This window comes from Parus major, chromosome 1A (assembly GCF_001522545.3).
Source record: "Parus major isolate Abel chromosome 1A, Parus_major1.1, whole genome shotgun sequence".
Taxonomy (NCBI): domain Eukaryota; kingdom Metazoa; phylum Chordata; class Aves; order Passeriformes; family Paridae; genus Parus; species Parus major.
In genome coordinates this window covers 64328427-64472605 of record NC_031773.1, presented here as the reverse complement: position 1 = coordinate 64472605, position 144179 = coordinate 64328427, and the positions used below count along the sequence as shown (strand labels likewise).

Here is a 144179-nt window from a genome sequence, read left to right as displayed (position 1 = left end):
TAAGAAGATGTGAGACACTTTGAGCACCTGTGTGTTCTGTGTGTCTCTGTATGGGTTGTCCTTCCATTTTACATTTGTCATTTGATGAATTTGCCGTATTGTTCCAAATGCTCACTTCCTCAATGGAACTGCCTCCATCTAGGTCCCCTTTTGGGCTGTGAGTGTTAAATGTCCTCCTGCTGAAATATACCTGATTCTGGTTTCAGCTGTGTTAGCTGGTGTCCATGGTGCTAATAGGAAATACAACACAAGTGATGTAATTTAATTATCTAAAGCCATTTTGAAAAAGCTTGGATCTTTCTTAGCCAGCCCTAGTGTAAATTACATTGGAGTGAGCTTACTGAGGGGATTTGAAAGACAGTCGCAGGGATCAGACACTGAGAGTTCATACCCATACCAAAGGAACAGAAGAATTACAATGCTCTGTGGAGCTTTGATTAACTGTCTACAGAGTAAATACAACCTCTGGAAACAAAAGCTTTCTCTCACACCAGGCCCCAGAATTGGCAACTTTAGCACATTCTCTTTGTTCACCTCCAGGATGGCTGGCAGGTTCAGCCAAAGGAGAGAGACTGTAAATTACAACAAAAAGGGAATTAGAAGATGTTATTTTAATCAGACTACTGAATGACTTCACTGCCGAGCTAGTGCACTGTGTGCACAGTAATCAGACTTCTGTGGGCCTGAGCAGAAGCTTTCTCTGTGGGGTTGTGCCGGAGGAGGCTCAGAAAGAAATCTTTCAGCACACCCTTACGGTTGAATGATCAGGCAAGTCCTGTATCCCTTCCCTTGTATTTCTATTGTATCTACCTCAGACCACTCTTTGCATAAACAATAAGGCCGGATTGTTTTAGCTGGCATATCAGGCACCAATTTTGCAAAACATGATCTACTTATGTAGACCTGAGTGCCCACAAAGCATCCAACACATTCTGAAAGTGATTCAGGGAATCCTTGCTAGGAGCTGCTGTTGAATGATTAATTTTCACCCAAGCCCCCTGCATTATTTTAAACTCTACCCTTGTTCTTATAGAGAAATGCAAAATATTATAAGGTTCCTTATGCTGTGCTATGCTTTACGTTGTCAGAGTTATAATCTCACTGTTAATTACTGTCTTTAGTTTCTTGGTCTGCCATAGCTTTCCTATGCAAGCAAGCTGAATTTCCTTGCAGCATTTCAAGTGAGGTATTTACTGCCAGTGTTAGCCAAAGAAAGGATTTTTGAATGCTTCCTTATCTTGAATTATCTTCTCTTTTCTTTGTATGCTGCTTCACACTCACTTTCCCTAGGCTCCAAACAGTTCTCAGTGAAAGCTGCCTTTCCCACAGCAAAGTTCAGGAGTTGTCCCCCAGAGTCTGTTCCAGAGAGTTGGCATGTTTGAAGCAAAACCAGACTGCAGGATTGGATTTTTCAAGGGAAGATACCCACCACTATTCAAAAGAAAAGTATTTTTTCTATTGAATATTGCCATCACATAGCTGGCAGCTGCATGAGCAAGGAGCAGGACTAACAGACTGTGCCATACTTAAAAACATAGTTGATTTTAAATTGGCTATTGTGAATCTGTTTAACAGGATTATTTACAGAAGCGCATTAGTCACCTGAGTGTTTCTGCGGAGCTTAGTGGAGTGGATAGCATGACTATCTGAGCTTCTCTTATGGGAAAGAACAGCTGGTGGTGCAAATTTGGAATATTCTTTACTGCAAGGCTGTGTATTTGGGGAAAACATGTGTGCAGCCCTGATTTCCAGGTGAAGATGCACACCAGATGTGACCAGAGGAGGTCCATATTGCCTCACTCAATTTTCTACAAGATTCTCTGTTCAGGGAAATCTCCACTTTTGTACCTCTGTCTTCCACTTCCTTTTCCTAAAACCACTGACACATGTCCTTGCCCTCGAACTTCCCCAGTTCTCCTTGTGTCACGAGGTAAGGCAAGGAGAACTTGACAAAATGAATCTTTTGCACTGGCAGATGAGTGTTGGGTGCCCTGTTGTCATGGAGTGGCCACATGGGGCTGTGCATGTGCAGATGTGTGGTGTGCCCAGGCAGCAGCCGGGGCTTGGCAGCTCCACTGGTCACTTCTTCAAACACAGCATAAACGTTTCCCCTGCCTGGTCTTTTGGGGCTGTCTAGAGAAAGTCTTGAAAAGTTCTGCTAGTTTTGTTGGGCTATGTTTAACCCACTCCCTGGTGAAGGCTGGGACTGATTGGCCTTCACACTGATTGTCCCTCAGCACCTTAAAGCCAGGCCACCCCTTGGAAGGGCAGTTGTCTGAGGCATTAGGAACTCTTGTTTTACCACTTCATTTCTTACCTGGACAGACATCTCTTGCAGCATATAGTTTGAATCATGCTAGAATAAAAAGACACTGTAAGAAAAAATAAAGTACTGTATAAAAGAAAATCCAAACCAGAATTCAAGATTTTTCCTTAAATTTGTGATTTTCTGTTCCTTGTATGAGAGAAATTAGGGACCTGGGTTTGTTCCCTCCCCCTTAGCCCTGTTGAAAGTAAGTGAGACTTCTGCTCCTAAACTGCTTCAGCCTTTTGGAGTGCTGTTCAATGTCTTTGCTATCTGTTTGTCCTCCCACCTCTCCTCCTTGCCCATGCTGCCAGCTCTCTGGAGCACTGCTGCTTCTTGCTGTTCCTGTGCCTTTGGACTAGTATGGTGGGATCCTGCTCACACTCACGGTGACAGCACCTCGGAGCAGGGACCAAACTGGAGCCCCCTGTGGACAAATCTAAAATCTAGGCTGGAATGACCTGCCCAGGGGACGTTGATATTAAATGTTCTTTTCTGTTAATCGGTTACATATGGTGGCCTGACTAAATGGGTGTATACAGGGCTGGGTGCAGCAGTCTAACATTCAGGAGGTTGTCTGCAAGCAGTCAAACACAATGGGGTCACAAATAATGAGGGTGGAGGAACCAGGAGCCTCCACAGGATGTGAAGGAGTCCAGGGCACATGGACAGGGCAGCAGCTGCTCCTCAGGGCTTGCAGGTTCCACACATCCAGGTACGAGGGATGCCCTGATCCAGCCAGGCAAAGCAATGCTGCTGCAGCTGCTGCAAGGAAGCAGCAGCAGAGGCCCAGTAGCTGCCCTTGTGTAATGTGCCCATCTGGAATGGAAAGGAAGGTGCAGAAGGTATGGGTGAGACTGTGGATTAGCACAGATGTATTTTTTTTTAATCTCATTTTGGCTGAGGAAACAGAAAATGCTGCTATGTAAAATATAACAGAACATTATTTATTAAAAACAAACAAAACCCCAAAAAAACCCCAATAGAAATTGGCAGGGAGTTTATTCCTCCAGCCTTTTCATGTACAAATTAAGATACTTGAATCAATGTTCTAAAGAGAGGAATTTAAGTCAAGAAAAGCCAAGATGTAAGTTTACCTAATTTAAAGCAGAAAACCCAATATATGAGTTCACCTAAATGAATGACAAATATGCATCTGTTCCATCAGAGGTTGATGTGAGGTGCACAAGAGATACTATTGGATAGTGGGAGTTGTTACTCACTGGGCTGTGTCTTTGCAAGTGGGAGTTTGAGGTCATAACTTTATGGCTTTAAATCCAGTATCACATTGCTCAGTGGAAAATGTTACAATCTCTGCAGACTCTAAGTATTCTGTGCCACAAGCCTCAGACTTTCACCACTTGACTGTTATACCACCTGTGTGTAATTAGCAGCTTGACATCAGATGGTAAGTAGACAATTACATTAAAATGGAAAACCTAGGCAACCTGATTTCTTATTTTCATTTTTCACAGACAAGAACGGACAACACAAATGTATAGTCCCTTGTGCACATATTCTCTCAAACATTTTGCAGAGGCTTTACTCTTTTAACCAAGGATATAGCTGTCTGAATGCACATGAAATACATTGTTATTCAGCCAAATATTAGCTATCTGTGTTACATTTTACAGAAACAGCTTCAGTGTTAGCACAGCACTGCCACATGAAACCCACCTGGCCGACCATGAGGTTTCTGGTTTCAGAGCCAGCTTCACTGAACCTGGCCCTTGTTGCAGAGTTAATTGGAAATATTTGTCCAGGGAACTTGCCTGGCGGATTTCGTGTGTTGTTTGATTTCCTCATTCTTGGTGTTTAATCTGTCATATCAGAATGTGTGGTTTGGTGCAGTTCTAGAGGAGGGGATGGAGCTGGCAGTTCAGCTCCTGGTCCCTTGGATCCCCAGCAGCTGGAAAGCCTGACCAGGAGGAGGGGGACAAGACTGTGGCCAGGGATTTTGGAGGAGGAGGAGAGCTGATAGATGGCTGCCTGCTGATAGCAGACACAGGCTGGATCTTTGGCATTCAATACTATTCCATCCTTAGTATAAAAGTGATAGCAGTAAGATACCTCTGTGCAGGATTGCTGCCTCAGTTCCCCAGTGTAATTGCCTAGTAATCCTAATTGTGTTTGTTCTTTAATACAAAATTAATCTGAGCTAAATCATCTGGACTCTTAAAAGTAAAAGCATTTCTTTCATTGATGCTCTAAGAATAGGTGAATCTCTTCTTTCTTGCTCTTTTTAAACTTCTGAGAAACACCTTCACTTTTTTTATAACCCTTTTGCCAACATTTTTTTCTTAAATACCAGTGACAAGAATATGAAAGGAATTAGAAAATTATTATGGGATTAAGACTCATGCACAAAAGACATGTTGATTCCTTGTCCTCCAAAGAGGGCAGTATCGGTTCTGCAATCAAACCTGGTGTAAATGAGTACAAAAGGGGTTCATGTGCCATAATGGATGTGCTAGGTAGGGTAGTGTGTTAGGTAGGAAAGTAACACATGGAAAAATCTTTGATTAAAAAAACCAAACACCTCCCTCCCCCAGACAGTCTAAAAGGGAATAGTCAAAAACCTCTTTCAATTTTTAGAACTGAAGAAAATTTATTCTTCAACTCTGTGAAAAAATGTTATTTGTCAGTGGTAAATAGCAAAGTGGGTACACTTCTGACTTTACTGATTTTGTAACATGTTATTTCTATCCCTTTCTCATCAGCAAAGAGATGCTTTGCTCATGGAGAGATATCTTTCTAATTCCATATTAAATTCCCATATAGTGTAACATTAGATGAGATACAAAAATTATTTATTTGATACTTCTTTGACAGTTGTCCTCCCCACCTACTTCTCAGCAAATGGAAATGTCACTGTCCACATCTTCTTCCTTCTAACCACAGATATGCCAACAGTTTTCATATTAGTGCTGTGTATATGAGAAGAAATCTGTGTTTTTTGAGGAAATTTACATACAGCTCTATGGATTCCTGTTTCTTACAAAATCTGACCAAGAAATAATTACTTTAAAACTCTATTGACTGGACTTTGGGCTCTTTGGAACTCCCAGCTAACTGAGGGCCAGTTTTTAACCATGAACTCTAAGCTTAGTGCTTGGAAACCATAAAGGTAATATCATTGGTAATTTTGCATCAGTGAGGGCTTCAGGATGTGGCTGTGTACATTACCCTGCACCTTAACCCAGTTCCTGTTTTCTTCTCTCTTTGAAAGCCCTGTTTGAAGTTGCTTCTAATCCCCTCAGTTGTTGACTTGAAAATGCAGCAGACCTCCTAAGTATGAGTCATGCCAGCCCTCAATCATCAGTATTGTCCAGAAATGCTCTGTTTCCCTTCTCATCTCCTCTTACCCCTTAACCGAGGGCAGCGATGATTCATAGTGTAAAAGGACTTGATTTGCATTTGATATGAGTCAACAACTAATTCAAGATCAAGAAACAGCATCAAACAGGCCTTGCAAAAAAGGGAAGGAAACTTTCTTATTTAATGGTTCTGAATCTAAAGTACAGGTATAGCTATTATTCTTGAAAAATCAAAAGATAAACTACACTGGCTTGAATATCCCCTCATACAGATTCTGCAAATGTTTGAAGAAATCAACGTGTGTTAAAGTATACTATGTTCCAAGCAAACCAAAATCATGTTTCTCTTTTAAACATCATTGCAAGGAAAGCATTCTGCTTTTCAAGCGGATTTTTGTTTTGGGTTTTTTTTTGGTTATTTTGGTTGGTTTGTTGGTTTGTTGTTTGTTTTGGGGTTTTTTTCCCCCAGAAATTTTTGTGCTAGGCACTTTACAGGCAAGCAGAACAAGCTGAAAAAATCTCTCAAGAAATCCTTTTAGGAATGCACTTAAAGTGTACAAATCTCATCTTTATTTTAAACGTAAGTAATTATGTGCTTACCTGCTATTGATGTTTTTAAGTATTAATCACCTCTTTAGTGTTAAGAACATTTCTAAATTATTTTCCTCCATTGAGGTCTAAATACACAAAGTAGGGGAAAATCTAGGGAGGGATCAAGACAAAATGTCTATAATCAATCTTGCAAGTCTAGAAAATTACTTCAGGGATCTTGAACTGCTAATATTGATCAACTCTGGGTGAGTAATACAGCTGAGCAGACTTTGCAGGATGGGGCAATTTCCTGTGAAGCAAATTATTATATACACTACAAATATTGCCTGTCTCTCACCCTCTCTTTTGCAGAACTTAGTTAGCCCCGAAGATAGATTGTTTCTTTAAACTGCCTTGAAAAAGATGCCGGTGGAGATGGAAATAGAAACTTTTAGTAACATACTGAAGGAATTAGGTTTCCTTTCTCTCTGCCTGTCTCTTGACATTCAGCTTCTGTTGCTTCCCTTTTCCCATCTACTGTCATTATGGTTGTTTACCTGAACTCTGAGTTCTGTGAGGCTCATCTTGTGTCTTTAGCTGGTGGCCAAAAAAATCGCTTGGCATTTTCAAAGTAAGCTAACAACTGCTCAGAGGAAGAGTTTGGGAGAAAGGAGATGGCTCCCAGAGCAAAACCAGGCTGTTTACATTGGCATGTGTAAACTAAAATAAGGTCTTGGACCTCACTGAGGACTTTCATTTCTCCATGAAAGGGTGGACAAAATTCACCTGGTGATGCAGCAAATTCTTCAGAGCAGTCCACTGAGCTCTGAGCTGGCGCTCCTTTGGTTGTAGCTCTCCACAGTGTTTTGTTCAGTTCTCAGACTGATGTCGGCTAATCATCTCTCCATTTCTAGTCTGCCCTGATTCAGATCTTGGAGCCTCAGGATGTCTGTTCTCCCTCCTTCTTTTGTGCATCTTTAAGGTGGGAACTATTTGTGTGGACTTTCTTAATAATCTCATTGAAATAAATGAACTTGTTTTACAGGACACAAGTGATTTTCATAACCGTGTTTGCTGTCAAATATCTTCAGTGTGCTATTGTGTGCATAAAAAGACTTCTAGTCATGTGATATGCTGTCACAGTATATCTTCTGTATCAGCTTGTTTCAATATATGTATACAAATTTACAAAAATGCATTAATACCATCTTTGGCTTTCCAAGGCAAGTAGCTTCTATGCAAACAGAGATTTTGTATGTGTGGTCACAAATTTCACAGCTGAGTACCCTAATGATCATAATTCTGGAAATTAATAATAACCATATAATCACAGAATTTTTAAGATTGGAAAATATCAAGATCATCGAGTCCAACCTGTGCCTGATCCCCCCCTTGTCACCCAGACCAGGGCGTGGAGTGCCACATCCAGGCATTCCTTGGAAACCTCCAGGGCTGGGGACTCCATCACCCCCATGGGCAGCCCCTTCCAATGATTAGCATCCCTTTTGGTGAGGAAAATCTTCCTGATGTTCAACCTAAGCTTCCTCTTACCTTTAATCTCCTTCTGCTTCTCCTGCCAACCAAAGCATGAATACTTATTCATGTATGTATGTACACCTGTATACATCAAATGTGGTCCATAGGTCATAGGTTGTTTAAAATTACAGCTTCCCCCCCACCCCTCTAGTTACTGAATATTCCTGGTTTTGACATTTGCTATTGTATAGTTAGGGTTTTATTCTCCCCTGAATCTGCACTAATTTTGAATCAAACATCATATGACTTTAAAATAGTCTCCTCCACTCCTGGTGTCCACAGACCTTGCATGTACTCACTTCTGTATTTCCTATGTTGCAATTTTACACACCAGTGACATAGAATCTCTGAGCAAAGTGCTGTCTGCCACATAAATTTCTCCTTCAAAGTTGTTAAAAGGAATAGTTTACACTCAGAAGTCAGACAGCCTTAACCACTGGCATTACCTTTTGCAAAGCCTCATTTTTGCATTAGTATCTCTTGCAGTGACTGATCTCATCCTGCCTGAGACCGAGAAAAATTTCTTGAACCTATTTACATTAGCAACATCAAACTCTGGTCTTTGTACTACCTCTCTTTTACTGAAAACTCAGACAGAGTGTCTGCTGACACTAGATCTTTTCCAGGTTTTTATTCTGGCTGTAAATCATGCATCTGCAATTGAAATAACTCTCTGTTTGAGAAACTCTTTTCTCCACCAGTGGCATAAGCAGTTTACAACCTGCTTTGGCAGTGAGGAGCTGGAGGGTTGGGCATACACAAAAACTCTGGAAGCTTTTCATTTTCCTGTCCATATTTGCTGGCATTCACCTTCTGTTAGGTTTCCTTTAGCATTACCTACAGTCTCTGATGATTTCCGTAGTTGCAAAAATGTTGTTGCAAGACCTCACATAGCAGGTTCAGATGATTCTGTATAGCAATTACCACCAGAAAAACAAAGGAAAGGTGTCTTGTTCATAAGCTGTTCCTGGGCTAATTACTATGATTAATGTGTTTTGTACACATTTCTTTTCAGATTAAGGTTTTTTAGATCAACAATTATGGCAGTCAGGTTGGATAGAATTTTTTTTCCAACCAAATTTATCATTCATGTGTACTTTCCTTCTCTGAAAGTAAAGAAATATTGATAGCCATCTCTAACCCCCCAAGGCCTAGAAGGGCCTCTAGATCAGTCCTGGTTTTCCTATAGAAGTTAATTATTCACTCCTACCTTTACATTGCTGTCTGTTATGTTCCAAGCTTAAAGCACCGACTCCCTGTCCGTGATACCATTCTATTATTTGTACTTACAGCAAAATACCATTGCTAAACTTCAGTATATTCCCATGTCTGATATCCTTTCAGGAAACAGCAGAACACAGCCTAATATTTATGGTGGAGCACTAGGTTTAAAGGGTCTAAGTTAAAATTTCATGGGCTATAACTTTCTTTCTAAAGAGATTTTCCATCACTCCATGAACTAATTAGGGTGAGATGAGAGGAAGACGGGGAAAATGCATTTGTTAAGAAACACTCTTCCTGGTAGATATGTGGAGATCTGTACAGGCATTGGCTTGGCTGTTAGGAGGAAGGTAGATCATAAAATCACAGAATGGTTTATGTTGGAAAGGACATTAAAGGTCTTCTCATCTCACCCCCTGTCATGGCCAGGGGTTGCCCAGGTTGCTCCCAGCCCCATCCAGTCTGGCCTTGGACACTTCCAGGGATAGGGCAGGCACAGCTTCCCTGGGCAGCCTGTGCCAGGGCCTCACCACCCTCACAGAGAAGAATTTCTTTCTAATATCCATTTAAATTTACTCTCTGTCAGTGTGAAGCCATTGCCCATGTTCTGTCACTCCGTGCTCTTGCAAAAAGTCCCTCTCCCTCTGTCTTTTAAGCTCAAGGTGTGGGTAAAAGGTTTCCGCTTCCTCTTCTGGAGCTGGTAGACAAAAGACTCATTCTAAAAGTGCATCAGTACTCTCTTCAGGATTCAGAGCAAGAAGTCTAATTTCTTCCTTAAGTTTTCATCTAAGTATGCTTCTAAGTATGTGTTGGCACATGTATAACAGGGAATTTGAATTCTGTTAACTTTACTTTGTGTTCTGTTGATAGCTTTTCTATGCCATTAAAAACATCTGAGAATATATTTTTGAGCTTTTAATGGCTTCTGTCTTCCTACTGTATTCACTTTCATAACAGCCTAATATCTGGCATTTTCACCCCCTGAGTAAGTACTCCTTTTCCTGAAAATGTTTTATAAGAAAACAATTATAAATGTTATTTCTTCTAGATTTTGTTATATTTTCACATGAAGTTCACATCCACACAGTATGGTTTGATTTTACCCTAGTGTCATCAAAGAAAGATTTTATCAATGCTTTCCCTGTAAATAGGTTTTCTTTTCAAAATTATTTTGGTAACTTCAGCTGACTAGTATCCTGTACACACTCTCTGGGTGTGAGAATAACTTATGCACCCAGGTATAGCTTATAAAAACCTGTAGCTATCTATGAAAAGAGTTCCACAACATTTTCTTCTCCTTTATTTCTCACAGTATTGGCATGCACAATCTCTTGCTTTTTGTCTTGGTATTTGGCTAAGTCAATGGCTAGAGTTTTGGTTCTGTAATTCACAGAGCTAAATCAAAATCTGAGCTAAATCAAAATCTGATTACAGCTTTAATCAGTCACAATCAAAAAATTGTGCTAAATGCATTAGACGTCTTCCCATCTTTTTGTCTCTCCTAGGAAATTTCTATCCCATAGCTTGATTTTTCCCAAAACTGCAGCATTGTCATTCCAATCGTGAATGGCAAATAGTTTGCTCTTCTCCTCAATAAATCTAGTGTTTCTGACCTAGTTCTATGTAATAATAGCCACTTTTGCCTTCTCCCCACTCACTGTCTTCACAAGGAGGAAAATGTTGCTTGAACCTCTTCCAGTTGTGTGACTGATGTAGTGGAGCAGTGCTGAGATTGACATGAGCCCTGCACTTATCCCTTTATCTTCTCCTCGGGTTCCAGAGGTTGCTTCCAAGTTTTTGGGACCAGATAATGCTCAGTCACCACTCCAGTGAGAATTTTGTATTGCTACTTATAAGTCTTTTCTTGAATAAGCTAACTGTGAAAAGAGGGAATCAGTGAGGAGCCGAGGCAGAGAGGGCTCTCCACAAAGTCAGTAAACATCTGACACGATGAAATGAAATGCTCCATGCCTTTTATATGGCCAGTTCTCTTACAGTGTGTGTCCTCTTTTGCCCTAAGCCACAAAAAACATTGCCATCATGCTCACAGGAGCAATAACATGGGCTTCTTTTTAATCATGTTCCAGTTGCTCCTGTGCTTGAGCTGGAAAGGAAAATACCTGAGGCTAATACTTGGCAAACTCTTCTTGTGTAGCAGCTAAGATTAAATAAATGTACTGCTAAGCTAATAATCAGAGTAAATTTATATCCAAAACCATTTCTGAAAATATGTATTCATTTTTTAAAAAATTTTTTCAAACCAACTTTCCTTCCACAATTTTTCAAAAAAACTGTTAATTCTTCAAATTTTTCTGTGAACTGTCTTCCTCTCTGAAAAATCTACAAACATTCACTGAAGGTACTAATGCTTGAGGTGACATTCTGCTCTTTGTCAGACACTGCTGGTTTAACAGGATTATTTACAGTGCATAGATTACATTTTTAATGTTTTTTGGGCCATATATTCTGAAAATTATTTTATTCCATTATTCAAGCTTTTGGGAATTCTTCTTTTCCCAATACAGTTTGTTGAAGGACAAGACTACACAAAAATAATTGAGTAAAACTCAATTTATCATTTCTAACAAGTTATTTACTGTTCATCTCAACCACTTCTGCAGTGGAGAAAAGGGCAGGCTTCAGGTAAAAGCCAAGAGCCTGTAAACTCATCTTTTACTTGTATGGGATAATGCAAATGCTGCCAGAGGAAAGACAGAGAATGGGTTTTGCACAGGTTGTTAGAGTCAGACTGATTTAAAGTCAAATAAATACAAAGGAGAGCAGGTTGAAGAAGGAGCTCAGTAAAACTCCTGAGAGCAGGGTTCAGGTTTTTAATATATTTTTCAATATATATCTGTTCTGATGGCTACAGATTTATGAATATGCTCACAATCTCTTTTGGTCTTGCCTTTCCACTATAAAGAAATTTACAGTAAAGTTTTGGGTTATTAATATACTCGTAAGTTAAACTAATACCTTGAAAAACACCAGGTGAAATAGCACTTTCCAGTGTTCACAGCTGATTTTCCTGTGTTTTGGAGGAATGTAACTCTAAGCCAGTACGTCACAGTACATGTAGTTCCTGTGAAAGTCAGCCAGGATATATCCTGGAGGACTGTTATGGAGCATGCAACCACGAAATATGGATCAGAAACATAAAAATGGACACAGAAATTTGCAACTACTTTGGGCTATGCAAGACGTCCACAATGAAAACAGAAACTGCATGAGATTTGTTTAGCTTGAGGATTTGTTTGGAAATTCAGAATAAAAACTGTGTTAGTCTGAAATTTTATTCAATCCACTAACTTGTCTACTAATTCTGAATTTTTCTTTCAGGTAAATCTGGGCTGATTTGTAAACTGGTATCAAAACCTCACTAAACTTGTGGTTTCAAACAGTTTAAACTGGCCATGCTGTAAAATCGAGGTAACACCCAGTGGTTTTGGCTGGGTTTTGAGTGGCTATTTTAAGTTCAGTCAAGACCCAAGCTCAAGATGGAAAACCTGGATGTGCCAAACCTGTCCTGCTCCCTACCAGGAGCCCTTGGCAGGGCTGCAGGAGTGTGCAGGGGAGCTGGGTCTGCTTCTGCACAGAAGGACTTCAAGTGGAGGAATCTGTCCTTTCTCCCCCAGCAGAGGTGCTCTGGTGCTCAGTCACAGAATAAATTGTGAGTGGTGTCTGCAAAAGGCTGAAAAGCTGGTCTGGGCAGTGAGCACTCAGGCAGAAGAGTAACTGCTGCAAGTTCAAGACTTTTATCCAGTTGTGAGTTGAGAGTGTTTCTACTTGTGTTTTTATGTCTGCTATTATTAACCTCTTTCTTCAACTCATACCAGATTTTATCAGTAATATGTGTTTTGAGAGACAAACAGCTCTTTTTGGAATGGGGCTTGTGTTTCTGTGACCACTTGTTCTGCATCTGTCTTGGGTGATTCAGGAGCAAATTCATCCACTTGTCTCCTCTGAAGTATAACCTGCTGTGCTTCTATTATGTGCATGATTTCACATATTAAATTTATTTCTTGTGCTGAATTCATTTTAAAACTTTATTCAGTCATGTGCCTCTCTGTGTATTTAAAAGGAGCCAGAAATATTTATGAGGCAATTTTAACACTTACCAATTACTTCGGTGGGGTTTGGTACTTTAATAGCTGTAGTTGTATCAGCCTTGGCTGATATTTCCTAATTATTCATATCTTGACGTGTTATCAGCCATCATAGAGCATTACCAGCATCATTTTAAGCTCTCTTCACCTTCTTCAGTCTGGGTTTTATTTGAAAAGCAGACATGCAGTCCCCAGTGAGAATTAAAGTAGAAGCATTAGCTTGCAAAATATATGCCAATGACCTAATGATTCTGACATTTCCACAATACAAGCTTTACAAGAAGGCATGCAGACAGCAAAGTCTGTTTTTCTATCTCATATTTTTTTAATGGCTAAATGTTTGGAAGAAACAAAATGGATTTATTCTGCTCAATCCAGGGTATAATATCAGGACTTATCCGGTTCCGGGCCCCAGGGCTTCAGACAACTAACAAAACACATCTTACTTCTGCTCTGCTAGTTCTCTGTTATGCTTTTCACATGCAGGAAGAAAGAGTAAAAGCATAACCCAATTGAATAAAGCAGCATGGCCTGCTATTCTTTGCTTATGAAGCATCACATGATAGACACCAAATTAAGAAGAGCCCCCCACCTGTGGTTAAGTATGTATGCAACTGTCAAGCCGTTTTATCTAATATAGAGGGAATTTTACCATTCCCTTCACTGCCAGAGTACAAGAATATGTTTAAAATGTTAATGCCTTATCAAAGCATGCTTCATTGTTTTTGAATAATCCAGTGACTTTACATAATTTAAATAAAATCAAAGCTTCTCCCTGATCTATTTTGAAATGCTCCTACCTTTCAAATCCTTTGCTTTGATATATGGAGAGAAGACTAATCTGAGGTGGTTCTCCTTACAGAGTTTAAGTTGCAATTTGTTTTTTGGCTCTTCAGTTGCTGTCTATGTAAGGATTTATTGGGATAGGGCTGTCTGCCATGATATAGTAAAAAAACCAAAACCATCTTCTCTAATAAAATAAGATGCTATTTAAACAAGAGGCTAAAGGAAATCTATCCTCTCTGTTGACCTTTCAGACTGTGGTAAGTATAGAACATAGTGCCAATTTTATGACACAGACACGTCAAGTAGATCATATGTGACATATTTGAGCTGTGATTTCAAAGAAGGTTTAGATGTAAGAGTAAGGAGGGAAAACCCATTCAAATGTGTTCTTGCTACTTTTTGTGCAGTGACTTCATGGACCAACCACCTAATGACTAAGACATGCCATATGCAAGAACATTCCCTTAACCACAGATTTTTCCGGTTCATTTGCTTGAAGAACTCCAAGTTTTTCTTGTCATCACCTGGGAAATCACAAGCAAATCTGATGGCGGTGTCAAAAACTTAGAGGTGCCTGGCGTTTGATCGGATACTGGGCTGGTCACTTCCTCTTTGTGTGTTTGCTTTCTCTCTTTTGCAGCCTTTATCTACTCAGACAATGAGCTCGTTATAGGAATTTCTCATACCTACAGAGAGTGGGGTCCTTGCAGCAAAAAGGGCTTAAAATGTCAGAGGTGGCCTTTGGACATTAAAACCATATAAACCTGGATTGTTTTCTTGTGGTGCAGTGTTCGGAAAACAAGCAATGAAAGAATCACTTCAAATTCAGCAGAAGGCATCATACTGCAGTTGTCATTGGCAAGTTCTGTAACAAATATTCCAAATACCTGTCTGTAGAACAAGGACATGCAAGTTTCAGAAGTGGCTTCTCACTGGGTGCAAAAACCCAGTCCTTGCAGAGCATAAGAATCATTAGTTGCTTTCAGGGATTTAGCTTGGAATTAACATGACTCCTTTTCTTCCAGCATTTCTTCCCTGCAGTTGTTGATTCTCTCTGTGCATGTAAAAGCACTGATAGGGCCATCATTAATGTACAGCACCTCTTTTCTTCTTAACATTGGCATCTCATTACTGCAGAGGTGAAAGCTGTGGAAGCCTTCTGCCTTTGAAGAACTACTTAAGATGAAATGGTTCTGAAGTGCATTTAAGGGTGTTTACTTTAGGCGCTTTATTTTTTGCTTTATTTTTATTCCTATTGGGACTGGCTCATGTTATTCATTAAACTAACAATTTCTCCCCTGCCTGTTCTTAAGTGTGACTTGTGACCTTGCAATCTGTGTATTTTGTCATCACAGTGTGTTACCATGGAACTGATTTTGATGTCATGAATAAGGGCATTGTGAGTTTCCACGTTCCCAAGCATATTTGAGACACAGGTTTGGAAACAAAAATGACTTCACCAGTTAAATATTGTTAGATCCTATAGTATATCAAAGGTAAGAACACTTGTGCCCTATATTCCTTTACATAGAAGAATCTAAGGTTAGGAATTTCAAAGCAGGTATATACAAGAATGACACTACAAATAGCATTTCACATGATTAAATATTTTGTGAGGGTATTGAACTCTAACCCTTTTATGTTACTGTAGACAAAAATCTTTCATATTGTTCATGGAGCCTCCTCAGACTGTCTAATAGGGATTCTGTATAAAGAGGAAGAAATGCAGTGTGCTGAACAGCTCCATGATGCTGCAGGGACTTAACTCCTTCAAGACAATAGTGGCCAAAGGGAATTTTCCACCCAAGATCACTCACAGGCAGACAGAGGGCAATGTACCATTGCTGCTTTTGAAGCTGAGAGGAGTAGTAAGGATTTTTCAGAAAAGAGCCTTACACAATGCACAAAGGGAAAATACACTTTTGTTGTGCAGCAGAATACATGTATTGCATGCTTTAAATTGAAAAAAGCAAATTCCCTCAGTGATCTACCTACCCACATGAGGTTAAAAGAGTTCAATGGAATCTCTTGTCAAGCTGTTCCCCAGGGTGTTTAATTCATCACTTTTAAAGACTTGATAGCATTCTATTATAATGGAGAAGTTTGAAAAGCCTCAAGTGGGGTTAAAATCCTGGGTTGCAAAAAAAAAAAAAAAGAAAAATCTAGTTTAGCAGGAACCACATATCCAGTTCTGTTTACTTGATCTGCTAGGGTTTTTTTCCAGATGAGACTTACCCATCCATTGCATTTTACAATCTATCTCAGTAGCATTTTGCTCCTGGCACCAGGCAAATACGTCCTCATTAAGTAAAATTTATGCTAATACCATTCTGATTAGCAGCAGTCATTGATATTCACTCTCATTAACTAAATTGGTTCGCTGGAAGACATCCCGTCGAGGGGTTTTTTTCTGTTTTAAATGGAATATAAAATGTATGGATTCACGGAGAAGACAGATGATGATAATTATACCCTGTGTTTACTCCAGACGTTTTTTTTTTATTCTAAAGCCTCCTGAAGTACTTTGCAGCATTTAGATCTGCAAGGAGGGAGAAGACTTTTTTTTTCCCCTAAGAGAAAATTATCTGTCAGAAATACAGAAGCCATTCTTGTTTTACTGTTATTTGCAAAGATTACACAAAGGAATCCTCCATTCTGAATGTAGGTGCATTTTTTGATGAGACAAAATGCAGGACATAGGAAATCTAGCTGGGGAATAAGCTCAATTCATGGAGTAATGGGACTTTCTACATGCAGTCTTTTTGGAGTAACCTTGTGCTTGACTTACCATCTCTAGGAGTTGTGCCTGCAGTGAGATTGCAAAATTAGCCTCAGTGTGAACCTTTCATCCAAAGTACAAGGAACCTGTCTGCTCATCTTTATAAATCTTGGTTGAAGGGAATAATAATTTCAGCTGAGAGTTTTGTTGTATTTTCTTATGTTAAAACATACATGATCAGTTCAAGCCATGGTTTGATGCAGTCTGGTATGATGCTGTGATGAATTACCACCTGTTTTCTCTTAACTCTCTTAAAGGGCTTTTGTTGGACACATAAGACCAAGGTGGAAGCTGTTATTGCTGAGGTGAGAAAATTTCACCATTAACACTGTTAGGTCCAAGAACAGGTTCCTTTGTATCATAGCCTCCATTTCAAGTGCAAGAAGGAAAACAGGGCTCTTAATGCCTTATATTCTTACTCATTTAAACAAAAATCCCAGTTAATGTCTATCTTTGTATGCAAATGTGTCTGTCCTTTACAAACTCTGCCCCTATAGTTGTCGGATAAAGTTCTGTCTGCCTTTAAATATTGACACCGCACATACTCCATTCTCTTTAAAGAGGAAAAACATTTCTCTGGTCCATTCAACCCTTCACCTTACCAGAAGGATTATAAACAAGGATGTCTCTTCTTGCTAATATTTTACCTCTGCAATCAATACTGCTGCTTCATGGAGGCTGCTGAGCAGCAACCACTGACCATTGGCGATGGTGAGATGGGAAACACTGGCCTACAGTGACCTTTGACTGGGCTTGAAATTCCTCAGCTTGCCTTTGAATTACTGAATAGTTCACATCACTCCTGTGCAATAATTGCAGTGTTTTCACATGTGCACTTCTCACTCTTACATTGATCTAATCTTTTTTTCTTTCATCAAAACTAGTTCCACATCCAAAAGATGCTTTGGAGGGGAGGTCTGTGACCGCAAGAAGCAATGTGAAACCACCCAGATGCAGATAAATTGCCATTCTCTCTCACTGCACAGAGAAATTGGGTTCTAATGGTATAGCAATTACTTTGTTTCCATGGTAACCTGTGTGAACACTATAAATAATGTTTGATGTTTATAAACAATTCAGCTTACACTGAATTATATACACTATTTGTATGCTAATAAATGGGATGCACTTCTAGTTGTTTCACAGCAATAGAAGAGCAAACAGCTTAAAGTTTTGTGAGCACTGCACTGAACCATGTGATTATTATTTTTTTTCCCCATGTTTATTTCCAAAGGAAAAAGTGCATGAGCTGAATCTATTTCCTTTCATAATGTATACACTCAATAATGGGAAAAAAAAAATCCTGGAAAGAAAAACTTGCAGAATTAAGATCTTGTTTTGCTATCCATCATTGTTACTGTACTGGGGGTTTTGTCCCAGAAGGTAAAAAACATTTAGGTTATGATCCAGCAGAATGCTTCTGTGCATGCTTATTTTTAGGCTTGTAAAGTGTGTAAAGTTTTAGTTTGATGTTTTAAAAGGATTTAAAAGGATTTTTAAAACATCAATTTTTAAAAGGATTTTTTTCTTTTTTCCACCTTTTATTATGTAATAGCAAAATATTCTCTCTATTTTAGATTTGGCCATGAATTTTCATGATTTTTTCACAAAACCCACAAAGAGCTGCTGGTATTTGTTCAAATAACATAGTTAATTCACTGCAATAGCAGTTTATTTGCTAGTCACAGATAGTGGTGGGGGGAAAAAATGAAGCTACTACAAGTATTTAATGGGGTTGCAAGAGTGGTTGCAGAGAAGGCAGATTTTAAGAAGGGGCATGTAAATGTCCACTGGCAGCTGAGAACACAAGGAAGCTCTGATACGATGAAGTTCTGTCATTATGAGCACGCTGGGAGGCGTGAAGGGAGTTCCTCCTCCCTCCTCCTGCATGGCTGGGGAAGCAGAGCTCCCTCGTGCAGCTCCTTGGCCACAGGCCAGCATGACTAGAGTGCTGCACCTACCTCAGCAGGCTCTAATTGCTGCCTACACACTCTGAGAGCAGTGTTTGTACTTGTTTGTCTTGGGACCTGCGATAGGCTTTAGCAGCCAGGCTGGAAGAGGGAAGCAAACATGAGTGAACAGATTTGTGTTAACAGACCGTGAGTGTTCACAGGGCACAACACCTGTGGGCAGACACGTAGACACTGGTGGGTACACCACTGAAACAGCAAGAGAGTGCCATTTAGCCTTTGTTAAGGAGCAGATGAAATACATTGCATTAAATTTGTTCCTTGGCAGTGGTCCCCATTGAAATGCCGTGCTGGTTAGCTGTGGACGCCCCTGTATTTACATTAAAATAGTTTGGAAGATTTCACCTTTATTCATGCCCTGAGTATGCAAACTCAATCTCCTTGGTGTGAGCTGCAGGCAAAGTATCAAGGTGTGCTGAAGGCTGAGATTACACTTCTCTGGTTCCTGGTTCCACACCATGGCTCTTTGCTGGTGGCAGGGCAGCTCCCAAGGGCAGAAATCCCAGCCCATTCCCCTGAGCAGATGGGGTTCCCTGTGCCTTTGATTTCCTGACACAAGCCACAGTCAAAATGACATTAATAGAATGTTTGTTTTGTCATCTGGGAAAGAATTGTTTGTTTGCCTCATCCACACTCAGAGTGTGGATTTGTTTGCCTCATCCAGAGTTGTTTGCTTGCTTTATCCACACTCAGAGTGATTCCTCAGCCTGTGCTGAAGCTGTGAAGCAACATGCAGCGTGTTTATTTTTCACTGTTTGATTGCTGGTCCTGAAAGGAAAGACACTTGACTTTTGGGAAAGCACCAAGAAAACAAATATGAGTCAAATAATAAGGCTTAATAATGTGGGATTCAGTGAAGGGCTGTTAGCATTGTGACAGGGCTCCAGTGTCACTTGGGAGCCTCTGCTTGGGCACTGACTGCATCCTGTCCCTCCCTGTCTTAAACAACTTCTTCATCACTGGCCTCCAAGGGTTCTCCTGAGCTGGTGCTATGAGAAGCAGAAACAATCACACCAAGCTTCACAGCACTTTGCCTGTAGCTCTCAAAGATCAAAGATCCCCAGAGGATACACAAGTAGTCATTAACCAAGAAGTGCAGAGAAGCCAAACATCTTCCATTTGGAAATACTGAAAATGCCTGAAAATAGTTCCAGCCATAGATTGACTGTTGGTATGAGTATTCCTGTGTTCCACAATTATCTGTGGTGAGGTTATAAAACCCTGCTAAGTCTGTGCCTTGCTGCACCTGCCACGTGCTCCTTGATCTGTTTGTTTTGATGTCTCTGACGCGTCCTCTGCTACACCCGACCTCAGGACTGAGTCTTACCAGGGTTTGCTGAGTGAAGGAAAGGGGAAAATACCCAATTATTGGGCAGTATTTCACAAGTGACATCTCAGGTCAGGCCAGTAAGCTCCTATTTAATCTGTTGTATTTATTTTTAAATTGTGACAGAATACAATACCCTGGTTTTGTTTTAATGATAAGCTTTGGCTGTTTAAATTCTTTTATCTGTGTTTTGGGGTTTTTTATCTGTATCTTAATATCTTTAAAAAGTACTCCTAACACTTTTTGGCTTCATATATTTCTCTAAAATTAAGATGGTGATATATTCCAGTTTTGTTTGCTTTGCATGTCTAAATTTGGAAGAATAACAATAACAGAATATATCTGAGAAAGCTTAGAGAGTGGAAAAATACAGAAATATTTTCTTTTGGAACTGAAATATGGAACTCTACACTGTCACCCAGTCAGAGTTTTTACAAAAGCAGGAGGAAGGAAAGATTATGGGCTGCATTGGAACAGAAATGTTAAAAAAACTAACATGCTCCTAACTAGGAGTACGATGATTTCCCCATCACGAATACACATACACACAAACAAAATAATTCTAAAAATTGTTCTCTTTCCAAGGAAGCAGAAAAATCCCTTGATTTAAGATAGGATCTGGTTTGAGGCAGCCAACTTACTTCAGTTCGATATTTGTGAAATCTTTCTGCATCTTGTTCCTCCTTTTTTTAAGCTTTTTGAGAAACTATATTAAAATATATAATTAAAATAGTGAAAAAAATTAGGACACTGAGGAAGCCTGCCTGAAAAAATGTCCTCACTCCCTAGTCTTCTGTTTTTATATTGAATTTGAGAGATGTATCACAACTCTATTTTGGTCTTGATCAACCTGTCTTTTGTCACCAAATAATTTTTTTGGGAAAGTTTGAGAGGCACACCAGACTTAGAAAACTTCCTTGTTTAGTTCATGGCATCCTCTAGTCTGGCTTTACTTGGTGTAGAGTCAGAGCTGAATTTGGTGAAAACCATCGCTTTGGACAGGTTTCAGGTCAGGAGCTTGAGCAGAGCCTGATTTGATTTATTGCTCCTTTGATTTGATTTATTGCTCCTTAAGCTGATGTGTCTTACCTTGTAGTCATCCACAGTGGAAGGGGAAGCTCAGCTCCCTCCTCTTTCAGCTGGAGACGATGGGAGCAGGCAAACACTTCACTGCTTTGAAGTGCCAGCAGAAAGGCTTTCAGGATCGTGGCCAACACCCTCTGCAAGTGTCTTTTGGATCTCTCTCAGCTTGAGTAGAGACATTTGAACAGGTATCAGGTTGTGAGGGAGTTTAGCCAGCTAAAAAGCTGAAGTGGAAAAAGAAGCTCAAGTGAACCCACCTAGGGAAAAGAGGCAGCTCTTGAATGCAAAAGGCTTTAAAGAGAAAACGGAAGGTACTGTTTTTAGAGGAAAGCAAACACAGGTCCTTGGGAAAGTGTTAATTTAGCAGGGTTTTGAAAAATTTTATTTCTGTTTATTCTCTTTGCTGATGGGTAGTTAAGGATGGGGAGAGAGTTCCAGGAATTAATTAAAACAAAAATTGACAGTACTGGTACTTTCACTAAATGTTTTATGTATACATGACTTCCTAAGGCAGAATCAAAAACTACGAAAATGGTTCAAATACTAGTAAAGGGCATTAAATTCACTAAATCTTAGCTCCCACTTCAGAGAAACATCCCCAAAGGGGTGTATAACCTCTTATCTTCTTGTAAAATTGCAAATAATCAAAAAGAGCTCTAGCTCTCACTTTAAAAAATAATGTGATTTGAAAAATATGCACTGATTAAAAATTAATATATTCCCCATGTACCTTTTCATTTTAATATCAAGTTTGCAAATACAGCCAAAGCATAAAGTGTCATCACCAGGGATTGTTAATGGCTCATTGTTTCTTCTTCCAGGTCCTTGTGACTGAAAGTTGATATTTACAGATACCTCTAAAATGGGGATACCTCTGGATAAGTTAATGGGAGCATTACAAACCCAGTAGTTTCTGGTTTATGCTCCTGAAGGCTAGAGAAGCTGAATTTTAATAAAATGCTTGGGAAAAAAATAAATTTGGTGTTCTAACCTGATGTCTGTGTCTTTTTGCTATATTTTTTCCCTTTTCTAAAATTAATTAATAAGTCTGTTGAGTATCTCAGGGATTATTTCTATTTCATGGAAACATTTCAGTAAAGACTATATGAACTCTTGCAAGGGGTTTGAAAATGTAGAGTGCTAGGGGTGTAATTAGCCAAAATTACTGTGGCTAAAAAAACTCCAGGATATTTAACTTCTGTAAAAAGACCTTCAACTTGAATAAAAGAACAGAGGCTTATACCAGGAACATTAATGCTTAGGAGTGGCTCTGTTTGACTAAGAAAATGCCACTAGAACCAAGTATTTATGACTAAACACACTTGAATAGAAAACACGCAGAGAAAAATCTTGGTAGTTCATTTGTCAAAAGCTGGCTGAACTGTAGCCCTGTAATAATTATGTACTGGATATCTCAGCCAGAGAAGCTGGTAACCACAAACTGACTTCCTCATTCCTTCTCCTTCCTCCAGGAGTGGTTTGGATTAGGTAGTCAGCTGAAATTTCCAAAGCACGTATTTCCTTACCGTGCTGCTGTGCTGCGACCCATCTCCAGGTATTTCTTGCTTAGATTCTCCCCAACCCCTTCTTCTTTTATTTCTTTCATGAAAAGTAAAGTTTATTAATGCCTTGACTCAGTAAATTTTCCCCAAGTCCCTCTGCATGTACGCACATGCACAGAGATTAAAACAATTTAGGTACTGAAAAAAAGACAACTGGACACTGTTGAACACAATCCAACAACTCTCTGGTTCCTTGTCCTGAACAACAGATATTCTATATCACCTAATATTAACAAACAAAAGATTTTTTTCCCACGCCATTATATATTTACGTTACCCTACTCTTCAAGCTTGGCATGTTGGCTTCCTAAGACTGTTTGATCCCAGATGCAGCTCAGTGCCAGAATTGCTGGAACAAAATGCAGTAGGTGGACAAACCTGTCCTGCTGCATTGCTTCTGGCCTTTTAAAAACAGAAAGCATTTATCTGACTCATTACTGTAAATGTACTAACAGAGCATACCAGTGATGGTTTTCTGACTGAAAGTGCCTGCATCTGCTCAAAAGGTTAACATGGGTGCAGATCAAGTGCATATCATGACACATTTGTTGATATCAGCCAGGGGCAAATATTAAGTAGCTTATCTTTTAAAGAGAGAGATAAGGAGGAAGGGTTGTGAGGTGCTTGCCAATAAACATATATTCACCACAGCTGTCGCTCCTGTGCACTGCAGGAGCCACAGCAGGTAGGGCTGCTAATAGCACTGAAAACCAGGACATCTGAATTCAGCCCTGACTCTTGGCCTTTGCTGGGGCCTTTGGCAAGGGATTTAAAACTAAATTAGTCTGCCTTCTGTTCCTGACTAGGTGGAGGGAGAGAGGTTTCATACATACCCCTTTCAGAAACTGCAAAATCATAGAATCACAGAACAGTTTTGGTTAGAAAACGCACATAAACATCACCTAGATCCAATTCTCCTTCTGGTTTCCATTGAGACCTACTAATAAAAACAAAAATACCTCCAAATAAAAGAATAATAACTTCTTATCAGAAGTTATTGGATGCTGATGACACAGACATATGGAAGACAATATAGAAAATTTGTATCTCTATATTTCATTTGGAGGCCACAAAATCCACTCCCCTTGAAAAGGGAAAATTGAGGAAGGAGCTTACAGAAATTGTTCTGAATATCTGCAGTGAGTATTTTTCAGCTATGCACACACATATGTATTTTTATGTATTTACATGTATCTGTACGTGTGCGTGGAAATACAGGTATAATGTGCATGCATTTTAGGCTTTTTATGTGGGATATAAGATGCAATTTGAGGACTACCTTTTCTCCCTCTCTCTGGGTATGCTAATTCCTTCAAATATCATAGAATCATAGAATATCCTGAGCTAGAGGGAACCCTAAAGGATCATTGATTCCAACTCCTGGCCCTGCACAGACACACCAACAATCCCACCCTGTGCATCCCTGAGAGCGTTGTCCAAATGCTCCTGGAGCTCTGGAAGCCTTGAGGCCATGACCATTGCTGGGAGCCTGTTCAGTGCCCGACACCCTCTGGGGGAAGAACCTTTTGCATCCTAAACTTCCTGTTATGTGTATATTTCTATGTCTTAAAAGAATGTAACACTTACCTAAGCAAAGTGCTGAGATGGTGCTTAGCACGGAGGAAAACTATGTGTTGTGTCTAGAACTATTGAAAATACATTATTGTTAAATTTCACTGCCCTTTGAACAAGCCTAACCTGGAAGCTGAACTCAGCTGGGTGCAATGGTAGAGTGCAATCCTTGCAGGTAATTGGGATGAAGTTGCTGTGACAGCCTTTCAGTGCGGCCTGGATCCGCTCTGGTGAAAGAATCAGGAGAGGATTGCCATGAACATCCATTAGGATTGTCCACAAGCAGTATCATGACACTATTAAATGGTTACCCCTTGAATAAGAGTCCTCTGGACTGCTTATATCTTTAAAGGAATTCAAAATCATAAGATGCTTTGTAGGAAACTACTTCAATCAAATCACTGGATAGGAGTCTGACTTTAACAATCCTCTTTGAAATAATTTCTGCAGGGAAATATTCCATGCATTTAAACAGGGGTTGGAGATTGGTTGGAAGAGAGGAGAGGGTGGCAGCAAAAAGCAAAAACAAAGAAAATTTCACTGATGTAGTAGAATATCTATTCCACAACATATAAAACAATAAAGCTTGCGCTTAAAAAAAACCTAAGGAAAACAGAATTGGTGTCCAAGAGCAACTAAGAAGAATGATAGAGGGGAAATGGAAATTTTTTCCTGTGATACAATTTTTTGGTGTTTAATTTCAGCAGATAAATTATCCAGTGTTGTCTTCCTAGAGTTTTCCTCCAGATGAGGGGGAGAAGGTCTGTCAGAGCTGAACTAAGGCCCCCCCCTGCAGCAAGTCCCTATTGTAGAGGGACTCCAGAGAGGCTGTCACTTCCCTTAGCCCATCTTTTAGTCTTTTAAGCTGAGTGGTGTGAATAGCCTTCAAAATGCCTTTGGGTTTCCCTTTACCAAGATTGAGGGAATGCTCCTTTTCATTCTCAGCCACAGGAATTAAACAATAAGATCAAAATCTTGTAATCTCCTTGGGAATTCCTTTTAGTTGTATGGGATCTAAAATGCAGGGTTTTCCCTAAATTGCTGTGCAAACGAAGGCAGAGGCTAATCATACAGCTGGCTTTCAATGCAAACATTTCCAGTATCTAGTGTGGTTGCCAGTTGTTTGGGATTGCCTATGGAACAAACATCTTAATTGTTTTTTATTACCTATGCAAGTTGAAGTCTCATTAAGCTGGTTTTTTTATTGATCTGAGGATATGTTTGCATCAAGAATAAGAGGACCTGGAAACAAAGCAAACTTGAATATTTCATTTTTTTGATCTTTCATGGCACTAACTTCTGAAAAGGATGATCAAAATAGACTCACACTGGGGCCTTCAAACAGCTAATAATTACTATATTGCTTTTAATAAAAGAGCATGACTGAAGATTTTGAGTATAAACTAGTACTGTTCCCTCTGTCTTTGTGCTCTATGGAACACATTGCAAACAATTACCATATATTATGTGAACTGCCGTTCTTCATTGAACAAATCTTTTAAAGCAAACATATCTGTTCTGCAGGAATGGGGGGGTGGGGGGGAAGACCTAAATCTTTATTTAAAAAATGAGATGCAAATTTTAAATTTGCAAATATATGTTCCCTGCCAGAAAACAATCCCCTACCATTTCCTAATAGCAGATAAAACACAAAAAAGGAAATACTTGCCAACTTTTGGGTAGGCTTGTTCAAGTCTGAATATGTAGACATGCAGACAGGGACTTTGGATTTGAGGGGAAATGAGTTTGTGGGTGAAGTTTAGCCTACGATGCGGTTTGTTTAGCACACAGGAGGTTTCTTACAATATCAGTAACACAAACTGAAATTGCTTACAACTTCCCCTGCCTTTTCAGCTTTGATTTTTTTTTTTTCCTTAGGCATAGTTTTTGTTGTGTATATCCCACATCTTGTTGTGGCCATCACTCAGAGAGAAGAATGTTGGGTCTTTCCTGTACCATTTACTATATTGCCTTCGCTATGGGAACTGTCATTGCAACAAAAGCTCTGAAGGTTTGGAAAGGAAATGTGCAGTCATTCTGTCCAGATATGAAAATTGCTATGAATGCAAATTAGCTTTATAGAAAGCACTTTGTGCTGAATGCTAATGTTGCCTTCGGTAGTGAAAGCTACACTGAGTTATTTGCACAGGAGAGCTGCTATAAGGGAAGGTCTTGATTTCTTACCTTCAGTATCTCTTTGGGGTTTTAATCTTCAACTATGAAAGAAACCCATGGAAGTATGTTTAAAACTTTAGGTGACCTGTTTACAACATGTTTTTGATTTGTTAAAAGATTTGCAGAGCTTTTGATAAGTTTCATCTAGTTTCCAGATGTCATCGTAGAAACAAATGTAATATTACCATGTGCTATAAAAACTTCCTGCAGCTCTATTAACAAGTTTCCCATGATGTAATTAGAAAGAAGGCGCAGTGTTTTCTTTGGCATCTGTGGGTAAAATACTGTGCATACTTATGCTGCTATAAACCCAGGCCAACTTAAATTTAATGAAGTTATTTTGGACTCAGTTCATGTAGAATTTCACTATAGTTCTATCTATAGCTGGATATCTTCCCTGAGGGGTAAATACAGCAAAAGTAGTACAGTTTCTTTAGATTTTGTAAGGAAGACACTATTCTCAATATCAAAGAGGTTGTAACTGTTCTAGCCAAGGTAAATGCTGTCAAACCTTTCAGGGTCAAATTCAGGTAGGGATTTCAGATGAGCCCATAGCTGGCTTGAATAAGCTGGAGCATGTACAAGTGTCTAAGTCAGGGCCTTTAACCTTCTCTTCTATGGCTCTTATTTGGCCTCTGTTTGCTAACCTGTTACATGAGGTTCATGGTCAAGCACAATTTTTGAGTTGGATGCCAAATTTCTATCACAAAATTTTTACTTTTCTTCCACCAAAAAATTTATCTTTTCATTCTAGCCAGTTAAGTCTCTGGTAGCAGTAATGTTGGTGCTGTATGTTGTACTAATGTTGGTTTCTCTGTAGCACTGGTGTAGGTAGATGGCTTGAGACTGATACCACACACAGACATGTTCTTTACTATCTATCCTGGAACACAAAAACTGCTTAGCAGTTGGAATTTGCCTATCATTTCTCATGTGGAGAAGCCTGTACACAAATGGTCTTTTCATAAGACCTTTTTGTTTGGGTTTGTTGTTGTTTTTTTTTCCCTAAACAAAGAACAAATGAAAGGAATAAGAATTGGAAGGGGAAAAAATTAAGTTTTAATGGAAACACATTTAGTCTCTTGTTTTCTGTTTGCCATAAAACATTAGCATAGTAAACAAATTGATCTTTGCTCTTAAGTTCTTTAATAACATAAATTTGTTGAGCTTTGTCATGGCTAAGGTATAGTTAAACCACATGTTGCTGGTCGTGTTCCAGCCTCTATTGTCACAAGTCTTTGACATCAAACTATATTTTCAAAAATAAAAGTTGTGTGTAACCCACTTCTATTCACAGACCCCTTCATTGAAAGTCGTGATCTTGGGGAATGTTTTGGTATATTAGTGGTAACAGTATTTTCTGACCAAAACTACTTTTCCGTGGGACAAATTTCAAAGTCCAAGCATTCCCACTGCCAGCCCCTGCTTTGTGCCATACATCACCTTTTTGAATGCTGCACCTCCACATGAGCAAAGCTTCTATAGGATGCTCTGAGACATTACATTCCAGACTGCTCACCCAGTCGTAGGACTGTTACAGTGGTCTTACAGTAGCACACAGAGCTATTTCAAATAGGGGTGTGGAAGAGAGAAAGTGTCACCTTGGTCCACTTTTTGGAGTGGTTAGTGTTATAATATATAACCTTTTTTCCTTTTTTTTCTTTTTTTTTAAACACAGTGTAGTTCACAATAATTTAAAATACTCTATAGACATTTAAACGATATACAATAATATAACTTAATTGGATTCCTCAATTGTACTTAACAAATACTATTCTAATATATTTACAGTATCTAGTACCATAAAACTGTGCATTACTGTGTTTGGGAGCTTTATTTGCTTCCTGACAAGAATGTAGTGGAAGTACAGTATTATCACTATTATTCAACAACAATATCCATGAATCCAAGGGACTTTCAATTACATGGAGTGAATCTAGTATTTTGGGGGCCCCTGTTGACTTCTGTGTAGTTGCACTCATTCATGCCAAGGCTGGTATTTAGAAATCAACAGCAACAACGTAAAAAATAAGCAATTTTGCACTGCTCTGTGAGGGAGTAATCAAAGGGGTCTTATTTTCAGAGGGTAAGTGCTTGGGGTCAGAAAGTCAGGTCCTCACAAGCGTTCAAATAAAGGTCCCCAAATCATTAGTTACTTTTGATAGTACAGGTCCACAGATTACAGAGGTAATTCTGGCTCATTCACATGTCCAGCACGGGAGATGGTGGAGCTCCAGGTCCACCAGCCCCTTGCCCCAAGAGCACCATGTGGACAAGTGCTTCCATGTCAGGTGGGCAAGGCTCATGGCTCTGCAGCCCCTTAATATAAGTAATGAAATAAAACAAAAGCTAAAAATGCAGATATGCAGATGTAAGGAAATTTTTAATTCAAGTTTTCAGAAAATCAGGCAGGGACCCGTGGGACAAGAAAACAATTACATGGTTAAATGGACTGTGTTCTAAGTGGGCATATCTGGGCTCTTGGGGTTAAAACACTAGATTTTACAGCAGTAAAATATCTGAGGCTGTTTTTAAAATCTCTCATAGGGAAAAGGTGTGGGAATTAGGATTGAGTGCTATTAAGAAGTGAGCTTCTTTCTTTTAACATTCATGTGCTTACCAGGGGGTACATTATTGCCAGCCTTAAAATAATGATGACACAGACTAACCCAAATTTTGTCTTTCTTATGCTCGTGGAGCCATGACAGCTCAGAGGTTGCAGCAACCTAGAGCTCAGCTGCCACTTTTACTGACTTCTGAGTGCATACTGAGCATAAGTTTTTTAAAAGTCTTGGAAATATTAACTTTTAACCATTAAAGGGAAAACACAATGCCTGGAAGATCCTGCCAGTGCATTCAATGTCAAAGCATAACCTTTGATATTTGTTTAAGTATGTCTCTGTATCCTAAAACTCCCTGCGAGGAGCTGTGAGCAGGTGCTCCACACCTCAGGCCTGAGTCTAAAAAAAGTCATTCTTATTCAGGAGGCAAGTGGGAAATGTCTATATCAAACATTGGTAACCAAAGTTTCATGTGATGCTTTCGCTCAGTTCTGACAATTGCTTAAAGCCTACAGTCATTGAACTCTCTAATAGTGGAGTGACAACAGATCAGTAGCATTGAAGAACTTAGGGAGAACCAAATACAAAAGTCATTAAGTCAGAGTTCCAATAAGTTTACATTTAGTACAGAGTTAAGACATAGCTACCCGTTAGTGCTTAGAATTTTTTGATACTATTAAAAACATAAATAATTATTTTTAATGTTCATTCAAAGACTTCCAGTGTCACTGGCAGCTGATGTAATTTTGTGACTGTTTGTTGGGTTTTTTTTCCAAACTGACAGTGGAGTATTTCTGCCATAGATTCTGCTCCCTAACAGTTGTTTTCTCTCTACCTGCTTTCTTAGAAATTTTGGTTTTTGCAGTGAGAATGCGGTGTTCTAGTCAGTGACGATTTCATTTCCTTAAAAAAAGTCTTCGTTTGCACAGGGCTAGACAGTTTTGTTGCTGTAAAATAGGAGAAAGTGTCTTTTTCTTTTAAATGTCATGGGAGCTGCAATGCAATCAGCTTCTCTGATATGTATAATTTAAAATACTAAAAGAACTCTACTACACCCAGATTGTAGTTTGTTTCTTTAAAAAAAGAGAGACAGAGAGAAAGTTTCATGTGGTTGTCAACATCACCTTAATCTTGTTGCCCTTGTTTCCAAAGCAGTTACAACAGCCAGCCAGCCAAAATGCACCATCCTTAGAAGTGTAAGTAGTGATGGAGGAGTGGTTGTTGTGGTGTTGGCTGGGGTTCTTTTCCCCAAGAGGATTAGATGTGCAAAATGATGCTGTCGTTGTTTGTTGTACTCCACTTTCCTCAGTCATGGTGGTTTGCTCTGTTTGTTCTCATGTGACGCTGTTATTTGCAGGTGAACACCTCTGTCCGCTCACTACACGTGTTGCACTTCACAAAGCAGCACCAGTGGAATTTGCAATTGCATTGCCATACCTTGGTGTACTGGTGTGTGTTGTAGCCTCTCCCGCAGCACATCATGTCACACCCGTCCGCGTTGGGAGAGGTGCGGTTGCAGAGTCGTCCCTGGGTACCGATGCTCCCTGTGGAAGCATCTTCCTCACAGTAGTTGGGTGACTTTTCGATATACACTAAATCCGTTTCCATGGGTTTCTGGTAGCTCTTAAGCTGCTTGATCTTCAGGAAGGTTGGCTGTCTCAGTCTACTGGCTCGTACCACCTCCACTTGCACTGCGGCATTGTATTTCTCTTTCAAAATATATCCAATCTCTCTGAATTTAGGAAGTGTGGTCCAGCAGGTCTTAGTTGTACAGGAACCTGAAACTCCATGACACTTGCACTCCAGTTTCATTCTCTCTTCGAGAACCTATGTGTACAGACATTTGCATATTGTTACTGCAGGAAAACAATATTGCAAGCCTGCCTAAACCTCAGTCTGTTCAGTTCATATGAATATTCATTACTGCTGGTTGAAATTTTTCAAATGCATTTTCATAAATCTTCTCACCTCCCAGCAGAATGCTCAGAACATTTTATTTCAAGTTGCACATGGTTGGAAATACAGTGTTTTGTCATTTTTTGGGAAAACATTTCCATTCTTTTTTCAAATATCAGAGAATATTTACTTACATTTTAGAAGACATTTCTTTAGAGCCACAGGTTCAAATAATTTTCATTTTGAAAACAGAAAAAAAAAAGGGGTTGGGGGTTAAGAGGCTTAAGATTCAAAATATTTAATTGCTTTAAGTAATGATTAAAGAATGTTTTAAAAGAACATATATACTGAGTGACTGAATAAGCCTACATGCTGGGAGCTGGAATTAGATGATCTCTAAGGTCACTTCCAACCCAAACCATTTTATGATTCCGTATTTACTTCATAATTAAAGATTTTGCCTATATACCTGGTAAACATATGGACTATTCCACCCACAGAATGTCCTATCCCCTTTAAAAGCAGCACTCATTACAGCATTTAAATAGTTAAGTGAATAATCAGCCACAAATACATTTTTTTTCCACCAGGACAACGATAATACAACATTAGAGGGAAAATAATTCCACTCAACAGTGAGCAGGAAATGTACTGCTGTTGTAGAGGAGGTTCAGCCAGAGGGGTTTAATTCACAGTCAGAAGGGACACAAACTGGTGGGTGCTCAGGCTCATGCTCCACTGTCCTCCTGCCGTTTCTGCTGCAGCCAAGCCGTGCCACGACTGGCACATCCCTCCTTCCCCAGGCCAGGTTGTGCCCGGGGGGAAGGCAAGTGATGTCTTCCCTCTTCGTGTGCAGCAGAGGGAAGCCAGCCCCACGGAAGTGCCTCTCTGTTTTTCTGCCCTTGCGCTACCACTTAAGCCTGACCATAATTACACCCACAGTCATCATTAGCTTATGAAAATCAAGGCCTAAGAACAAAGCGAGCTGATCTTTCCCCTTTGCAATGGGATGCTAACAAAGAAATATGAGCTACCGAGCTTGTCTGAAAGCATTACTGATGCTGCAGACCATCTCCTGTAGTGGTTTCGCTGCAGATCCCAGAACATGACTGAAACGGGCAAAGGATAAAAGGGCCGAAATCTGAGTACAATGGCATAATGAAGTAGGAGGGAGTAAAAAATGCTTACGGCTTCAGAAACTGGCCTTAAAATAAAAGCTGTACAGATCTGGTTATCCCAGCAAATAGAGGGCACCCTCCTGAGTTGTTTGTGTTTCACTTAAATTGTATGGTTTGTTTTTTCCCAAATTTCTGGGGTTTCAATATTAAAGAGAATATTTGGAGTTGATTCTCCCTTAACAATATACGGTAACAAGTATAAGATAGCTGAGCAACCTATGCAAGAATCATAAAATACCCTGAGTTGGAAGGGACCCTTAGAGTCCAGCTCAGGACAGCTCCAAAATCCTACCCTATGCAACCCTGAGAGAATTGTCCAAATGCTTCTGGAGCTCTGGCAGCCTTGGGGCCATGACCTTTGCCCAGTGCCTGACCATCCTCTAGAGAAAGAACCTTTTCCTGATACCTAACTTAAACCTTCCCTGACAACTCCAGCTGTTCCCTCGGATCCTGTCCCTGGCCACTGGGAGCAGAGATTGGAGCTTCCCCTCCAGTGCCCCTCAGGAGGAACTGCAGCCCCTGCTGAGATCTGACCTCAGTAGCTCGTACCTTAGACCTTCTGGAACCACAGGCTTTACCAGGGTCAAGGTCAAGTTATCTGATCAGAGGCAGAAAAGGTGCTTCCCAGCAAGGTTTACTGAGCTGGGCAAGTAATTTCTATAGTTGCAACTGCTCTAAAAGAAGAAAATCAGCAATGCTGTGATGAGCTAGGTTTTTATGGACACTGGAATGCACTGTATCACCTTCCTGTCTTCCACACTGATAGAAAACTTGCCACCTTCTGCTGCAGCAGCAGCATTTCAATGGTAGTGAGGTGATGGATGCACTGTGACATACTCTGGGGTCTTTTAGGGGTCTCCAGGGTCTCCTCTGTATCCATTTCTGACCTATGGAGAAGGTATTTTTCCAAATACCTCCAAATAAGATTTCACTCCTGTTCCACAAATCTGGATTCAAATAATCTATTGATATTTAGATATATTTGTTGATATATATATAAACATGCTTAGAAGCTGTGCTTGCTGAAAAATGCTTGGTTTTGTTGAAACTAACCCATTCCTACAGCTTTCTCAATATGCAGATGCAGCTGTAGGCACTGCAGCAAAATCCACGAGAAGAGGTGGATGGAGGCAACACCTCCACCATAGAGCACTAGGATCCAAGGATTTCCAGGAAAGTGTTGCCAATGGGATCTGTCACCCCTGAGTCATACTCCTCCCTGAGCAGTAAATCCTGTGAAGTGTACATATTTTGTCATGCTTTACTTGTGTTTCTGGTGTCTGCGTTTTGGTTGAAAAGGCCAAGACAGTAACTTGCTAAGAGAGAGCAAAGAGGTGAAGGTCATAAAGCTCGTTATTCTTCTGTGGGCTCAACACTGTGGGTACTGTCCTGAGGAGCCTCTGATGTGCTTCCCTGGTAGACTGGAAAGTGTCATCGCTCCTGAAAAACAGATGTCACCCATTTCATAGTCTTGGGTGACATCTTTGGAAATTAATATTTATATATGGATGCCTGTCTATCTATATAATAATTGTTTGTCTGTGTGTATTTGGTTGAGGTGCTGAATTCTATATACATTATTACATACATTATATATATATTATTTAACGACACTGCCTGCCAACCTCTATATTACAACCTCCAGCAACTTTATCCTGTCTTGATTTTTTTTTTTTCTTTTGCTGTTGTATTTCTGAAGGTCCAGTTTTGTGATTCATTTTGGTGACCAGAAACCTGATTTCACTGATTCCCACTATTTTTGATGGTGGGAGGACTTGCAAATGCAAGCCATGCAGGCTCAAAAAAAGCAGTAGTTTCAAAAAGTATTAATTCATGCTCCTGAAGCCAATCTTACAGGTTTTTTTAATTTTTTTGGAGGCTTCTCTCATGAATGTGGAATGCTTGGGGTTACAACACTGAGAAGAGGCCCAATCATCAGGTAGTTAAATTCCTGAATGCTATAATTTGTGTGCCCACAGTCAGCTGTGGGTATAAAATTGTGCCCAAAAACTTGGAGGTCAGGGAAAACAAGGCCCAAACTAAGCAGATTCTAAGCAACATTTTTTTCCCCCTCTTTCCACCCAGATGTGCCCTTCCTTGCTGATGGTCCAGCATGCTCTGGCCCTCCTGAGGAATGTCTCTCTGCGTGGTATATTGAGCAGCTTCCCACTTGCCAGGGAGGTGCCATGGGACCTGGAAAAGATCTGGCCTTGTTTGCTCAGTGCTCTGAATGAAGAGCAGCCAACATTTTGCTTCCTAAAAGTCTCTCCAGCTCAGTTTTCCACGGCAAAATTCCCATCAAAGCTCTGACCCTGAACCTCAAAGGTACTTATTTACTCAAATCTAAGACACTGTGCCAAGCTAGGTGCTTAATTAAAGATTGAAAATCATTAGCTCATATGAGCCACTCTCTCAGCAGTTTCATTTGTCATATGTCAGTGCCTGGTATCTAATCTTGAATGGTTTACAGCAAGATCTACCTCCAAGAGCAAACTCCCATAGCTGGGCTGTGCTGCCTCAGATTAATCATAGGAACATTCCTCAGGTCCCTCTTCCACATACAGGCTCACTCCCACCCCAGTATGGGCTTGCCAAGTGAAATTTTCTAAGTACTGCTACTTTGTTAAATGAATTGTGAAATATAACATTAAAGCTTTCTTAATCCCACATCTTTTTATACCTCTATAAATCATGCATTTAAAATGCTTTCTGAGGGCTGTCTGCTGCCAGTTAAGTAGAAAAAGACTTGCAAAGACCAAAATAAAACAAAATGATATGTGTGAAAACAAATTCATTTTTAAAAGTTCCATATCTAGACCCAACTGCATAACATCAGACACAGTTTTTGTACATAGTAAAAATCCTAATTGGATAAAGTATGTAAAAACAGGTTACATGTTGCATGCGTGTGGGTTTTGGCTTAGCCCTGTTGGTTTTTTTGTTCCTTAATGGAAATGCACATTGTTGTAACAAGTGTTGAATGTAACAAAATCCATATAAAATTTTGACTGAAATATCAAAAAGAAATAAAAGACTAGAAGAGTTTTGCCTCATCAAATATGCAAGTGATCAACATTTGTTTTGGGTAATAACTACCAAAAGAGATGGATTCTGGTCACAAGATGTCATCACTTCTTTGATGCTCACACAGCTGCAGCCACGAGAGCTGATGCCTTGCTGATGATGTGTGGACACTGGCTAACCCAAGTCTCAGTGCAGCCTGGGGCCCACCACTGCTGACAAAATTCTGATCTCCTGGACCCATCTGGGAATCCAAGATCAGTTTGTTTGGGTTTGGTTTTTTATCGTGGATAAGCAGGAGTGTAACTAAGACTGATAGGGTGTAATGCTGCTCTTCTGTCCTGAAATTATTCTTTGTAAATAGCAGATCACAGGGCCCAAAAGAGAGCAGTTTATGGTGTGTCTCCTTGGGCTGTGCCCAGCCCTGTGAAGAGGGAGCATGGAGCCAGCAGGAGAAGAATAAGGGTACTTCAGCTGCATGGTTTTCTTTCTGCTCCTCTGTGAAGCTGTTCAATCAAGCATCTTAACAGTATTTATATTCTGTGGGATGAGAAACAGAGTTACTGTGTTTACACCTCTTGTCACATCCCTGTTTTTCTTATTGTTTAGTTTAGTGGGAGCAGGGAGCCCCTGCTTTGCAGCAGGTCAGAGTCCAGACAGCAGCATGAGCTGGATTTTTCCTTGCCACTGGCCAGAGCTGAGCAGGGGTGGGGACTGTTGGGGGGCCAGGAGGTATCAAATCACCTTCTCCTGTCCTCCACTTGCTTCCCTAGGTAACACAGCCTCTTCCATAGCATCCCCACTTAATGCATTGAAGAAGCTGAGGAAGGCCCACTGCACCCTACACAAGTTCTCCTCTTGGCGGCTACCAGGAAAATTAACCCAGTATTTAGGGACCTGCTGCCCAGTAGATGGATGTCCCTACTGCTATCAGGATGAACAATAGCCTGATCCATCAGTGATTCATCTTTACTTTCTAGGAGAAGAGCAAATACCTGTTTGAGCAATAAACTGCTGCAATTGGTTAAAAGGCTCTGAATATTATGAATATTGAACATTTCATGGTGAAATGTTGCAAAGCAGATTCCCTCAGAAGCATCCACACAATCATCCCCAAAGCAAGTGTGCTTGCTGTGTTCCACTCTCTTTTCTATGGAATTTGTTGTAAACCTTACAGGTAAAATATCACCTGAAACAGTTAAAGATATTTCACTGGTAGTTTTATTCTGACAGGCAGAAGAGATGTGTCAGGTTTGAGGTTGTGCAGTGATATTTCACTAAATGTTTGGTACATGCCTTGCATGCATTACACGGTATGCATGGGCATGCACATTTCTTGAATAAAACTGTTTAACAAGTCCTAAAATATTTGGCTGTTCCCCCCTCTAATTTTAAAGCAAATTGTACAAAAAGTAGGGTAGTACCAGATGTAGCTGCTGGCAGTCTGTGTTAAGGGTGTGTTTCTGGAAGAAAAAAATAAGCTAACAAATCCAACCCAACTGGAAGCAGGAGATCTATCCTCATGAGATTTTGAGCCAAAGCTTGCATATTCAGAACATATGGAAAAGCTCTTAGTTATCCATCTAACCCACCCAAGCTGTAGCACCAAAATTTTTGAAATAGGATTTACGTAACTGTCTGCAAATCACTTTAAGTGGGAAGATGAAAAGAATGGCATGAAGCTCAACTATAGAAAGCTTTTCTTTCATGAGTGGTCTCACAAGGGATGGGAAGTGAAATAATTTGTCACTTTTAGAGAAAGAAACTTTCAGCAAATGATGGACTCAAGGCAGTAGAACCTGGATAGTAGCATTCTTTACATCCCTGAAATGACTTAGGAAACAAAGTTACATTTAAAATAATATTTTAGGCTTACAAGAGCATAAAATAAGTCATCTTTCACGTTCAAAACTGCGATTCAGCCTCCACTGTGACTTCAGAACATTTAATTCAGAGTCTTTTTCTGGGCATTCCTTCTTATCTTTACATCCTGCCCAGTGTGGGCAGTCTGTAGCATACTAGGCCTGTGCATCTTGCAGGAATGATCTTTTTAATTATAATGCTTCATTATAATTAATGAAGGTGAAGATGAAGGGAGCTAACACTGTCTTAATATATGCATAGAAAATACACAGAAATATGTATAAATATCCATAGTTATGTACACACACACTACATATATTTGTCTGTGTATGTATTTAGAATAGAATAGAATAGAATAGAATAGAATAGAATAGAATAGAATAGAATAGAATAGAATAGAATAGAATAGAATAGAATAGAATAGAATAGNATAGAATAGAATAGAATAGAATAGAATAGAATAGAATAGAATAGAATAGAATAGAATAGAATAGAATAGAATAGAATAGAATAGAATAGAATTTTTATATCTTTATATGTGTATATATGTAATGAATGGTAATCAACATATCACCTCATTAGCTGTTCTAAGACAAAGCAAGTGAGCAAAAAAAAACCCTTCCCAGTACCACAGGCCTATTCCACCAGAAACTATGACAAAAAGCCTTAAATGGAAATGTTGTCCCAAGTAATTTAAAAATCTCTTCTGAAGAGAGCTTGAATTATTTGTTGTTTCCCCACATTCATTGTTTCATATATAAAATAAGCTGTTGTCATCCAGGCATTCCAAAAAAAAAACCAGGAAAAACCCATTGCTGTTTCAAAGGAGTAAATACTGGGATGGTGTCAGGCTGAGCTGCTGGCAGTCAGTGTGATGGGTTTATTTCTGGAAGGGCCAGTTTTTTCTACACATAACCACAGTAAGTCTATTGTAAGAGCCTAATTGATTGATAAACTGTTAGAAACATTTCTACTTTTTAGTAAAAGCTGCAATCTGCTACCACTTTGTCAGTTTGTTCTTTTAACTCAACCCATAAAAACAAACAGAAACCTCCATTTTTATAAATGAGATTCCCCATGAGAGATGGTCATTGTTTTGAAGATTTCAACAAAAAGTTAAGCTTAATGATGTGTGTTCCCAGATGTTACTCTAAGCTCATTTATCCTAGAATAAAGATACTTATTTCTAAAAATAGATGGTAGAAAGCTGTCTCATAAAACACCATCAAAGCTGACTTGGTTTGTTGGTATTTAATTTTTCATTACTTTGTCAAAGTTTTGCCCACAGATCTGTCTATAATCTTTCAGACTTGCAACAAAATGTTCTTTCAGTAACATTTGTGTTAGACTTATACTAGTCCTCCTTTGGGGGCTTGTCTTCATTTACCACACTGGTACTTTCCATCCCAAATCATAGTGGATGTTTGGAAACTGACGGGGAAGTTTGTTCCTCTGCTCTTCCACACCCTGAGGTGCCTCTTTGCCACCAAGCATAAATCATCAGGAGAGTCTTGTGTCACCAGGAATCCCTGAGCACTTATTTATTCCAAATTACATCAATGGCAAGATTATGATTTTGTCACTGGTGCTGTTTATTGCAAATTTATCAGAAATTTTGCAAACCTGGCATTAGCTGAAACAATTCTTAGAAGTTCAATGCAGAGCCGTACAGGATGCAATGCGGGGCAATTAGGGGATACACCCGCTCCACAGTCATCAGATATTCCTTGAGAAGCCTAAATGTAATTTTTTTTCCAAGGAGATGATTTATTAGAGGGTTGTATTGAATATCTCAGCCCTAAACTCCAGTAAAAGACCCTCCAAGACTGTTTTTCCCCTCATCTGTTTGCAAAATTTGTGCAATTATTTTTACAGCATGCTGCTTGTTCCACAAAGGGAAATTCCTCTGGGCTCTGTTGTTAGCAACAGTGGAATAGCAGCAGTCCATCTTTTGAGAGCACCCCAATGAAGGCAAAATATTGGAGCAATACTGCTGGGGTACTTATAAACTCCTCTGACACCCAGGCATGTGTGGCACAAGCGCTGGGAGAGACTGAGAATGGGCAAGATTTCTGGCAGCACATGAGAAAGTCCTTGTGGTGGTATAAGAGAACATTAAAATAATTGCTGAGGAGGCAAAACTGGTGGCCAGAGTCTTGACTAATGATCCTAGCAAGGAACCTCTGGCCAGCTGGTAGAGGTCTAGTGAGGCCATCAAGGGCCTGCCACTGACTTCAGAGCAAGTTGGGAACAACTGTATGTGGGGTTGGGAGTTCTTCATGTCCCTTTTTCCTCATGTTTCTGTCTTAGAAGGCTCTATGATTCAAAAAGAACCCTAAAAGGAAGGTAGCACATTTGTTGGCTAAAAGCTGTTCTTAGCTAACTCAAAAAGCCAGTTTGGTATGACTAAAAAAGAACTGCAATCCTTACCATTACTGATGTGAATGCAAGGTTTTTAAGTTGTGAAAGTGTTGTGAAATCTCTCTAGGAAGCTACAAAAGTATATACTTCCTTTACTGTCTTTACTGGCCATTACCACTCTAAGGTTGAAAATACCTAATTTGAAAATATTTGAGAACTTCTAAAGCAAGGAATTAAAAAATAAACTGAGTTGCCTGTGTTTTCCTTCTTATCTTTCATTCCTATTCATTACACAGATAAAATATCCATATTTTGGTTCTTTATAATACCAGTCAGGAACCAGAAGCTTGGCTCCAAATGTTAATACAAGCCACATACAGATCAGCAGGATGTCACTGACAGATTTCCTTAGAGCACTACGATCATTTCTGAGTTGTGTTGTGAGAGTTTTGGAAGGGAAAAGGAGAAAGATACAGGTTTAGTGTTGTACCCAGACAAACGGAGGAGCCAGTAAGGAAGGTGCACTGCTGGACCTTACTCTAACAAACAATGAAAGTCCTTTTGGGGATGGGAAGTTTGGGTGCAGCCACGAGTGTAGCGACCACAGGATCATGGAGTTGAATATCCTGTGTGGAGCAAGGGAGCTCCAGCAGCTGGGACTGTCCAGCCTCGAGAGGAGCCCCAGCTGAGAGGGACCCTCAGCCCTGGGTGTCCCCGTGAGCAGGGAGGGCTCAGAGCAGGGATCAGGCTCTGGTCTGGGGGGCCCAGCAATGGCACCAGAGGAATGGGCAGAGACTGATACCCAGGAGGTTCCACCTGGACATGAGGCTGAACTTCTTCCCTGGGCAGTGACCGAGCCCTGAACAAATTGTCCAGAGAGGGTGAAGAGTCTCCTTCTTCTGACATACTCAAAACCCATCTGGACACAATCCTGAGTAACCTGGTCCAGGGGATCCTGATTCAGCAGAGGGGTTAGACCCTTACCCATTCTGTGTTTCTGTGATTGCTTCTGTGATTTGGTGATTTCTGACTGGAGTGTGAATAAGGACCATGTGGAGTATGTAAAAATGCACAATATCAGATACGGCAGATACCCAGGCACAAGGAAATTCTCCTGGTGTCAGATTTTGTGTCAGGCTCACAGTCCAGTCCAGGTTTACCACAGACCCCCAAAACTTCCAGATTTCAGGTGAATGTGGGTCAGATTTCAAGATTGCCTGGATTCTCAGAAGGAACTTCAGATTTCACACTGAAATTGCAGAAAACTCTGTAACTGCTTTTGTAAGGATCCAACCCAGAAATACAGAAAGCATATCCTAGGTTCCAGAGTTTTGTGCTAACCTTAAGTCTCAGTCAGTTTTGAATTCAAAATGTCTAATTTATGCAAATAGCAAATTATTTCAGAATAAACTAAATCACTAAATATTATTTTCTGTACAACTCTGAATATTCAATTAATGGGAATATATATCATAAGACCGACATTATTTCTAAACATGACATCAAAACCATCTTTCATATTAGCACATTCCTCTGGATTTGATGGATTGCACTTAAAAACAAAAAACTACACCAAATCCTTCCAGTCATTCTTAGCTTTTGAAAGCAATATAATGAATTAATGAATAACTATGGGTATAAATAACTACTGAAAAATTGGCAACAAAAAATTTAATAAATTCCAAAATATTATTTATATTTTTGAAAATGGGAAAAAATATATTGTCAGTATTGCAAGCCGTTCTATTCCTTTCTTAACATATGAAAGGATTATAATTCGCTTTTTGCAGGAACACTTGCAAAAATTTGCAAAAAATAATTTTTGAATTGTTAAACAAAATTATTTGCACGAATGCTGTTACCAGAAGTATCGGTAAAAACATGCACTTCTTTGGTCTGCTTATGTCCCTCTGCTTATGAAATTTTGATGAAAAGTAAAATATAATGTGCTTAATAAGAATCAGCAATGTGGTCTAGTGGTTACTGGGCTGTATTTAGAATTGGGGGACCCATGATCAGTGCCTGCTTCATATAATGAGCTCTTTCTGTCCTTGGGACTTCACTGTTTTCCATCTCCATATCTGCTTTTGCTGTTTTGTCCCTCTTTCACATCTACACTTTTATGCTCCAAGCAGGACCTGCATCAGGATCTCCACAGGGATGGCACAGCACACACCACAGATGATGCCAGTCTAAGCAGGGATGAAAATGGATCTAGCAGTAATAAACTCTCCCTGGCAAGTTTAAGAGTTGACTTCCATCTTCTTTTGCCTCCAAACACAATTCATGATGCTGAGCTGAAATTCCCAGCCTAAGTGAAGTGATCAGACCTGGAGCTGGTCTTCTAATGTGATGGTCACCTGCCAAATGAAGTTTTTTTTATACCTGTGGCAGCAAGATTTAGGGGAAAAGACTGTGCCCCTCAAGGCTGTTTTTCTGTTTGGCTATTCAGTCAGCTTTCTCCTGCACACCTGGAGACCTCAGTGTGAACTGTCACTAAAGTAGTGATCTTGTCTGTACACTTGAGATTATGCCTCTCTCACCACACTGAATTTATGTAGGGTTTCCATCCCAGTGAGCTCCTGCCCACACAGAACCTTCCGTATCAGTGCACGACCAATGCAGCTGTGCTAATAAGATCCAGTAAGATAACTGCACTGTTTCTGTCACCACCAATTCACTCTCTCTGCCCAGTGTTCAGTGCAGGACTGAAAACACACATGGTTTTAGAGGAAAATTCAGTCTTACTTTGGGGACTAGAGGAGGAGGATTTTATTGGATTTCTATGTTGGTATATTGATTTTTTTCTGCAACACTGGAGTGGAGGGCTTTTCCTGGGGGAAAACACTTTGAAGGCTATAATCTCTCCTGATGTAGGTATATTTGATGCAGAAAGATTTATTGCACTTTTTAAAGGACAAGCTTTGAGAGCTATGAGGATTGTTGGTGAACATAAATCAGCGTAGCTGCATGATGTTTATTGTTTCCATGACAAGCAATTCAGTCATGGCTGTAGACATGAAACTGTTTCTTCTTATGCAGCTCTTTTTAGCTTTTAGTTAGAAAGAGACAGTTGAGCATCTGCTAAGAAGTGCATTGTATATTACTATGTGTATACTACTATGTGTATTTCATTAGAGCTGGGGTCAAATAAGTGATTGGGATTTTGCTGGAATAAATATCTGGAAGTGCTGTGGAAGCTGAGCAATGCAGACAACTCAGTTCTGTCCCATCACAAGCCCTGACACCCCTTGCTAAGTTTTTGCAAATTGGATGAAAAGCAGTGATTTATCCTTATGCCAGACAGATCCAGCCAGGTCCTCCCCGTTATCGGGAGGGGCTGGAAAGAAGGTTTAGGAAGCAGAAATTTTTGCAGGAGTACCTATAATACATGGCTAGCTCTGAATAAAAAAATAATAAAAAAATAAAAGTGATGGGTGACCATCTGGTGAGTGGATGTGGGTGCAGGATAACATCAGAGAGAGGGGTAAGTTCTCAGGGAATCTCCTGCCACCAAGCCAGCCTCCCCCCATCCTCCAGCACACACGTCCCCATCCCTTGTCCTTTCTGGAATACCTTTCTTCCAGCCTCATTGTTGTGCAAGTTCATCAGCCTCCGTGCATTCTTTTTGATTTCTCGGGCATCAACAAACCTCCGGGAGAACTCAATGCCGTATCTGATATCCGCAGAGCATCCTCCCCACTTCCAGCCCTCCTCCTCGTTGTAGTAGCCCTGTTTCTCTCGGTCACAGCCACAATTGCTGAGGTTGCCCTGGCTGCAGGCGGCCGTGACAGCGTGTGCAACCCCGGCAGCAGTAATGGCATAGGTGAACGCGGCTTCCCTGCTTCCTGTGGAGAGAAGCCAAAAGCTGATGGGTTGGCAGAAAGGCAGAACGTACTCACTAAAGAAAGTACACACATTATCTACAGCAAGGGGGTCAGGCAGCAAAGTGAGGAGGGCCTGGTACTCCTCAGTGTGGATTTCTCATCTTACACAATTCCACACGTATTTCAAATTCTTGGCTCTGCTAGGGCAAATTACCCCAGGTATGCAGCCCTGTGATAGTCCACTTAAACCCCTTCACCACAGGGGAATTTGGCAATGAATCTGGACAGTGGTGAGGTGAGGCCACAAGATTTGTTTTCACACTGTCTAGTCAGGTTTGCAAGCTGAACTTTATCTGTTTCAGATGAATAAAAAGTGAGTTAATAGCTACCTCTAAGCATTGGCATTGCATGGGAAAAGATAATTGTTCAGACAAAAACAACCCAAAAAACCCCTAGGATACAAATGGGGCTGATTATTAATGTAACTTTATAAATGCTCCAGTAGCATCCATTAGTGATGCTGAGTGTAAAGGACAGCAAGTGAGGCCTATAGAGACAAGAACTGGGTAGGTTTCATTTTATTTCAAGGTACAGTTACCCCTTCCCCTTGCAGACTTCTCCTGTGCATTAGTTTTGCTGAAGTGACCCTTTTTCAGTCCCACTCTGACCCAAACTTCTGCCTTACCATGGCTATTGATCATACAATGCTGTGACAGCACAGTTTTCTCTCCAAAATAGGTGAGATACTGTCATGGAAGCACAGACTTATTATTTTTAAAAAAAAAAAAAAGTTGTTTTAGAAAAGGAAGTTGTTTTTATTTTCTGTGATGCTGCTGCTTGCGAAGGTTCCTGATTCTAATTCCATATAACAGCTGTTGATAATGAGTATATGAGGAGAGGTGAATGAGGCACCTTTCTATACTTGTTGGCTGAGGTGCCTGTGAGGTGCAAGGGGGCAGACTGATGGGAGGGGAAGCTACAGCCCATCCCTGCTCTCATGTGAGACCACACTGTCACTCACTTACATAGGGCTGGATCATGGTGTTTTGCTGCTCTTATTTATAACACTTTCCCCACAAATTCCCTTCTCAGTGCTTTTCTCTATGTGTTTCTCTGGTAATAAACAGACAATCCTGTAGTGCAGCAGCCAAAGAATAATTGTAAAGAATTTGCAGAAAGTTACTGAAATGCTTTTAACACATAGAGCTTTAGCATCATCAGTGGATGTGGGAAGGAAAAAAGAACAAATTTTCCAGAGGAGGGAAAAAAAACCTACTTAGAAGATAGTTTTAATTTTTTAATTTTTGGATTCATAGATCTCATAACTATTCTGGAATCATAACTTCACATTATATTATATTTCTTATTTTCATAGGTAACTTCCTGAAAAATCACATCATTGCCAGAGGTGAGGAAGATCCTACAAGAAACAATCAGAAACTGAGGTTTGGCACTATTTACTTGTTTCTCCAAAGCAATAAAAAAAGAAGCTTGGGGTAGTGGAAAAACAAAAGGGTTCTGTGTTCTTCAGCTACCAAGAAGGTTGAACTGAGATGTGCATTATTTGAGTAGGAGGTGTGGTTGCAGTACTGCCTCTGCTTTCAGACACAGGGTGTTTTTTTGGGGTGTACAATGTGTGGAGTCTGGTTCAGCACTTCCCAAACCATGGTCTGCAGAACACTGGTGGTCCAGGAGGCCACGGTAAAGGGTTCACAGCTAATCCACAGAGCCATATTAAACACTATTTTAAATAGTGTTTTCAATTAAAAGTTTGATGATAATGATGCCTGGTGGTCCATAAGAAATTCTGAGGGTTGATAGCAATCCAAAGCAGTCATGGAACCACTGTTCTAGTTCCTAGTGTGATCTTCACATGTTGATATTAACTCCTCTCTGCTTGCCAGCTGAATTCTAATCTGGGAGTCTTGCTTTAAAATGTGTTCTGTTGACTTGTAGGATTTCTTTCTTCTTTTTAAAAAATCCTATTTCTAATCTATAAATTTAAATATTGGAAGTATGAGCTGTAATAGAAGCTATGTATATAGATACAGTTTGCTTGTCTTCAGGGTGAGGGTAAGCAACAATGCAAAATCAGACCCAGGGACATTCTTGGTGAGATACCTTTGAAGTACATGTAGAAGGGCTTATTAACAAGAAGAAATTCCTGTGATCATTCCTGTGAGGGAAAATAAAAGCTGTAACTTACAGTTCAGTAGATTTACTCAGAGATTTAGTGACAGTTGCTCATATTTTGTGTTTAAGCTCAGTATATTCCCCATGTCTCCAGAGTACATGGTAAGACATTTTCTTATCGGACATTTTCTTATGTGTTTGTGACTTGTTTGTAAATTTTCACACATTACTCCCCTTGATCAATTTTATAAAATGAAAGAAAATCCTGGTTTTATCTTCCTTTCTCTGTCCCTCATTCCCATTATACCCCTGACTACCATCAACAATAAAGGAAAATATCTTTCCTTTATCCATTTGAGAGCTATAGCAGTATCATGGGATATGATCAAATGGAGACCACACTGACTCTCTTAAGAGATTACTCTCCTGTTTTGATGCAGTTCTAAAATAAGAAGGTCTCAGAAATTAGCAAGTTAAGTTGTCCTGCTAAGAATTAAGGTTTTGGGGGATTAGTAATTTTTAACTAGAGGATGCTCTAAAACTTGTGTTCCTGAAGAGTTTGCTAAGGTCCCAGGATCAGTGGAGTCTATAAGAAACTGCTGATGGGGGAGGGAGGGGAACCTCTGTGCTCAAATAATCTCTGCTGTACACAAAGCTTTCCATTAGCATGTCATCACTTGGAATCAGTTCTAAGCAAGTCTTTGTTAGGCAGCTAAAAATATTTAAGTAATGATTGCTGTGATACCTTAATGGAGAACAATAATCTCATTTTACGGAATTTTCTGAGATTTCAAAAATATTCTTGGTCTGAAACAAAAAGAAGACAAATCTTTCCAGAAATGTTCATGAAATGAAGACATAAGTAGCAGCAGGTTTGGGATTTGACCCAAGTTGGGGGCTAGATTTTTCTTTTTCAGTGAATATCCTGATTATCTAGCTCTCTGGCACAATATACACTCTGTTTCTCAGTCTCAGAAGAAAAATTCTTGACTGACTTACAAAGTTTTCTGTCACATAGACCAGATTAATTCTGTTGAGATTTTTATTTTGGTGAAAAAGACACTGCTTTGGCTTTTATTGCATCCCTTGGATTCATCCATTTCTCTGTTAGAAATGCCTGCTTTGATGTCAAAGATGACACTTCTGACTTTATTCCCAAAATATAGAAGGGATATTTTCATGAGGAACATGAACTAATAACTATCTGATCTGATAACTGTCTGATCTAATAACTCCAAAAGGAGATGACTGCCAGTATTAATTAAAATTAAGCTTTTTTTCTATGGTGAAGGTGCTCAAGGCCACTTTTAACAATCTGCCAGGCCATCAGAGTAGTCTGTGGTTTGCCAGTCTGAGTTATTGTCATTTTCTTGAGTTCATTTCCATTCTAACAGAGGGCTGTAGTTTAAAAGTGCTTTAATGACCAGCAATGCAGGCAGCTGCTGCTCACACAGACAGATATTGGACCACTGATTCCTTAGCGTGTGTCTTCTGGCAGATAGGCAGAGAGGAGCTTTTATCTGTCATTGGAGTCATGGAGTAGCCTATATTTTACCCCTCATTTAGATGTCATTTCTGACTAAGTTTTAGACTTCTAACTGAGCACTAAACTTAGTATGGTTTGATGTGGAAATTCTTACAAGTTCCACAATTGCTGTAGTTTACCAGACTCAAACATGCACAGATTCTTCAGAGTATTTTCAGCCTGGAGCCACAATGAGCTGAGAATCACACAGGCTAAATACATATTCAATTTTGCAGCTGTGAGCTATGGGACAGTTAAAGATTTAACTGTCCCATAGCTATTTGAAAGACATTTGTTGGAGTAACTAGATGAGAATTCTGCTGTTGCACACATCATCCTGAAATGACTCATGTCAGCAGCTAGATGAATAAGGCTGCCACTGAATGTCAGCTCTTAGAACTGTAATTTAACTTGAAATATTAAATTGTAGAACATACAGTGTTTGGCCAGTAATTTCCTAGATCTTGCATCAGCAATGATAGAAAAAAGTACTACACACTGTTGTTAAACAAAACAAATTCTTCATGCACTTACACAAGATACCAGATTGATTATACGACACAATTCAACATAGGTCAATGGGCAAAAGAAATGAACCACAGAAGAACTAAAATTTTTTTGACAAACCTACCCTTTTCAACAAGTCTGGTAAGCTGATGACAGATTGAGTCATTTTTTATGGCAAAAGACAATAGATACTCTAGATGAGGAAACTAAAACTCAGACAACAGCACCCTAAATAGTGTTGGATGAAGATTTTTACAGACAAGTTTATTTCCTTTTAATTCTGTATTTTATTCAACATACATATTAACAGTTCTGAAGGAAAACAATGCAGGCTCTTCTTTTTGTGTTTGATCCAAGGGCAATACGAGTCAGAGGGAGTTTTCTCACTGTCTGGAGCAGATCCTTTATTTGCATTTTCAGTGTAATTAACTTTGAGCTTCTTGGTTTATAAAAGCAGGGACTAATTTAATTTAATTTAATTTCTCTGTCCCTCTAACTTACTGTATGTACCCAGTGCTACATGTCAGAACTGAAGGCCACTGAAAACACTTTGTACAGGAGAAAAGGTAAGGCAAAAGATCAGGAAACTCAGGAGGGTCTCCACTCTCTCCACCCTGACATAGGCTAATAAGACAGATCTTTCTCACAACAGCTTTTATTCTTCCTGTTATTAAGGCTCTTCAGTAGAGGAGGTTCCAGGGTCTAGTCCAGTACCTCAGGACTTCTACTGGTATGTATTTCACTAATATTAACCTGAAACTGTTTTTCTGAGTGCAAATCCACTCTTTCTTTCTCTAGAGCTGCCACAAGCAGGTTATTCCCTCCTTCTAGCAGCAGCCTTGAAATATGTAAACACTCCCACCCCTTCCCTGATGGTGTTGCATCATCAGCCTTTACCCAGCACCTCCAAAAGCTCTGCTCCTTGCCCCTGCTCTCCCAGCTGGCTTTTTGGTGCTGCGGTGCTGGAGATGTGACACGGTACTCCAGCTGAGGTCTTGCCTCCTTGGGTTCAGAGCAGAAGGAGCTTTGTATGCTGTAGTCCTGTTTATCTGTGCCAGCATTCCTTATTTCACAGCAGCAGGACACTTTTGACTCTTAGCAATTTGCAGCCGTCTTCTGCACAGCTGCTCTCACACCAGATGTTTCCCATCTTGCATTTGTGCAGATGATCATTCCCACGTACAGATCTTTGCCTTTTGGAATTGCCTCCACTTTCTTAGCTTTAAATCTTTTTTCTGGATCACTTATCCATGATCATGTTCAATTTTGACCCCAACTTCCTCCAGCTTCCTTGTAGTCCTTCCTAACACGTTATAATCACAAATGCCATGTGCACAGCTTATTCTCTTGTTCAAGAGTATAATGCTGGCTGGTACCAGCTCCAGCACAGATCACAAGAAACTTAGCACACCTTTCCATTTTGATAACTACCCTCCAAGTACAATTTCCAGATGCTCTGTACCCATGTGATGTGTTCTCATTTTTCTTATGAGAATGTCATATAAAGCAGTGTCAAAAGCTCCCTTTAAGGCCAAGATATATGGCATGAACTGCTTCTGCTCTGTCTCTGAGGCCCTGGGTGGCCAAAGAAGGAAATTAGATTGGTTTGATGTGATTTGCTATTGACAGATCCTAGTTAATTCTTACTCATGTTCCTATTCTTAGTTATGAGCTTACAAATGGGGGGTTGTTCCCATATTTTTTCATTTACTGAAGTTAAGCTGACTGGTCCTACAATTCCTCAATTCCTTCCTATTATTTTTTTTTATCTTTTTTTTTTTTTTTAGACCAAGGCAATATATTTGCCATTTCAATTCTTCTTAATTAGAGTTCTCTGCTGGTTTTCAGCACTAGTGGCTGTAAGGACAACCAACAACAGCTGTACACTGACTCCATTAAATGTCCTGAGATGAGGGACAGCTGAATGAAAAACAATCAGACAAATACTGATCTCTAATGCTCAGAGGGTGTTCCTCTGTTGATAGTATTAGTTTACAGCCATCTGCTCACCATTCACCTGTTAGTGAAGTCTAAGACAAGAAGTGCTTGGCTTCCTTGATACTGTCCTTGGTTTGCACTCTCCTCAGGGGTCCACTCCACTGGGTAGTGGATCAGCCTTTGTTCTACATCCACTCACTGACAAATACTGCTAACTCTTTGATTTCTGTGTAGCCTTCTGTCAAAAAAAGGTAAATATAGCCATCCATGGTTGTAAGGATCCTTTGTAGCACCTATGCTCGGAAGAGCTCCTGAACAATGAACAACGTACTGGCTGAATATCTTACTGGCAGGACTTACTGGCAGGACTTTCTGGTCAAGTCTGATGGAGCCTGTTGATGGTCATGTTCAGTAATGTTCTCTTTACAGTATTCATTCATTTCACTTTTCCTCCTTAAACCCCTTATTTTCTACTGCAGTCTAATTAAAATAGTCTTGTTTAATTTTTTTTCATCCATATAGGTCTGTTTAGCTGAACTAGACGTAGAGCAGGAGTGATTACAGCAGCTTCTTCCTAGGCTGTCTGTGGTGTCTATTTTCAATTACACGTGGCCAGGACAGAGAAAATTGCAGATCTCAAAGTTAAGTATGTGTAGTGATATGACATAATGGTTTATTTACAGATTCTTCTCTTATTCAGCATTTTTCATCTCCAGGATCCCACTAGCTTTTTATCACTGGAGGTGCCAGGATCTTGGGCATCAGTTTAGAATTGCTCTGTCAACTGGATTATTTTCTGTTGCTCATGTGGGTTTGTCAAATCTTTTAGAATGGGCTGTACATGAGCGAGAATTATTTCACACTAGACTTACTGTAGCTTCTCGTTGTCACTTGGTATATACTTTTGGAAGCATGTCTATTAAAAAGATACACTTACTCTGCCTCTCCTTTTCACATTTTTTCATACATTTTTTGAATGTCATGGTTATTTTCTAAACGCTTGGTGTTACTTTCCACAGTGATTTCTGTAATGAGTCTTCCAAGGATTTAGAGGGATTTTATACTTAATTTACCCCCTAATTTATTCAGTTAAGTCCTGGCAACCTTAAACAATAGTCAGCATATACTCATCCAGTGAGCATAATTCTGTTGTGTTTTTGATTGTCTTTTGGCAACATGTCCCTTGGTGAAGTTTTCTGGGACAGTTTCTGTGAGGTTAGTGAGTTTGCTGTAATCTTTGAAAGGATGTTTAGCAGTGCCCAGGGAAATATGAAAGTTTTGGGTTCTCTGCTGTAAAACTAGATTTGCCATAAAAAAATATTTCTAACCAGCTCAGCCCTAAGAAGCAAACTGTATCCCATTCTTACAGAAAATGGTGAAATTGAGTTTTGATCCCAAAGCACCACTGCTTGTTTTTGTCAAATCAGAACACTGTGCTGAGCACACATTTAAAGAGTGCACAAGAGCATGGCTTGAGGAGCACGAGGGGGTAGTTCCCAGATGCACTGTGCCTTTGAGAGGAGCCTGTGTGTGTCACAGACGGCTGTGTTTTCACAATGCTGCTGCTAATACTATCAAAGTAGCATGTGGGAAGCAAGAGCTGGAGCAGAGAGATTGTCTCCTGCTTGTGTTCTCTGCTGGACCTGCTGATGTACCACTGGGGCACTCAATGATTCCCTGCTGAATGTTTGCTGCCTTTTCTTTTCAACAGTGACAAGAGTTTTGGTATGTCATAGTATGTGAAAGCTCAGCTGGAGACATCTTGCAGCATGCTGAGGTTCAAAAAAGTTCTTTGCACCCCTTGCCAGAAAGTATGGAATCCTGAAGGCATCCCAGAGAAACTGTGTTCTAAAGTATACCAATGTCCTTAAATTAAATCCATCTGTAAGGAACCAGATGTGTTATATATTCTATTCTATTCTATTCTATTCTATTCTATTTTATTCTATTCTATTCTATTCTACTGCCTCAACCTGTTAACCAAAATTCTTAAGTAGGATTTGATAATGCATTACAGTCGCTCTATTAAAGGGCATTTCACAGAGAAAAAGAAGTCCAGTATTTAGGAGAAAAAGGGAAGGAAATCTCTAACTATGTGGGCACATATTTTTATCTTTATTTTAGGTTTGCTCTTGAGAGTATCCTTGCACTGGTAATATTGCCTGTTAAAGGTTTCTGAGGTACCTGTGTGGTGCTCAGCAAGGGAAACATTGTCCACTCGGATTTAAGAAGTAGAAAATATGCTTGCCACATAATTAAAAAAAACCAGAAGAAAAAACAAGTAAAAAAGAAACCTCCACTCTGAACCTGAGAAGAAAACAGAGGACATTTTTAAAGTACAATTGCTTTCAAGTCAACTTCATGCTCTGTTTAATGAAATATGAAAGCAGAGCAGGTGGCTTACCATAACCACTGAGATTTTCATGTGCATAGATTTTAGAAGCTTGAGCATTCCATGAGTGAATCAGTTCAGAATGGATTCACTCTAGGTAGGATCCTACCAATCTAAGTTATTCTGTGATTTTGTGACTGTATTTGGCTTTGCAGTGAACCCCATTTCACAAATACTCTCTCATTCCTTCTATTATACTCATGAACATTAAAAATCCACTACCATGCAGAATCAGACCTTCTCAGTAGATTTTTTTCCAGGGCAGTATTTTAATTAACTTAAATCATCTCAGTGGTCTGACATAATTGTACTGTGTTGAAGAGCACCTCTATAAAAATAAATCTGCACTGCCATTTGCATTAAGTCATCTCTTGCTCTATTATGTCATTTCTAACCCAGATAACAAACCCCCAAGGGCAGTGGTCATGTCTCCATTCTTTCGTAAATCACTGTGCATAGCTGTCCTCTGCTGTAGGAACATGTTAAATACAACACATTGTAAAGGGTCCACTGAATTATGGGTTGCTCTAAGCACCAAGCTCCTATACCTGAGCATGCCAGAGTATCTGCGGATGGGTTTCTGTTTATTCTGCAGATGAAATTTCTGATCTTGCTTCCTGAGGTGGTTTAGTCAAATAATGAATATTACCTAAATGTTCTGTACAGAGCCTATGAATGGGCCAGTATCACTTTTCCAGAATTATTGAATTACAAATATCTGAGTGATACTTGGATGAAATTTGTGTTAGACAGAAATCTGTTTCTGCGAGAGGTAGTCCTTGTCTTAAGGAGACACATCTTTCAACTGTAGAGGGCAAGAGAAGAGAGATATCATTAACTCTCCTTCACAGGGGCACAGGGAGGTTAAGGTATGTATTCAGAGGACAGAAGGACTTGCAAAAGGACAAGCTGTCCTCTTGCTGGATTCTTTTGGTGAGGAGATAATGGAGTAATTCAGTTGCAGTCTTCTCAAGCAACAACTGAAATACAAATTCAAGCCAGGGAGAATATCCATGGAGCTGCACGGTGGGACAGGAGCCCTCTCAGAGAGGAGTAGCTGTCCTGGGACTGGGAATCCTCTGCTGTGCTCGTCCACTGTTCAATACAGTATTGAACTGGACATCTACTGCCAGAGACACAGAGGGATCTGACACAGCAATGCTCAGCATCCCAGTGCCTGCCAGAGAAGGACATGGCTTTTGGAGTCCACTCCTTATATTCACACATCCTCACATGCCATACCTGCCTAACATCAATCCATATCCTTCCTTTACTTTTAATTTGGAAAAAATAACTGACTGAAAAATAACTAACGTGTCTTCCCAGAAGAATTGCTGAGGTTTTATTCGTTCAGTTTCAGAGACATACCAAGTGATTTCACATCCCTGTTTGGAATTGACAATATTTCTTGACTACTAGTGGGATAAGTGCAGCTTCAATCTGGATCTTGTTTGTCATCATAGACTTTTTTCTTGTACTCATTCATTATGTTAGCCCACACAAATGTGATAGATAGATAGATAGATAGATAGATAGATAGATAGATAGATAGATAGATAGATAGATAGATACCTAGAAACCTCCTTTTGGAAACACATACAGAGCAAGTGTAGCCCAGAACATTTAGCAAGTATGAGATACTGCTTTCAGACTAGGTCCTAATGTGTATGGGATACAAAATAAATTACATCTACAGGGAAAGAGCTAATCACCTAGAGCTAAATCTGCAACAGGGTGTTGGCTCTAAAAGCCTGTCTTTTAGATGTTCTTACACATAGAATTTTCCATGTGGCTGGCACAAAAATCCAGCCTCACCAAGCACTGAGAGAATTAGAAACCAAAAAACAAGGCTCCCAGAAGGTATCAAGCTGCATGGGGAAGCCCCGAAACTGGTGGTAGAAAATGCAAAGAAAGGGCAAGTCTAAACTCATCCCATCAGAGTTAAGCCAGATTTCCCTGCACAATGAGTCTTTCCAACTATACTGGCAGCAATCATCTGAGTGTAATTGCTGGGGGGACATGGTGGTTTTAGAAAAGGAGAGCCCACCCTTAAAATATTCTGACTGGGAAAAAAAGATTTATTCACATGAAAAGCCAGGAGATGACTTCGTTGGTTTCACTGATTAGAAAAAAGACATTATTCTGAACATAATATCACTTCTTCTAGTGTGTTTTTCTAGGGTTGTGTTTTTCAGCACCATTTAACTTGGTTCTATCAAGTACAGAATAAGGATGAGTTTATATAAAGTTCTAATTCTACTTAGTCATGAGATTTCTAAAGTAAGATTTATGAAGAACAGTAGTATCTTTTATTAAACTGAATCACATACACTAGGTATCTATGTGACCTAGGAAGGGTCTAATAAATATATATATATATATATATTTAAATTATCTTTCAGACTTCCAATCCAAATACAGACAAATATCATGAAATGGAATAACCACTGACATTTTAGTTTAAACTGCAACAGCAACACAAGATGAGCATTATGTCAAATACCTATGAAGTAATGACCTCTAGAAATACCTTGCTCTACACAACATTTCATGGTAAGTGCACTGAATATGGAGGACATACTATCCAAACTGAGAAAGGGTGACAGCCGGACTGAGAGCTCTGAAAACCATTTCAGGCTTCTGGTCATGGAGAAACAGTTCCTGTATGCCTAGGACAGCACTCTCCAGGCACAGAGATTGTTATGCTTTCTTTTCTGGTGACTCTGCCCTTCAAGGTGGCCTTCTTCTTAAAAAGTGCATAAGCATAGACAAAACAGTGCATAAATATAAATATTTGACCAAAAGAAGGAAAAATAATTTGTGTCAAATAGTATACCAGAATGCTGTCTTCTGTAAAAATTCTGCACAGGAACACAGCAGAGAGGTTCCTGCTGCATCTCCTAGAAATTGCTGTTGGATTGTCTCCTGGAGGATAATTCTATATGAAGGTTGTCCTACAAATCTGTAGCTCACACAAAATTTCTGGCACGGTTTCTTATGCCTGGCAGGATACCTTAGAGGACCAACTCAGTAAGTCAAATTCCACAAGCAAGTCACTTGCACTGTCTCAGGTGACCCATCCTGTAGGTGTGGGTGCTTCCATGTGTTTGGTGTATTCTTGGCAAGGCAGAGTGTCATAGAGTTACTTTACCTTTAAGAAAAGTTGAAGTTTCTGGGAACTGCCTGGAGTATTTTCTCCTGACCAATTATCGGTCATTGCTGAGAATTGACAGCAGTTTAGGCCACGGAAAAGTGGGATCAACTTGTGAACCCTACCTTAAAGTGTAAAACCAGAGCTCTCTTGGTTCTCTTTGTTTCCTGGCTGTGAAGAGCGCGGCCGGGGACAGGGCTGGGCCTGCCGCATCTCCCGGCCGGGAGATGCGGGCCCTGCGGGGGGTTTTCCCTGGGCTGGGGCCGGGCCGGGCCGAGCCGATCTCTGGCTCGGCTGCAGGGTTTTTGCTGTAACTAAATTCACTAGAAACTGCTGAGTGAAGAAGGAGAGAGACTCTGGGCCTGCAGCGGGCTGGGGCGGCGACTACACTCTCCAGAGCAGCCATGGGGAACTCTCCATCGCAGACGGCTCCAGTTCTTGCACTGGCCGAGGCCACAGAACTACCGAATTAAGAAGATGCTTTAATTCAGCTGAAATATCTTTCTGTTAAAACTATGGAGATGGACAATGAAGTCCTGAAAAGAACTCCTTTAATTCATGATAAGTACCTAGGGTAGAATAAAGTGTTCAAAGTGTAAACTTGAGTAATTATGGTATAGTGAAGTGCTGGGAGATTTGAAGCCTTGAGAGGCAATGAGAAAACTGTTGTCTAGTGAAGCTCACAGAAACAGATGAAGAAGACTTTTTTTGCCTTTGAATACTCATCCTTAAAAATGCTATCCCTAGACTCATGGCCCATAATACACACCTCAGAGTGATGTGAAAAATGGGAGGGGTGGGCTCTGATAACAGCAGCTCTGGGCAGCTAACATCAGGGCAATGGAAAACTATAACAAAAATAGTTTTCTTGTGAGAAACAAGAAGAAACTTCTGTTTCTCTACAAAGACTGGTGAAAAGACTGCAGCAAGAATCGGGACTGTTTTAACCACCAGAGTTCCAAAGTTTTTGTCTCTGTTGTCATGTGAACAAGGGAATAGTGGGTAGATAGGGGATGAAAAGGTTTTTCTGGAAGTTTATTCTGGTGTTCTTATTATTGTAGTTTGTCAATAAACTTTGTTTATTCCTTTTAAGTTTTATGCCTGTTTTGCTCTTGTTCTAATCCACATCTCACAGCAAGAAATAAGTAATTTTCTTAGTTACTGGTTTTAAACCACGACACAGAGGGGAGACAACAGTGAGTCTTATGTGGCTGTTTAGGATGTTCTCACTCTCTGGATGTCTCCCGTGGCAGCAGATGTGCCTCACTGGCTTTAGCCCATCCCACCCAGCCCTTCCCTGGTGGCTGCAGCAGAGGGGCTGGGCTGGCAGACCCCTGGCATGTGCCTGTGCTCTGCTGATTCTGCTCAGAGGTCACAACTCCTGGGCTGCAGCAGATGGGCTGGGCAGTAACCCTGCAAGTCACTGCAGTCCTCTCCCCAAGCTCAGAGGCTGTGGGGAGCAAACGAGAAAGTTCTGGTGGAAAGGCTGGGTTGAGACTTGCTTCCAAATGTGCTTAAATATTTTCCAAATGTTCTTTTACACTGCTTGTGTGGCTGCATTCACCTTTCTGATACAGCTGACTTGCCTGTACATCTTGCTGGGAGGAGAGACAGGGTCAAGTAATGATGTCCACCCTTCTTGGAGTTTAAAAGATCCTTGCCTGGCAGTCACTTTTGTAACCCCAGGGAGTAAGACACAACACAAATCACACATATGAAAGAGATTTAAAAGAGCAAAGAGCTCAAAGAAGTTTGGATAAATACACAAAGTTTAGATTCTGATCCAAACCTCTCTGGTTTGCAAAATGAATTTGGAAGCATCACAAGAGCTAAGTCTGGTTTTTTTCAGCTCTAGAGTTTCTGGTTCTGACAAGAGTTGGGAATAGACAAGATTCACATAAACAAGGAAGGGTTATCTGAATCTTCTCAGGATTCATGAGAAATACTGAATCAGTGCTTAATCTGAGCCTGTCCAGCTAACCCCACTGGGTAAGGTTATCTAATCTAGCAGACAAGCGGTTGCTATTTATTATTTGTGCTGTGTTAAGCTTATGTCTTGCCATGGATTGAGAAAGCTCACCCTAAAATGGTGATCCAAACCTGCAAGAGATTGACAAATGGCAGATGTAATAACAACCCTGTAAGTTACCTGCTAAAAAACCTTAATTTTATAAGAATAAAAAGATCAAATTTCTAGCCCATAGTCTACTGTTTTTAAGCACTATACCCTAGAAAGGGTTTTATGAGTTTTAAACAAAGACAAGAAGAAAAAATTTCTAGGTTTTCAAGGCACACCAGCTTCAGACCAGGATCCAGGTTTTATGACCAGGAAAGGAGGAATATGGCCCTTTCTGCTGTACATGAGTATTTCAATAGATAATTTGATATTAATACCAGTCTTTGAGATACTGCTTATGTAAAACTGCTTCTAAAAACCACTAGCAAGTGTCTCTGCTGCAAATCCCCCATTAAAGCAAGATATGGGTCTCACTAGATAATCTTTCCTGCCCCCCACTTTCCAGCAGCTCATTTCCAGATCTGAACTTTGGAGCTGACCCCTGTCTTTATGATGGGCCAAACCAAAAGCCAGATCTGAACACCGCTGAACTCTGGGAAAGTTCAAATCTATCGTTTGTGGTTCAGGTTGAGCTCTAATTAAAACAGACCAGTTAGAAAGGCAAATGTCTTCAAACCAAACCAAATCAAATGTTTCACGTGAAAAGTTTTGGATCAGGCTATATGGTACCAAGTAGTGTTTTTGTCTATCACATGATGTCATGTTCTTCTGGTTAACACAAACTGACAGCATGCACATGCTGCTGTATGAGATATTCCATGCAGACACTTTGAATCCAGCTTGAAGAAGAAGACAATATTCATGAAAATGCTTTCATGATGTGCAAAACCCCACCAGTAATCTTCCTGCCGCTCAGCTCTGAGGGTAGGTAGCTCTGCCACCTTTTCAAATTTTCTATGCCCATCCCTTCCAGCGCAGTAGTCCAGGGTCTCTCAAAAAACAATGTCTTGCGTTCTCTGAGCGAAGGCTATGCTTCATTATGTTAGCAGTATGTGGAATATTGCCACTAATCCTTGAAAACAAACAAGAAGGGAGTGCTGCTTCAGTTGCATAAGAGGGCAGGGAAAACCTAGCTAAATCTCCTGCTCAGAGCTTCTGTTTATGTTATAGTTAATACTACAGTGTAATAATCAACATGGTTGATCAGTGGACAAGGGAAAAGCAAACAAAAGGGGAGGGAACTTGGTTTCAGCATTACTGAACTGCTGAAGTGAACAAAAACGGGAGACAGCAAGGAGAAAGTGAAAGGGAAAAAGGGAAAAAGTGTTAATGCCCCATCTCTGGTGTCAGGATATCACAGTGCACCAGTAGTAGAAAAAGAGGGAACTCAGATGGGAAGATTTACACAGACACCCACAGCACACAATCAATAAGTAACCTGAATTTACTCTCCATGTGGGCTTTATTCTCTCCCTGTTATGTTATATATAAGTACCGAACATCAGTATTTTCACTTTGTGAAATTTGACTGGACAATTACCTAAGGTTTACAAACTTCCTTCTTCTGCAAACTAAGCTAATAATCCTACTAGGCCTCTTTTACTGAGATTTTTCACTATGTTTTTTTTTCAGTCCTGGACTCACTTTTTTGGAAGACCAGATTCCTCCACGACATTTCTTTCTTTTCCTTTTTCTTTCCTCTTTGAGTAAGAAGACTTTAACAGCAACCAGTTTTATTTAAGGATACATCCCAAAAGTTTAAGTGGAGGTTAGTCCCCAGCCATTTCAGTTCCTCATTGAAATTAATCATCTTTACTTTCCAGAGAGTGAGGTATGAAGTGACTTGCTCAAGGTCACAAGAAAAGGCACAGTTTGGAGCAGAGAACAAATCCATTATCTCCAGGTCCACACTCTCACCATAAAATGATTGTTCTTACATTGAACTAGGAGACACCAGTATGTGAAAAAGGATAGGGAGGAAATGGTATTGAGCTTTTCAACATCATGCCTTCCTCTCAGCTTAGATAAAGAGAATGAAAAATTATTTTATCCATTCTGCATGAATACTTTTCAAGTTAAAGAATATTCAAATGTTTTCACTCAGGAAATTTTCAGTTCATTTTCACTGGTGAACAGTCTTTCTAATTAATAATTCTTAACAATATGCTAAATTCTATTTGTGGCATCATTTTAAACACACCATAACAACAGAAAGCAGAAGACTCATCTAAGCAAAGGAATGAGACACAATATTTTCTTCTGCTTAATTTTTGTGATGTTCATGAAATAGGATTTCCAGGAACCTAGTTATTACTTTAGAATTTTTTTTAAAGCAAGGAATGGAAATAGTACCTGTTTATGTGCTGCACATGATAATATATTGATGTCCAGAAAATTTGTTGAAAGAATCACATGGTCTTTTGTCATTGTGACAAATATGGCAGTAAATACTTGCTTGTTGATTTGTGCTAATCCTTCTGAGTGTGGAGACTCCTCAAATGTTTAGGAGTGAGAAGCAGCCAGAAAATAAAACCCACCAGACGGTTTAGGCAAGTTCACCACCTTTACCATGCACTTAATTAAATACCCTGTCTGATTCTCCCTGAGATAGTGGAATTAGCAAATTTCTAAACTATAGACATCAAAATTATCCTTCAGAAATGCACTGACAGGTACCCACCATTGATAGCCAGAACTGCCTCAACTTTAAACAGCAATGCACAGGTGCTCTGTGCTGGCCACTTCTGATTTTGGATCCTGTCATTGCCCTTCACCACTATCATTTTTTCCTGCTTCTGGTCCATCCTTTTTTCTTCCCTTCTTCCTTCACATGAATTTATAGGTCTGCTTCACTCTTTCCCACTCCCTCATCTCCCTGGCCAGGGAGTTGAAAGGCTTCCATCACAAAGATTGAAAACATACTCCATATTAAATGTAACAGGATAGGACGACCAGCAGGTCCATGTTTCAAACACATTCAAGTTATATCACAGCTGAAAGTAAAGAGCAGGGGAAGCTACTTGGTGGGTTGCTGGAGGCTGTGGCTTTCATTTTTTGTGTAACATGTCTCTGTCACTTGCTAAATAGGTGCACCATCTGGTGGTAATTTTGGACTCCCACTTCTTAAATTTCCAAAGAGCAGTGGTGGAGCCTGTGGTTGCAGCATTTATTTTTGTGTTTTGTCATTATCTGTCTTAAAGTCCTTAGCTAAGACAACTTTTGCAGGTACTACGGGTGATTGAGTACTAAGAGTTGGTAGGACTTTAAGTAGGGATCATGTTTCCATGTCTGCTGTGTGGGGCAAGCAGGTAGGATTTTATCAGAGGACCAAATGCACCCCTGAGAAGCTATATACATAAAGATAGAAAAATTTCAGACATAAAGAGAAATTAGGTATTAAGAGAGTCTAATCTCCCAGGGTAGGCAATAGGGACCATTGTGCAGTCAAATTAAGATCCAAATCACCCTCTGGAAGCATTTCTCCCTGTCCTTTGACCATACAAGGAATACAGCCTGACTAAGTTCCTATCTCAGACATCTCAAGCAAATGCCTAGAGCTGTGTGATGTGAAACTGGGACAAAGGAAAGAAGTGAGGAAGGGGGTCCTCATTTTTCTGCCTTTGTCTGAAACCCTTTAAATCAGCAGCAGAAAGAAACCACTTCTACCTCTTGTGCCGTTCCCCTCAGGAACTGCAAGGTTGCACTGACCATGTCTGATGGGACTTACAATGGAGATCTCTTCTGAACAAGATGGCTGGAGGCTGAATCAGACAGAAAATGAGTTTCCACATTTTGGTGAAGAAATGAGTCAACATGTAAAAATAAGTCATGGTCCATGAGTAAATTTTTTTGTTTTATCAACCTGAATAAAGCAGTAAAGTCTACAGCAGCTCTGTGGGTGTCTGTTGAGCTTCTCTCTAGAGATAGCAGTGCCTTCTCCCAGTGCACCAGTGAGCTCCCTGGGGTGAGAGCAAACCAAAAAGACTCCTCAGTAATTCAAGCCCATTTAAGTAACACTGGCTAAGTCTTAGGAATCATCCTTCTCACGCAACCCCAGAACTGGTGGTTGAACTTCTGCAGTGGAGACAGCATTACAGATAGCAAGAAATTACACTTGTGGCTAAAAGTAGTCTCCTAGATCCACTCCAAGTGGATCTGGAATGGGCAGAAGGACCCATCGTTGGCTTGATCTTGCATGTTGGCTTTCACTATGACTTCCATATTCTGCAAACCACTTGGTTCTGCCTTTAAAATGAAACACTTTCAAAACCTCTTTAATTGCACTTACAATGGACGGTTTAAAGTTAAGCATGTAAAAAGGCACAGCTGGGGTCAGTGGCCAGTTTGAATCCTGAGAGAATGACTACCTTTGTAGTCATTGTAGTCAACATACTACAATGCTAGATTCACTTTTTCAAGCCTCCAAATAATAGATTATAGAGTCCTCTCGCTTGCTTGCTTTATTTTTTTTTTAATTTTCCTTTTCTATCAGTAACAATAATATTATACTTCATAGTATGAACATCAGTAAGAAATAAACTACAGTCATGCACAATTTAATCCAATGCCAAAAGGTTGATGATATGATACGCACAAAGAAAAATTTGTCAATTAGAAAATGAGGTATTTGTCAGATGTAATATTTTGCAATACAGCAGCCACTTTGTTAGGAAAAGAAATTACTCGTGACTGGAGGCACGATGGCAAACTGCATGGATCAGTGATCTAATCCTGAATGCTAAAATACTTGTTTGCAAAGCAAAATGTGCAGATAAATGCTGTGGGTTTTGTAATGTTCGTACATGCTTTCCTCTGCATTTCAAGCTTTTCAATTTAGATAGTTTACCAAACAGAACCTACCCCTAAGAACAGAGGAGGAAAGGGAGGGATGCTGCTACACATGTAACTCCGAAGTCTAATGTTATGTTTAGCCTGTCTTGCTTGATGTAGAGGTTGGACTAGATGACCAAACCTATCATCTGTAATTCTAGGGAAGAGATTTTGACAACACACTTAACTGCAGTAGTAAAGCTCAGGGAATGTCCAAAGCCATTATAACCCTAAGTTATTATTGGATCACACACCAGCAGGTGCTGTCCTGCACTCCCTGTCACCCTCCATAAAGAAGTTCCCCTGCAGTGGCAGGGTTTGGCAGCACCTGCTTTGTTTGCAAAGTTGCTCTGTACTCAAAAAGTCAAATGTTGTATGGTTGATTGCCATTTAACTAATTGGGTTTTAGCCCACTCACTCAATGAAATTCAGCTTCACTTTCAAACTTCTGCTCATAACCAAAAGCCAGGAGACTTTTTAGTGGTTCTGGTGAAACCAGAAATCTGGCAAAATTTCTACTGACAGCAACAGGACAAGAACTTGGCCCCCGTCCCTTTGGATTAAGCTGAGTCCCACTTTATCTGACTTTTAATGTCATTTGCCTTCCAGGTTTAAGCATGCATTAGATTTTAAGTCATTGACCGATAGGACTGGGATGCTGAAATAACTAATGAGTCAGTGTGCTATGGAACATTTGTACTCAGAAATTTTATTTAAAAGTGATAAAAATGACATTAAATGAACAATAATGTTCCTTGGAGGCACTCGGAAGTAAGGAAATGCCAAGCTTAAAGCTGCTATACAAAGTTAGCCCTGTGTCCAAACTTTGGTACAGTGTTCAGCAAAACCATAGCCTAGAATTTGCACACTATCTTTTCCAGAGGAACTCTGACTGACTCATCCCAAGGGAAACCAGAAAAGTAATATGGAAAATGTTACCCTGGATAGCTACAGACAAAGCTAAAAGAGAAAAGGGGGACTTTTTTTTTCTTGCCAGTGCTGAGCAGGAAACAATCATCACAGACCCAAGGCCCCATCACATGTTCCTGTTTCCTTTTCACTACACCTAAGTACACAGTAGGATGATCAAATGCCAAAACTTATGAATACCCACTCTTCTCCCCACAAAATATTTCTTTCCCATACTGATACTTTAATGGAGCAATTCCGTACAGTAAAAACCATCCATTTTGTTTAGTTAGTGAACCATGGAAATGATGTTTTAAACCCCATCCCCATGTCAGTCCATTGGTTTTTCAGGAGATCTGAGGTTTAGGGTCACAGGAAGACAGTGTGTTGTGCTATATGATGTTTCCTACCAAGCTGTGCAGTGTTATGGGACCTTGCATCCCAGAAAACCCATGGAAGCGCATGAGAACAGAGTTCAAGAAATCCAGAGACTTGAGTCTCCCAAGTTACAGTTCTTGGCATTAATTTACATCAATGCACGGAACAAATTTAAAATTAAGTGCTCTGACAACAAAAATGGAATTGCTCACAGTCAGGTATGTCAGTGTATTTTAATTTGACAATGTCTACAGAAAAGCACCAGTTCCAAGAAAACCTTCACTTTTATATGAAATGGAATGAAACAGAAGCCCATTCCTTAAAATGGAAATTCCAGAATTCATTCAGATCAATAACCACCATTCCTCATCCAGCTGCAAACCACACACAGCTCACCAAGTAATTGTATTACCATATTAATACTGTGTTTGGAATAATAATATTTGCCTTTTACAGAAAATTTGCTGCCAAATAAGTAATATTTAAATGGCAACAAGAACATTTTAATTTAAGAGAATTTTTAATATTCTTCACACTCATGACCCTTGAGGGAAGAAAAAACACAATTGAGCTATACCTGAACTAAACAGTAAAACCTTACAAAAAGACAAGGAAGACAAGGAGAAGATAAATCGAGATATATAAAAATCTATCTCTTCATGGCTGGAAATTATTATATGCTGCTTACTATATATGCTTTTATTTCTTTTATAGGAAGACAAAAAAATAAATATTATAAAATTAATGTAGCAAACTGACAGTTTTTCTAGTAAAGTAAAACAAAATTTATTTCGGTCAACCCATAATTTACAAATGGTACTGTCCATTTAAGTTTGTCTTTTCCTCTATGATTTACAATGTATTTAGAAAACATTACTAAGGCTTCCCTGAATCATTCTGAGGTTCTCGCATATAAGAAATTTTTAAAGCACAGAGAAATTATCACCCACAAATGTTCAAATGGATTCACCAAGCTGGGAATCCTCCATCCTGTCAAAATAGGATGTTTCTTCAAAACACTACTTTCTCAGTATAAAAATATATTTTTCTTTTTCTAAAAACATCCACGTGACAGACATTAAGAGTCTGAACCTACCACTCCCACAATAGCCTGTCTCCCCAGTTAAAAAAATACAAATTCTTAGCACCTTAGTGGTTTCATAACTTTTTTTATTGCTCCTTCACAACCTCAGCTTCCTCCAGCTGGGAGGGTTTATTTTCCTATTCTGGTTTGGGTTACTGTCTTACTTTGTTACTTGTGATAGTAGAAAGCTTATCCACCCTTCTACAGTAAGAAAGTATGAACCATTTGAATCAGCTCCTCAATTTCCCCCAAAGATGATAATGCAAACTGAAATGCCCTCTCACATACTTTGCCTTGTAATTGCTACATTATCACACCTTTTCTCCAGTGTTTAGCTTCCAACTGAGATGAAGTGCACTGAGGAAACTGTTCTGCTAAGGCAGCCTGCCTTTGAGGACTTTTCTCACTGCCTGTAGCATAACTCAGACCAGCATGCAGGGTTTTGGGTGGAACAGCTCAGCTTTGCCTTTGTAAGGCAACTTGTGGGATAGACACTGACACACCAGAGTCCTTCTGCAGTAATATATAGCTAATAAGTGAGAACAAATAGACTGGACATTTTAAAGGTTAAACATATTTTAGTTTCTCCTTCCAGCAACAGCATGCCAGTTGTGAAAATAAAGGTGCTGTTTGAGACATTTTAAGAGAAGGCTTTGCAATGACTGTTTGAACAGTGGTAAATCCTTCCTGCAAGATGAGCATGTGGAAGAAGTCCACAGATTTTGGGGGTTTTACCTCTTTTACCTCAGTGCCTGCCTCTACCTGCCAGCCACTTACCTAGCTGGAGGTTCATAATACATGTCTTGTTTTTTGGGGTTTTTTTATTCAGGCTAATAATGAAAAAACTCTCCCTGTCCAAATAACCAAGAAATATACACCTTGTTATGCACCACTGTGCTTCTACTAAGAGTTATGCTTGCTTAAGTCACAGATCATTAAATTCTGCCATGGCATTCATACTTTAACTAAATCAAACGTGCAAATGCAATGACTCCACATGGCATCTTGTGAAATGGACATCAGCAGGCACTCCAAGTTGGCTACATGAGCAATAAAGACACCATCTGTATTGATCCTCCATCATCTTCTGGAGCTGCACACATCCTTAGTACAGATTGCAGCCAATTGAATGCATCCTGTGCACCTCTCTCCTGGAATCCCTGACTGCCTGCTGTACTAGGAGCTGAAAGCTGATGCCATGCCCTGAGAAGCCACCCCTCACACTGGAAGGTTTTTTCACTAAATTCTAGCACCAACAAAGAAATCCAGTTCAAATTACTGAAAACAAATCTTTTTCTGCTCAGTTGCTTGAAAGCTCAAAGGACATTGTTGTCTGGGCCCATGCTACATGACAACAACAAAAAACCCCAAATTTTTCCACATTAGGTCCAAAAAGCCACTGTGCAATTGAGGTTCCCCATAGCTGACAAATGCCTAAACCAATCATAGCACCTACTGCTATGACAAAGATAATTACTGCCTTTCTGTCAGTGAAGTGTGTACCCTGCTCTGTATCATATTTAAAATAATCTAATTCCAACTAATTTTCTCCCTCCAAATTGTTTCCAGCTGTACAATTCGGGTTTTTCCTCATATTGTTTTTATTGGATATAGTGCAAGTTCGTAAAGATAGATTTTCCCATAATAAATACACAGATGTTAGAATAATAAACATACAGTCAACCTGATATATGAATATCACTGAGCCTTAACAAACATATAACAAACAACATAAATTGATTTAAAAAAATTGAAAATGAGAACATAAAGTAGCAGAGAAAGAAATGGCAGGAGAAAATAAAGGCAAAAAGTGAGCTAGAAATGTACTTACTTTAGCAAACTGTCTGGATTCATTTATGGTTCCCTTTATTGACTTGCTGATAGCACTAAAGCACAACTATGGTTGTAAAGCATTCCTAAGAATGCCGCCTGTCTTCATGTATTGGAAGTTTTCTGCTCACACTGAAAGCCCAGATTTCCAAGTTGGCCAATTCATACCACACTAGACACTACTGTGCTAGATTAACCCATCTGCTTGGACCTAAATATCCATTTTTGGAGAATAATGAGCCTCTCTACTCCTCCCATTTTTGGTAGGAAGTTTTTATGAACATTTGGCATCTCGGTTAAACCATCATCATAGCCCAGAATAAAAATTACTGGATTCAAATGTGGAATCCAAATTTAATTAAGCCTATATATGGTCTGAACCAAGAATAATTTACTGGCTGACAAGCCCTCAGCATGTATGATAAGATGCCAACCACTTCTCCATGACTCCATCACTTAGATATCCTTCATGCCCAATTCCCATGTTTTTTCAGGCCTGCAGTTGAAACTTGGGATCAAGAGTGGACTGACAATGTTGTCTGTTTCCAGTACAGAATAAACTGTTGTTTATGAGTATCTCTCTCTTTCAGTGAGAGTATTCCTCTCCCTCAGAAGTTGTCCCCCTGCATTTCCCAGTCTTCTGTTTGGAATTATCCATCCTCTCCCTGGTTTATGTGTGCATATGTACAAATGCATGCTTGTAGAGAACTGTGACATTGAAGTTTATGTTCTGATTGTGTTTGCTAAAAGTCTTCTTCACCTGGGGGTTAATAAAATCCATGCACAGATTTTATTTGTCTCCAAAACTGTAGGGTTTTTTCTCCTATCACCCCCACTTTCTGCCTGTAGAGTGGATCAAAAGTTGAGTGAATGGGAAGAGATAGGAAAATTCTTAATGTGTTCTTCTCCTAATCCTTCCCTAGCAAGCTGAGCTGTAACTTTCCTTCAGATGCATCCTTTCAACACACCAGGAAACTACAGAGGGTAACAAAGGGTAAGACATTAAAAAAAAAAAAAGCCCAATTTCAGAACTCCCTTGGGTTTGGCCTGCTTGTTCGTATTTCCCTGTCAGGTGTCCAGTTTAATGATTTGCCAAATCACTGCACCAGTGACACAGCCAAATATTGCTAAATCATTATCATTTTCCACATCATGAGTCTGAGAAAGACAGGTAAGGATCACTTCAGATATCTTGACAGATACTGCTTTCCAAAACACCAAAAGAGCTCAGTTTTGCCCTGGATTTAGCACTGGTAAGAGCTGCCTGTTCATAAGCACTTCAGTTTAAAGGATTCCAGTGGAAAAGGTCAATGCACAAGTTATTAGCCAGAATAATCCACTGTCAAAGAACACCAGTAGGTTTCATTTCTGTTATTGATTAAGACTTCATACTACAGAGCCTGCACTGCTTACTTTTTTGGGGTGGAGTTCTTTGTTTTCAATGCTATTAATGATCTGCAGCTTTTAGAAGTGTGTAAGGGACAAATTGTTCTGCCCATCATTTGGGGGAATAGAGACCTAGTGCTGGAGCTGTGTTGTATCAACAACCTGATAGGACCAGAGGCTTTATTCATCCAGACCAGAATGTTAAAAGGGCAATTATCTTTTCAACAGCGATTACTAGTAATAACATTTGATATATATTTTGAATTAGTTTTAAAAGTTTTAATATTTATTTTTGAATCAATTTGTTTAGGAGGCAATCTTTAAAGAGACTTAAAGCACGAAGAATGAGTGGAGAGTACAGAAGATTATGTGAGAAGCTGGCATGAAAACTAGGGATGAGCTCAGGAAGGTGACAAATACAAGTATGTACAAGGACAGCATGAGTAAAGTAAGTGTAGGACTGACTTTCTTTGGGGATGACATGACTGTGGAAGAGTTCCCAGCTATAAATGTATCAAAATAAGCTATGCACACACATTGCTTGGCTAATTCATCCCATGCTACAGCCTTTGTTCATGCTAGTAATTTAGATTTCTCTGTCACTTTTATCTCTGGCTGCTATAAATCTTTCACCAACATGAATGCCCCATCATTTCTACAACTATTATTCCACCCTCTGGACTATTTCAATTGTTTTTAATACAGATTCCATATACAGTATTGGTGATGCAGCCATCATTCACTGAAGTACCTCTTTGAATAAATAACTCCTCACTGAACCATCTTAGAGCTTAGCTACTAAACTGAGGACTAGCCCTGGCACAGTAGGATCCCTGGAAATTACAAGGGGGGACATGTGTCCCTGTGTCATGACTTCTGGCTTGGTAGTGGGTGGAAGACATGCACATCTAGAACATAAAGGCACCCAAGAGGTGATGGTAGCAACAATCTGTTGGAGAAACCTCATGCTGGGTGAGTCTGAGTGTTTGCTTTGGATCTTGAAGGAGGAGTGTTGCATCAAAATCAAAGTTAGAACAACCATAAATCTGTACTTCTCAGTGTAGTGGTAGAGTCTTGGTCAGTGGCTAAAGCATAGGTCCTCTCCTTCCCATGCAGCAAGAGAGTGATTAATATGTTATCACTACTTACTTTCCCTCCCCACCCTGAGACCTGAATAACTCACCTTCAGTGTTCATCTCCCCAAGGGGTCCTGGGACAAAGCTTTCCTTTGGGGTGAAGTGAAAAACATGCCTGTCTTTTTTTTCAGTTTTAGTAATTTCTCCAGTGTGTTCAGGCAGAACCAAATATGTTTCTGCGTCAGACAAGGGTGTGTTTTGTTAGAGATATGAGTATTTATGCTTAGGAGTACCTTGTATCTTTTAAGTAGTTGGGTTTTTAAATAATTGTCCATTTTTTACCTTTTTCTCCGTTTCTAGTGTAATAACACTACTTCCTAACCCTATCCTTTTCCTAGGTACTGACCTCATCATCTCTGGGTGCTACTGCAGCAATAAAAAAATAAAGACTTGTGGATTATGAGATCCTTTATAGACCTGCAAGGAACTCATCTGGCTTGGCTGGAAGGGGTCGTGTAAACCTTCTGCAACTGTTAGAGTCTGTGTGGTTTCACACCCAACAAATGTCAAAGCAGAACTCAGCTACAACAGCCAAGTTTCATCTGTGTTTGGGTTAACCCATAAAATAACCCACCAAATTCCACATCAGTCATTTCAGACTTGCAAGAAACCACCCAGGTTCAGTGAAGAGGTCAAGAACCTGGTAAATATTTTGGCAAAAATGGCTTGAATACTGGCTCAAGAAACCCTGTTTTCTTTCCAACTTTGTATAGTCTGACCAGTCTGATAGCTGGTCCATCCTAATGACAAATAATTTCTGTTCCTTGTAGCTCTCACTTTGTGCAGAAACATTGAGAATTAAAGCACAACTACAACGTGTCCTCTTTAGGCATTTGAACTGCACTCACTTGAAAAGTTTTGGGGGATGAAAGGAGTTTCTCTGGTGAAGAAGATTGTTACCCATGAGCACAGTGGTGCAGATGATTCTCAGCTTGAAGAGGAGGACAGAAGTGATGAAAGCCTTTTCACTGAATAGCTTTGTGATGACACCAGCTCTGGTACAACCCTCCAAAGTGGTTCTTCTCAGGCCATAAGGGACCTCACAGAAGGTAAGACAACTCACTTATCTAAGGTCAGAGCATGTCTGCAAGCTTTGGCAGATGAAAACAGAGCACAAAGAAGTACAGAATGCTTGGCAGATGTATATTTTCTGGCAGGAACGTAATTCTGGTTGTCAACCGAAAGCAAGCAAAAATAACACCACCCAAGGAGGACCAGACCATGCTTCTAACAGTCAAGACAAGTGACTAGATTTTTTTCTGGTTCATTTAAATTTTAAGGTAGGAGTCAAAAGTTCAGTTAATTCCTGAATATGATGCCTTGAGAATGTAATGTAAAGCTCACAGTGTATGACAAACCCACTACAAATGTAAGTCAATTTCCCAATGCCAACAGATTTTTCCCTTGCAACACTTTACTGAACCATTGTGGCCTTAAAGCACCCAGACCTCATCCAGACTCTCAAATTTGGATGTTCTTTCAAAAAATATTTTGTTCCCTTATTGACCCAAACATTTGTTCCCTTATGACCCAGACCTCAGTTTCTGGCGTTCATTTCACAAGGGTGTCAAAAAAAACCGTGAAGCCTTGACCACCACTAACAACCAAAGCACATGAGTCAACACCTCTTTGCACAGATGAAATTAAATGTTCTGCCTTTTTTCATACAGGTTTAATGAGATCTTCTGTCTGACCACACTCAGCTGTGTTGGAAGCACAAGAATCACCCAAACCATTGAATCCAAGAGGTATCACCCAAACAAAAATGGGACACAAGAAGAATAGACTACAACCCCACTAAGATGGTATCACTTTGAGTGCCCTTGAGAGAGCCACACAGTACAATATGTTATCCCAACCCAGAGCGGTAGACAGGAGAGTGGGCAGCCCTTGGGGGAGAAAGAAAAGGTCAGGAATAAGCTAAGGATACCCAGCTGGGTGATGAGGAAGATAGTGACCTCAGTGCTGGGAAAAAAGTTTACATAATCTCCCCAGTGAAATATCAGACATAGGGTAAATGAAAAGGTATTGATTTAACTTCTGACAGCTAACAGCTTGTCAGGCCAAGGCCATGTATTATTTTCTTTGAATGGGTTTCCTGCCTCAAATCACTAGCACTATTTTCTTTTCAGTATGATAGCAACATTAAAATGTATCATTGCCACATATTGGAATAGCAGTGTGGTATGCACAGTACTTCCATCAATTATTTGGGACTCTCCCATTACTTAAGCTTCTGGGAAGTCTGCAGAGGGATTTTTCTGAGCTGCTTTTTGTTCCTTTTTGATTGGCCATAATGAATGTTCACCACAGTTATCATGACAACCTTTACCAAGACAACAGTTGGAAATACTCTTTTCATGGGCCGTAACCTTGGATGGCTGTGCAGGCACTGAGGCCATTGCTGGGTCTGAAGTTGCACAGATATGAATGACTTCATCTACAGATCACTGGAGACTTCATGTCTCTTGCCAGTTACTTTTCAGTGAGTGGAAACGCACAGTTGTTCTGGAAGCATCGCTGTTGAACTCTGAGGGTTATAAATCGTTGCAGGACCATAGCAAGAAAGGTAAAAGAAAATCATCCCAAACAGATCCCTACAGCACCGTAGTAGACACCCTTACCTACTCGAAGCTCTTGTCCAAAGACTGTTTTCTCTCCCAGCGCAGAGCAGTTCCACCTCCCGTACCGAAACTGGTACTGGCACTCATTGATTCCCATTTGTGCCCCTTCCCCGATCACAATGATGGCATCAGGGCGGCTCTGGCAGATTGCTCGCTGCCGAGGGGCCAGGCCTGGGATTTTGTTGCAGATTATGTTAGCTCCTAAAGCCACCACGGATGACAAAGCTCTGAAGAAAAAAAGCAGAAAGACACGTTATAACCAAATTGAGGTGACCAGGTGCTGCTGTGTGGTTGGGAAGGCGCTGTGCAAAAGGGGAATGGTTGGAGGTCGAGTTCCTGTAATTATGCCCGCTTGGCACAATGTCTCTGGTCTGGTATAGCAGCCTGGAAATCTTGAAGTAGTTCCTGATCTGATTTGTGCCAGAAAAAAAAAACAAGAAATAGAATTTTGGCACTTTTGTTTCCAGTCCTACACAGAGACATCAGCTTGTGAGATGTGGAAAGAAAGACTCATTTAAAATCAGAAAATAGTGATAAGCCATCATCCCCAAATGTCTGAAACTCATGTCTATTTTGAATGGAGGTTCAGACTTAGTATTTTAGTTACTGCAGCCAGTTCATCCACCCCTCATTTGAAACTGTTAAGCACAATTTAGGAAATGACTTGACACCACCAACACTCTTGCCCGTTATTATGCTCAGGGTATTGAATGATTAATGAAGTTCACCAGCATAACTGTGCTTTTAGATCTGGCAAACATGGAGCACATAGGAGCGATCCTTAATATGTGCAATCCAGACTAGAAATATTTGCAGTTCTCATTCTTTAAGTATATTTTCAGAATTCATTATGAAGTTTGCATATAACTTGCACCTGCCATATGTTTTCACTTGAGCACATTTATTTTTCATTTTTCAGCTCACTTCTCAACATCTTTACAGGCTCATTTTTCAACATTTTTACAGCTTACATTTTAAATGGTAATATTTTGAACACAATAGGACAACAATGGGTACACTTTTGGTGGTGCCTCTGGTCACATCTACTGAGTACCTGACAGGCCTGTGTGGAGATGCTTCAGCTGTCTCTGGACAAGCAGACTGACTGCCTCATGATATTACTTCCCACCTTGAACATCAGCCTAAGCCATTCATCTTAGTGTTAAAAATTTCCTACCGGAAATGGTCCCTTGGGGAAATGCTGACTAAACAAAATTAAAGAATTATATATGAATTTGTCAACTTCATCACAAGGTAACTGCAAAATTACTTAAATGCTGCATTTTAATGAAATCAATGTTTAATTTTGTCAATTCAATGCGATACAGTGAAGCCAGAGCAAGGAGGGTGAAACTGGAAGCTCTTCCCTAGCCAAAATGAGAAACTGCTATTTCTGTGGAATGGAAATTCCGTGATGACCCACTCTGCTTGTGGGTTTTTATTCATGGTGGCAGAGGGGGGTTATGGGTATAGAAATAGGGCATCACACAGAGCATGCATGTCCTGTTGTTCTGCCTATTAAACTGAAGTAACAACAAAAGGTAGCTGCAGTCTGAGCACTCTCAGTGTTGGAGCATCAATGCTCAAATTGCAGCTTTTATTTGTGTTCCTCTGGGTGCTGAGCAACAAAACTGGAGTATCAACTGGAACCAGAGAGTCCCTGAGGTTCATGCAGATTTTGAGCTAAGGGGTTCTGTCTGGCATAAAGTATTTCTCCACTTTAAAATAATTTTTTTTAAAAATTAAATAGTGATGTCTTTAAATTAGGACTTTCCGAGAGATGTGATCATCTTAAAAAAGTATTATGTTTGATATAGGGATAAGATTCTCTTTATAGTGGTTTATGACCTTTATGCTCTGGCTTCAGAAACTAATGAAAATCATAGAGGAAAGTATCAATACTTAATTTTTCTTTTTCTTTAAATCAGATACTTCTCAATATTGAAAAGTGAAAGTGCTATTTTCTTTGAAAGGTCATGGAGCTTTTCTCTCTCTGACTCCATCCACTCTCCACACAAATGTTCATATGAATATGTTCATAGTGGACATTATGAAAATATTGAAGTAAGACACAAGGGAGAGCATTTTTCCTTAATAAATAATGTGTCAAATCCAGCAGCATACACTCTTTGATGATACTAAAATGCTGTGCCTCATTCTTACCCCATCCTCTCCACCTGGCTTTGCCCAGTCCCCTGGGACAGACCAGGTTCCCAAGCATACTGCAAGACCTTCCTACCTGGTAAACCATTTCTATTGCTGCTTCAGACACTGACCCTTCCAGGCAAATCTAACCCTGAGGAAATCTGGGGCTGACTCCTAAGAAAGAAACATGCACAAGGCATTCAGAATTCCATGTGATGCTTGGCACGTGCACAAGACACAGAGTTCTGGTCTTGTAGCTGCCTGATGCTCATCAAGTTACTGAGGCTATGCCACCAACTTACTAGCAAAAATTACATCTAAAATGTTTGTATGATACATAAATACTTTTTTAAAAAATAAAAAACTGACAAAAACTCTGCAATAACTTCCTGACATCATTTTTTAAAAACTGATGGGCTTCCACAGTTTCCACTAATTATTCTCAAGTTTAGCAGCAAAACCTTATGACTTTCAAAACAAAGGAAAGCAAGAATTGGCCACAACATCTAAATGTATAATTTTCAGTTAAGTTGCTTCCTTCATACATGCCACTGCTGTCTCATAATTAGGTTAAAGGGTATATTCTTTGGTCTCCCATTGTTTTTGGAGCAGGTCTTGGTCAAAGTATTTTAATATAGTGGGTTGGTTTATTCATCCAGAAAATAAGCATGATAAGCATGATCATATCTGTTTCAGAAGGTATTGTGAGGGTGTCATAATTATTGTGTGCTTGTGAAGTGTATTTTAACAATTAAACTGCAATTATTGGGGGTGGAAGGGGTCTTAGTCTTTCTATTATTACTTCCAGAAACTTTCCCCTCTCTGGCCTGAACTTACCAGCATATTCCCTCAGACTTGTTTAGCCTACTTTTAAATTGTTACAGTGCCAAAAGAAATGCTGAATCATGAAACTGAGGTTTTGGAAAAACTTTTTTTATTAAAGAAATGCACCCAACAGCATTTCAAGCTTCCTCTCCCCTATTTCTTGTGGCATCCCTCAGTTTGTGAATTCATCACACATTCAGAAGGGTTGTGCTCTGTTCCTGCCCCTTGGCAGGTTGAAGGCTACATTATTTTTTTTCAAAGATGGAGATTCTTTCACTTTATAGCTGTCAAAAGGCCATGCCTCCATGCCACATTTTGGCATTTTCTTTCACTAATCTTTCTTTGTGGTGCAAATTGCATTGATTCTTATCACCAGAAACTCTTGAGTGTGGCACTTGGTTAAGATTTCTGATGCAGTTTATAGTAATTGCAACCATCCTGCACCACAACAGTCTCCAAACGGCTCAGAAAGTTCTGCTGGGTCATCCACACGGGCTATCCAATTAAACATCCTCCACATGGCTTATCCACATAAACAGACTTTGTGGAATAATGGCACATATCCTAAGGAACTGGCATTAGTGTCTGGCATATGAACAGCTTTCACATTTCTTCATGCCTATGCCATTAATCCAAGGGAAACACCAGCACCAAAATTGAGCAACATCTATAAACAGAATTATGCCTAAATATAAAAAACAACAAGAACCCCAAAAACAACAGCCAAAAAACCACAGGAAAAACCAAAACAACCTAACAGCAACAAACAAACAAACCAAAAAACACACACAAAGACAAAAAAAATTCCTTGGTTCTGGGCTTGGATAGGACACTGCAGTTCAAACTTCCATCAAATTAATCCTCATGAACAAAATTTTGGAAGGCTTGGTTTCTGCATAAGAATTCTGAAACATCAGGGTCTTTATCCTTGAAAAAAAATAACTAGGATTGTGTCACAGCAAGCAGAAATTCATGGCAGTGGAGACAAGTTTCAGATTATTTTCTGAAATAATGTTTCTTACTTATGCAAAGACAGATGAATCCTGTTACAAAAAGAGAAATTTCTCCCTTCAAATGTATTTCCTGCTACAGTTGTATCTCTTCTGTAGGACCTAAGCAACTCCAGCTTCCCTTTTCACAAAGTGAAATGAAAATTATTAGATTATTAGTAGTATTATTTTTATAATTATTAAATATTCTAATGTCATGCCTAAAAGTAAGACCTATAAAATACTTCAGAAAATAAACAATAAGGCCACTTGAGTTTTAAAAACTGCTTTTTGGAACAGAAATGTACTCTTCATTCCTTGTTGGCTTGCTTGAGCCAAATTTGCAAAAGCAAGCGTTCACTTAACTTGAGCACGAGTCATTTTATGGATTTCAAGTGTTATCATGTCCTTGCATCTTCTGATTAATTTTAATGTAAGAAGGTCATCATGTGGAACTCTACAGTAGTTTACAAGTCTTTGCACAGGTGGGAAATACATAAAGTAAATCCTTATAATAAACAGCAGTACAAACACACGAGAAGAAAAAAATCTAAATTTCATTCTCATTAAAAGAATCTGAATTTTGATAAAATTATGAAACTGAACTGTCTTCTTATAGATAAAGAGCAGTACCTAACCAATCTTTGGAGTTGTTCCCAAGCTCCTGCACAGGCATAGATGTGTACTGAGATTTCTCCAAGAAGTTTAATATACCATTCTGACAAATACACCCCAAAAGGTGTAAAATAAGAGATTAAACCAACAATACATTGCATGCAGATGAAACACTTCTTCAAGCTTCTTTTAACCTTTCAGCTGAAAAACTAAAAATTGCTTTAAAAATTCTCTGCCAATCTACGCTCCCTGGGCAAATTACATTTTATTGGAGCCCAGGACTAGCTTCAAGAACTTCTCCTCCAGCACCCTCCCTCACTTGCATTCCTGGCTGCACAACAGCACAGCGTGCACTTCCCACCGAGCCAGTCTCACTGCAAGCCCTTGGGTAGGGAGCTGTAGGGTCACTGTGATCCCACCCCAGCTCTTCTTCTCAATATTCACCTGAAACTGCTGCTGGGCAGGGGATTTGTTTTCAGCAAGGAATGAAGAGATGAACACATGAACCCTATTAATAGCAGGGGAGCTGTGCAGCTTTTTGGCACACTGTACCGCAAACTTACCCCACCATCTCTGACAAAAAATCCACATAGTGGGTTCTTTGTTAGCAGGAACCACTGAGGTATTTTGTGGTGCCACTGCGACACATCTGAAACCCTACACCACTACCAAATGGTTGACTTAATTAAGAATTCCTAAGTAAATATTTTAAATGCGTATCAGTTGTAGAAATTGGCAGGATTGTCCTGGGCTCTGACTGCCATCTGCATATGTTTAGGCTTTCAGTTTTGTTTTCCACCCCGGCTTTGGGAAATCATGGTTCGGCACATGTGTTATTGAAGCAGAAACCCAGTAAGGCTGCGCGGTGCAGCCCTGTGCTGCTCTCCCCACTGCTGCTGCCCCAGACCTGGGGGCTGCACACAGCAGCATGTCCATTCCCACCAAATGGAAGGCAGAGATGTCTTTAAGGAGCTCACCCAAAGAAGTGCTTGATATCCTATGCAGTGTGCTTGCTGGCATGGTCAGGAATGAAAGGGATGGGTGAATTGAGGGATGACTCACACAAGGGCAGAGCATGCCTTGGGCTAAATGCCTGCTTGAGAGAAGAGGGAGGGCATGGTCCCCATCCCTCTATGCCATAGTGATGGGGGAACACCAGCAAAGCCTTGGATCACATCCTCCCCCACCTGCCAGCTGGGATGGTTGCTATGAAGCCAGCAATGAATCCTTAGGCTTCAGCAGAAGGGAGGGAGACATTGCCTGAGATGCCATTCACAGATCAGCACCAGCAACCAGTGCCAGTCTCCTGCAAGTTCCTACTGTTCACTGAGCAAGAGAATTCTGATTTTGACACACATCTTATTTGCTGTATGACTGGCCCACTGCAATAATTTTTAATAATCTTTCAGTGAGGCAACATTTGATATGTAACAGCAGGATATCTTGAAGACTGTTACATCTGTAGTTTACCTGAATTCAATGTTTTTACACCAAACAAAGGCTCATGGAGAGCAGAAATGCCTCACAGGCCTGATGTGTCCTATTGTAATGGCCATACTAGCAAATTTACATTTCCATTTTCATTGGATATTCACTGCCCTCCAAAATTTTCATGGCAAACTACTGTGTAATGAGGATTTTCTTTCTTGTCTCAAATCACTTTACTCTAGGAGCATCTTGTTAAGTGGTGGAAAACACATCCTGTGGATATAAAAATTTATAAAAATAAAATTGGGTGTTAAAATATCTGAAGGGTGGCAAACAATGATTCCAAAGGAATTTGTGTTTCAAGAAGTGTTTGGTTTGCTAAACCAGAGAAAACTGATAGGCCAGTGTGGGAAAGCTGCAGGAAGGCAGCAATTCTAGCATTCTCCTGGGCAATTCTTGAAAAGCTGGAATACTCCTGCTTTGGTCTTGTCAGTGATGAATGTGGTGACATACATGGTGTAATTGAACTTATCTGAACAGGCTTAATGAAAATTGGTGTGGGTAAAAAATTATTTGATTCCTTTTACAAACAGAACTTTATCAGATTTAGAAATCAAGCTGAAATGCTTTTGATTTGCAGTTTTTTTCTTTTATCTCTATAAACACCATTAGCAGGACCTAGCAGTTTAGTTCTGCAAACTTGCATATGCCTTACCTTGCAGAGTACAAAGCAGCTTCCACCCTCAGTAACAACGAAGTCCATTCCCCAATGCCAAGACGCCCCTGAAGCACTCACAGCTGATGTTGATGTCTAGCACTATAGTTTGCCTTCCACCCCATTTCTGGTTCCCTTTAGCACACTGGACAGGGAGGCAGAGAGCTGTTTGCTGAGCAGCAAACCACCACTGTGGAAAGTTACCTTGCAGAATAACTGGGGTGAGTTATTGCAGTTCTCCTGCTATGGAATGCAAATTCTAGATACCAAAGTGGCTGGAAGACATAACTCACAGATTTTCTGTGTCTGTGCAGATATCATAGAAAAATTAAAATTTCACACTTCTATATGTAAAGTCCACAGTTCTGTCATTTTTTTCATTAGTAAATAAGAACAAATAAGCTTTCTCCAATCACATACGACACCTATATATAAATATGACATTTTCCAAGCTTTATCAATTCCAAGCCTTAATTAAACTTAAGTTAAGTGCATATTTTGGCTCTGACCAAAGTTTAGCAGTCTGTTCTGTTTGGGAAATGGATTAAGAAGAAGAAAGAAACAGGTAGTCTCCAGGCAAAGTCCAAGATTTATCAAGACCATACCCTGCTTAATTTGTGAGATCTGATGAAAGCCTGTCACAGTCCCCCCACAGATGTCCTGCACAGAGGCACCTATCTGTTGGTTAGCTCATTCTAAAATTCCAGGTATGCATTGTGACATTAAAATCCTTAAGGTGGACTGTTACTGGAATCTATCTTAAAGTATATGCTTCATGATATTTTTCATTAAACATTTATGAAAGATCTTAAATATTTTGCTTTGCATGAGCAGGGCTTTCCTGGATGTGATACAAAAATTGAAAGAGGGAAGCATGTAATAAGGAGTCGACAGGAAAGGAAGACTCTTCTTTCTCAAAATTAAGTCAGCTGGCTTTACTGCTGTCATGGTTCAGGCAGGAACTCATTTTGTTAGTCAGGATCTGAGCAACCAACGAGAATAAATTCTGAAAGTCTACCAGTGAGCCTTTGTGTTGGAGAATTTAGTCTTTTGTGTTCAAATGCTGAGACTCCATTGCAGTGTCTGTTAATCATGAGGATCAAAGTCTGTATGCAGCCCTGAGGTATACCTGAAAAGCCACACAAAGTTGTCTCAAACGTTCTTTTATCATTAAGATGGAGAGGCCACACTGACCCTTTCCACAATGTGCACTTCAGACGAAATGACTACTGAAGGCTGCTATAATGTGCATGGGTCTATGACCACAAAACAAGACTTACTGATCTTGAATTAACAGCAGAGGAGAAAAAAATTAAATTATCTTTGTCAGTGACACTGAACTTTTATCCAGTGAACACCCCACTATGATGAGCCATAACTTATTTATTTTATTCCTTCCCTCACCACTGTTTTCATGGTGGTAATCTTTCCTATGCCATAAAAAATTATGATATGGAATTTAGTAACATCCAGAAACAAAATTAAAACAAAAAACCCATAGTCTTGGTGCAGTCAGTTTTACTTACTGCTCCTATATTTGGAATGGGTGCATTGCTCAAACCAGCCACAAAATGTGTTGCTCTCATCTGTTCTAAACAACTCACTTGAGGCAGGACATTGTCGGGGGCAACAAGGGGTAGAATGAGTTATTTTCATGTTTCTCTACAACTGCTGAAGCTTTGGGATGACAGACCATCAGAAGGACAGCTCCTCCTGCTCTGGTGTGCAGCAGGTGAGGAAGTGAGGACTGGGCACATCCTTGGCACCACCCAAGTGGGACCAGGCAGATCACCGGTGCCTTGACATAGCCCCCGTTTGGTTGTGAAGCCTTGAGCCCTTGTGTTTTTCCTCCTCACTTACCCACTTTGACCTTTCCCTCAATCTACAGTAGTTAGGGGACACTCATTCATAGTGAACACACCTTGTTCTCAAGATGAGGGAAAAACTGGAAAATAAACACCAAGTCCCAGAAGCAGAAACCGTGGACCTCACCAGGTTTTGCATGAATGGGTTAGAATGAGGAAAAGTATGGGGTTTTAAATTTTTTTTATATTTCATTTCCAAGTTTATTCTTTCACAGGAGAACTGCAATACCCCATCAGACATGGGTGGTGTGTCTGCATGAGGCTGGGTGGTGGTACAGGCATATCTCTGTCTGTATGACAGATGTATGCCTGTACCACCAGATGGAATTAACACAGATGGAATTAACAGCTACTTTCCATCTCCAGCACCAAGGACAGGACGGAGGATACACCTTCCACATCACTCAAAAAGAAACAGATGCTGCTTTGCTCCTCAGAATCATGGAATGGTTTGGGTTGGAAGGGACCTTAAAGCCCACCCAGTCCCATGGTATGGGCAGGGACACTTTCCACTATTCCAGGTTGTTCCCAGCCCCATTCAGCCTGGCTTTGGACACTTCCAGGGATGGGACAGCCACAGCCTCTCTGGGCAAGCTGTGCCAGTCCCACTTTCCACTGAAGCAGGTTGCTCAGATTGGCACAGGCTGTTTGCCTGGGTACATGTTGTGCTCCCAGGACAGGTTTGGCAGACAGGAGGTCACGTTAGGGCTGGACAGGCAACTTTTAATGAACTCCCTGGGCTGGCTGCCACTTCAAACAAAAGTGCCCTGAAAGTCCCTTTCAGCCTGCATAGCTCACCTAAGCTCTTGCAAAGCTTTGATTTAGAAAGGAAAATGCTTTTAGTACCATCTTACTAAATACAAGAGATCTATCACAGATTTCAAGGCGCTAGATGTATAGCTGACACTCTTTGTGTTTGCCTGATCATGTGGTTCTATTTGCTTCCATGGAAAAGTTGTTTAGCAGCAAGTCAGCCCAAGTCAATGTACCAGAATATGTCCCTGTAAAGACTTCATGCTAAATACCAGACCCCAAAATAAATTAAGAAAGTAGAGCTGTTACACTAAAGAAGTTGCCTAAGAAATGCAGAGTGCAGAAATGCTCATTTGGTAGGTTTTGTATAATTTTAATTAATAGTTATTGAAAAGAAAAAAATACAAAATATTTTTAATATGCAATAATGCAAACAGCAATTGGAAATATTTTTTTAATAGTCTCTTACTGTGTTAACTAATTTTGTCTCTTGTTTTCTGCATCTGTTCCTTGATGAGAAAATTATTTGCAGCCTCTCTTGTATCACCACACCAGCACCATTTGTAAGTAAAACTGCTTAGCACTTCCATGGAGCAGACCTGCATTCCCTCTACCCAGCAGAACTCCCACAGGCTATTGGTGATCACAACAAGAGAAATTCTTATCCATCAGACAGATAATTTATGGTTAGCTCCTTACATGAATTATCCTACTGAAGTTATGAGACAGCTTGAGATTGAGATGAGACATCTCTACTTGAGATTATACATGTTGGTTAGACATGGAAACAGGCTTTGATCACCTGTCTGATCAGACCTTAAAATCTATACCTAAAAGTTGGATATTACTATAAAATAGCTGTAGTTGGAGAAAGTCTCAAGTGTAGAAAAAAAGGGGAGGAACCCCTCAGAAACTGCAGAATATAAAAATTTATTTCCTATACAGATTTCCAAGCATTTAAAGCACAGGGGGTTTCTGTGAACAAAAACTCTCTGTTTTATAATCTGAACTGTCAACACTGGCACAAAATAATGTGACACCAAACAGTAATATCTATGAATTTCTAGGGTTTCTTTCAGCTACTTATTTCAAAATTTTAATTATGAGTGATGTAAGAGGCCTGGTAAACCACACAGTAACTTTTCTAGTTCCCTGGCTTGTTGAGTCTATTCTAGGTGTTCAGAAGGATTAGCAAAAGTAATTTTGAGTTGTTTTTCTAGAGGGAGTTTCTAAATTTGGTATGCATCCATAAAAGTCATGCATCTGTGTTATTATCCTAGTGGCCCGTGCTGGGTGTGTCCTTGGTGTTTTGCAAATCACTATAAGCTTGTGAAAGCAGCTGGATGGAATACTTCTTCTAAAATCCTCTCTCAAAAGATCCCACACAACACACTGTCAATCATGCACATGCAGGCATTCACCTACTTTTTTGTTGGGTGGCATATTGACCCCAGTTTAGCTGCTTCTTGCCTTCAAATTGAAGATGCTCCTGACTATGGGCATCTTGAATTTCTTTTTCCTCCAGTTCTCTTCCTGAATTTAACCATTTGGAAAAAAACCAAAACCTTTATGGCCATGCAAACCAAGGAATGAAGATATTTAAAGAGGTAAGTGAAGTGATGAGGATTGTTTGGGATTCCCAGCTGGGCCTGCAGAGATGGTACTAAAACAGCTCTACCAAAGTGAGTTGTATGCAATCTACAGGGGCTATAGGCAGCTGGTGGCACACACAGTGTCAGCCAGTGAGCACCCAGAGCAGGTTAAGCCTGGCTTAATAGCTACATCTGAGCTACAGTCCAGTCTTCATCTTCAGTCAGCCCCACGCTCTCACAGAAATCTCCTTTCACTGCTAACAAATGCTTACTCATTTTTCTCCCTGATGCTACCATTCTTTTGCCATTAATATTTTTAACTTTTTGCCCTTGTGTAAAACAGAAATTGACAGAGAAGTGCTAGCTTTCTGTCTGAATTACATTTATGTGTTCCATGGAAGAAAAAATTAAGCAAACAGCAGCATCACAGACTACTAGGAAGCTGAGAAATTACCAACGTTTCCTAAAACTGTATGACTTATATAGCACTATGGCATAGTCAGAAGATGAGTTTGTTTTAAAAGGATTGTGGTCATAGGAAAGGACAGCCATGGACATTTTCTAAGATGTGAAGTCTGCAGTCTGCCTCCTCAGTTCCCAGTGGTTACCCTGATGATGTGATATGCCTTTGTGGTTATGCGATATGCCATGGTGTTAGGCCAAGGGCATGCCTGTCTTTAGGCACTACAGCAGAACCCCTGCACCAAGGAATCCAAAAGCACATGTCAAGGCATGTCAGACTGGCAGCTGTGCATGCAGAACTGGCCCCTGTGTCCTCACGTGGGAAGGCTCCTGCTGGGAGAGTTTGAGACCGTGAATGCTGGGGACTGAATGAGCTGCATTCCCCCATGAGAGCTTGGTGAGAAAGCAATATGGTGAGCACTTCTCTCTGGGTGGTGATGGGAAGGCACAGGATCCACAGAAGGGAGCAAACTGGACTGTAAGTGACTTTGAGGAGACAGTAACCCACCCATTTTCCCTGGGCAGGATCAGCTACACCTTCCCCACTCCTGACAGGCACTTCATACATCTATAAATCATCCTACCTAAATTTTTTCTGAAAAAAATGAACAGGCTCCCCAGGGAATGGTCATGCCTCCAAGGCTGACAGAATTCAAAGAGCATTTGAACAACACTCAGGCACAGGGTAAGATTCTTGAGATTCTCCTGTGCAGGGCCAGGAGTTGGACTTGATGATCCATCATATTCCAATGTTTCTGTTCTATGAGTCTATCAAGTTTCTGCAATTAAAGCTCAGGGATTCTTCTCTGATACCCAGTGGGAACAGAGTATTTTGTCCCCAGAGGCCTTGCACTGTCCTTTACATTGTTTATAAATCTTCTGCAAAGCAAAACAGCCCTCATTCAAATTTTCCTCTCATGCATGAGACCTCTGATCATTTCTATCCCCCTTTTTAATGTTCCCACCCACTGGTCCAAGCTCTTCTGCACAAGAAGATAAACTTCACATCATGACTGGAATTACACTCCCCTCTTCTCCTCTCAGGGATACAAAAACCAGATTTTGCCATTCCACGCCTTTAACTCCACTTAGTAAAATAGAGTTGAGACTTGAAGGGGCTCTTTAGTCCTCATTCTACAGTGAATTGCCATTGCTTCTGACTTCTTCAGTTCCTGCATGGACTGCATTGCTGCTGTGTAAAATGGGTCCAAAAGTATTTTGACTGCTTGTGTCTCACCTCCTCATCAGTGGAACAGTAGCAGTTCATTATTCAGTGTTCAGTTATGAGCACTCTGATTTGCAGCATCAGACTTCAAGAACATGGGGCAGATGGAAGGGAAGTGTGGTTAAAAGTGTAGAAAAACAGTTTACTTAGATTGTGCTTAATATTTACATTAGAGGTTTTACTGTCTGAAACAGGTCAAGTAAAAGTATATTCACTAAGTACCTAAAATACACAAAGCCTGTGTTTTAAAAGTACCTATCTTAAAAGTCATAAAAATATTGCATATATTGCCTCCCACTGATACACAGCCTGTGTAAATCTATGCCAAGTTTTGGTGCAGTATTGAGTGGAATTTCAGCATAGGAATCAATTTTCCCAATAAACAGTAGCCAAAGTAAAGCTTGACGTGTTTTTCATTGCATGTCTGAAAATCGGAGCAACTGCTCAGGAGAATGAGAATTGCTCCAACTGGAGATCTGTGAACTAAGAGGACGAGGTGGTATCACTTCCAGCCTTACTAAGTCATTCTCTTGTGTCTCCAAAAAAAAACCAGAGAAGTTTTTCTTGTAAGGAACTACATGTGTTGATGAACAAGTGTCTTTCAGTTGCAGGCTTAAATACTGTCACCCTTTGTTTAATTTCTAGGCCAGTCTGTACATTCAAGGGACCCGAGGAATTAAGATTTACAATTCAAATCATTCAGTGCTTCTAAATTTTCTGTAATTCATGGATTTTCTATAGAGTATGGATGATATGAAAGTTTCTATCCAGTAACACTTCTAGAATTAAGCCAGTGTTTACATTTTTTTTATCCAACTTCTGAGCATTTCATCCCTAGTAAAAATCAAAGTGCCTGATTTTATTGGATTACCATTGCATTATACCATTAACATGAATCATTAAACTCCAGTTTCTCTACCTCACACATAAAGCATTTGCATCATATCCTCAGGTTTTCCTAGCATAGCCTATATGATCCAGGATGAAAGCTTACTGCCATGGCAGAACAAACATGAAGCATGGGAAAGATATTACTATAAAATAAAATTGAGTGTAAGCTGAAAGCCCAGAGTAACTTTGGGAGATGGGTTTTGGTTTCTTTGGATCTTTAATCCCCAGAATGGCTCCATTTTTTTCTCCAAATTGTTCACCCAGGTCTAATGACCATTGAACAGTCTGGCAGGCACTACACATGAGATAGGATTAGGAGGTCATGGGTTCAGTCTGTAAGTAGGACCACTCACCCCTCTCACAAATCTACTCAGTTGACAGACAATTCTTTGTGATGAGTTGGCCACCCATTTGGAGGGTCAACAGAATTCTCACTTATTTTGAAAATTTGACCATGAGACACAAACTGCCTTTCTGTGTGGGGAAGCCCACCCCAACGACGGGGAAAAAAATCACAGTTCATGCTGTTCAAAATCCATCTTCCCAAAGCTCTTCCTGGGCTGGCCATTGTTTTCCAAGCTGAGTGTTTTTATTCTGTCTTCCGGTGTGTTCTAAAAAATACTTACACAATGCTAAAAATATTTATTTTAAAGGAAAAACTAGGTGCACTAACAGAGCAACATATGTATTTGTTCATTTACTTTAATGAAGAGAATGTTTTGTATGCTTTCAGGAAAAAAAGAATTATAAATAATACTTTAATGCCATGTTTTTAAGTATGCTTTAGAACACTCCTAAGCATCTTCTTTGTTATGCTCCAAAACTTTCTGTCACCAGAAAGGAAAAAAAATCAACAGCATTCCTTCTGTCTTACAGAAATATGAGAGTAAGGAAATCGCCCCTATGGAGTTTTTTGTTTGGTGTTGGGAAAACTGTAACTTCATGAAGGATCTGATAACTAACCCATATGGTGCATGATCCTGATAATACAATCCAAACATCACAAACCAACTCCCAAAAGCTAACAAGAATCAGCATCTTTGTTGTAGAACAAAACAATGAGATTTCATGCTAACCCAAAATCCAGTTCCTCTGGAGATACCAAATGCCTAATTCACAATGAAAATAGATGGTGATAGATGATGACACATGTCCTACAGTTTGTTATTGCCTCCCACAGATGAAACAGAGGGCTTGATCTCTTGTGGTGTTAAAAATCCTCTGGCATTTTTGGAATCAAAGAACTGATGGGAAATCAGATAATTAAACTTTCCTGCATAAAATCCCTGTAAGCATTAACTATATGTTGTATTCTTCTGCTCTTTCACTTTAAACAGTTTTACTGCATTTTTTTCTGTATAAAAACTATAGTAGCTTTTTTTATTTTGGGGGTAAGAAGCCTGCTGATTACTTAAGTAAAAGGGTTTAAATAAAGGGCTCATATTTTCCAGTTCAGATTCAAATGATTGAACCTAGAAGTTTAGACATGATATTTAACTCTATGGCACAAGAGAACAATCCCATGAATGAAAAACTGAGCACATGTCTCAGAGGTCTGCAGCTATTTTGGGACTCACTGGGGACATAAATATTGTATGACTTATCTGTATGAAATGCGTACAAAGTATAGGTGAATGTGGGTTTAACACAAAAAGAAAAGGCATAAAATTTTATGCATTTCTTAGGGCTCTGTCTAGCTGGAGAAGTGATGCCAGGATAGATTTTGGCCACAACCTACCAAAGAAGAATTTCAGGTGGCAAAACAGCCAGATGTATGAAATAGGCTCACTCAGGGCTTTCTAGAAATGGTAATGAATGAATCCACACTGCACAGAAGAGATGATCCTCCTTGTTTCACCAACAGAGAAAAAGGTGATTCACAGATCTAGAGACTTCAAATGGTAAACTTGACCTTAAAATTATTTTTATACCGTGGACTATTTTTGAATCATAACTGTCATGATAAGCTCCCTATCCAGTTTGGTTATTTAGCTCAAAACCACCATTGTGCTATTTCAGTGAAAGACAAACATTGACAGCCAGTTTCTAGGTGAAGGGATTATTCTCAGTTCTGCCAAATATTCAGAGTATATATATCATCATGTATGTCCAAACAACATCACTGCACGAAACTCTAACACAGAGAAAAGTTCATCATGAATAAGAATGCTTCCCATGACAAAAAATCACTCATTCAGAAGGAAAATGTAAACCCAAAAGAGAGATCAAATAGCTTGTGGTATAAGGTCCTAACACACTGTAGCCAACTCAAGTCACTTTTACTGACTGAAGTCTGCAGCAAGGCTGAAATGGTAATAAATTCCAGGAATAAAACAGGACCGACCAGAGAAAACTGGAAATATTGGGAGAAAGAAGTCTCATAGAGTGAACCTTCTGCTCCCCACTTTGTCAGTGTCACTTTGTCCATGATGTAGTCCCAGCTGTGACAGCACCAGAAGCTCTGCACAAGAAGGGTGATGTGGTGTGGTCCGTGCCAGGCACCACTGACTGCACTGCCAGAGGCACCCAAGCCAAGCTGGGCCTGGGCATGCCAACAGCTGTGCTGGAGCCCATCAGGACAAAGGGTTGATAAGGAACTTTTTCCCACACCCTGAGAAGAAGGCTGTCCTGTAGCTGGGGTGAGCAAAAGCTCACCCACAATGCCCCCTGAAAAGTTATATGTTAATAGTACTAGAAAGTTCTGTAGTTTCTCTGTTATTATTGATTGTTATTATTGGTTAGAATTTGGTGCAATGTTTTATATATTCCTAATCCCTGTTTTTTATTGGACCCTTTCCCTCAGATTCTGCCCCTAACCTACTTTATATAAGCTGGTAACCTACCCTGGCCTTGTCTTTTAGTGAACACCACACAGCTCATGTGTTTGTTATTTTATAATAAAGTATTGGTTTTTGGCTCACTGAATCGTGCCTGTCCATCACTTACTCCTCACCCTCTTGAGGACCTCTCACCAAGGATCCTGAGGCAGCACTCAGCCAGACCATCCAGGCCCAGTGTGCTACACAGCTGCACTGTGCCAGCATGCCAAGACTGATCCCAGAAAAGATGGGCACTATGGCAGAGAGGATTGAGCTGCTTGACCTCAGATGACTCAGTGTGACAAATACAGGGCTTGCAGAGAAAAAACAAAACTCTGCATAGCCAACATTAAAAAAAAAGTGATAATTCAGTGTTTGCCTGATGGCTTTTTTCCCAGTTATGAAAAGCTTCTTGTTCAGCTTTCACAAGATATAGCTGGTGTATTCTATTTTATGCAAGAATGAAAGGAGAGAAAAAAATTCTGGCACACTTCTTTGGGTAAGTTTCTAGAAACTGATAGTCTCCCTCTCTTATTTCCCTACCCACATGCAATGACTGCTGTATTCACTGCTGAACTGGAAAAATCTTCTCTGAGGTTGAGGAGAGAGTTCCTGTTCTACAACCAGTAAGTCCTTGAATTCTGCATAGAGACCATCAATGAGGCAATGACAGATAACAGCTGTGATGTTCTGGGTTCTGGAAATTATCCCAAGGCTGGCCAAACTGTCATCATTCCAAACTACTGTTTTCACCATAATTTGAATCAAAACTGTGAAAATAGAAATCTGTATTATATTTGCCTATAATGAATGACTTATCTCACTGGCCACCTGCATCTTCATGGGTTTAAAATTCTGCAATACAAAAAAAATTTTGCGAAACAAAATACCAAAATGCCATACACATTCCCCACACTTCACTAAATTCAGTGAACTCACAGAGAAGTAAGCTAATACTTTCAAACTGCTGTTACTCCAAGCTAGAGGGAGTGGAATTGAATATGCCTGACACTGAATCATGGTAAACTGGTGGGTAGCTTTTATTTTTGTCTTATTGACAGACTGTGTTCCTAGTGGCTGAGATCCTTGGGTTTGATTGCAAGCTGTTGACTTGCAAGCTTACAGCTGTCCTGGCCTGGATATAGTTATAAGGAAAGCTGTGTAGAAAGCTGCCAAATTGTAAGCTGACACTGACTAAAAAGAAAACATGAAGAAATAGGTGCCTGAGAAGATCTTGTGAATTACCAAACACAGGAATCAAAGCTGGACTCCAGAAATTTTTGTACAGCAACTTTATCAAGAAATTAAGTGGAGCTGCAGGAACTCTACTCTTATCCTGCCTAAAATGTGCTAGCTTCCATCGTTTCTTTTTAATTGGCATCAGCTGATGGTGGAATCCAAAACATTCCAAACCTTCCTTTGAGCATGGTGAGACACTGTGTAGGCAAACAAAATAATCCTCAAACCTATCCTGTGTGAAATAAAGAAAAGTCTAGAGTCTTAAAAAATCAGAGATGGAAATTCCCAGCAATAGATGATAAGTGGCACTCTAAGATGTGAATACTGAAGCACAGAACTATGCAAAAACCTGTTTGTTTTGAATTTGAATGTGGCAGTTAATCCAAAACATCTTCTGGTTTGCAAAGGTTTTAATGCATTTTAATGAAAAAGCCGACAAAAAGTACGTTAATCGTCTCCCTACAATATTAACTCAGTAACATCTTTCACATACAATATCTTTGTCAACTAACCTCTTGCTCAGCTCCTTGGTGATTACTGAAACTTAAAAAATCACCCATTCCTATTTTGGAGACAGTTCCAACCATTATAGCACAATGAAAAAGGAAGGGATTGAAAATCCACACAGCAGCTTGTAGAAAAATGTCAGTTTCCAGCAGATGTACAGCTTTACAGGATCGAACTGTTGCTGGACATGAGATTCCATTCTGCTGGTTTTAGTTGTCTGCACCAGTATCTCCCATACTGCAGAGGCTTACAGCTTCTAAATGCATGGGAAGTCTCCATGGTACACATTGAGGGCAGTATTTCACAACATTTATGTTCCTGTTATCTTTCTAAGTGAAAGACCTTAGGGCTGTAATGTCAAATCGGAGGAATGATAGGCCAGTTCATCCCATAGATTAGGATTTGAATTGAAAATCTGAGGTTGTCCTCTGGAGTCACAGACTCATAGAAAATCAGGCAACCTGACTCAGGTCTTGCACTGCTCTGTTCACACCTCAAACATCAGCTCAGTTCCCATGTTTACAAGCTAAAGCAGGATGTAGGAAGGATGCATCCAGTAGGTGCAGGATATTGAGAGTCTCTTGGTCCTGAAGAGCAGCCTAAACTTGCTCTCCGTGTTCACTTATTCTTCTTGGAGATCTTCAGATGAGAAGTAGGGAACCACTTCTCCAGTGGCTCCAACACTGGATTAAAGTAAGAAAATGTGATCCTACTCTTGGCTCTGATTTGCTGTGTTGGTTTGAGTGAGCCACCTCCTTGTCTTGTGCTGCTTTCCTGCTTCTTTGCAGTATTACCTTCCTAGACAGAGTGTGAGCCAGGACAGTGACTTGCCTGTACTTGCAATCTCTTCCATGCTACAGACTGAGTGCTAGGCATTAATTTATTTGAAAAATTAATTAGAAGATAAATATCAGCTGACTCTCACATAGGCACCACCAGTAGCAAAGAGGCTGACAGCAAAAAGGTGAGGCATTAAAAAATTAGAGTACCGTCAGTTTTAGTCTTCCCTGTGCCATCTAAACTATCCTTTTCAAACTCTTTTAAATGATCATTTTTGCTGTAGCTGCTGTTACTCATTTTCACAGAAGAAAGATGTTGGGTTGGAATCTGGTCTTGCCTCTCCAGCTGCCCATAGATTTTTCATAGCTGAGCTGGTGTTGTTGCCAAAGCAGTAATTCTAAAACAAACCATCTTCCTCACTCCTACCAAACATGTGTCAGTGCTTTCCAGCTGCAGAGAAGTGTAGGCACAGCACATCTTCAAGATTTCCTTCAGGTTGCTCAAGAATACAATCTTAAGGACAATTTTCCAATTCAGCCACGTTAAACAGACACACACTAACTAACTAGCATGTTAGTTACATGCCATGGGTATTAATACTAGTTTGTGGATCATCTCCCATTAAGGATGAGGAGGATATCCTGAATATATTAAATATCAAATTCTTAACATAGATGAACCAAGTGTAAATCCAGCACAAGTTTTGTGAATTTTTAAGTGCTGACTCTGCACTTGGCAATAACACACCTCTTCTCTGATACACTGTCCTTGTCTCCTGCACATTCCACAGGTCTGAAGCAGCTGAGATCCTACAACACACTGAAGCCATGGTGCTGTGCCTTGGCTGGTGCAAATACAGGACACCCATATCTGCACTGCCTCTCTCTCAGGAATCAAGTGGCTGCACAATTCCATGTAACACTTTGTAGTATCATCCAAATCTTCTTTTGACTCCTGAAGAGGTCACAAATTACTCATCTGAGAAACTCAGATTTAAAGCACATGCTGGAATGGATTTTGATTTTTCATGAGCATTTTCCAAGATGAACAGCCCATCACATCCCATAGCAGTTTGCGCTAGCAATTCAAATTGAAACATAAAAATATTATTTTTTTCTGTTTTCTGCCTCCAGCCACTGATTCAGACACACACATTTGTCTCAGAAGAGCAAATGACAGCCAAAAAGAAAACTGAAACATCTGAAACATACAAAATTCAGTTCTACCTTATGACTCTGACAGTGGCATCCTAAGATACAGATGCTTTCTCTTTCTTCACTAACCGATCTCACTGCTTTTCCTTGGGTTAAATAGCAAGAGACCAAGTTTAACCCATCTCTTTCCCTGTCTTAGGTTCTTCCCAGCTGCCCACTCTCTTTGTGTGCTCAAAGGATACTACAATGCTCACTCTACAAGTTTAGCCACAAGCCAGGGGCCTCTCAGAGGGAAATCTCTCACCTTTCCAGGCCTGCTCATGGCCATGGAGCTAACACTGGAAATAGGGGTGTTAATTACTACTGGTTACAGAAGTGGCCTGATGGGCCCCATGGGGAAGCTGCTGTGAAGCCACATCTATTTTCTCCTCAGCCACCCAGCAGCTGTGGTGTGGTGATGTCCCCCAAATAATACTGCTCTAGACAGAATTTGGGCTGCTCATTGTAAAGCTGGGAGATCTCTGTTCAATGGACTTTGGTCAGCCCCACTTCTATCAATTTATGTGCCTCAACAGCCTGTTTCTACTACCTACCACCTTTCCTCGTTTAACCTGGGAAACACAGCCAAGCTGCTTTGCAGGCTGTACCTTTTACAAGGGTCTTTTTCTTAAAAAAAAAAATCCAAAGCAAATCCAGAAATTGCTGAGATTGATTTTCTTCTTTCAACTAAGACTCAGCTCCACCTTGTTTCAGATACTGGTACACACGTACACACATACATATGCTCATACACACCCAGCCATTCACCCTCCTCCCCTGCTCTTGCAGACCGCAATCAGCCACAGAAATTACAGAGTGTTCTAACATCTTTATCTAAAAATACACCTTGTTTTAATTAGATCAAGAGTTTAGGAGTTAGAATGGATTTAATCAAGAGTTTGTAAGCAGGGTGCAACCTTTAGCAAACTTACTAAAATTATCACTTAGCAGTTCTCCATCACCCATGTAGCAAAGTTTTCATATGCCCTGTGAATGCTTCTGTTTGTTTGGCAATACACAAAGTAGTTCTTTTTTGTTGTTGTTCCCTGCAAAGGCATCCAGGTATGTCTCTCTGTTTACTGATTTGTTGGCACAAAGGAGTCCAGTGTAATAGGACAAGTTGATGTAACTCTTCACTGAGGACTAGCAGGATTAGCCTTCCAAAATGAAAGGGGTGCAATACGCCAAATACCAATGTCATTAGAGCAATATGATGGATGAATTTGAGCAATTCCTCTAAAATGCCAAACTGTTAAACTCTAGGATTTAACAGGCTTCAATTAACTTGGTAATTTAAAAGTGAGTGAGCATGTTACTATATATCTTAGACAAATCCTCAGAAAATTAAGTATGAAAAGAACTGTTCCTTAAAATGACAAAAAAAGTTTACATCAGGGTTTTATGTCCTAGTTCATTCTGCCAGTCTTTCCATTCAAACTTCTCTAGCATACATAATATTAAGTGATAGAAAACAACTCTACACTAACATTTTCGGGTCATGAGGTCAAGCACTTGCAAGTCAGAAAATACCAGGACGAGGACTGACATTGAAACTTGAATTCACCTGTCTCCTGTGCATGCACAGGAATGCAGCCTGCAGTTCTACAGCAACACAATGGGTTTTTTTCCACAGGACCCTCTCATCCACTTAGTGCACAGTGTAGATGCACTCTCTTGATGAGGAATTGTATTGTCTTGCTTCCTCCTTGTTCACTGTGCACACCCAGGCTTTACAAGCATTTCAAACTCCATTTTACTGAAAGATTCTGAGCTTGACCTTAACTTTTGTATAGTGATCAATACAATGTGTGAATGACAGAAAAATTATCCCATACTACTCCTTTGAGGACAGGAGACATAATTCCTCCCGGCCTAGTAATTCAACAAGATTTAGCTATGAAGTATTCACTGGTCCAAGGAGTTGAGTTGACAACTCTTAGGACTTCAGCCTTCAAAACATTTTTTTTTGGTCTGATCCTTCTGATATCTTCAGCTGGGATCATTTCCCATTTCAGCAAGTCACATTCTGGGAACCTGAATCAAACAACCAAATACAGGGAATACCTACTACTCTTTCATATAGCAACACTCAAATATTTGACTCAGAGGAGCCTTCTGCTCCCCCTGCACAGCCCGTGCCAAGACACAGCCCCTGGAGGAAAGCCTACAGTTCAAAGCTACTTGAAGTAAATGCCCCTGAAATACTGTAAAAAGATGACTTAACTAGAGATCAGACACTAATGCACATGTAGGTGGGTACCACATTAAGGACCCACTGGCAGTTGGATACCAACTGCAACTCTCTGTCCAAAAGTACATTATGACAGAAATATGAAGGTCATTCTGTCCTGCTTTCTGCAGCCTCTTTTCTAAGCACCTTCTGAACTGTCTTACCTGAAATTACTGAGGCAGGAATTTCATGCATAGAACAGAAAAAGTCTTGACACAATATCAAATGCACAACAATCCCTCCTATGATTTCAGATAAAAATTCTCTCTCCCTGCTCAGGTTTGTATGCATAGCCCTCACCTAGATCTGTGACCCATTTTCCCATGGTTAAATCCATTCTGAGTAGCAGTACACTTCACCTGTAAATGGAATCAGTTGAAATGGCTTAGGTCCATTATTGACCATTTCATTTGAAATTCATTGCATTCTGTCCTGCAGAAAATGGGGGGGAAAACCTACTTCTGAATTTTGGGATGCCCAAAATTCAGGCTTTATAAAATTTTACAAGGTTTAGAGAAAACTCTGCATTGTCCTAGACACTGTTTTGCTGGCTTAGCTTCAAAGATGCATTTCTATCTTTTTCATTACACAATGTCTATTTTGTTACTAAAATCTAAAAGCTGAGTAAAAAGTTTGTTTTCATGCTTATTCACCTCTCAATAAATTTTCTAAGGAAAGAAGATAAATAAATCACTGATAGACTATTGCACCCCACAGTGCAGGCCTTTGTAAGGAATAATGTTGTAAGTAAAAGCAGTAAACAGTGATTTCTGCACTGACAGAACTCCCAAAAAGAAATTTCAAGAGTTAAAAATGTTTCTTCTGACTGTCTCACATTTAGCGCCACCTGAAAACCAAAGCAAGCAAGACATAACACTGAAATTAAGCAGCACTAGAAAAAAAAAATCACATCCCTCAGTGCTTTATGGGCAAAACTTACTGAGTTATGGAAAGAAAAGCCACTAGAATAAGAAGGGTTTTACTTGTATTGTTCATGCATTCTAGCACCCATTTAATAAGAGATTACTGGGAAAAACAACACAGCATCTTTCTGGAAAAGCTAATCATCCAATCTTGTTGCCCATGCCACATAATTGCTGCTAATCCGTATTCCATTATGTCATTCTCCACAATACTCCTTTCCTTGCATTTGCAGTCCTGATATCTCCTCTTCCTCCACTCATGTCATCTTCTCTGGTCCTTCTAACTACAGGAAACAGCTTTCCTTTATTACTTTCTGAAAATTGTGGTTGCTAAAACCTCTTTGATATTTATGATAACTATTAGTATCTATAGGGTTCAATTGAGTCACAAAGCAGCACTCTTTCATGGTAATTGCCTTCCACCCACACTCTCTACCCTCCCAGATCTGAGCTCCCTTCTCTTTCTCTCTCTCTGTCCCTCCCTGTAACTCACCCTCACTGCCTGGAAGTCCCAAGCACATGCTGGCAGCTCTAGAGATTATGCTCCCTGTGCCCAAAATGCTGCCAAGCCCCTAAATTGTTTGAGAAAACACCTTTGCTCTGCTTCCTTCTCACTTGTAAATTAATAAACCAAAACACAGCTGGAGAAGCTGTTTTGCCTCAGGAACAGGAGTGGGCTGTTACAAGTGAAAGCTGTGTCAGGAGGGGTTTAGGCTGGACATCAGGGAAAGGTTCTTCCCCCAGAGGGTGTCGGGCACTGAACAGGCTCCCAGCAATGGTCATGGCCACGAGGCTGCCAGAGCTCCAGGAGTGTTTAGACAACACTCTCAGGGATGCACAGGGTGGGATTGTTGGGTGAATGTGCAGGGACAGAGGTTGGACTTGATGATCCTTGTCTGTGCCTTCCAACTCAGGATGATACACTATGCCACTTTCAAAGAACTGTAGCCACCTGTCAATGTCATCACCCTCCTCAGTCCAGCAGCCCAAAGAAAGGTGCCACTGGTGCGGCACCTCATGACTGTTTCAATTTAGCAACCTAAAAATCAAGCAGCACAAAGACTGCCATTACTGTATTTGCCCCAACATTGCTTGGGTTCCTTGGATGTGGTGGATCACAGGCACAGAGCAGAGTTTCATCCTCTACATGTTTAGCTTTCCATTTGCTCCCTTCTAATTCTGTTTCAGCTCAGCATTCAGGCAACCAAGCTAGGTCTAATTAATTTTAATGGGAATTAAAAGCAGATTTTTCACAGAATCTTAGAGCATCCTGAGTTTTGGTAGACTTCTTCACTGGGTCCTGTTTTCTGTCCATTCACAGCGCTACCAGATGCACCTGAGGGAAGCAACCAGGTGCACCAGGTTCCCTCTACCATGAAGGAAAGAACCAGACACCTCCCAGGATGATTCAGAGCAAAGGTGGATTGAATTACCCCATAGACCTGCCTGTCTCTCCATTAACAGGAGGCACCCAGAGAGGCTGGACTCCTAACTTGAGAACCTCTCCTCATTGCCTAAATTTGACTTTATGAATCCACCTCTGCATGTTGCTGCAGATAAACATTCAAATAGATTGCAACATGCCACTGCCTTTCACAGCTCCTTTTGTTCTTCTCTGTATTTACCCCTCTCTTATCATAGAGCAATTGTGGTTTCCGCATATTGAATTTTTCAGAGTAAAAATCTGACATACAAATTCCAGTTTACTTTGAAAACAGCTCTGGATTTCAACACCCAGGCCAATTTTCTGTCACTCCACAGCAAGTCATCTCTGAGGAGCCACTCTGGTGTGCTTTGGCTTTAACAGGAGGTGCCAAACATTAGCAGCAATGTCTGCTATCCTTCTGGGCCATGCAGGAATGTGCAGTGTGTGTTATCAGACACTCCTGGGCTTGATCTAAAGCTCACTGAAAACAGCAGGAGTCTTTCCACTAGGTTAATTTGACTGGGAAGTCAGTTCTCATAGCAAAATGATTCCTTTACATATTCACCAGTACATAACAGACGGGTGGGTTTCAAATGTTTCATTATGAAGGGGCCATGTGGGTCTGGTGTTATATCTCTTATCTATATCTTTTAATTCTGATGGGTGTGCACTAATCTTCTTTTACTAGGCTGGGGATGACTTCTCATACACACAGGGGTTTCAGAAGTGAAGCTAAGTGCCTTTTCCAATACTAAGCTCCTCTCTAGGTGCTCCTTCCAACATTCTGCATTTGAATAACAGGGTGCCAAGTAATCTCAGACTCACACTCCAGTTTATGGCTTAGTTTTTAATTTTTATGCAATTAGAAGAAGTGGTAACATATATCTGCTTTCAAAGAAGGCTATTCCCTCTTCCTCCCTCCTACTGCAATCCACACCTTCCCCTTCAATCAGCTGCATCTCAAACTGGAAGGAAACTGGAGTAATTTCACTTACATCCTTAAAGCAAATTATTGTATCAAAAAAAGGCAACCTGAGACAAAGTCCATTTAAGTCTACAAGTCTCTGGGGACTTCAAAGAAATTATTGTTCTCACTGGCAATGAGTATATTAGGAAGCCAGGATTAGTATCCATGCTCATGACTGTTGCCTCAGTGCTCTTGTCTCGTGCGAGACCTTGCCAGTGAATGTTTTCCCCTTTCCTTCCCTGCTACACCAGGGGATGGATGGTGGGTGATGACCCCATGGGTGCTGATGACTGGGTCTGCTAGAAATTTGGGAAGCTGTAGAATCTATCTTAAGATAAATAGCAAATGTTAGAATGGCAATGAATGGAAAAGAACAATGCTGGGGTGGCCACCCCTAGAGCAGAGATGGAAAAGACCAGAAATAAAGGGTCAACTACATCTTTGCATATGGATGGGGTGGTGAGGCAGCCCTGGGGACACCTCTGTGAAGAGGCACTGAAATGGGATCCAGGCTATAGCCATAGCCAGGGAATGTGTGCATCTTTGGCTGAGTGTACTGGAAATAGCAGAAGCATGCAAGGGAATGAATTTCTTCAGGCCTTCAGAGAAGGTGACTAACTTCACTAAGCTTTTAGCAGTGGTAGGAATGGCTTCAGAGGCAGATAATTAAAAGGAAATGTGTCCAGCAACCAAATTTTCCAAAGAGTTGAAGCAGCACAGAAGCAGTCTGATTTCCTGAAGAGCTCATATCTCCTTTGGTACATAACTTTCACATTCAGCATGTTACGTATGCAGATTTGTCACTTCCGATTTTAGTGATTGCAGGCAGATACCCTAGAGGCCTGAGCTCCTGTTCTAAAGGCAGCTCTTAAAAAAAGCAACACAAACTGTGTAAGCAAAGAGGAAAAGGACAAACAAAATATCCCTGGTCAGGAAAGAAATGTAACTGAAAACAGTCTGGTGAAGCAACCTCCCACCCGGGGGAGAAGGCTGTGACTGAAGCATGCACGTCACTGGCAGCTGCTGATGGCACTCAGCCTCTTGGTGCTGGCCCCATAGAGCACACCAGCCGTGGGCTTTTGACACACTCTAAAGTGCATGTGGAAAGTTTTAAACACACATATGCTCCCACTGAGTTCAAACCAGAGCCAGTGGGATACTCCCTGACTTAAGCATTTTGGTGAAATTAAGCCACAAAACACCAGAACTGACCCTAGACAGGAACCCAGTACAGCAGATTGCTTTGTTCAGCAAGACACTGATACCACTTACATTGTGGTGATATCAGCTGCTAAACTGTGGAAATCCTCCTACGGTACTTATCCTGCACCTCCTGTACCCATTAATCCAGGCTCCCTGGAGCCACTTCTAAAGCCCCAAACCTAAGCAGCAGTTAAAAAACCACCAGCACATACATAAACATATTTCCCCCCAGAATCAGTATTTCCTACCCCAGACACAATAGTCAGCCTTGGATAATGGACGTAATATCTCATAAGTCATTTTGGCTGGAAAAGAGTATGCTGCACCCCTGAGGAGCTAGGAATTGTCTTCTGTCCATTTTTATGCCTTATAGGATCATATGACTCTATGGCAATCCACAATTTTACATAGCTTATGGACTCAGGTTGCCTAAAAGGCACCCTTGGTCCAACACATTCACCCTGTGGTCTATAGCTTATGAGGCTTTTTCATACTAAGAAAAATATAATTGCATTTTCTCTTGGTTGCAAATAACTACACTAGACAACAAAATGGTCCTAGACCTGGATGGGGTAAAGTGAGAGGATATGATCATAGAACCATTAAGGTTGTAAAAGACCTCCCAGATGATCAAATGCAGCCTATGACCAATTCCTACCCTATCAACCAAGGTCTTCCTTGGACAGCTCCAGGGATGGGGCACCACCACCTCCCTAGTCAGCCAATGTCTACAACCCTTTCCCTGAAAAAATTCTTCCTAACTTCCATCCTGAACCTCCTCCTGGCGCAGCTTAAGCCGATGTCCTCTTGTCCTGTCAAACTGGAGTTGAACTTCAGTTTCCAAATCTTCACCAAATGCCAAGTCATCAGAGCAGTGCCAGCTGAAAGGATTTTGCACAACTGGGCACTCTCACACCTCTGCAGTGCCAGTACTGTGTTACAGACAAGAACCTGAACTGTCAGTATTAGAGACACCTGGCTTTGGAGGGAGGTTAGCATGACCAGCAGTAAAAATAATGTTTCATAACTCTCTCAGATATTTCCAAGACAAACCTTTTTTTTCTGTACAGAGCATCACAGAAGAACACAGAAGGTGTGGCAATCCCATCCCAGCAAACAAAAGCACCCACAGGGCCTCCTCGGGCCGTGTGTGGGGCTCCAAGAAAACCATCCCTGGAACACATGACAGAGGCAACAAGGTTTTGCTTCCAGCAGCTACACACCCCCAGCAGCACTCTGCACACGTGCTGGCAGGCTCTCCCAGACAGGAGCCAGGGCCAACTACATGAACGTGTCCTCACTCACTTCTGGAGCTGCAGTCCTGTTCTGATTGCGAGTGCTTCCACGATGAGTTCATTAGCCCTTCAACACACCAGCTACTGCAGCTGACTGCTCCCCTCAGTCTGCAAGGAGCCTGAAACCTTAACTCCAAGAGAAACGTGAGCTGGCTATTTCATGACACAAATCTGCTTTTCCTGAAATCTGGAAGAAATGGGTAATTTGTGCACTTAATAATTTCATTCCTAGCAATGCAACCAAAATCTTTTAGGCAATATGCTCATGGATCACTTTGGGCTGAAGTAACATCTAAAAAGGATGCAGTATGGAGAAGATTCCTCAGAGGTATTGCTGATGTGGGACTTAAGGAAGGAATTGAAGCTCTGCACCTTTGCATATAATCCTGCTCCATCTCCTGTCTAAAAGATATTGCAAGCACTCAAACTACCAAAACCCCTTCCTACAGAAACTTCCCAAGTTTCAAAGGTGCCAGCTTTCAGATCCTTGTGTCCAAATACCTACTTCTCTTCTGACAGCCTCTTGCATCAAGAAAACAAGTGGAAAGTGGAAAGAATTCATATTTTAAAATTGAAATTTGAAGCAACACAAAATGCCATGCATCTTATCAGAATATACAAATGCACAAAATAAGGCTTTTAACAGACAAGAGGTCATGCCCAACCATTTATAATTTAAATGCAACCTTGTTGTGACATATTTTGCTGGTGCAGGTTGTATGAGAACAGATCCATTTACTTTCTCTCTCTTAAAACTCAGATCTGTTTCCAAAATCTCAGCTCTAATGAGATACGAGATTTTGAACATTATTCAAGTTAGTTCTTGGAGCTAGTCCAGCTTCAGAGGTGGTGCAATGTAGAGGAGGAGAGCAAGCAGACACAAAAACACTAATGAGAATGCATTAGGATCTTGAAGGAAGAGGGGCACATGAGTGTCATTCAGGGGTACCCACATATCATTCTGACATTACTTTCCCTCCTTATGCTCCAGGATCATTAGCAGCAAAGTCCAGCACTTTCCTGTTTGGTTCAAATGTGCCAGCATACTGCCAGAAAATTTTTGAGAATTCCCTGCTCCTCAGTGGTTAAATTTTTGTCCTTTGCAATTTCCAGATTTCTGAGAGAACTCCTAGTGACAGTTGTAATAATATTCTGTAAAATGTTGTGGTGGTGATTCTTTGAATGCCTTTGTGGTTTGCTGTCCAAAGTTATAATAACCTATGCTTGCCCAGATATGTGTTCTCAACTTGGAAGCACTGGAGCCAGCATTTACTCTTCTGCCTGGGCAACTGCACGTGTGTGCCTGTATATGTTACTGAACATGGAAGCAAGTCTCTCTCCAGGTATTTGCCACGTGCTCCCTTCCTTTGAGGTCCACATCTTTGGGAAAGTGAGTGACTTGAGGTTTATTCCAAACGGAGGAATACACCAATGGGAATCATAGGTGGATTCTGAGCCTCCTCTGAGTTTCATGTTATCTCCTTCCTTAATCATTTTATTTTAGAAACAATAATAGAGGGAAGAGATGAGGGGGAGAAAAAAGCAAATGCATCTCTCTGACTGTATGGCATGACTGAAATGGCATAGCTACGCTGAAATAAGCCTTGATAAGATAGCTTACTTCAGATACCAATCTTTGTCTCAAGGGAGTTTGAATTACCAAGAAGGATGAGATACAACAGCAGTTTATATTAACATTTTCCTGCTTTCAGGTCTACACATATATGTCCTTGATGAAAACTGCTGAGTGAAACTCTGAGGGCTTGGACACACACCAAAATCATATATGTATGGATGAGGCACCAATTTCAACTAAAATGGTATGTAACTTTGAAAAGAGGACTCTAAGAAAAGCTGAAATTAATATTGCAAAATCCGACAGAACTTCTCTGGAGTCTTTCTACACCTTATAAATATTTTATACATATTTGTGTCTATAAGGAAAACAACAAAGAGAGATGTGAAATATGAATTGTACTAAACTCAGTTTTATATAAAGATATATCCCAAAAACACTTTACAAAGTAATAAATTGGACCCTTGTAGTGCATAGATGCTATAACTGCCAAGGTCTCTATTCTGTGTCAAGCAAAGGCTCCTATATATATTTTAGAAACTGGATCCAGTCAGCTGAAATATTGAAAATAGTTCTAAAGATGGCAAGGAAAGAGCTGAATTTAATTTGGGGAAAAAATCCCTTATGGTTTGGCTGCACACAAACAATGCTATACTCCCTTAAAGCTGGCTTTTGAAAGGAATTCATGCTCTAGAAGAAGGCAAAGCTGAGCATTCCCTCAGCAGTGACTGTGTGAGTTCAGCCTCACACACCAATGTCACACCAAAGATTTGCAGTACTATCTATTCCCAGTACACATTGCAGTTGTGGACTCTCAGGACAAACAATATTTTTGCCCTATGTTCACAAATTAAAACCTGTAAAGACAGCCCTTATTCCACGTCTCTTTTGACCATCAGTATTAGAGCATTTCTGAATCTCTAAGTTTAAAAGTGCACCCACATATGGCCTTGGGTCTCTAGGATGTTAAATTACAAAACTGTCCTTAGGACAATTCAAGAGCCTCGTCAGAGACCCCAGAATCCTGCAGCCATAGAGCTGAGCACAATTTATGTGGAGCAGCCACATAGAAAATCTTCTTCCAATAACAAATTCTCTTATTGATGTAAACTGTGCTTTGTCTCTTACCTTTTTTACATTCCCTCTCCTGTGCTTCTCCCCTCAAAAAGGGGATCATGGTCTGCTAGCTAAAACTAGCCAGCTGTGACCTGCACTCTGTCCTGTGCTGTCTCTCTCCCTGGCCAGCAAAGGTCAGTCACATCCTGTCTGGGAATAAACAACACACAGCAGCACAGTGGGTGTCTCTGGGCTGAGCTTAGTTTCCTGAGCCACTCTACTCACACCTCCTGATCATACTTCCTAATGCCCCACTTGCATTCTGCTTCCAGGATAGGCTCCTCTCCAAGCTGTGATCCTCGTGCTGAGGGCCAAAAAAGCTGCTGTCAGGTAATTAAATCTCAGACCAGCTGATGGGGTCATGGCTTGGACCAACTGGACAGGTTGAGCAATGATTTGGCTAAATGCTGAACCTCCCAAGAACTGGCTCCCTCTCTGGCAGCTATCCTAAAGTCTGTTTCATCCTCCAGATCCATCTTTTCCAGACTTTGTAGACTTCCTACTTTCTTCCTTTCAGTTATTAATCTCCTTCCAGATTGGTTTTTCCACACCCCCCCCCCCTTCTCTCCATTCCCTTCTCCCTGGGGAACTTGCAGGCCCTTCCCTGGCTCTCCCTGCCATGCCACCATCACCTCTCATCTCAAAACTCCTAGGATGGTAAGCTTGGTCTTCACACACAGCCAACAGGCTGAAAGGAAAAATCTGACTTACTTACATAAACTCACATGACCCAAATTGAGATTTTTCTGACAAGATACATATTCAGTTCATTTTTCATAGGTTTGGAAGGGAAAAAGAAGAATTGAGAGATGCCACTCAAATTTAGAGCTTGATTCAGGAAAGAGTTAGGCATGTTTTGGAATCCCTTTCTACTCAAGGAACATACAAGGGTGCTGGGAACTGTGTATATCCTGTATTTTCTACCTGTGTGACATGGTCTGTTTAGATATGTGATATAACTACAAGCACTCCAAAGGCTGTATGCTTCCAGCTCTCCATGAACTTAAGCCTCAGCTGTTGCTGAAAGGAAAGCTCCTACTCTGGATAGAGAAACTATATATACAGGGCTCCAAATAACAGTGAAACTCCTAAAAGAGAAGATACACACTTAAAAATAAATAAACAAATACATAAATAAATATTATTATTTCTATGCATATCTATATGGCTACATGTAATCCTTTAAGCACAATTTCCTCCCTACTCTTTATCTTCTTTTATTTCTCTTAACAGACCTAACTTTTCACAGCAGATGGATACATAAAATCTTTTCATTTTCTTTTTAACAAAATAAAAGGAAATCCAAAATATATGTTTCACAGTCCAAGATTAATAAACCACTGGTAAGATTCCTCTGACACTTCACCTGTGTGTAAGATAGCAGGTTCTACCACAGCCTCACAATACCATTAAATACCATCATTTTTTCCTCTATTTGTTGCTGCTGAATATCCATAGCTGCAATGGATTTCCTCAGAATTCTCTATCATCTTAACAGTCACTCCTTTGTTATCCCAACACGCGTCACTCCCATGTGTAATAGGGAAGAAAGAAACAGGTGACTCACTGTTCCAAGGAACGAAGGCAATCAAAGTAGTGCCCTCATACTAGCTTCACATCAACCCCAGAAAAACAAAACCTGCTACCCGTCAGGAATTGCTTCAGCTCAAGGGAGAGGTGGTGGCAACACTACATTGTTATAAACTAGCTGAGAAAGTCCGGAATCTTCCATTTGGCACACTGAGAATATGCTGCTCACCTTCCATGTTCTCTGGGGCTGGGTCTCCTCTGGGCAAGAGCTACAGCCCTAGGAAGCAATACCATTTATTGCACACAAAACTATTTCAGCTGGCCCTAACTCCACTCTCAGGTGTGCTGAAGAGAAGAATTTATGGTTTGGGGATTAAGCTGGAACTCCACTCCATTTCTGTGCCCTGCTGGGCCATGCGATTTGAGAAAAAAATATTTAGTCTCTATCTCTGAGAAATAAATCACCTCCCAACAACTCAGGGTGCTAGTGGGCATAAACAGAGATTTGTGGTGGGTTCAACAGGGGCTACTGACAATATAAACAGCTGCTAGAAATGCTAGCAGCTTTTGACCATCAGTATTAGAGCATTTCTGACCCACAACTAGGTATCACTGAAAGAACAAGAACAATGGAGAATCTGATCTTCAATTTTAATGGCAGTTTTTCTCCCGAGGGACTGTGAGATAAATTTCAAGGTGCAAAATCAATTTTAGGTCAAATATAATGTAAGTTGTGGTGCCAGAGTGTGTAGCCACTATTTCTGAGATATCTCTCTGAGAGTTTATTTTGAATTACACCACATGGGTCTGCCACCTGCTGTCTTCCAAAATCCTTCCCATCATCTGAGCCCTCTACAATCAAGTAACGAAAATTATGTATCTTTAGGTGCCAATATGCATATTAAAAATCAGCATATCAAAGTCGAATCTAGGACAAAAAATAATGTTTTCCTTCTTTAAAAAAATTATTTCGGGAAACTTCGGCTCAGGGGCTTGGTATTGGGATATGGAGCCTTTCATCGCTGATCCAAACATGACCCAAGTTGGTAGTGACCAAAAAATGGTTACTGGTTGGCAGAAGCTTTGTGGCCTAGAGTATTTGAAATGAGTTGATGGTCTTAATCCAGTTCCCAGTGGATGACTATCCACATCACAGAAACCACCACCACAATTGGCACCCTCTTCAGCAGCCTTGGCAGGTTGGCCAAGGATTAAATAAGTACAGAGACTGAGCCACCCGCTTATGCCTAGCTAGAGGTTGCCCCTCTAGGTCAGGGATGAGACATGAGGATGGGGTGGAGTGGGGAAGCTCACACACCCTCTGCTTGTGCTGTGCTGGTTTTGTGGGTAAGAAGAGGAATTCATTTTCCAGGGTTGTGATTCAGGCACCCTTCACAAGCAGTATTTTCATGTACATCTGTTTAATTTAAAAAGGAGACAGAAAGTGAAAGAATTTCAGGATTCTTCTTTTCTTCTCCAAAAACTAAGGCACCAATTTCTGGGGAATTGATCCAAGTCAGAGAAGTTACACCCAGGCTGCATTTAACAAAATGCACACAACCAACCTGCAAAGTGGCTCTGCTCTGAGAAACTTTTGCTTTTTTTCCTTTTGCTGTGCTATGTTCTCAGTCAACACTTTAATTATCTCACAAGATGTCTTAGAGTGTACATAAACTATGCCAGCTATTGTCAGAAAGCTAAAGCTGATTTCTAATTAGGTATACAATGGCAACTATCATGTAAAAAAAGATCTGATACACCTCAAAAAATCCTATCTGGGCATATCAAAGAAAAGCAGGACTTTGTTTAGTGCTGAAAGAGGTTTTCAGTTTTGGAGAGGTAAAATGCACCAGTTTCTCTTTCCAAAAAACAGCACTCTCCTAACAAAATACTGTGAGCTAAATTCTGAAGCTATTCAGGTGATGTTTGGGTGGAACCAAAGTTTAAACTTCAACTTTAAGCAGTACCTAGCTGGCTGTGAGAAGGGCAAATAGCACAAGCCTTGCATGTGCTTCCCTGAGTGAAGGCACAGAGCCATCCTCCCCTGCTTGCAGATCAAACAGGCAATGCTGGAAGAACTTTCCTGTGTACTGTCAGGAAAGACTTCCCCAAAGTTGCAGCAAGACTTGGCAGCACTTCAAGACACTTCTCAGCTGTCTCATTTCTTGCCTCCTACAGCAGTGCAGCAAACATGGCAAGCAATGACAGCTCTGCCCAAGGAAAGACACAGAGAACAAACTGCAATTCACTGAAGGCCCCCCCCCTTGCCTATTCACATCCATGACAGAGCACTTCATTTTCTGTTGGACTTTGCTACACCAAGTCTTTAATAAGAAGGTGTGACTGATTCAACCTCTAGCTTCCACATCGAGAGTAAGATAGGAAGGCATGCCAGTTTGCGACAGCAAGGCATTTTCAAACTACAATTGATCTCTCCTGCTCTGTGGCCCTCATATGTTTAAGATTTAAAAGACTTTCTTGCAAAATGGAAATCCCAGGAAGCAAAAGTGGCAAACTCTTAAAAGATTCCTCATCTATTACACACAAAATGGAGAATCTTATCCAAGGGAGCAATTTCATATTTTGCACCTGAATCAATGCTCAGATTTGTGGGTCTTCTTGAAGGGAAGGTCTAGATTTGGAAATAAGCAGAGATTAAAGTGGTGAAAAGTAGGATCTCTTCCTTGTTAGTTGGAGGAACATCCCTCGGCCTAGTGCATCTCCTGGCCCTGGACATCCACACATTTCTCCCATGCCAACACATGTTAGGTATGAAGAGCACCCTAATAGAAGTACTTGACCCAAACTGAACAAATTTACTAATTGCACTAAGACAACACTTGAGGGTGTGGTTATGGCAGAAAATCACACCCATGGACAGATCAGGAGCACCTGGATGCACCTCATGACTCCTAATGTCCCAGGGGCACAATTATCTCATCAGGTGCCACCTGCCAAGTCTTGTTGCTGAGGAACTGGCTTTGGCACACTGCATAACTGGGGTGGGGAGAGGAGAGGAGCATACAGGGCCAGGCACACATGCTTGTTTTAAGTGCATTCCTTAAAAGTGAGTGTTTACATCAAGGGTTTACACCTTGGCTCTGCTCAGAAGCATGTCTGCATTTGGGGATTACAAAGGAAGGAGCAAACTGCTTTTTCTGAATCCTGTCCTGCACTTCCACACCCTTGGCACAGCTTGCATTCCGTGTTACTGTTTAATGGACATCGCTGAACTTGCCACTCTCTATCCACAGCTTTTCCAGCCACTCAGTGCAGCCTACAAGTGTCCTAAAGGGACAGACAAGCCTGGAAAACTTCTTGGCTGGCAATTTTCAAAGTGTTTTGTCCTTTTTCTCCAAAGAGAGGATAAAGCCACAGTGAGATGCAGACTTTACGACTTCCAAATTGTTCTGACCATGAATACAGCATACTGACTTCAAACTAGAGAGCATATGTCCAGGTGAGGCACGTCACCTCTGCATGCAAGTCCTTCTCATCTCCCCTGCTCTCTTTCATCCCTAGTTCAAGGTGTGAAGCCTAACCTCAACACAATGAATGGATCATGGCCAGCAAGAGAAGACAGAACAAACCTCTGCCTCAGCTGAGGAGCTTCTCTGGAACAATGGAGATCATAAAACACATGACAAAGCTCTGTGCCTAGAGGTAAGTTTCTTCCCCAGACAGGTCCTTTTGACCGAGAGTAAATTTTAGAGATTAGCCTAATCCACAGTCTGATGACCTTTAGGTCATAGTGCAAGAACTTCCTCTTTGATACCTCTTTTACAACATAACCAGAGTGACACTAACAACAATAACCTGACCCCATCCCTCCCCTTAGAAGCACCTTCCCTGGGTAGAGCTCCCCAGTGACAGAGCAGGCGGAGGAACAAAAGACTCCAGGGAGTCTACTAGGGATGTGCCAATGTAATTATTGTGGGCAGTGCAAATAAAAAAAAAAAGGTAACCAAAAACTCTAAAGCTAGTTGATGTACCCTTTAGACCATGGGAGTGAAGAAAAAGGAATTTACTGTGAATCAGATGAGGCCGTATTTATTTGTGCTTCCACCTTCAGCCCTCTTGATAGCGTCAAAGTCCACTGGGTTTAAAGCTACCCTGAGAGATTTAGCAGTAGTCCACAGCAGCAGGGGAGGGATTTAAGTTCCATCCTTTGCTTCTTGCTCACTGTGCTGCAGCAGAGCTGTTCTCCATCCAGAAAAATCATCCTCTTCTTTAAGGCTCAGCACAACAGATCTGATTCAGGAATGTTTCCCTTCCTCCTCATTCTCCTTGAATTTCTCACCCTGAGTCATTGGACTTCAATATAACTTTAATGTGGAAAGTTTTGTGGGTATGTTTTGTTTTCTTTTAACTTCAGAAAATAAAAGGTACAACCAGAGGGGGAAAAAAGTGTCTCATGGTTGAGAGGACTCTTTTGACCAAGGAGTCACATGGCTCCCTGGCAAGCAGCCAAAGGAGTCATGAGAGATGTGGCCATTCCCCTCCACACTCCCTTAACCATGTCTTGCCTGGTGCCCAGCATGCCAGCCACCACCTTGTACCCCTAGGCCAGCAGCTCTCCGAGGTAAAGACTTGCTCCATGCTGCCCACAGTGCCTGTCTGGCTCCCACTGAAGGAGAAGCCACTGTAAGAAATGATGCTCATGACTTTGGTGAGCAGCCCTTTCCCCTGACCTCTCCCCAGGGTCATGCTGGTCACGGTGGTGAAGAGAGCGGTGGTGACGCCGTGTTTCAGATGAGATGCAATTGCACTGTCTTTGTGCTTGTGGTCAGAAAGAGAGTCACCGAAAGTAATGACGAGGCACTTACGCTGCGTTTTCTCTTTCCAAAGTGCTGTGGCAGCTCTTGCTCTCCTGCCCCTCCCCTACCTTCAAGCCTTGCCAGTGCTGTTATTGCCCTATTAAAGCTGTGGGAAACTGAGGCAGGCAGAAGTCATGATACTGCTATTCAGCATCTCAGACATTGGCCTGGTCTCAGACCATTGCTATCTTCACCACAGAGTGAAACCCACCATGGGAAAGTACAATCTTTAGAGGGACTGGCCCTGGCCAGGGTCCAGCTCAATTAGAGATGTGCTTGGGCTTTTTCAGATGCTTTCCTGCCTTGCTGCCAGGAACGTCAGGACTGGTGCTGGTCCTGCGTGTCCGTACAGCTCTGCTGAGTGCTACGCAGCAACTGCTGCATTCCACCCCAGCAGTGAGGGAAATGAACCTTGCCCAATTCACTTCAATACTGGTAGAATTAATTAACTTACAATCACTGAATGAAAGAAATTATTATTAAATAGTACTAACATTTGATAATTATGTCTTACTTTAACTGGACAGGGAAGGTGCATATGATATCCAGTCCCAGTATTGCAGCACTTGAAAATTTTAAATTAGATACAACTCAACATTTCCCAGGCCCTGCTTGCATGCAGACAGTGGTTTATATCTTCCTGGCTTATGCTTACTTCCAGCTTTGGGCTGCTCTGCAATGCCTCACATGCAACAGCAAATGCTGCAAGGCTTTTGGTGTGTTTCCCCCACCAAAAAATTAAATAAGGTTTTGGATTTATGTCTGGTCTTGCTGATTCCAAAGGCCATGATTGTTTCAGTGGCCCATGGAACTGATTTTCGGGTTTGTCTGGCATGGCCTCCTATTAATATTGTCTTTGGTGTATGTTCTTGCAAACTATGGCCAGATTACCTATAAATTGTATAAAATAGCAGCCTGTGTCAAGGCTGCATTCAAATAGATACCGTAAGAACAAGGCTGGTGCTGTCTTTCTGTTTGGTACTCTTCTTGATTGCACTGGAGCCACTCCGTTGACTGCAGCAGAGTTACTCCTGCTTTATTAGTTTGCTAAGCCGTGGATATGGCCTCAGAGGAGAGAAGCCTTAGGCCCTTAGTGCTTAAAAGACAAAATGTAAGAGCTTCCCAAATGCAACACAGTAATGGCCATCCAGAAGGAAATTATTTTGAATGCCTTTGTTGTGCATTCCAAGTACATGTTAGTGGAGACACAACTCACCAGCATTACTTTTTGCATCACAAATCTGCCAGTAAAGTCCACAGAGTTCCATCAGCTTTGAAAGTGGTGCCACTGCCTAGTAACAGTGCGACTCTATTTCAGATAAAACATTTGGGACACACAGGGACCAGTGGACTTGGTGCCACTACACGGGGCAAATGCTTCTGCCACCTATCAAACACCTGACCCTCACTTCTGCCCTCATTTGCACACTTGCTATTGGATATCTTTTTTCTCCTCATTAGGAACTCAGGGTGAAATCTGACCTTGGACAAAGAGCTGGAACAAAGACTGTCACCATGATGATTAAGTGGGATTGTTGCATAAATGTGAAGTTTATCCTTTTTTAAGGGAAATATGATCCACAAGCATAGGCTGAAACAAAAATAAATGTTCAAAACCGTAACAGTGATACGGATACAAACTGTATGCACTATTAAAATTATTCGCAGAAAAGGAAGATACAATAACTCTCTGATTTACTCTGTCTTGAGATTTTCTACAGAAGGTATGATTTGCTGAAAAATTATTAGTAGGCAATAATCATCTTACTATCAGATCCTAGTGGAAGAAAGATGTTTTTATGAGACCGACTATTTGGCCTTAACTATCCTAACTTCAGAAAAACTGCCCATACTCCATTAGAACTGAACAAGGCAGCGAAGTTTCAGCTCCATCCAGAAAACTGGCTTTTAGAAAGAAAGCCCAAGAGGAAAGCATTGAAAAAACAACTCAGCGTGTTATCTAAAGATTTGTCCTGAAAACATTTTTGGCAGTAACGGAAGGGAGAAGTCATAGAAATGCCTATGGACAGAAAAACCTACTGGGCAAATATTTAAGTCACTGTATCTAGAATTCATTTCCATTTTTTCTAGTGCAGAATTTGCAATGTTCCTAAATGCAAATACATAGGAATTGTCTTGGCAAGAAGTTAACAGCAAGTCCTAAACAGCTCTCCACAGTGGAGAGAAGGTATATCCTATGTTTGAGGGAAGATTGAAGGGACAGCAAAACAGGAGAAGGCTCTAACCCTTCAAAGACTGAAAGACATTCTCCAGAAACATGCTTGGCTTTTCTTCCAAAGTACTCCTGTGCCTACACTCCTGGACTTTCTTATCCTGCTACATAAGGCTTGTAAACCTGAAGCTTTTGGTGACAAGTTTCTTCATCTCATTGACAGGGTATTCACATGTGCATGGCACAATTCCAGAACAAAAAAGTCATGGAAATTTTGCTTTTCAGTCATGGTTCTGATGGAGAGAGGCCTGTCTGGTTCTCACTGAACCCTTCCCTGTAGAATTTTACTGTAACACTATGCAAGTTACATACCTGGGGTAGGTTGGAGAGATGCTCTCCAACCTTCTCCAGAAGGGCAGTAGAGCATCAAGGGAGAAAGAGCAAAAATCAAGAGAAGAACCAAATAGACAGGTGAACCTGTATTGCAAAAAACTCATCTGTCAGGTAATTAACAAGTAGATGTGCTCTGCCAGCAGCCATGAAAGGCACTGGTGAGAGTCCACTGAGGGTAAAACAACATGCAAAAGTTGTGGGCTGAAGAAATTGGGCTTGCAACATTAACCAGTTCTGTAACTCATGGTGTCAGCACATCTGTAGAACTCCTTTGATCTACAGCTCGTCCTAGGTCCTTTTGTTGCTTGGCAAAACTTGGGAGGTCTAGAGGGTTAAACTGTACTTTGGGGTCAGGAAGCTCTCTGACTGCCTTTTAGCCCAAATTACACAATCCTGCACACTGACAAAGCCTATGACACCATTCAGCATGCCACATTGCCAGGTATACATGGTTTTTCCCATTGCAAAAAAGGTGTTTGTCAGTCTAACTGTACAATTGCAGGTCATTTTGTTTAGCTCTTTAACACCTTCTTTGAAAGTCTCTGCCGAGAGATTAGCCTTGTTGGGTGTTTAATATGCAAACACATCTGTATTCACCCTTACCTATTCATCTGAATATTTCACATTGCTTTATACACACTTTTTATTTTATGTTAGTAATACTACATATGTAGTAATTCCACACTGTCATCCTGCACATTCTGGATGCTGCCACCTTTCCTTATCATTTCTAAAGTAATTATTTTTTTTTGCGATTTCAAGGTGTGCTGGAACTTGATTGTTGTAAAGGATTGAGAGAGTTGCCTTCATCCAAATGCATTTGGATTCAAGGATATTCAGGATCTGGGTGCCTAATCTAGACCTTCCCTGGCAGGGAGAGGAGTGGTCAGTCACAGATTTAACAGAGGTCTCTGGTTTTAGAAGAAAATTTTATTCTGGGTCTCACAGTGAAATGCTGGACTTCACCTTCTAGAGCTACCAAGAAATCATTTCACAATCATTCTCCCATCTTTGTGTAGCTGCTTCAACACATGGAAATATCCTGTGTCGGGCAGGTAGCCAAGCTTATGGCAGTCCAGCATAAAAATATTCTTTATCTTTCTCTTTTCTGCTGAACAAAAGCATTAGCTTTAGATGGGCCTGAAAATACTTGATACTCTTTGAAGACTCACCTGTTCTCTCTATAAATGAACATATATTCGAGGGATGGTAAAGTGGAAGGAAGTCCTATAACAAATCCTCTTATAGAGAATCATTATTACAATACCACTTAAAAGGAGAATCTAAGGATCTCAACAGAGCTCTCCTTGGGCATTATACGTTGCATAACTAGAGGCTGAGAGAGAAAGCTTGCCCTAAAATCTCAGTTATAAAATGAAAAAGGTGCAAAAGCAGGGAAATGATGGATTTACACTGCAGCACAGTGACTGAGCCAGAGACAATCACATTCCCATAACAGCCAGCTTAATCACAGAGGTTGATCCTGCCCTGATGAAACCAGAATGAGAAGAGTGGGTGAGCCTGTGTAACTCTGACTGTACCAGCTAAAGTGAGAGCATCAGTCACAGTGGTTGGCATTGCTGGTGAAGCTGTGCCCACTGTCCCCTTGAAGGCTCTGCCTCACAGAGCAGCCAGGCTGTTCTCTGCCTGTGCAGCTCCCTCCAGCACTGACAGGGATTAGGAGACAAACTCCAGGATCTCTCTCCAGCAGTCCTAATCTTTAGGCATGACCACTTTCCTGTAGGCATATGAACAATTTGCACTCCTTCTAATCTGCTTCCCACAAGCGTTGAGGAGCCCTGCTGTTAAGGATACAGAATTGTAAGGATGTGGAAGTGCCAGGAGAACAAATGCAAAACAGGCAGAGGATTTTTCTTCCTCTACACTTCCTAACCAAGCAGTGATGTCTACTCACCAATATAAACGATTTGTTGTATTATGGTGCTAGAAAACGTATCTGAAGATTTGTGCTGCTGTTATTACGTACACACATATTCTTTTAAGAGTTATTCCAAAACACTTTATAGCAAATAACTGAATTAACTGTATCTATGTGCCATCAGATAATCCCCAAAATAAGCTTTTCCAGAACTGAGTCTCATGTTGTTGGTGAATGCATCCAGCCCTAAATAAGATGAACAGTGAAAGGGGTGCATCAATGGAAAACCAACAAGCACCATCTTCTTTAGAAGCAGCTAAATACGTGTATGTGTACAGACAAATGCACACTTCCATATGCACTGCAAAAAAACAGTGCCAGTGTTCTGTATAATTCCTGGTGTTAAGACATTTATACTAATTACAGTGATATTATTTAATGGCAGCTTTATACTTTAAATATTTAATTGGATTACTAAAATATGTCCAGCATTAAAATGCATCAGCTATTGAAGCCACAGTTAGTTTTCTTTTTCAGACTCAGACATTAATTTCTTCTGGTTGTAAAAATGTTCACAGTGCCTCAGCAGGCCAAAGGTTACTAGGCAAGCACACTGAAGAAGATGACTTTGTCAGATAGCACACTTACAATATAGGAATCAATTTAATAAAGGAGTCGGGTTTTAAATTAATTTTGGATGTAGTTGACTATAATTTAACTTTCTTCCCAGCTATTGCACAAAAAACACTGAGGTGTGGTGCCCATTTCATTTCATTTCATCATTTCATTTCATTTCATTTCATTTCCATTCTGAAAGCCCCATTTCATCATGACGGGACTTTTGCTTGACAGGTTTTCTCACAGAATAATAGGGCAGCATCCCATCTCTCTCGGCCTGTACTCCCCACACCAAGAGATACTGAGCATGGACACCCTGTACTCCATTTGCTTGCCCTCTGAAAGTCACCCCTTCTGTCCCTGAAGAAGCAGGAATGCACAAGCCAAGGAGTCATTCCCATAGCCGAAAGATGATAGAGATCTCGGGGAAAATTAACATAACCATTGACGGTTCCTGAGAGCTCACTGAATAGCAGCTTGGGTAGCATCCTCTCCTCCAGAGAGCAAGGGTAGCAGAAACAGACACCAGCAGATAATGCTCCAACAGGCTCTACTATGCTTTAATGTTCAAAAGCTACCATTAGTAACCCAGAGAAGAGTATTTACCCACCAGACAAACACCACAAGTTCAATAGGCTACTCTTCATTAAGCACTGAAATAACTCCTTCTTTTCTCTTCCTACGGAGAGAGGCGAAGCACCGCATCCCACCCGGCTCTCCCGCCGCAGCTCTCGCTCTCTGGGAGGGATGAGGGGGGACACAGCGGAGATGGAGCAAGTGTAACTGGGGGCTGGGGCCGGAGGAGAAGTGGGGGCGGGGGTTGGGTCCCGGGCACCCTGTCCCCGGCGGCCCCGTGTGCGCTGCTTTCCCCCCGGGAAAGCAGCCGGCTCCGTCCCTCCGGAGTGATGGATGGATGGAGGGAGGTGCGCGTCGCTTTGGGGCTCCGCTTTGTTGGATTTCACCTCCTGATCCCTTTCGCTTCTGCTCTGCTGGGCTGCAATAGCCACCTCGGCCCCGGCTCCGCGGGTCCAGCTCCGAGTGACCTGCCGCGGAGGGGATGAACTGGGTACGGCCCAGGGAAAGGCGAGAGAGCATTATTTATCCACCACAACTTCTCATTGTCGCGGGGCAGCGCTCAAAAGATCCCAAGCAGTTGGCTTTAAATAAAGCAGGCATTGCTTCCCTTGTATTTCCCCTCAGCATTCGCCTTAGTATTATTATTATACTTCTATAGCTTTTGCTTTCGGACCTTATAATTATGTCACACAGCAAGGGAAACCGCCAGCATCCCAGCATCTGGTGTGCGGTTGCAAACTTTTGTTTTAAGATTTGAACTATTTATAGAAGGAAAACTTTGTAGGATAGTAATTTCCTACGGTTTTGAGAAAAATATGGCTACACTTATATTAAAAGGGTGTATTTATTTATTTATTACGACTCCTTCCTCCTGCATAAAAAAAAACCCACAAAAGAAAAAGAAAACACAAAAAAACCCCCAACCAACCAAAGATAGCACGGCAAGCTTTTTTACAAGCTATTGGTCACCTACACAGCAGACATATCCCTCCTGTGAACAGAAACAGACAGCTCTGGCTGAATTAATCAAACGTGCTTCCAGAAATCTAAGAGCTTTTTAAAAATCGGTGGCCAAGATATATACATTTCACTAAGAATTAAGAATGTAGAAATAGGCTTTTAGTTTTGGGGTTTTTTTATGGGTGTGTTTATTCCTACTTTTCTCCCATAGAAGTGGGATATGTTTTTTTCCATAGCCCACAGAAAACAGAAGGACACACACACAGGGGAACACCCGCACACGTGCTTGTTCATGTGCATGTTCTGCTGTGTGCGCATAGAGAGAAAAAAACCCAAATATGTATAAATCCATGTATAATTCAGGGATAGGACCTCAAATTCGCATCCGTCGGGGCACAAAAACCAGATCGGCATGGGGGTGGGAGAGTAGAAAAATCCGTCCGCCGTCCGGCTCCGGCAGCCGAGATAAATGCGGGGCCGGGGATGCTGAGGCGAGGTTCCCCAGCACCGACAGGGGTGAACCCCTCTGCCGCAGCCCCGGCAGCCTGGGCAGGCTTCGAACAGCCCCAGAGCTCCCCCGGGCCCAATCCCCGCGTTCCCGCACGGAGACTCTTGCCCCGGGGCTGGAGGGATGCTCAAGGGAGGGAGAAGGCTCCCCGATTTTAAAGCGGTCCCTCCGCCGGGTACCTGCTGCCCCAGCGCCCTCCTCCCCGCACGGCTGCCCCGCGGCGCGCTCAGGTGTCCTCCGGAGTGCAGGAGAACAGGAGCCCTTGAGAGCTCCCCGGCAGCCCCTCCGGACTCCGGCTGCAGTCCCGGATGGGCCCCGCTCCCCTCCGGCCGGCGCGGGGACCCCGACCCACCACCCCCACCACCCTAACGCGGAGGCCGGCGGGCACAGAGACCTTCTGGGGGACCCGCAGGAGAACGACGGCGGACACTCTCTCCGCAGCCCTCAAGGACTAGCCCAGCCGCTTCTTATCCACCGCAACGATAGATACAGATATAGATATTTAAAAAAGAGACCGAAATTCCTCGCAGTCCCACCCACCGACTCTCATTTCCCCCACCCTTACCTCCACCCCCTTCCTCACAAGGAAAAGATCCTGGAGCCAGCTCTAACTGCGGGACCGGAGATCCCTCCGGAGCGAAAGCAGCCGGCCGGCGAGCGCCTCGGCGGCGGGGGCTCTCCGCGGGCGGCCCGGGCTGGGCACTGGCCGCCGGCTGCGGCAACCCCGCGCTCCCCGGGATCTCCGCAAGCAAACAGTCTTCCCCCGACGGGCGCGAAGCGATGCCCATCTCCGGTTTGGCAGGAGGAGGAGTCGGGGTCGGAATCCCAGGGGAGACGCCGGCCGCTCCGCGTCCCGTTGCCCCGCCGCCCTCCCAGGTGCGCCGCCCCCGCTGCGGGCACGCCGGGCCCCGGCCTCGCCGGCGGGGCAGCCCCGGGAGTTACCTGGCGGTGCGTCCCTTCCCCCGGCGGGGTCCGACCAGCAGCGCCAGCACCGCCACCAGCACAGCATCTCCTCCTCCTCCTCCGCCGCCACCACCACCACCATCCTCACCACCACGCACCGCACGGAGCTGCCGCCCGTGCTGGCTTCTCCCGGCTCCCTCTGCTCGCTCTGCGCGTTGCCCCTAGGTAGCTGCTAGCGGGGGCATTGCAAACAGTATTTCGGAAAAAAAAAAAAAATCTGGATCACTTACAGGTAACTCCCACTGGTAAGGATGAGGAAAATCTGAGGGTAATACACTGAGAGTAACACACTGCGAGATGAAAAAAGGATCATGGCTGAATCCCGTTTACACTCTTGAGTTCGCTTCCTTGGTTATTCCTTTCTGGCCCCCCCTGCTCGTAATTCCCCACCCTTTTTGGTGTCAGTTGTGGCTTGAATCTGAGTTGGAATCCAGTCCCTTGGGCTTGGGGGGGCTTTGTCTGTTTGTTTGTTTGTTTGTTTGTATTGTTGTGTGTAGTATTCCCCTGGTGCTAATGCTGCTCCCTGTGCAGAGTGTGTGCTGCTGCTGCTCCTGCTCTCGTTGCTGCTGCTGCCTCTGGGTTCCTGCCTGTCATGTCTCAGTGGTTGGAAGTTGTTACAGTTGGTTCTCGTGTTGGAATGAGGATGGTTTAAGGGATTTGGATGGCAGAAAGTGCCTCTCTCTCTCTCCCCCTCTCTCTCTCTGTAACTCTCCTGAGACCCGGGGCTGCCATTGGGCAGTCAGTCACTGCAATCCGCCTACTTTTTTTCTCTCCCTCTCCTTTTTTTTTTTTTTTTTTTTTTTTTTTTTTTTTTTTTTCAGTGGGAGGATGACAATGGAAAGACACTGATCTAGCCCGGGCTGCAATGAATTCGTGCTCCCTAGCTGAGCGCTCTCCTGCAAGCCTCGCCCTGCAAGAGCTCCTTTCGTGCTCCATGGGGCATTTTTAACTCCCCCACAGCGCACCGTGGGCTGAGAGCTCCCTGAGTCTGCCGTGGCACCCTTAGCCCGTCCTGGGGAGAGACTGAACGAGCTGGCAGCTCCCATCTCCACTCTGGGTTAATCGCTTTATTGTGGCTGGCTGTCCCGATTCCAACGAAGGGTTCCGCCTTCCCTCCAGACTCGGCGGGGGTTTGCCTGTTGTCGACCCCCGATGTGAAAAATTAGGCTTCGATTTCAGGAGCAAAGTCAAGAAAAAAGGGACGTATATGTAGTCATAGCCATACTGAGTGAGAAATAAAGACATGCACACTCGTAGCTTCCTGGCGAGATTGGGTTTCGCGTGAGAGCAGGGAAGTTAGAAAAGCCTAGTGTGGAACAGCCGCTGCAGGGAGCGAGCGGGGGGCGACTGCCGGCGGCTGCCGGCTCCCCACACCTCTCGCCACCCCCGCAGGAAGAGCTTTCGTCTCCGCTCTTGCCTCTTCTTCTCTCCGAAGGAAAGATTTTCCGAGAAGATGCAAGTCCGACGAGACGTTTCCCGGCAGGTTAGTTGCCTTTCCCCCGCCTTTTCCCTGAGTCGAGCGACTCCTGCCCCTTGGCACCGCCGCGCCTCGCGGCAGAGATGCTCGATCCTTCCCGCTCCAGGCGTGCAGGAGACAGTCGCTCTTCCTCTGCGTTCTTGGGTGTCTGTCCTTTATTTCGGAAGTGCTTAGAGCGATGGTGAAATACGTGCGCTGTGGCTACCGAGGCTGGGGGCTGAAAACGAACCCCGAAAAAGAAACGGTCACCGAAGACACTTAGACCGAAATGCAGCTGAAATGAACAAGAAGCAGACTCCGAAGTGTCCTTGGTCTGTAAATGTTCGTCAGTTAGGTTAATTGCCTAATGACTGAAGAAGATGTCTTGGCTAAGAGCTCTACCAAACACCCTGGTAACACCTCCTCCGCTTAACCAGTCCCAGAAGATGGGTGCAGCTGTCTCAGTGGCACAACGAAATATTCCCTCAGATGGAATGAGAATTGCAGAATTGGTGCAAAAACGTTGCATGCCGCTAAATATGCGATAAAAATCTTCGCGGGGTTTGGTTGCTTTAACCACTTTAATCTGCAAATTCAGCACAGACGTTGAGGCAGTCAGTGTCCCTCCGAGAAACGCTGATCTCGATTCACAAGCGACGGACGCTTAAGCCTTTCAACGATTATTTACACCCCAGAACCGTCATATTTATAATTATTTAAGATTCTAAAATGGACGTATTTACACTCCTGTAAGTGTGCATATAAGTCTATATATAGCGAAAGAGTTAGAGATGTGTATTTCCTGCAGTGCCCTTTCCCCTGCTAGACATGTGGCTGGGGCAACTCTGCTGAACGTGAAACCAGGAGAACGAGTAGCCACTTTGAATGTTTTATTTCTAGCATTTGTTCCGCTTCGGATAGGTATTTTAAATGTGCGTCTGCTTTTAAAGATTTGCCCGGGGGGAAAAAGGAGGGGGAGAGAGAGCTGTAAAAATGCAGAGTAAATGTTGGCACTGGAAAGCTTCGGACTTGTGCTGGCAAAGTTTGACCCACTCCACCTGAAACGAAGACGGTTTGCCAATTTCCAGTTTTCAGGTCGAAACTGACTCTATCCACAGATGTGTTCTGTAGAGGAAGAAAAGTCGTATAAAGAAACCAAAGCATGCAGTTTCTTTCCGAGGAGTAAATTTTTATTCTAAAACCACGGGCCGGTTATTATGTCGAAAAATTACTGACGATGAATGATGATTAAGAGGACGAGGATGACAATTATGACGACGATGATGACAATAACCTTGTAAATTCTATCCAAATGGTTTATATACGTATGTCAGCCGGGGCAGCGAGAACCACACTTATTTTGTTGATTGAAGACGGAAACATTCCCTTCAATAAAATGTCACACTGGAAGAGAGGTATTGTCGGTAATGTCTAATATAGGCACTTCAATATGGGCATCTGTCGCTCCTTTTTCCACAAACAGCTGTATTTTGGACAAAATGGGGCAGAATTACACTGAAATAGTTGCCGACACTATAGTCGGGCAGGCACTAATAAACTATTTGCTTTCCAACCCCCCTCCCCCGTTCTCCCCCCCCGCCCCCGCTCCATTATCTATTCCCAGCCGCGGTTCATTTTTTACCCCAAGCCTGGGGTGAATCCGGCAGAAGGGCACGTGGGAATCCGGAAAGGGGCGCCAGGCGGGCAACAGCCCGGGTCCTTTCCGGGCAGAACCGTGCGTTTCTTGTGTCTAGCCGAGCTGCAGGTCCAGTGCCGGGGGAAAGAAGGCAACGGGTCACAGAATGAGCGGTGTCTGGCCGACGGCAGGGCAGGGAAGGCGGTGGCGGCAACACAGCGGCAGGGGCTCGTGGAGGGGCCGGGGAGCTTACAGTCCCGGCGGCGGGACGGCGCCAGGCAGCCCCGGGCCGCTCCGGGCGTAAATCGCACGGGTCTCCCGTGGCGGCCTCGCCCGGCTCCCGGAGCTCCACGTGCTGCTCGCCTTCGAGGCTGAGCTGCCCGCCGAGGGCCGGGGGGACAGGGCCGATCCGGGCGGGCCTCCCCCCGGCCGGACAGCTCCGGGGACGGCAAGGGCAGCGCGATTTCGTTGGCCTTTACTGCAAACGCCGCAAAGCCAAGGCGAACTTCGCCGTAGGGGCGGCGAGTGATAAGCGGCTCCCACGTTCCCCGCCGCAGCATCCCTGGGAGTCCCGAGAGGGCGCGGTGTACTCCGGCCTTCCCAGAATGGGCCGAGGTCCCCGACGTCCATAGTCCCTTGCGCCCTCAGCTCGGATAGGCACTCAAGAAGCGTCCCTGCCGTCTCGCAAAGGGGTGCAGACACCTTTCGTTGCTCCCTTGGGCAGGGCCAGCTCCCGCCGCCAGCATCCCTCTAATGTCATAGTGACCTTCTCCGCCCGGGAAAAAGGGGTCTTCTCGGCTCTCTTTGGAGCTGCCCAGCTGCCACCCTTCTTTTCCTCCAGAATAAAGAGGAAAAGGATGGGGTTTGCTTCCAGATCTCTGATCCGGGTATTGTCCGCGACTTCATCTTTCCAAAAGACACTTCACTTAATACCCAGAGCTTCCGCTGTGATTTGCATCTGTGGTACTGCTGTGATTTTTAATTTCTTACATATTCATTAATTAAGCGGTATCCGAATGCTCTATGATCTTGGTAGAAAATATTTCTGTTTCAATCCTGCCTGAGGTCAATATTTGATGTGACCTGTTGTGGAGGGGGGTTACATGAAGTCAGCAGGGCTGCAGATGTTTTTAAGCTTCGGTGCCTGGAAACGTCATGGACAGAAATATAAAGGGATGCTTTACCTCAGCCCTGTTTCTCCAGCAAACTTGGGGACCGGAAATAGAAACTGGAACAACGGAAGATCCCTGAGAGGAAGGACTATCTGAGCGGGACTCTGCTTTCTTCTCCTAACTGGAAGAGGTAGTGGCTTCTTTATGGGACCCTGCCATGTCACCCCATGCAACATCCCGGCCCGTTCAACAGCTTATGTATTGGGTTATTTTTTCTCCCCTCGGTGTCATGTTTGCCACCGAAAGCGGAGTTTATAGCACGTTTCAATAAGACACGAAGACGTGCTCAGCAGCAAGGAAAAAAAAGACCAAAACCTGTCAAGCCCTCCCTCCTTGCCATAGCTGACACGACGGCTCTCTCCTTCCAGCTGAAAATCAACCGAATGCCCTGGAAGACATTTTATCCACCTTCACCTCCCCCTTTTCAAAGCAAAGAGCTCAGCAGAAAAGGCATCATTACACCCAAAGGATATGGTTTCAACAAAATGGTAGTTCCAGTGGCTGATGAAAGAGAAAATAATTGCATCCCACATGCCTAGCCTAGAAGTAGCCCTGGATCTCAGAGCAAATTTCTCTCCTATTGTTCAGAGAAAGTGAAGTATCCTCATCGCCTTACAGGCATGGTGATGGATCTGATAGGGTTTCCGCAAAGGCTTTTACTATTCCTGATGTCCGCTCATTTTCACTTCCAGACTCAGTCCGACAGCATTCTTGTGATTTTTGCTCTGAAACCCCTTCTAAAACAGCCAAAGTCAATTTCTAAGAGAGATCTACCTTCTAGACTGCAACATGTGCCCAATCCTCTGTTCCCTTCCGCCGCAGCAAAAGCAATAGCTGTACCACTGCCCTTATTTTGCAAAGTATTTTGTTTGAGCTCACCTGCTGTACAAAGTCCTCACACTATTGAAGTAGATTGGGTACCCTGTCATAGCTTCATTTATGGATACACAGCCTCGACAGATTCATTACACATTTGAACTCCCGGCAATCCGAGCCTAGAGGGGGACAGAGTCCATCGCTGCCGACCCCGGCTACGACAAGGGGCGGCGCAGGTTCTCGGCCCCGCAAAGGTTAGAGCACTCAAAGGACCTGTCTCCAGCAGGCAGGATTCGGAGCTACCCCCGGCATGTGGCTCAGCCGGGACAGGGGCGGACGCGGGCTCCCCATCGGGACAGGGCAGGGGGCAGAGCGGAGAGAGTCTTCCGTGCCCCTTCCGCATCCGCGCATCCTTTGGGGGTCGCCTGCGGGGCAGTGCCGTGCGCCGCGGCTGCAGGAGCGACAGCCGTGCCAAAAATACGTAAATAAGCAAACACAAAGGGATGCGATCCGGATGGTGCCCGCCGAGCAACCCGCTGGGAACCCTCTGGGAAGCCGCCCGCGGGTCTCGCCGGCACCCTGTAAATGAGACGGTTCAGCCCTTACTGCCCGCAGCTGCGGGAGCTCCCGGTGTGGTATACAGAACGTGCCGCTCCCTTTCTCATCCCCGAGGAGCCCGGTTTAATTCCTTCCCCCCGCTGTTTAACCTTAATCCTCGGCTCTGGCGCGCTTCCTCTTGCAGATTCCCTCCCTCTCTTCGCCCCCTCCTCCCGCCCCTGCCCGGGCTGCTGACAGCGGGGACGGGGCTGTTCCCACCGCTCATCGTGCGCGGAGCAGCGCCCGCGGCGGCGGGTCCCGGCGCTCCCCGGCACCCTCCCGCTCCGCTGCCCCGACCGGGCTCCAGCCTGCCCGTCGGTCTGGGGAATTGTGCCCGTTTTCCTGCCTCTGGGAGCTGCCCTTTGGCTTCCCGGTCCTCTTCCACGTATTGTTTTCAAGGTGGGAAGCGAGCGTTTTTGGTTTTCAACTCACCTTACGTATTCTTGAGCATTAAAAATTAATTAAATAAATAAATAAAATTTTAAAATCCCTCAGCTATGCAAGGACAGGATCTTTAAAGAGGTTGTAGTTCGACAGGTAAGGACTCGGCTGGGGCTCAGGAATGTGGAAATTCAACTCAAGTCAGCCTACTGCGACAAGCAATATTAATAAGGGCATACAGGCAATGGGGGGAGAGGCTGAGGGAAGGAGGGCGAAACTTGGCAACCAAAATAACCGCGTGCTCTCGATTGCGATGATCAAACACCAAGGAGCAAACAGCGGGCTCCCCGGGAGCCCCCGCCGCACCCTCCAGGGCCCCGGGCCGGTCCCTTCGCCTGAGCCCACTTGGCTTCCCGGGAGGACCAGTGTAGAGGTAGCCGGACCAGTTGTCAAGTTAATTTCAACACGTCCGTGTGATGGATAGAAACGCAAATTGTGTCTAGGCCTGCATAAACCAAATCCCTGAGCGCAGGTTCAGAGCAGGGATTCCCCTCCTCCCGCCCCTTAAGCCTAATACCTCAGCTCTGCTCTATTGTCCCAGCAGCAGCGCCTGAGTTAACTCTGTCAGGCTGCCTTTTCTTTTTTTCTTTTTTATTTTTTCCTCTGAGGGTACTGTAAGCCAGAGATAATATTTAAGTTCGCTTAAGCAGTACAAAATAAAAGGATCCGTCATCACCCGCGACCGGCTCCCTGCAGGCTCGGGGCGGGCGGAGCGCCCCGCCGCCGGGCATGGCCCGGGACCGGGGGAGACCCACGGCCGTACTTCGGGGGGCTGCCGGCGCTTCGACACTCAGGGGCGGAGAGATAATATTTTCCTTTTTTTTTTTCCCTTCTCCTCTGCAGTATTTTGCTCCCAACTTCGCACTAACGTGACCCAAAAGCCAAGGAGATTTGTCGTGCAGGACTTACCCTAACTTGACATAGATGACTCCAAAGCATAGAAACACGTAGAAAATCCACTTCCGAAAGTTTCTGTGCATGATCTAGAAAATGGACTGAGCCATAAAAATTGCACAAAAAGCCGAACTGATCTTGTCGATTAAATCCCAGTCAAGAACATTGCTGAAGCTACCCAGGAGCAAAGTCGGCCGAGCTGTAAAAAGTCAACTCCGCGCAGATAGGCAGCTCTTCCCAGAGCCATGGTGACCGAAACCGGCTCCGATATTAAAGCTAAAGAGGAAGAAAAAACGGAAAGGGCTGCTCAAAACACTAAAATAAAACCCCAAGACATACAGTCTGAGGGAGAGAATGAGCAAGCACTGATCTTGATCAACTGCCTCATAGAGCCCTGAAGTTCAATCTGTTTTTACTTGTTCTGACTTCCCCAGGTAACACTACGTATCTTGCAATCTATGGCTCCAGGTAGGAGGATCTCTCTCTCTCTCTCTCTCTCCCTCTCTCTCTCTCTCTCTCTCTCTCTCTCTCTCTCTCGCTCTTCCCTCCACCCCGCATGTGTCAGGATCTAATTCATATCTTATCTGTGTGTGCGTGTGCGAGCTGTGCGTGTGTTTGTGTTTCAAAAGGCATGTCCTTAAGCCGGAGTGTCGGGGAAAACACATGAAACGTATCCAATAAGGGAAATAAAGGACTCGTCCTCTCAAACCGAAGCATTTTTTCATTTCCTCTAGTATGGTAACGCGGCTGAATTTGCAATGTACAGACTTCACAAAAGAAACAGTAACTGTTAAAGTGTTTTTTTTTTCTTTTCTTTTTTCTTCTTCCCCGCTCCCCCCCCCCCTTCTAAACAAACAGAGGAGGCAGGCATTAATCCCCACTTGCTGGCAGCTCCGTATCCTAAAAGGCAACGTGTGTCCAGACTACTTCTTCGGCCGTTTGACCCTGCTGGACACAAATGCCTGCTACCAGATTTGATATAATTTTCTGCAGTAAGAAAATATGCTTCCTCCTTTGAGAAACAGATACACTTGGCCTTTAACACTGAATATCTTAGGATATTCAGTTTGCTGCTCCTAAAGAGATTAATCGGTGGGACAAAACCTCACTTTGTGTTCAGACACAAACAGTGAAGCGAGGCTTCCTCTTTTTTCTGGTTTTGTTTTGTTTCAGTTTTTTTGGCTGTTGTTTTTTTTTTCCCTTTAATTTCTTTCTCTCTGTTTTTTCTGTTTTCCCTGCTCACTGATTTCTGAGCTGCTCCGTTTATTCCTGCATTCTGTGGAATTATCTATTCCACTCTACTACACAAAGTGTGCCTGTCCGGAGGCACAGATCTGCATGCATATGCACGCTTAAATAGCACTCCGATACAAGTCTGTGGGCTGTAGGGAGTTACACAGATACGGAAAAACTCATGCACCTCTGCCCTCTCCTACACATACATTCATATACGTGTAGCAACAGTCAGCACAGATGGCTCTAGGCATCTCTCGAAGCGAATCGGCTAAACACACACCAGGAAAGGCTGAAAGGAAAGCAGGCAGTGACAAGCAAGCAAAAGAGGCTGAACACAGAACTTCATCGTAAAGTATCTATCCTGACGGAGAAAACAAAGGATTTTTTTAGAGGCCAGCCAGGCTGCCGTGGTTGAAGAGGCGCAGTGTGAAATCGCAGGTCATGTTTAGACTCCCACAGTAAAGGCAGCTCGCACCTTGTCATCACCCACCTAGCCCACAAGAACAAGGTCCTCTCCAGGCACCATGCAGAGACCCCATGTCAGTCCCTGTGAGGGGAAGGGGAAGCTAAGCGGGAGAGAAGGGCCGTGTTGGGGAAGCGGGGCTCAGAGTGAGCGCCCCAGTAGTGACGAACGCGGCCGAGACTTCCCACTCCACTGCGAGCTCTGATTCCCCTGCTGCAGATCGGTTTGGCTCTTTTCCCCCCTGCATTCCACAGTTTTATTCTTTAATAATCAGCACTCCGGCTCTCAGAGGCAGCCAGATCTCCTCCAGTCCACTCGGCACTGCCATCAATACGCAACTACAGGCAATTTGTTCTTAAAAAATGCTGAGTCTTCCCTTCACATTCATTTCCTTGTATGTAAATGTCTTTTTTTTTTTTTCCCCCTGACCCAACATAAGGTTTTTTTAGTTCTTCATCCCCCCTATTTTTTAAGCAATTTTTTGTAAGATGAGGCCGTGTTTCACATAATCACAGGAACTCCAGGCACATGGTGCAATTCTTGGGGCTGTCCTGTGCAGGTCCATGAGTTGGAGTTTTTGGATCCTTGTGGGGCCTTTCCAACCCAGAATATTCCGTGACTTCTTGAGTCTGTGTTTTGCTTTTGCAGAACCCTGTCTCCAACAGCCTCATAACTTTATCCACAGCTGCCTCCCAAACTCTTCCACCAATACCAAAAGGCCACTCACAGTGCAGCCCCACCAACATCTGTAAAGCTTTTTTCCCGTTTTTGAAACTTTTTGGAATCGAAGTGTAATGTGTCCCTCACGAGAGTCGCGGGGATGCGATGGCAGGAGGAGCGGAGTAAGCAAAGATCTTCCCTGCGCCTGGGGCTGGCGATGCCGCGGGCGGTGCAGCGGGAGGGTGCCCCGATGCTCTGTCCGGAGCGCTGCCCCGGGGATGTGCCCGGCCGTGTGTCCGGAGCGCTGCCCCGGGGATGTGCCCGGCCGTGTGTCCGGAGCGCTGGCCCGGGGATGTGCGCGGCCGTGTGNGAACTTTCTAGACTAATTAACATACGGGACTCCCATGGGGAGTAGTATATTTTACCACAGGTGAGATTTTTCTCACTCTAACCTAGGACATTTCTACACATCTAGATGTGTATAAGAGACAGCCCGGAGCGCTGCTCCGGCACCGGCACCGGGCGGCCCCGGCCGGTCCCGCGGGGTGACAGCGCCACCCTGCGGCGGTGTGGAGGGGCCGGGGGCACTGCGGGGCTCGGAGGATCCGGTACAGCCCCGTCCTGTCGCGCTGGGATGCCCTCAGGAGCCGCAGCCCTGCCGGGACGTGCACAGCTGGCCCCCCGATGCCGCTGGCTCTAGGAGCGCAGCACCTGGGAGCTGCCCCTGCGCTACCTCCCTTTGGCCCCACAGCCGCACAAACCCGGGCGTGGGTTCCGAACCGGCGCGGGAACTGGGCACTCAGCGGCCAGGGAGATTAGGAGGAGCGAGGGGCTCCGCATCACAACTATTTTTTGTTATAAGTCTCCTCTACAGACCCCTCGTTCCTGTTTTCTCACAAACCCTATGGAAGTGGGAATACAACTCACATCTCCGTCTCCTTAGTGACTGTCAGGCTAGCACATCCCACTTGCTTCTGCTAACCAGTGAGTATTCTTAATGCAAACCCAAGAAGTTTCAACAATAGAAACTAGACTAGATTGTAACATCGTTTAAAGGGCAAACGTTTTCTGCATTTTTGACCCTTACTCCACGGTTATCTCCAGCTAATTGATTTGAAGATCCTGGACTGAGGGAAAATAATACAATTTCTTACCTTCAAATATCAGTTTGACTACTCCTGAAAACTTAGGCTGAGGATAAGAAGATTTAAAGAAGCTTAATAATTCTGTGATTTAAGAAAAAAAAAATCTCTGTAGAACATTAAAATGCTTAATTCTAACATTAGTATTCAGAGTTTCACCTGATGATGTGCAAAATATATAAAGCTCGTTGAATTATTTTAAATAAATACTTAGTTATGCTAAAAGGCTTTCTGGTTGCAAGGTAATATTCCTAAATACAAAAGCACTGGTAGATGTGGGTTGGAACCATTTGCTGAATGGTCTTCTAGTATACAATTCTTATCTATTACTCATCCTAAACAATTGGCATAGTAGAGTATATTGTCAATTAAAAATTCAGTAATTCACTTTCTCACCCACTGACCTTCTGCTGACATTCCCACCTCCAAAACCTGCCAAAGGAAAGGTCACCTACACACACTGTTGCTGGTCCCCACACCCCTCCCACACCTCCCTATAGCCTTTTGATAAAGTGGCTCCTGTGGTAAAATATATCAAAGCACTACTGAGCTTTAGCTTTCCCAATCCATCATAAATGTATTTACCCCCACTACAACTGGAGAGCCTTTTCCTTCATCTAGAGAGGAGAATCCAAGTGACCTTCAGAAGTCACCAGTCAGGCTGTGAATCTGAAAGCTTAGTCAACAGGGGGTTACTATTGGGTACAGGTAGTCAAGGGCAACTTAGGTGTACATCTCTTGAAAAAATGACGATGACAGGAATGAGAGTCACTGGCCCAGAAATGGGTCCCATTTATTCCAGGATATGCCACAAAGGACACAGTTTGTCTGTGTCCTTGCTGTTTGTCTGACCTGGGGCTTATAGGGTTTCATGAACAGGGAACTCTGCACAAGCAGGAGAAGCAAGCCCCACAGTATGGGAACAACCCGCAGTCTGTACAGCTCTGTAAATGGAAGTATGAGCAAGCAGGGAAAAGGAACTGTTGGTCACAGCTCATATAATCTTCCCTAGCATTTTTCCAAGAATAGTGTTCAAAAATAGACTAAATCCTGTGATATTTCTAGGGAATGCAACAGAGTGCAAGCCACTTTTCTTTCTGTACTGCTCAGATCAACCATTGGACCAGGAGGTGGACTTCAGTGATCCTAAGCTCAACATACTCTACAATTCTGTGTTTGCTTGCTATAAGTCCCAAAGGCTTAACTGCAAGGCAAATCCAGCTGCATTTATCCCAGCCAGCCACTCTCTGGCACTGTTGCTCCATGCAGTTGTAGATGAAGGCCCCATTTATCACTGTGAAAACAATTGTACAAAAACATTCCTTAGGGGAAACACCCAGAGCATATGGGGTTAAGAAAGAGAGAGGAAATGGACTAAGAGAAGAAAAATAAAAAAAAAAAACAAAAAACAGCACACAAAGATAGGTATCTTGCATCTGATCAGGATCTTACAATTCACATATGTTCTTAACAAATGTACACATTAAGCATATGCACATACTACTAGTCATTAATATTTTGTACATGTGTTACCTTGCCTTCACACATGAAGTCTTTCCTCAAATCACACTATTTTATTTACCCATCTCCTTCCTATTCTAAGATGTCCCTTCTTTCCGAGAGACTACCAAATCCACTCTATGCTTCCAGAGTTTTTTCAGACTCAAGATGTCCTTCAGTGAGCCTCTGATACTGAGATGTGTTTTCAATCATCTGGTCTTTGAGCTTTGATTAAGCAGAAGGGTACCAAACTCATCTGGTAAGAGATTATGCTTTTGGCATGTCCATCTGGCATATTGCCCTGCACTGCACCACTTAATGGCAACAAAACCTGCACCATAGTCAAGGTTTGAATCTGGTCTTACGTAGTAACTGACCTGTCCACTGCTCTCTTAGTTCTTCTCTCACTTGGTATTATGCAAAACAGCATCTGGTCACATCTTTGATCACCACTGGCTTTCATCTCAGCTCCTTGTCTGCTTCTCTCCCTCTTTTTCTTTCCTCTCTTTTATATCTCATTGCCTGGAATATGTTCTACTTTCTTAAGCTATAAGTCTTCCTGTACTTCCCAAGCCTGGTAAACCTCCACCAGTTTAGCAGACACCTAATTAGATTAATAAGTAACACAGTTGTCCATGCTCAGTTGCTTCAGATGTTTCATATTTACAGGTAAATGCTGGTTTAAAAATTTCTGCTTACTTGTGTCACCCAAGCTGAGAGTCACTGTTCAAGCAGAGGTATAGTACACATGTCTATATAGCAGCATGAAATGGAGTTTACAAACTTTCTCACTAACTCCTCCCTTGATAATTGAAGCTTTACTGGCTTAGCTGCACTGGACTTAATATATTCTTTCCTCTGTTCTTCAAGAACTGATTTCTTACTTCATTGACTGTACTACTTTGAAAAATTCTCTGCAGAAGAAGGTTGGGCAGTTAAAAAGGAATGTAATATAGCAATAATATGTGGTTGAAAAAAAGAGAAACACTATGAATAAACAGGCACGTTGTATGGGTGTGCGAGTCGATCCAGACCCCAGCATCAATCTCCAGCCTTGGAGGACTAACCCCTAAGGCCATGGGAGAAATGTCCTAGGTTAGAGTGAGAAAAATCTCACCTGTGGTAAAATATACTACTCCCCATGGGAGTCCCGTATGTTAATTAGTCTAGAAAGTTCTCTGTTTCTTGTTCCATGATTAGTTCATTTTTACTGCATTGTTAGGAATATTTATTATCATGTTTCCCCATTGGACCCTGTCCCTCAACCCTACCTTATATAAATACTCTATCCATCCTGGACCCTGCCCTTTCGGTGCACACCCATACCAAGTTCAGATTCCTCTTTGTCGTTTTGCCCATTAAACCAGTTCTGTTTTGGAGTACATCAAAGTGTGCCCATCCTTCTTTGCATCAGCCACTGTGGATTCTCATCCAACTCTCTGAAAATCGCAGCCACTATTGGGGCTTGAGATATATAGGAAGGAACATAACATGTTCTCTTACTCTGCAGCCATAGGAAGTCCAGACTCATGTACAAAATTGTCTTCTGGACAGTGAATTTCAATAAGTACATATATTAGCTAGAGATGACCCAGAGGGGAACAACAGGAAAATGATCCACTACAACAATGAAATACATGATCCATGAGGAAAGGTTATGTTACTATATTTTACAGAAACACAGACTGAGCAGGGAAAGTGAAATAGTCTTCAAACGTGCAAAAACACATTGCAAAGACAGCAAGATAAGGAATTGTTGTACTCATGATAAATGGACTTGAGCAGCATTTAGACAAAATTAGTTTAATGGCAAATACTGCCAAGATTTAAGATCAGGTTAAATAATCAACTACAGAAATTTAGCAGTATGGGATCCTACCACAGGCTCCAAATATCCAGGTTCCTTTTAGGCATGAGGCCAATGAGTCTGTGACTCTGCTTTCAACCACTGTGCTGTGAAAATTCCTTTCATAAAGCATGGTGAGACGCTTCCCGACTTCTTCTGAAAGTTTTCCAGAAAGCGTCTAGCTGACCAGAGGAGATGGAGTTTGCATCCAGGAGTCTAGAGGAACATCCAGAGCAGTAGTTTCTAGGCTGTATTTCATGAAGTAAGCCCTTTCATCCTGTCTTGCCAAAACAAGCATTCTCCCCAGTCCTCTTGAAGCAAATGTCTAATAATAGGAGCCTTTGCACATTCCTAATAAGTGCAGCAATTCAGACACTTAAGATTTGAGACTGTAGGTTCTGAAGTTTTGTGAACAACTTTCATTGTATGCTTCAGACAATACAGTGAGACATCATCATTGACCCCAAGTCCATGACTTGCCAAAGGTAGCCCTACTAAAGAAGCCTTATACCAAATGAATGCAAACTAAATATTGAGTTTAGCAAGATTTCTACTGGAATCAAGATAAAACAATTTTAGAATAGTAATTTAATCTATAATCAGCAAGTCTCTAGGCCCTACAACTACATATGATGCAACAAAAGGAAAAATCAAGACTCAGAAGTAATTTTTGCTGTGATTTATATGCTCATTCCTATTTTCTTATTATATTCTCAGACATCTCTAGAGGGGGAAACAAATTTTTGGTTATCTACAGTTTTGAAAGATTACAAAAGATACCTTGGTAGGTTTAGATTACACTTAACCTTCAAAATCATCTTTCAAAAGCTAAGGGACTGAATAGTTTAATGTGATACACTAATTTTGTTTTGCGTGCCTATTGAGCACTGCAATTTTTGTAAATATTACAAGGGAAGCTGCACATTGTTAAGCAGTTTTTTCTTTCTAACTGATCTTCTCTGTTGTAACCTTACTCCATCTAGTGCAAAATGCTTTTTAGCTTCTGGGTTGCAAAACAATAAATATTGATAATCAGCCTGAGAAGACTAAAGGTCTGCCTCTTCTGTGTGTTTGGTCTGGTGTTCTGTCCCAGTGAAATTGCATCATAGTACACTTCAAACACAACTAAGAATTACAGCTTTCATCACTGGGAGAAACCTTAAAATCTCATTGAGGTAAGCAACATATTCCCCTTGGTTCAGACACAGTGAGACCACAGAGTGTTTGTCACCAGGGCAGCATCCCAGTATAAGGCCAAAGTGGCCACAGTGTCAAAATTTGGGGATGAGCTTGTAGACAGTGAGCATGGCACTCTTCTACCAATGCTTCTATCAAGGGAAGATTGCTTCTTAGCAGAATTATGACAGAAACCTTCCTACTCTTAATTGCCATAGAGGAAAGTCTACCAGGTCCTGCTGTAGCATTTCACCATTGCAGCTGTCCTCTTACTAGATATTGGTTTTATCGCTGCTGTATGTAGAGAGATTGTGAGTCTAGAGTTGGAGGGTACTTTGGATTCCTTCCTCAGGTAACCCTCCAGAGATGTACTTTTCATTGCCAGAAGACAGGGCACCTTAGTAAGAATAAGCAAGAGAAATACAGCGGGGAAGAGCATTAATTGACAAATAAAATGTGACAATGGTTCTCTCTTCCAATCAAGCCAGACATCAACATTTGGAGCTCTAAGATATCATGAGGTTTCCACTTATCCTGCCTCATCTCCATCCATCCATGTTCTGGCTTCATTGCCACGCACACTGAGAGAAAATTTACTTGATTCTAATTTGAGCAGTGTGGAGATTACACAGTTCCCACTGGCTTGACCACAACATGGATCAGCTTACCTCTTTTTTCATTTGTAAATACATCACTGGTGATACAGCTTAATCATGTGAATCCCTCTAGCAATTCACCTTACTCCTTTCAAAGGTATTCCTCATAATCTCTCAGATAAATGCTTAGATGCATTTCTGTCATCAGAAAAAATACATGCCTCTGGGATTGCCCCCAGACCAGAACAGCACCACACAAAAATCTTGTATTTTCACTAACAGCAAATACAAAATCTTGTAGCTTCATTAATTGCAGAACCAAACCCCTTGTCATTTCACTACTTACAAGTAACCATCTACAAAAGAGAAAATAAACCTTTTTTTTCTTTCTGATTTCTAAACTACACTTCCCAGAAATCTCAGGTCTAGAGTCAAAGTGCCTATTTGTGTCTTGCTACCTGGTGCAGCTTCCTGTTAGGGAAACATCCTGAAAGACGAATAGTGCAGATTTAAGAGTATATTTTTTTTCCCTGACATATAAAAAACAAATATTCAACTTCTTTCAGCAACCAGTAAGAAACCCCATAATAGCAGACCTATGTTTAGGTCATATCTGTTATCTTGTAATTGAGCCTTTAAACATTCATTTTTCTCCTAAGAATAACTCATTAACAGACTTGATAATCATCTCTTCATAAAAGTACAGGACTTTACAGGCTTTATTCATATTGAAATTAATAATTTGTTTTCTTGTATACTGCTTACTATTTTGAGATAAATCTGCGTGAATATGAACCCTCCTGTTTGGAATAAAAATATCATCTCTCAATTTTGTGCATGGTTGTTTTTAAAAATTACTCTGATTATCTGAATTTATATACATTTGACAGTACATCATTTCTAGATTTCAAAAGCTAATCATATGCCTTCCAATGCTTGATGTTTTTAAATGACGAGAGCCTCTGGATTATTTTGTTCCATACATGTGAGATGCCAAAAAAATCTCAAAAAAGGGTGATATTTTTTTTTCCCCTGCTCACAGAAACTATGGTCATCTAAGAAAAACAAGCATATCTAGAACTGCAATATTTAAAATTATCCTGATTTTTAAAGTAATCTAATAATGGAAGTGGGGGAAGGGAGAGTCCCAACATTATTTTTGAAAGCACAGGATTGATGATATTAATGTTGCCAACCTAAACATGAGAACATTGGTTTGTTTAGCTTGCTATCTTTTTCACCAGCCATCATTTAAAACTAGCTATTGCTCGTACCTAAGAGTCTGCAATTTATTTACAGCTACAGTAAAGTCAGCACTGAAATAAATGTCTATTCATTAGGCTACTTCTTAGGAGTTAGAAACATTTCCAGTGTCTTAAATCTAAAAAAAATGCCCCATTAAGGAGTTTTTCAGGTGGAGATGACCCCTAGTGAATAGTTTTATAAGGATGTGTCCAACGAAGTTTACTCTTCATTTATCCTTCATCTGTTTTCCAGAACATTTATCTCTTTTACATGGATATTTTAATCACTGCCTCTGAGCATCAGGGTTTGACTAACCTAGCTGTGTTGTCATGCTGCAGTTCTATGACAAAGCAGAATGTTGTTTGCATCATGTCCTCCCCCAGGTCACTGACTTAGAATGGTCACTTATCTACAAATCTTTCCTATGTTTTCTTTCTATTACAATAAGCCTCTCTTTCATCAGGATTATCAGCAAAAGCTGCAGGATATTTTAACTGGCTGCAATTCAGCTTCATGTGGGGGTGCTCACATGCACCCTGCGGTATTTTGTGCAGTTACAAGCAATTTATGAGATGTTTAAAAGTGCATACTTCACTTTACAGATTTAACTCTTTGCTTGACTCCAGTGTCTGCTTAAACTCAGTACAAGATATCTGTAGAGACCAGTTTAAATCTCATGTGGTGTTGACAGCCTCTACTCTTTCTTCACCCTCTTTGGAGCTGAAGGTTTTCCAAAGATTGTTTGAATGCAGCCCTAACATGCCTTATATGCGTTATAAAAATAATTTTAAAATTCTTTCCAAACCAAGCACAGGCTTCCTAAGCAAGGGCCCAAAATGGCAGGAGATTCCCCATTAAGCCCTTCTGGCATGAGACCTGCAGTCCTACTCTGGGGCAGGTTACCTTTAAAGGTCCCTTCCAACCCAAACTATTCTATGATCCTATGTTTATCTGAAATCATTGTGTGGCCACCATAGTGTCTGTCTCTCCCCCCACCCAGTATCTCCCTGAAAGCTGCCAGTATGCAGTCACCTAAGGAAGCACACCAAACCAAACCAAACCTGTAAGACACTGGGCTGGCAGGTGTTGGCTCCTGCCATACCTACCAGCCCTGAGAGCAAAACAAGCACAGAGCAGAGACCAGTTATTTAGTATCTTCAGCCCTGGCCCTGGCATAGCAAGTCTTCAGTTCTCTGTCATTTCTAGAATTGATTTATCTTTCTGCTTTTTTAAAAGAAGGATGGAACTAAGAATAGATGCCACTGTGCTTGTACCTGCACACCCCTATCTGTGCTTTCAGAAAAGTGAAGAATTGGAGAATCTTTGAGGAAGTACAAACAGTTCCTCTAGGGTGACCATGCTTCACCCCAGAGTATTAATTAAATTCTTTCATTCTTTGGGTGCGGACAATAACTTTTTGCTACAAATTCCTATGAGGGTTAGCAAATTGCAGCCTAGCTTTGTGACCTTCACATAATTGAACACAGAATTTCTGATTACTGAGGGCACTTGATTTGTCCCCAGCATCCTTCCAAATCCAACGCATAGCTCCAACACCCAGTATCGCTCTTGGGAATGTTCTGCACTACTTTGCATTGTGTCCATGTGGTCTTTGGATGCAGGAGGGATTTTATACCAAATAAATTATTTTATGCTGAGTAAATTATTCCCTCTAAAGTGATCAAAGGCTTTATTCATGGAATCATTCTGGACTTGTTTGTGTGCATGCCAGAGCTAATACAATCTTTTGCCCTTTGTTATTTGGGACCTTCCAAACTCCAGTTGATTGTTATGAATTGTCTACTGAGCCTCCATAAGCCATAAAGTGAGAACCTATTTATTGCCTTGATTAAACACAGTCTCTTGGCTATCTTTTTATCATATCTTTTCACTACATTTTTTCTTCTTTTAAAAAGACATAACTTGGATTGATTCTAAAGTCAATGGCCCATGGACAGCATCTTCCACAATCATGAGGCATAAATATAGGGAGAAAAGCCCCTCTTTTGGCTGACAGCTGTAGGTGTTCCCTTACTTTTGGCAATTGAGAAGAAAGAAAAGCAATTTCCTAGAAGTTTCCTTCCGATTACCATATTGCTGTATGGGTACTTTTCCTTTGTAATTTGAAAATCAAAACTTGTCTTTTATAGAACTGCACTGTGGCAGCTCTTGTAAAGCTTGGCCTGTTCAAAAAAATCTTACTTTTCTTCCTGTCATAAAACAGAGCAATCTGTTTTCTATATGTAGTGCATGTTTTGGAAGAATCTGATTTAGGACAGTAAATATTTAGAGGGCTTTAAGGGTGGCTATTATTTCTACTTACATATTGACCAGAAAACAGAGTCCGCAAGACAACAGAAAAGGGAAGGTAGAAATTGAAGAACAGTGATATAAGAGAAAAATGGTGTGCAGAAGAGAATCAGCAGATAGAGGAAAGAGAAGAGGACTGAAGGAAATAGGAGTTAACTGAAATAGGAGTAAAGGAAAGAGATTCTGGAACGAAATAAAATCAAGCACTTTGAAAAAATAAATCACTGTATAAAAATATATATAGGAAATACAGCATTTATTTGGTATTTCTAAGAATTTGTTGTAAATCAACAACTATATTTTGAAAATAAAAATAAAATCTGGGTTCAAGAGTGTAATCTGACAGAAAAACTAGTATTTCTAGAATCCACAAGATGCTGTTTCTTTTACAATTTCCATCCCTAGAGCTCCTTTTTCGAAATGATTACGCTGTCTCTCCTTCAGACTGGCTTTTCTGATGGTCTTCCTTTTAGATGCTGACAGAACAATGCATTTCAGCTCCAGCTCAGTCATTTTAAGTGTATTACATTGTTAGTCCTTCAAGTCCTACTGCTGATAATGCAGTGAAATAATACAACCATAGAAATCAAACAACTGGCAAGTGGATGCTTTCTGCCTTTTCATCCTTTGTCACAGATTACTTCAGCTCATCATTGTTCCTGTGGTTTGTCAGGACTTCAGGAAACCTAAGCATGCTGAATTTGACATGCCTAAGTGCTAGTCTGCACTGAATCACTGCCCTACTGAATGACTGCGTGTCACTTCCACCACTGCGCCTCCTGCCTCAGCAAGGAGATGGAGACTTTCCTGCCAGTTCCTTCTCTACAGGCTTTACTATCTACCCAGAATCAGTGCTAGAAAAGACAGCAGGGATATCAATAGTGGGGGGAAAGCTAAACAGGTGGCAGTAGATTTGGCTGATATGGAAAAAGTGACAATAAAACCAAAGGATATAAATGTTCCACAGTCTTTGGATGTCTGAGCTGGTTTTGCCAAATGGGAAACAGCAAACCTGTGACCTAAACCTTTGCATCCATGGCTTGCAAAAAGCAACATTGATGTTTTGATGCTATTACTAAGAAAATTGTTAACACTTTTCTACTAAAGGGCAGGGTATTGGTCACTTCAACACAATTTGTAATGAAGGCATTTCTACAGAAAGCATCTGTTAATGCCAGTGACTGCATCAGTTTTTGCTCATTACAGGCAATTAAGCTGCTGATAGTCTCACCTAAGAGGTCTTCTGTAAGTTATCTGTTTAATTTTATGGATGAAACAGGGGAAAATTACCACTTCCTCCCAGGGGGAGAAACCAGTCAGGCTTACCTTGTTAAAGACACCACATGTATTTTATGAGATCCCTGATGCTCCCTGAATCACTCTTGGTTTGTTCAGGGAGCTTTACAGAAGTACAAGGACTCTGATTTCTGTGGCTACTTCAACTCCATTAAGATACTAAAATAATGATTTACCTATTGATCCCAAAAGCATTAAAGTTTCCAGAGACCCTGGAAAACCCTTCCTAAAGTGGTGATCAATGATCAAAGTCAGACCTTAAGGTGCATTTGGACAATGATAACATGCTTTAACTTTTGGCCTGCCCTGAAGTGGTCAGGTAGTTAGATGATGGTTGTAGCTCCTTTCCAACTGAAAATATTCTATTCTATTCTATTCTATTCTATTCTATTCTATTCTNATATTCTATTCTATTCTATTCTATTCTATTCTATTCTATTCTATTCTATTCTATTCTATTCTATTCTATTCTATTCTATTCTATTCTATTCTATTTCTCAGTTTGCAAACAGTTTGCATGAAAAAATACTTTTCTTTCCCAATTGCTTAGAGAAAATGCATCATACTCAATTCAAGCAACATAAAGATGATACTGGCATGTAGACATATCTTGAAGGAAACCATTCAGGATGATAAAAGCATAGCGTTGGTGCAGAAACAATTTTCACACTTATGCCAAAAGACCCACTGTGTGATTGTTGCACTAAGCACAAAAAAAGTGAAAAACCATGTATATAAAAACAAGCTTCCTTAAACCTTAGACCTTAACATGTACAGAGAATCTCTCATTTTACTCAATTCCAAATGAGTGCTTTAAGAGTAAGCCTTTATTCATGAGAGCAAGCAAGGAACTGGACACACGTCAAAACACACTCAGCTGTATGCACCATGGTGGTGGGTTGCTTGAGCATGAATCATTAAATAAAAACTTCACACAAAGTAAGAATTCTCATGGCTTAAGACATATCTTCACCTATGCAAACCCCAAGGACTCATTTAAAGGAGTTAACTTGTATTTCTTTTGACAGGTCTACAACTTTCCATTTCTCTTCTTCCAATTGTTATTATTTTACCACTCTTTATGTCCTGCATCTGGGTTTACAAGATGCTACTGACCACACGTAATTTAATATCCTGTCTTTGGTTTCCTACCAAACCACAAGACCATATATCTTCTTTATTTTTCTAATTTTTCTGCCTTTTTTTGTCTTTTATGTAATTTGTAGTCTCATATAAACAAGCCCAAATGTCTCTGTTGCTGCACTAATGTTACTGAAACTCAGATCTACCTCTTAGAAATTGACACAGTTTCTTCTATTGACACCAATAATACCTATACCATAAACTTCTTCATTCTCTCATTATTATGTTATAGCAGAATATTATTCTAATCCAGTCATTTTCAACCAATCTAATATAGCCCCAAAGTGTATTAGCCAGCAGGCACTGGTAGGCTGTGCATCCATCAGTTGACAACTATAAAATCCCAGGATTATTAGAGAGATACCCAGAAAGGGAAGGGAAAAATAATTTGTCTCCTACTTTTCCATCTGTTGCTGTTCACTCTATATAATTAAGGATCAGTTCCTCACCCCTTCTTCTTCCATCTACTCAAAACTGGAAGTGGCTTCCACCCCTGGGGCAGAAGAAACAATGCTTTGCAAAACTGAACTAAGGGCAAGGAGGAGATGTCTGATCCACCCGACCCACTCCTGTCCCTAGGCAGGAAATATCTCCAGCAATCCCACCACACTATGGTACCTACAGAGGGTTTGCACCATGATGCTACATCAATGTCAGTACAGTGAAGTTTCCCAACTGCATGGCTGGCATGTCCTGAGGGTGAGCGTTCTGTGAACTATCTGTAAACTGCCAAGTAAGCAGGACATTATATGACACCTTACTGCTACAGGGAAGTTAATCAAATGTCATAATCCCATTACTAAACACTGATGGTTGTATCCTTTGTGTGCATGGGCTTTTTCTCCATGTTCACATTTTCATTATGTGGACAAAATAAAGGGGTGTATCAGATTTTTTTTGTGACTTTGTCACTTTCTCTCTGCCCACCTTTTTCTTCCTTAAGTACATGTCACCATAACATGCAAGTGCGTGTATTCTATAGTCATAATTTCTTTTGACCATATTCCTTTTCTAAGCAGCTTTTTTCTTAGATTGCAGAACTTACCTTCAGAACAAAGAAGGAGCTTGAACTTGAATGTTTTGTTCATGACAGGATGTCTTCCTTCAAGCTGGCAAAACCAACCCCACTATGCCAATGCTGCTTAGTATGAGCATTACTATTTCCATTCTTTGAGAAGGCTATTCACTATTTGCAGGGAATAAATTTATATTTGCCATAAATATCTTCTGTAGCATTTTCCACATAATTAATTGCACTGTGATATTCATCTAACTGAATATAACTGGTTATCAAGCATGCAGACTTTTCCCCTGCTGTATCAGCATCCACCAAGCCATCTTTTCCTTCTGACATCATCAGAGCCACTACACTACTGCTGCTTAACTACCATTCTCATCAGTGAGTCAAAAAAGTAAACCTTCAATGAAAGCAAGAGGTCCATTTCTCCTTTTGGCTATCTGCCAGCAGAGCAGTTGGTGGGGATTAGTGTTTGAGGTCTTTTTTTCTCCTGCTTTAAGGAGTGGCTATTGAAAGATGCTTGAAGAAACTGCTTTGGCAGGGAGAAGCTAAAAGGTTTTGTTAGTTGCTCAGGTGGACACTGTAGCACATTTTTGTCAGTCTGAAATAAAATAGCCCTTTTAATGGTGTGGACGCCTCCCTGCTGCCCAGAAAGTGGCTCAAACAATTGCAATGGAATGGGAGTTCTGGGGAGGGAGGAAGATGAAACGAGTCATGAGCCCTCCAAAAGACTCAGGCTGCCCCATTCTCATTTAACTCTTGTCCTAACATTTCAAAATATTCCTCTGACATATTAAAAATCTCTCATTTTCTTCTCTTTGGACAACAAGTAACAATTCTCTTTGGACAATGAAAAAGATAGCTTTACTCCTTACTTCTACAGATCCAGCTCTTTTTACAGAAGTATGTAACATCCCTCTTTCTCCAACACCAAAAAAGCCTTGTGTAGGGTATGGCTTTATTTCCATAACTGACCAAAAGGGACTCGTAATTAAGCAGCATCCAAAGCAGGCGAATCCACAAATCTTGACTTTCTAACTTGACATGCCTTAAAGCCAGAAGCACTGAAGTGATTGACAGCTTGTAAGAGACCCTTGAAACAGGCACTGGCCCCCTCCCACCACTCCCTGCCCTAAGCCTCACTTTCTTCAGGGACTTACACTCATCTTTACAATGGAATATATGAGTCTGAAGGGCTGGCAGAAAGTCTTTCATAACAAATTATAATCCCACTGAAATCAGTCATACTGAAGATATAATGCCACTTCTATATCTGGAAAGTTTATGAGTATACCCATCAGCTTTAAGTAAGGGATTGCTAATTGAAGCATCTAAGTGTGATTACAGCTGCAAAATCTAACCAGTGCTCAGTGATGGTATACTTCTGTGGTACTTCTGACAGCATCATTTATTAAATGACGGAGAGCAGTGTTTATGCACACAAATTGAGCTTCTCCATCTTACAGTCTGCCAAGGTTGAATTTGTGTGCTTTGGCAGCCAAACCAAGATAGCCAATGCCAAGAGTCTGAGCACAGGCGAATTAAAACTCCATGACAGTGTAATGGATGCAGCACCTTCCTGGAGGAAACAGACCCCTGAGGGCACCAGATCCCACCCCTGACAGAGGTCAGTCAGCTTGACAAAACGGTGGAATTAAAGATCTTCCCCTTTCCTCTTACTTGCACTTCTTTCCAATCTGAAACATCCTCTGTCCTCCCCACTTCAAGGCATACTGTACAGAATGTAATTTTCTTCACACCATTGAGGGGAAGAGTTCTTGCTTTTTATCTGGAAGAGACTGAGGTCACACCTCATCACAGCTTCCTCCCAAGGAGCAGTGGAGGGACAGCTCCAATTTCTGCTCTCTAGGACCAGGGACAGGCCCCGAGGGCACGGCTGGAGCTGTGTCAGGGGAGGGTCAGACTGGATATCAGGAAAAGGTTCTCCCCCCAGAAGGTGTCAGGCACTGAACAGGCTCCCAGCAATGGTCATGGCCACGAGGCTGCCAGAGCTCCAGGAGTGTTTGGACAACGCTCTCAGGGATGCACAGGGTGGGATTGCTGGGGTATCTGCGCAGGGCCAGGAGTTGGATTTTATGATCCTTTTGGGTCCATTTTACACTTGGAATATTCTATGATTCTGTGAGAAGAAAGGGGATGATGAGCACTTGGTCCTAAGGAGATCATTCTCTCTCACAGGACAAGATTTATGCTGTGGATTGTGTTCTTTAGCTTATGCAAGGCACAAATTCATTCCTACCCCATGTACTTCCATGAAATACCAAACTGTTATCACACTTTAAAGGAGTATTTCAGTGCACAAGTCCAGTGTCAGCAACCCTGTACATAGTATTAGCCAACCTTCGCTTTTTAAAAGTAAACTTAGAATAAAACCTTGATTACCTGCATAATTAATCCCTGTTCACAGTAATTTGCATGCCTGAATAATTAAAGAATTAGGTTTTAGAAATGAAAAGCGAGAAAATCCTCCATTTTTGTACTTGAAAAGCTGCAGCAGCAATCATGATAGTTCATAGCACATAAATAATTCAAACTGAGCTTCCTTGCCTTTATTTTTTTTCCTTGCAGAAATCCTCTTAGCGTTTCCTAATTAAATGAAAATATTTTAAAAGCATCACTTTCTGACATCACAAGAATATTTTAAACTCCAGATTAGACAAACCAGATTTACATTTCAGTATTTGCGATCTGACGTTCAGGGCTATTTAAAGGAACCAAAAATCATCATAAAGGGGCGACAAAATGGACACATACTTTCGAAGGAAAAAAACCTGGGAAAATAAACTGCATTGCACTGGTCAGCTGAGTTTAATTCAACATTCATTTTTCTTGGCAACTCTGCACTTTCGATTTTCACTGCTAGATGAAAAAATTGGTAAAATCCTGACAAAAATTATACACTTATCAGGTGTGGGGGGCGGGAGAGGAGGCGTATATACTGAAGGATGCCAAACCAGCATTGAAAGATGACTTTTTCCCCACAGGATTTTTGTATTTTTCGTGTTTACCTGTCCCGGTGCCCCTGAGGCCCGTAACCGCTGCGTGCGGGCAGCAGGGGGCGCCCTCCGCCCGCCATGCCGGGCTGGCAGAGCCCGCGCGCGGGGAACCTTCTGGAACATCCCCAGGGCGCCTTGAGGGGCCGCGCCGTGAGGGGCGACGCCGTGTCCGCAGCCCGGGAACAATTGGCCGGCGTGTCGCTACCGTGTCCCCGTTAAGCCCAGGCGGCCGGGGGGAAGCTCACTCGCTCCCTCCTCAGCACGAAGCTCGGACCGCCCCTCGGCCGCCATGCAGCCAGTCAGCGTTGCGATCCCGCCTGCCTCCATTTTCTTTGGGCTCCCTCCCGTCTTCAGCCACCGCACCCGTCGCTCCGAGCCCGCTCTTCCCTGCGAGCCGAGCGGGGTGGCACGGCCGGGAAGCCGCGGGACGGGTGCAGGGTAGCGAGACCCCTTCTGGCGAGGCACAGAGCCCTCTCCGCCGTGAGGGGCAGGGCCCGGCGGCCCACAGGCGTTTCCATTTCGGTCGCCCCTTCGCCGGGGGACACAGTCGTGTTCGCCTGGAGGGCCGTGCCTGGAAACACAGACCGCGAAGAGGTCGCGGTTCTACTCCCTTGTTATAATCAGGTTTTTTTAAATCTTGGGCTCTCTGGAAGCAGTGCTGAAGGGGCGCGGTGGGCGTAGGGCTGTGTCTGCTCGCATACCCCTGTAGAGGTTCCCTGGCTCCTCCACAGTCCCGGATTAACGCTTGTTAATCACTCCTGGATGTGATCCCACCCCATCCTCTGCTGTCCCGTTTAATGCGCAGGAGCGGTGGCTCTGTAAAATGGCGAGGCTGGCTGAGTGGTGCAGGGACGGGCTGCTCGCCCCGAGGCTCCTGTCCTTGGATCTAACATAAATTCCCCAAAATGGCTACATCCACGGGGTCCCGGTCTGTCCTTTTCCTCCCGAGTAACAGAGCACGTAACATTCTGGATCGCCAAAGTGTATTCCAAAGACAAGGTTGCTGAAAATCATACTAACCCTTCTATGAAACACATACCGATTGTTTTAAAAATACTTACATTACACCCTTGTCGCGATTTTTACATGGGTTTATCGCTACTTCTGAACAGTACATTTTTTATTTAAAAATATTATTTTTAAAAATAACTAAAAAAAAAAAAAAAGCGTTGTCCCCGTGTCACGATTTTAACATGAGAGCGTGTCACTACACCTGCATTTGTTTCACTGTTCGTGAAGACAAAGTGAATCCTGGGATTTAAAACTTTCCCCGGATGCGATGGTGGATTTTAATTGCCGCAGCCAGCGCGGCGGCCAGCAGTCACGAGCAGAGGGATAACCGGGGATGTACCACTGTAAAACAATCCCGAGGTGTCTGCAGAGAGTGCCACGGTCATATTTTATCAGTGCGGTTTGTCACGCTGCTCAGGATCACCCGGGGATCGTCCTGGTTAATCCGGTTGGTTCAGACTGAGCGCTGTCTCACGCAGACATAGAGACAAAGCCTGTCAGACAGAGCCAGAGAAAAGCTGCTCGTGTTACTGACTTCGCATTACCTCGAGTCTGATTTTTTCCCGATATATTGAAAAAGGCCAGGGCGAGGTTAGATATATATTTATATATGTATATATAAATATATAATATGTACTTTATAAATATTATATGTATAAAAACTAAATGCCAATCAGAATCTCTCAGTCCCGGGTTTACCCTTTATTGAGCTGTTTTGGGAGAATCTGCAAGGCCTCGTGCACAGGGACGGGGTTGCTGCTTCATACAGAAAACAGAAGAGACATTGCAGGAGGGAAAACAATCAAATAAACAAAAACCAAACTAAAAAAAATAACTAAGCCAACAGGGAAAAAAAAAGAATGTTCCTTCCCTTGGTGGTTGGAATGTCGCGGAGGGTAATCCGAGCAGCAGCTCAGTCTCCGGGAGCCAGCAGTGCGGACTCCCAGACTGCTGCCCGCCTGTCCTAAACTGGTATTTGGGGGGGGTGGGTGTATTTTTGTTGCTTTTTTATTTTCTTTCTTTGCTTTACTGATATCTCCTCAGTATTTTGGGTTTAGGTAATTAACTCTTTCTGTTATTGATTTAACGGTCAGGGAGGGCAGCGTGCGGGCCCGATGCCACAGCCCCGCCCGGCTCCGTGTTGATGCCGCGGGCTCTTCGCCCCCGGTGCTGGGCTCTGTGTCCCTGCGAGCCCCGCTGACTTGTGCTCTTCTATCGCCCCGCCTCGCAGCGAATATCTGGTGGGTAGGAAAGGCGGACGCGGATAAAAATAACCGGTGGGAGTCGGGGGCCCCCTCGGCTCTCTCCCCCCGGTGGTTTTGGTTCTCAGCCGGCGGCCCTTGTGCTGAGCATCCCCCGCGGGCGGCTGCCGGGGCAGCGGCATTTGCAGCCCGCGTAACGCCTGCGGTGGCCGTGGGACGGCGGCCGGAGCGCACTGCCTGTGCTTCCTCAGAGAACGCACGACTCTACAGGTCCTGCTCCAGACTGCGGCGGT

The 144179-nt window shown here is 41.8% G+C and overlaps 1 protein-coding gene and 2 long non-coding RNA genes across 4 annotated transcripts in view; 2 read left to right on the top strand and 1 right to left on the bottom strand.

Moving 5' to 3' along the window:
- Positions 1 to 27306: 27306 nt before the first annotated feature.
- Positions 27307 to 123478, bottom strand: WNT7B (Wnt family member 7B). 2 transcript variants are annotated; one of them, XM_015627593.3, is made up of 4 exons: positions 123041 to 123478; positions 70818 to 71044; positions 42727 to 42998; positions 27307 to 30658 (listed from the first exon to the last, which is right to left on the bottom strand). In XM_015627593.3, the coding sequence occupies exons 1-4, from the start codon at positions 123109 to 123111 to the stop codon at positions 30179 to 30181; spliced, it is 1050 nt and encodes a 349-aa protein (XP_015483079.1). In that variant the 5' UTR covers positions 123112 to 123478; the 3' UTR covers positions 27307 to 30178. The 2 variants fall into 2 exon arrangements, with proteins under 2 accessions (XP_015483079.1, XP_015483078.1); XM_015627592.3 differs by lacking the exon at positions 123041 to 123478 and adding an exon at positions 116244 to 116777.
- Positions 106220 to 109619, top strand: LOC107204455. Its single transcript, XR_004497599.1, has 2 exons — positions 106220 to 106789; positions 109405 to 109619. It is a non-coding gene; the product is annotated as an uncharacterized LOC107204455 (long non-coding RNA).
- Positions 123479 to 143837: 20359 nt separating the features above from the next.
- Positions 143838 to 144179, top strand: part of LOC117244474 — a 5050-nt gene continuing 4708 nt past the window's right edge. The window contains exon 1 of the long non-coding RNA XR_004497651.1: positions 143838 to 143925. This is a non-coding gene — a long non-coding RNA (uncharacterized LOC117244474). The remainder of the gene's footprint in view (positions 143926 to 144179) is intronic.

Excerpts from the sequence above, each read along its gene's own strand:
- WNT7B (XM_015627592.3), bottom strand. The coding sequence starts at position 116,326 with ATGATCCTTTTTTCATCTCGCAGTGTGTTACTCTCAGTGTATTACCCT. Across the intron at positions 71,045-116,243 it reads CTTACCAGTGGGAGTTACCT|AGCTTTGTCATCCGTGGTGG; the intron begins GTAAGTGATCCA and ends TTTTTTCTTCAG. Across the intron at positions 42,999-70,817 it reads TGGACAAGAGCTTCGAGTAG|GAAGCAGGGAAGCCGCGTTC; the intron begins GTAAGGGTGTCT and ends TTCTCTCCACAG.